Raw genomic sequence first — 144,179 nt, 5'->3', positions numbered from 1 at the left:
TAAATGATAATCAGTTTATAAACAGAAATATCCGTCAGAGTAATGAACATCTCTGTTCTTCATTGGACAATAAGCTCACGCTCTTATATACTTATGAGGTATTAATTCCGTTCACAATGTTAATTTAATTCTCTTGAACATTTGTGTCCCATTTTTTCTTGCTTTACGATTTGAAAAAAAATCTCAATTGTAAACAAGGAATTCTTGTCTTTCAATTAACTATCCAAAATATTTATCGCTAAGAAGATTTAGCATCATTATTTTCACTATGTCATGATGATATAGCCGATAATGATATGTATTCAAAAAGCAATGCCAAATGATATGTTTTATATCAATGAATTGGTGCAGTCAGATTATTATGCTCCATTTAACCTGATATTCGGCGATGCCATCGATGCTGTGAGAAAAATATATCCATCGATTCATACAAAAATATATCCATAGCTAAAACGGAGGGCTTAACATCATAAATAGAAGGAGTGAATACCTATAGAGTGTAAGAAAATAAATATTGTAATAAGAAAAGAAAAGATGAAGCATGAAAAGGAGAAGAAAATAGCTAGAGAATAATTTATTAAAAAAAACGTAAATGCAATCGCGACATTTATGGTCCATTGCAAGCACTTAGAAAGACTACTATATCACAATATCTAAGTTTATGATATTTTACCTCTCATTTTATATATTGTCGCCGGATGGAAGTTATTCGGCAGTTGGTTTACACATTATGCGTATGAAAGCGTATCTCAATCTACACAAAAGTATCCGATTCCGCACTGGTTTCTAATTAAACTCGTTCAAACAATCAAAATTCTACGTCCACGGGACTCCCTCTTTGGAACAATCAGCGATTTAAATGTTTTTAACCCTAATTGACTTTAATCAAAATCAAATATGATTAAAATTCATAAGGGTTTACTTTTTAATCACAAAATTCAGGCGATAAAAATGTAGTGCGAAGTAAAATTTTTCTCTCTTCAGGTCGATCATCAGGAACTTAGGCGATCCTAGCTTAAGCCGTGGCCATACAATTAGTGATTATTATTTATCCTGGCGAGGGTCTGGATTACGAAATGTTATACCGAGGGGAGCCTTCTCGATCGACGTCCACATTCATATACATGCAGTGGCCCGGCGAGAGAAACAGTATTAAATAAAAATAATGATCGTTGCCATGACTCGATCCAATTTACGCAGTTAATGAAGAAATATTGCTGCTAAGAAGAGACGACTTGCACGTACGAGGGCGAGAGAGAGACGTGGACTCTGCAATAATGTTTGTGGGCTAAAAAGGACACGAAAAGTATTATATTGCTCGATACGGGATACTTTGTCGAGATAATTGTAATATATATAATGGCCCTAGGCTATGATTATTCAATCAGACTGTTGCAAATTGAAGGCAGTAGTAAAATTTTTTGAATCTGAGCTGTGCTGCTTATGGCGGCAAAGAAGAAGAAAAACAATTTATTTCAAATTAGAATTTTGCTTAGGATTTGGATATTACTTTGTATCGTATTTTGTTTTTCATAACTTGAAATTTTAGCTTAATTATTTGAAATTTAAGTCTCAGGATTTTAAATTATTGTAAAAAAATCTTTTAAAAACAAAATTTTTCAGTAAACACTCAAATCACTCAAATCCATGGCTGAAACCTCATTCATTTGTTTCCTCTAATATTAGACATAAACTTAAAATATTCATTAGGAATTCACCTGATATAAAAATATTCATTAGGAATGCAACGATTGATTTAGTATGCAGCGAATGACATCCTATATGTATACCGTCGCTATAGGCATATAAAAGAGTGCAATATTCATGGACAAACCTTTAACGGTGAGAGAGAAATGACCATCAAGTCACGCTCGTATTTAGCACAAGTGTTGTTATTGATGTTCCAATATGTCATGGTGCGAGATTTCGTTCAAAATTCATAATGCGTGGCGTGCATGAATCGCTTCCTTGCATATACAAATAGCTTCCGCAAACAATTAATAATCCCGTTGATTACGCCATTGCTGATTCACACCAGTGATTGATTGATTTCTCGGTATACATGCAGAGCATGTTTTTTTAATTCGATTCGGAGATATAAGGATTTTGAACTTGCGCATTTGTTGAAGTTATTATGACCGTGTTGATAGTCGGTCCTTGTAAATAGCTTACTGTGCTTTGAGTTGTTGAATATCTTAAAGGCAATCAAACTTTGCTTCCTTCTCTTCGAATTTTTTATAAATTTCTTACCAGAATACAGAGTGCTGTAAATCCCCGAATATCGTCATCGCCATCTTTATATTAAAATCTTCAAAGCTGCTCATACACATGAAGATCTCGTCGCCTGGTAAAGCACATGCCATCAAGATCATGTTCAAGTGCAACAGCCAAGTGTGTTACACATGTTGTAGCAGAAAGGTCAGGTATGCATGGTCGCACATTAAAGTCAAGTTTATATAGTTTCAAGTCATGGTCAGTTGTACAATTGTACATGCCATCGCATTAGGGTGAATTGAATTAGGGTGTCACGTTAAAGGTCAGCTGTACAATGTATATGCTATCACATTAGGGTCGTGTACACATGCATGATGTCACGTTAAAGGTCAGTTGTACAATGTACATGCTATCATATTAGGGTCGTGTACACATGGTGTCACATCGAAGGTCAGCTGCACAAGATGTCACATTAGGGAGATGTGCACATGAAGCCACTGTAGCTAGCTACACATGTCGTATCATGACATGTGTCACACAAGGCACATATCGTGACATGTGTCGAGCCGTTGATCACTTCACTGTCATCTTAAGAAGACGCTTGACATCTCAGCCAATATTGTCGTCGTGATGCTAATAACTCTCGACAGCTCGAGGCCTCGTGACAACGAATTACTCGAAAGCAATCGAATTATGGGAATAATTTCGTTCTTTAAAGAGAAAAGTAATGCCGAAAAGCTTCAAGTGTAAAATACAATTCTAATGTAAAACTGCCCTTATTAAAAAACTAAAATATCATACTAAACACTAAACAATAAAATTAATTACATTAATCCACCAAATTAGAACATTGATTCGAGATTCCTTTCAATAAATTGAAGATTCCTCAAAGAATGATCACTATCTGTACACAAATATCCTGAAAAATATATCATAGGATGTAACATGTTTATCCACGTTGGATTTCTTATGAGATGACAAAGAAAATCAATAATCAAGACGTTCGGGCTTGACAATTTCTAATTTTATCCCATTTCTAAATTATTAAATGATCATTGCTCGTTGGTAAAACTCATATTGGCGGCGGTCACATCAATTAAAAGTGCGCGCGACATAATGCCGTGCGGGTTGGCGAATGAGAGCTGTGACAGCTGGCGCCCGATCATCGTGTCTCAATTATTCCGGTGACGCCATTACTTTTTTTCTGTGCCAGCTGACCACCGAGTGCAAGACCTTTGCTGTGCCTCCGAACATAACACGTGTGGGTTGACTTTCCGATGACGGAGATTTTTCAGCAGGTGTTGACAAAATCAATGGATGTAATTTTCTACCAATCGCCGAATGATTTTTGACGCAAGTTTACACAACCAATTTTACATGCGGTGACAAGGGCACGCATTTATTTGCTGCGATGATAAATGTAATTAAAATTCAATTAGATGCAATGCAGAATTCGTTAAAAAAGGAAATTTAGATTCAAATTCATCAATCGAAAGGTTGAAGTCAACCTAAATTCCTTCTCATGTGGACAATTTGGAGAAAATATCGCGTAATCAATCGATTGGACCACGACACCCATTGATCGTTTCGTCTGAGGTGTCGAACCTCCCGCCAACTTTGAATGTCACCAAGAAATTTTCCCACACACATTACCAATACATGCGTGTCATTCATTACACCTCCAACTCGGCGGGAAAATTACCACCAGATAAAACACTGATCGCAATTTTACGTCAATATAGCCATACTCATCGCAATAAAAGTGATTAACTCCATGATCGCCGAGTTAACCTCGTTTTGTGATAAGCAATCATCAAAGCAATCAATCGTCATCAACACGACGATTGTTAATGCTCGTAATTTACTTCCGTTTAATAATTTTAGGTTTTCCTTGGACGAGGCTAAACTTGATGCATTTGTTGGTACTGAATCTATCTTCTGCATTTTATTATTAAAGCTATCTCAGAATGAATTGTTCGGTTGCCTCGATTAGTATTACGGTGATGGCATTGTGCACCAATACTCGAAATAAACAAGTATCGTTTTCTTTTAAGCTTTTGAGAATAGAGCGGTGTTTGTAATGCGTTTTCAAACAGACAAAAAACATTGGCGAAACCGAACATTGCATGATGTAAACGACAACGAAATTTCTTACTATTCGTTCTTAACAAGCGAAGGGGTGGTCGTCGTTCATCATTATGAGACGAGTAAAAGGGAGAACACTTTGCGGCCCACGGGACGATTTTTAATGACAAAATAAGCGTCAATTAGCCTAATGGCTTGAAATTATCAGCCACTTTAAGTTCCTTTGCTTAGAGGGAGGCGGCTAGTCGATCAGTTTCAGAATCTGCCCTCGCAATTTCTTTCCCCTCGCGGGATGGTTTGAGGAAAATTTGTCTCGATGAGCCAAATAATTATTTGGCTGATTCTAATTTCAATGAAAAGCATACACGCGTCCCGTAATTCATGAAGAATAATGTGGCAATATTGCCACGACATTATCCTGCACAAGCTCTCCCTACAATGCAATTAAGATGTAATAATTGCAAACAAACCTAACATGACTGCGGCAATCTTCCTGCACCCGTTCCCTCGAATGTCTCCATCGTGATTGCTGCCTCGTTTTACGGTGATTGCTGTCCCATTTTACGGTGATTGCAATAATTATGCAAAGTCGATCATTCATCTCGCTGTTTCGCTCAATATAGTTTAACAATGAAGTATTGATGATTAGACCTAACGTTAATTCGTTAGCATTTAAAAATTGAAGCAAATCAGGATTCTAAATTCAAATCTATCAAATCAGTAAAATTGTGAAATTTGATCATTTTGAAGTTGGTCAATAATTTGTAGTAATTCCTACATAAAGAGTTTCCTATGAAGAATGAGACATGATGTAAAAAAGTCGGGTTTTATGATATTTCAATGCAAGTGTCATTTAAGAACATGACGTTTGAGTCTCACCAATAAACGCAGAATTTCATATCAATTCTTAGGAAGAAAATTAAGTTTGTAAAAAATTTGCTTTGTTGCATGTAAATAGTCAGGCCTATATGCGTGCGCTTCAGTCTATATTATTTCCTGATCTTCAAGTTACATTCTTGGTTTCCTGTCAAGCGGAAAATTAACGTCTCACAAATAGAAGTACACATCAACTTATTATAAAATAAAATTATATCATTTCAATGTCGCTAGCATGCAATTAAGCTAATATCAACCTCATCACCCACTCTAGTAATATAATTATTGTTCACTTCAATCTAGAAATATTTAAGCCAAAATTATGAACTTTTCTTGTGAGTTCGGAAGTTGTCGGCTCGGTTCTATCGCCCATACAATACGCGTCAATTAACGAACTTCAGCGCAACAAGCCTGCAGGCGTGAACCCAACTTCCAGTGTTTTTATCGTCACTTCCTTTGATAAGTTAAGTGGAGGACCGAGTTATTTCTGTAGATTCTGCTGCATCTTTGAATGAACTTATAGGAATGGGATTCAGATATTTTTATATTTTTATACTTATTTTCACTATTGCACTTTAACTACCGCCTAGACACAAATTTTCGCAATAAATATACTTCTTCGTAATTAATTGTTTTTTAAACAAAGTTCTTCTCACATGAAACTGTGCCGTTACTAAACGTTACTGGCCGAAACGTTACTAAAAATTCTCCTATGTTACTCAGAATTTATTTCAGTCTATATTATTTCCTGATCTTCAAGTTACATTCTTGGTTTCCTGTCAAGCGGAAAATTAACTTCTCACAAATAGAAGTACACATCAACTTATTATAAAATAAAATTATATCATTTCAATGTCGCTAGCATGCAATTAAGCTAATATCAACCTCATCACCCACTCTAGTAATATAATTATTGTTCACTTCAATCTAGAAATATTTAAGCCAAAATTATGAACTTTTCTTGTGAGTTCGGAAGTTGTCGGCTCGGTTCTATCGCCCATACAATACGCGTCAATTAACGAACTTCAGCGCAACAAGCCTGCAGGCGTGAACCCAACTTCCAGTGTTTTTATCGTCACTTCCTTTGATAAGTTAAGTGGAGGGCCGAGTTATTTCTGTAGATTCTGCTGCATCTTTGAATGAACTTATAGGAATGGGATTCAGATATTTTTATATTTTTATACTTAGTTTTACTATTGCTCTTTAACAACCGCCTAGACACAAATTTTCGCAATAAATATACTTCTTCGTAATCAGTTGTTTTTTAAACAAAGTTCTCCTCACATGAAACTGTGCCGTTACTAAACATTACTACCGAAACGTTACTAAAAATTCTCCTATGTTACTCAGAATTTAGATCACCATTATAGTATCTATAATACTAGTTCAAACTAACAGTAGATGACACTACGATGTACTAATATGTAAACTAATAACATGTAATTTGCGATGTAATATGTAAAAAAACAACAAGAAAATTCCAAATAAAGAGTATGCTCTGGTCTTCAATAAAACCTGCACAAATGAAGAACTTCTGCCTAACTACACTAATATGTAAACATGTTCGTACTAAACCGTCCACTTATATAGTTCAGAATTAGCTGCACGGGTGTGGGCAGAATGTTGTTCCGCTGAGCTATAGTGTCCCGCGGTGAGGTCCATTCTTTTCTCAAGTGGTCGCGCATTGTCACGCTCCTATAAAACGAACGCCTTGCGGTTGCCATATACTTCGCTCTCACCGTCCACGTGGTTTCCAGTTCTTCTTAATTACTTCTCAGGTGAAGGAAATTAAGCGGTGCGAAGTTCCGCTTGACGTTATTGCATCTACGATGCTACAAGAATTAACTATAAGAAATTTCATTGTGGAATCATAAAGTTCGTAAAAATATCAATATAATGGTTAATATCTCGATCGGGTAAGATGGAAAGAAGTATAAATAAGATCATTTTCGCTGTTTATCAATAATTTTCGCTGTTTATCACTCCAGAGGAAGCGCAAACCATAACTACTATCTCTGTATGATGTAATCCCGAGTATAAAATAAATTAAATAGCATCGCGCCTATCGCTGTGTGCCTGGTAATGACATCCATGAAATTCAGTCCGTGTCAAGTCCTCAAGACCGAAGCTAAACCGCCTGTACAATGCTGCCCACTTGAGACTAGACGACCACCGACCACCGAACTTTGTTCCCATCTTGAAATCAAGCTGTAGCGAATGGTACGTTCGTGTTCATGGTTAGTGAAAAAGTGCCAAATAAAATGAAAAAAATAACAGGATGCTAACTGATTGAATTGAGGAATGATAGTATATTCGGTTCCAGCTATCAAATTGAATTGATTGGATTTAATTAAATAATCAATCGGCAACAGAAATATAGTCACCCACGATTAATAATAACTAACCAAATCGTCTAATCAGCTACAATTGGTGGTTATATAGAAAATACAAAACCAAAATTTTTGTTCCCGAATCAGCGCGAACAGTATTTAAAATCAGACCCTTAGAAAAATCTGTTCAGTTTCCCTAGACTTTTCCCGCTCGCAGTTTCCCGCTATGTTACCAGGCGCTCAATAGATGGCGCTTTCAGCCTCGTTTGAAAATATATTTCCTGCAAAAAGTGAGTAAAGTGATGGAGGCTCGGTGCAATATGCCAGATGACATGCAGACTTTTGGGCGAGTCCATGGAAGTGTTCGATCTGATATTAGAATAATTCTCAACTTACTTCTTACAAGAAAATATCCTAGTAAATCTCAAGAAAACAAAACAGTTACAAAATATAAAGTAAATACGACGGAAAATAACGGTCTCCTAATTTTAGCGACAAGATTTCAGAGCGGAACATGGTTATAAAAGTAAACTGTAATTTTGTGCTGCGTTCATAAATGAAAATTTTCGATACGTTCACATAACTCAGCAAGCAGTTATTGATGCACTTACTTCGATCAATGCCGTTAACAGAACATTGCCTATCGTTCACTCTATACCTCACATTTTAAATTAAGCTCAAAAATTTCAGCATTAGAGAATTTTAGTACTTGAAGAAAATTGTACCGGTATAATGCGACAAAAATAATTCAAACGTCCTTTGACTGACATAGATCATATAAATTAATATTGGACAATATTTACTTAAATTGGACGAACGATATTAATGCATAATAAATCTCCAATTAATTCATAAAGTTAATTGTTTCCGATATAAGTGCAGACGTAGAATTCATCGATTAAGCATTAGCCCGTTCTTAAAAGAAACGCATTTATCGAAAAGGAATTCTGGTGTGAAATCTACAAGAGAAAATCTTAGAGTTCCCAAGCATGAGCTGCGGTTAGGGTGCTTGTAGAAGCACATTCTCATCCAGTGTTGGCGATTAAAGCGACCACTTGAGAAGACAAAGACAAAACCACAACTCAAGTGGCGAAACCAATGCTCGACACTCAAGGTGTTTTTGAGCACACCTCGTCAAATTTAGTTCGTCCAGAGTTGGGTTTTGTCAAGCAGGTAAATCCACGTGGTCGACTGATTCGAGCGATGTCCGTGTAACGCAGTTAACACAAACCACTTAATGGTGTGATGAAACTCTCGAAATTAATGATACAAATGCATATTTCACAGGCCCAGTTAGAGAATTGAAAAGATTTTTGGAACTTTTTCTCTCTCTCTCATGGAGCGGCTCAGAAAAAGCTTAGGGTCAATTAAAAAATTCTTGTACGATAATACGTTAGGTATTTGATGTTACAAGACTCCGTGTTCCAAATTTGTTTTCAAATTCTTTCCAAGTAGTTTTCAACCATGGAAAAAAAATTGAACTTGCAATTTTCTTCTCAATTAAAGTTACATTTATCGGGATCGCTGTTGACTCGTTATTTTTCTCTAACTTACAGCAATTGAGAATTATTTATAAATTTATATTTTAGTATAGTCACTATGCGAATTGACGATGATGGTACAATTATTCGTCACATTTTTCAGTGTCGTTCGTCCAAATTCGTACTCTCGCTTATTCATATTGAACGGCCGTCTCATTAAAATTAGAAGTAAAGACTTTCTTCAGCAACGCAGGGTAGAGAATAATCTTTCTACGTTCTTTGTTGCAAGACTCGCAGCAATGGAGTTCCTCAAGTTCAGCCCTGCTGCAGACTAGCAAGGGCTTGTTATGTTTGGAGTCATAAATTCTCGTACCGATCACTGTACGAACGAACTTACCGGTTAGCTGAGTGTCCTTTCGAAGACTCTTTAGCGTTTGTGATTCGATCGAACATGCAAATCTTCGCCATGTCTTTGTCTTAGAGCCGGAGCGAGCAGAGGGCACATCAGGAGGTCTAAGTAGCTGACACTGCCTTTGCTGATTGCATTACTAAGGCCCTTTGTTGATGCCGACACCGAACATCACGACAAAAAAGCGCCTTCAATTCCGCCCCCTACCGGTCGACATGGTAACTCTCGCAGCTGCCGCTATGCGGCGCTGCCACAGCTCCCGCAAACCTAATATGAATGGCCATAACTATCGCTCCCAACACGGCAAAAATTTCTGATGCCAACGCGCTCAGCGGCGGCGAACAAAACTGGCGGAGCTTTTAGTAGCGGCGTTTAAGGCGACATCGTCCAACATTCATGAGATAAAACTTACAAACAATGCTAACAATGTGGGGGATATTTCCTGGAAGCTAATTCGATTATAGAAGCTGTTATATTGGGCTGAATAATAATAATTTAAATGTTTAAAGGCATCTAATTTATGAATTCAGAGAAAATTGACTAGTGATAAGAACACGAATTAAAATTATCATAATCTAATACAATTATCATAATCATTATTATCATAATTATCAAGTTTACCTTAATCTAATTTTTACCTTCACTATCCAATTCTTTCATTCATATCCAGAAAGAAAAATTTCTCTCAGATGGAGCAACCTATTTTCAAGGTTTGCACGAAGTTCAAGCGTGAATACCTGTAAGAAAAATATTTAAAAATTTAGTTTTAAAATACTGGCCAGCAGATTTTGAAGCCGAATTGTACACACAATAGCTCAACAACAACACGATCAGCATCATGTTTCATGATGTTGAATTTTTGGCTTCCAGGAATTGCTTTCTTCTTCATTTTCCCCTTACCCTCTCCGTTAAGGAACTCTGAGCTATTATAAACCTGAACTCTTATTGCATTTACAAGATACAATAACTTTCATTAAATAACTTGAACAGTAAACTCAAGATTTCAACCAAAGCTTCCATGTTCCAATACCCACCAACACTGGCGGAACAAACTGAAATTGTAAATACCAATCAATACAAATAACAAATTCGACTATGTTTTTGGAGTCATGTTTTTGAATTGTTGCGTGTCATGCGGTGTAGCTGCTGCCTCATCGCAGATCGTTGAAAAAGAGTTGCGTCATGAGCCTATTATTTGTTAAGCATTCCAGGAGCGCCAGGCTCTGAGATGCCTGCAGACTTACTAAGAAATACTTACATCCAATACACTTTCTTGTACGTCTAATCAATGCTGTCATATTACACTGCACTCCAGTAAATTAAAGCCAGCAATTCCTGCGGTCAGCGAGGCAAAATTAGAAGATGGGAAGGTATCCTCTTGACCTAGAATTATTTAAGGAGTGATAGGCTATAACTGCTCAGTCCTGTTTGAGAATGAAAATGAACTTTAACTTGATATAAAAGATGGAGTTGAAGAGAAAATAAGAATTTTTCAAAATTATTGTACCAGTCTGAATATTTTAGTCATTCATATTGTCGTCTTCAAGGCCGGGGAAATGTAACCTAAAATATCAACCATATACATGTGCAACGATGCCTACATGTCAAATGTAATTTTTTTAAATTAAGTTAAGGGGAAATAAGCAAGCCCCATACGACGGAAGCCATATTCAGTTTAATTACCCCATATATTATAGTGTTCTGTAACAACATAAAATCCGATAAGTACGCACATATGAAAGGTGATCAAGCTGGAAAGTGAGTGGGTCAAGTGTGTGTAGGTAATAAATGCATTCCAGGTGAGTTTATTCAGCTTCTGGTCGCTCTTAAAATGAACATGGGAATGTGGCTCGATAAAAAGAACTCATGAAAGCTCCACATAAAGGCAAAGCGACCACTCGTCCTGGACATAACTCTGTGTCTGTGCATGAAGACCTCGAGAACTCAAGATTTATTGTGTACAAGCATTAAAAAAATTATAAGATATAATAAAACAGCTGTGGAGAATTAATTAAGAGGCGTATATAAATCTTCCATACTGGAAGGTTTAATTACAATTCTGATTACACGAACTTTTGACATCATTCACGAACTTTTGAAATAATTCAAAGCGGCTCCCTTTATTTGACCAGCCTTCTAGAAATTTAAATCCAATTATCTAAGCGTAATATTCTTCAAATTTAGGCATGAATTCCAGGTATTCACTGACTAAAAATAGCCTGCAACTTTATAAGACTTCGATCAATTCTTATTTGCTGTGATTAAAGTATCCAAGATACGAGTTCTCTATAGCGTTACCTACGCAATCCTGATATCTGGGCAAGACATCCACTGAAGCGAAGACATTTCGATGACTGGTGAATGATTAAATATGCTCAAATTATCCAATTATTCACTGTTTCGCACATCGCAAACCACGTATGCAGATAGAATGCTCTAAACTTTTGTCACGTATGCATATCCCACCTGAAATAATTTCTGACGACTTATCCGTATAAAGAAACAAAATATATATTAGAAACTTAATAAATTTTATGATTCAAGGTCACACTTCCGTAAAATTCCAAGAAATTTATGGCGAAATTGCCGCACTCAATTGGATTCATATTTTCTGAATAATCGCTGATTAAATGGCGCTGCCACAACACCCAAAGAAAATAATATATTGATTAATGTAGGAAAAAATATAAATAATGTAGGAAAAATATAACTCAGTACTCACTGCAGTGAGTGACAGAGAGCACATTTTCTCGTCTACGAAAACGTAAAGTCACGGACGGACAGACAGACGGACGGACGGACGGACAGACGGACATGGCGAGCACAACAGTGCATTTTTCCATAAATGAGAAAATGCGCTAAAAAGGTGCCAGCGATTTTCCATGGCTATCCACGGGCTTCCAACTCAAATTTCATCGATGGACAATTTTACGTTTGAGTTAAATTGACTTAATCAATAGATTTAAATTTATTAAATCAGTTGTCTTTACTTTGGAAGATGAACATTAATGTGAACTTCTTTGATTTAAATGAACAAATTAATTCACATTAATGTTCAAGTTTAAGAAAATGGTTCCTCAAGATATATCTAATATATGTTAAGGAAATACATGTAATTATAGGCATTTTCGCATAAACAGCTCGTTTCACACTTTCGCTCGTTTCTAATCTTTGCATAAGCGATGAATAAATGCATGTTATACCGCCACTAAAATTATATTTAAATTTATGCCGTGACATCATATCAGCCTTGCACTGATTTGATAGTGAAAAATATCAGTAGCATATTATTATTTACTGCTCAATATTAAGCCCAAGAAATAATACTCGTGTTTCACTGCCAATGAGTTGAGAGAGGTTTCGGCATATCACGTTCTAGATTAAATGACTGACATTAAACTAGGTTGAATTTGAAGTCAAAAAGTGTGTTGTGTAATTTTAGAAAATTGGATACAAATGTGATATCCATAATATAAGAAAAAAATCCATGAAAACTCTATATTGCTCAGATGAAAACGTATGAATTGTAATAATAAATGTAAACTATAGGAGAATCAATCATATAATGAGAAAAATATACATTAAAAAACTGGAGAACGATGATAAAAACGACGAAAGTCATCCTAAAAGACACAGGTTCTGCTAAAATTAGAATCATTGCAAAATACTGTATCATTATATTTTTAAATAAATGCCACCAAAAGGTAAAACCATTTTTTCGCAACTTTTGCGAACCACAAAGGGAAAATACGCCAATTTCGAAAATTCCTGATATATTCCGTGGGTAGCTAATAAGTCGGCTGAGAGATAAATATAGGATAGAATAATAGGATAATAGAATAATATAGGATAAATATAGGCTGAGAGATAAATATAGGATCATTTTAAGCAGGATTAAAAAGTAGAAGACCCGCTACATTGGCTACAACATCCGAAATTCGATCATAAATGTCTGCAATTGCCTGTGTTCCAACTGTTGCAACAATTTCTAAATTTCAACTAAAAGTAGAGAAAACATGAAAATTTCAAGATGATATGATGAAATCAACGTGAAAAGTTTCAAGCATGGCCTGAAAAGTAATCATCATTATTAGGTTGGTCCAAAAGCCGGGCAAGGCATCCCATAATCCGTGCGGCAACGCCCCTGAACGTCTCTTTTCTTGCGATCTTTCGTCACCCAAACTCTGCTCTCCTAATTAAAATGCACGTTGACATGCATTACTGGGGCTCAATGGTGTGACCTGAAACGTTGGGATCAGAGCGCGTTTACAGGAATAGATTTCGAAACGAGTTTCTGTGGCACCATTGCAAAAAGTTTTAACTTCGACATGATTAGAAAATTAGTTTCTTCTTCAAGAGGGCAGAGCCCGTTTTGTCGACAGAAGAGTAATACTCGGTCATTCGGCGGGGAGTGTGCAAAATGAATCGTCCAGACTTGACTTGAATGGGCGAATACATTTCCTAGATCGTAATGTTAATGCTAACAGCAGAGCGCATTACACATGAGAACGGCTGCATGCGTGATTGAGACCAACATTTCACCCGTAAAATGTTCCAGGACGACCACAAAATACCATAAAAACGCCTCTCGCGATGCCCTCCCGCAGACCGCGCGTGTAGGGAGAAAGCTCCCTGAAAGTCTCCCTGCATGTCGAGGTCTAAGCTATGAACGAGTACCAAAACACACGCAGGTCTTGCGTGTAATCATGAAGTCCGTGCTCGTCCATCTTCGATAATCAGCTTCTATAAAAGGCGATTTAAAATTTACCAATCTTTTTCGAAATTATTTTTTTGAAATACCGAATTTCGTGTAACTGTAGTACGGACGGTCAGTCAAGTGCTGCCAGAAGACTACGTAGAGATTTTTTAACNTATACATAATTTAAATCACTTTTCCTGTTAAGTTTGTGTACTTACATACATTAAAATACGATTTTTCAAGTGTACGAATATTTATTTCCCCCCACTGTACATAGTATATATAAATAAGCACAACGCGTTCCCATTACACAATCTACTGAAACAATGGAATGAAAAAAGTCAACTGATAATAAAATTTAAGCATTGCCAAACCCATTCTGATTGTAATACTATAAGTCACTCTTTGAACCGATACTTCAATTCTGTCAGTCATGTGCACGCATCACACAATAAGCAGATCGATCAATTAAATAATTTCATATTAAATTCTCAATAATTTTCGTTAGAATTTACAATGGAGTCAATAATATTTCTGAACTGTAGACATCGATAACAAGCGAAAAACAACACCAATGTGGAGTGATGGCTTGTTTGTACGAAACGAAAATCGAGACTGATATTTCAACTTTATTCAAACGTCAACAAATATTAAAATTACGAACTCATTTATCAATTCCAAATCAACAGGAATGATGCAAAACAGTTGTAAAAATTTCACGTTGCATACAGGCCAGGCCTGGCTGAAAAAACGAGTACTATATAGTCATTAAAATTTGAGTATTTGAATATGATCGCACTGACACTTCATTAGTCGAGTATATACGGTGTAAGAAAAATTTATTCATGTAAAGCTTGGATTGCCAATAAAATACATATCCTACACATGCATTGTGCATGTGATAAAAATTGATTAAAATGGTTTATAGCCATTTACAAATAATTATTACGTTTTATTGCTAAAAAAAAGATCCTTTTAAAACTACAGTTAGTAAAAGGAACAGTTCGTTAAATAGTAAAATTACATAGAATTATCTGAGGCACATTGTGGCGACCCTTCAGAAAATTGGCCGTGAAATTTGTTGGTTGGAACCAGCGCTTAGGGCGCTCGGCATCGCGCGAATTTTCCATCTATTTGCTTTATTAAGAAGTCGTGCAGTGAGCGATAGAGTCTGTGTACACAATGAATTACAATTAAGCTCTGTGATGTAGACGATAGAGCGTATCGCCGAGGATATCTTGCAGAGATCCTTCATCCAAGGATCACTCAGGTCATGCTTCATTCGGAGTCAGATTTTTCGGAGAGCAACGCGCTAGATATTTCTTTCCCAGCAATGTCGTGAGAAGTTGCTGTGGCCTTTTAATTGGTGCTACGATGCCTCATCATCCGTTCTCTATCGCATGATTATCTGAGCCTATCCGCGCTATCTCGTGGCTCTCGATAGCATCTTCGTGACGCGTTTTTCTTATCGCCTTTATCGGATCATCAGACACGGGCATGGAAAACTTCCTCAGTGTACACAAGATCGGTCGACAACACAGGTACGTCCATGAAGGTTGCACATGTTAAATATGATTCATCGTACAATACACAACAAAAAGTTAACAATTTCAGTTTTTAAAGCCTTCAACATTTTACTGCAATCATTTAAAAAAAATCCAATTCGTAATAAATTAATGAAATACACAAGAAAAAATGTGATAAGAGCTCAAGTGCCAAGTGCAGCTATTAAAAGCTCTGATTGTGCGTGTTTGGGCGACGCACACACCATGTGCGTGTTAAAGCGTGAGTCTAAATAACCCACTGAGTCGATGGGTATAATTAACACTCACTGAATCAAGCCAGTAAGATGTAATTACCGAGCGGCGATTACTGCTCTGAAGACTTCGAGCAGAGTTCAGGTCAGAAATACATTCCAAACTTCGTGGTCGCAGTGAATATAGTAGCTGTCTGTTTGCGCTGTGGATCCTTGCGTGCGAACTGCTTCACCAGAATATTTTTACTACTTTTTTCCTCACTGAATTTCTAGCCAATATAAACCACAAAAATACATATTAATACACATATTATCGATTATTATTTGGATGAATTATTAATTAACAATTGCAGTGCTTTTTGAATGGAAATTAATCATTGAATTAATGAAAAAAAATCAAAACTGACGATGAAATGCAGTTTTAGCTTTAGACGCCTTAAACATCGATTCGTGTTAGTGTTTGGCTTTATTAATGTCGGTTTAGCAACAGTTGTCCAATAAGAGCTCAGTTTGCTCAAACTTATGATGGCCTCTTTATTAAAGAGATAACAACTTTAAAAAAATTGGTTTCTACAGTTCATAGCAATTTAATTTCAAATATTAATTTTTAAACAGTATTTGCGCCTAAATTTTATTTACTTCAGTTTCTCTTAACAATTTAGCTTTGCAGGTGATTGCATAATGAGTTCGGACTGCGTACACGCTGTAACTATTTTGAAAACACTTCAATTCATATTAAAAATTTATCGTTAGAAATGAAAAGTTACGGAACAATCAATTCCGAAAATATGAAAATTAACTGATAAATTAATAAACGAGACTTTTCATGGCCAGGGAATTCTGATTCAAATCTTTAATTTAATGGGACTTTATCAATAATTTATAATTTAACTAGAAGATAATTCATTCCTAAGATTTAGTAACAAAATAATTTTTAATCTCACCCGCACACGTGCAAGAGTTTTACCAAGCATCTACAACCATGAGTTGTAGAAGAAAGTTCCTTGCAAAGGAACTTGTTCTGCGATGACTTGTGTTGCAAGTGATTGTAGAAGAAATATCAAGATATAAAGTTTTTTCTTTACTTATTTCTTTATGATTAATTTATCTTAATTTAAAGTAACTTTTACAATTCTAACATCAAATTTCTTCGACCAACACAAATCAAGTTCTGTGCCCAATCAAAATGCTTCAAAGGTCTTTTAACTGCCGCGTTGGAAGGAGACTGTAACCCCCCACACACCTCAGCAAGGCATGGCGCCGGAGGAGTCCATCGGTCAGCTTATGTTTGTTTAGCGAACACGCTAATAAGAACCTGCTTGACAGGCGCAACGTTCTGAGTGTCAGCGCTCGGCAACTCAAAGACCGGCGCCTTTTGGCCAATAGTCGATATAGTGAACAGCGTCTGAGTTACTGCCGCCTCCTCCGTACACTTCAGACTGAAGATACTGGTCCGGTTGATCTTAGTTCTCTGTAGACGAAGGCTTGTTATTCATTGAACATTGCTGAGGCCTATTTTCATAGTTTTAGGTCACCTGAATATTTCTGAATAATGTATCTATATTTACTGTTTTTTTTTAATTTGTTTGATTGTACATGGTAGAGTTTACAACTAAGCTAAAGCTTAGAATATTTTGTTTTTTTACGAATTGATAATTAAGCAGGTTATCCAAAGAAAAATAAATACGATTTCGGAGGACAAATTTGGTCAAGTTGAGAAAAAATATTGAAGAAATAGTTAGGGCGAAGAAAAAAATCCCAATACCAAAATATGAAAGCTGTTAACATATCGCGAATAATTTTGTGTTTGAGGAGTCCGCCTGATCAAGATCATCATCTTCTGGAGGATATAAATGCTATGTCAAGTAAAAACCGTAGTCAAAACAATCGTCGTGTAGATCTCTCGTACCACGAGTTTACTAAGACCGGCCCGGCCGTACCACTTTCCGTAACGATTTCTAGCAAAGTTCGTTCTTTTCTGCTCACGTGAAAATTTACGTCTTGATACCCACAATGTTATTCCTATGGAAATGTGAAATTCCGTGGGCATTATAGGGCACTGGGCCACCCTAGCGTGCCTTGTTACCTTAAACGAGCGATCGCAGGAAGAGAGTGGCGGAGTCGATCAGTAAATGCGTGCTCGGTCCGCTTAACTCTAGGTGAGTAATAGTAATCATGTAAATCAGTGGATAGATCGCTGGTGTGCGCATGATAAGCCCTCTTTAGGATGGTTATCTCGACCAAGACACGCACCAAATAGAAGACAGGTTGTAAAGATAAAGAACCTTTTAAAACACACGTGGTTACAACGATGACCGTGTGCTTCACTACCTGCTTAGCGGCGGCTGATGTGGGTTGAGAAGAGAAGTCGTTGTAGCGCATTATGTCTGTTAATTGGAGATGGAGCAGCACATGATGTCTGTTGGAGATGGAGCAGCACATGATGTCTGTTGGAGATGGAGCAGCACATGATGTCTGTTGGAGAAGGAGCAGCACATGATGTCTGTTGGAGAAGGACCACAATCTGAGTTACGGTTTCTATTCCCGCATGTCAGAGGGATAAGTGGGTTTGTACAGATAGATTACAGAACTTATGAATGCTAAGGGAATTAAAAGAGCGCAATTAAACTAATGTGAGAACAAACAAAGGCTCTAATGAACGCTCGTAAATTTACTATAAAAAAATAAAAAAAATCATTTATTGAATCCTACAAAATAAAAATGAACCAAATTTATCAGTGAACAAGAAATGCATGGGAAAATAAGACGCAGAAATACACGAGAGCGTCAAAACAACCGAATTATATCCTTTACTTGGAGTAAGGAAATACAATCAAAGGTAATTCTCAAACCCAATAATCTAATAGATATATTTACAGTTCAATATTGTTTTCAAACTAATTGCATAAGCAGAAGGAGCAGTCGCTACTTATCTTCCAATAACAATTTGCACAACTACTTAGACATGATTTTCACCACATTTCAGGAAATCAATCTACAATAACTAACCCTTTATATGTTCCATAGGAACTCATTTTTATTCATTTATTCGCGTTAATATAAATGTTATTGTACTATAGAATAACTGGCAATTTATTTGCCCCTTTCCAAAGTATTTACATTCTTGTAAGAAGTATTCCTCCATATTTTTTTATCAAAACCAGGTTTAATTATTCATTGTCAGAGTTTAATTATTCATGGTCGCGCTAACCATTTGCAGCGTCGAAGCTGCAACTTGACTTCACCAAGTAGGGTCACGAAGCCTTACAGTGCACAGGGCAGCTTGCTTGTAAAGAATAATGTGATACCAGCACCATATACGAGCAGGTTAAGTACGATCTAATATTAGGGTCATATACACCGTATAGGAGAGCACATCTTGTAACAGGTCAGCTCAGAAATGAGTGTCGTAAGCTCCATAGCTAGGTTCTGATTAGAATTTTATTTTCGAGTTTTTATAGTCGAGTTATTTGATACTAGCGGTTTGATATGAAATAATCTGTTAGAATTTATTTCAATCCTTGCATGCATTTACTAGTCTCCACCATTACTGTGATAATATATTCGTCTTAATGTTCACAAGTTTGAATTTTCCAAAGAATAAATTCATTGTCAAATCCAGATGTTAATTAACACACAAAATTATTCCTACTAGAGGTTTTAACCCAGACAATTATCCTCGATCTGACATCGCAGAATGCCGAATAATTCCATAAACAAATTTCTACTCAATTTTTATTTCTTATGTAGCCTTGAAAAATCATGATTCCGTCAATGTTCATGCATGACCACATCCTCTTAATACACGACTTCTTCTTACCCGTGCATAACTTTCACTGGCGGACACATTCATAAATCTGCACCGAGGATGAAAGCAATAGTTTTTAGAGGGTTGCGATCAAGCTTCATATTTAGCACTCCATATTATCGACCTTCTTCGCCATGCATACCCGATCCGCAACACTTAATTGCCTCTGAACAATTCAGACGACGACCACAAAAAACTCTTGAGTTTTCTAGCGCGAAGTTGCGGCGCCTTCACTTAAATTTGAGATACAAAAGGCTGCTGCTAATAAAAGTCGCGCAAAGACTATTGCGCGTTCCTGCAGTCCAAGTTTGAATCTTGAAAACAAGTGCAAAAATCAACATTATTGTTGACTATTGTTATTAACATTGCGTCTTGTGTTGTGTTGCTGCGCGTCTATAACATGGGAGATTCAGAGCGATAGCAGATCAGAGGTTCCATATATGGATGGGACTAAATGGCTACCACTTTGACTGCTATAATTAATTAAATAATTGATACAACCGAAGATCTTCACGAAAATTTGCAAATAATTGCATGATAAACAATGTGCACGTTACGTGACTACATTGATCAGATATGACACACCTGATGATACCTTGCAAAAAAATAGTGACAATGATCAAACATATTTTATCTTCGGCCCCCACACAATTTGTCTGTAAATATTTATCATAGTATTTCAGCATAAACTTTTTCAATGTCCGATGCCGCAATCGGAGGTAATCTTTCTACTGTGTAGTTCATGTATACACGACTGATGGACAATCAATAGAGAAATGGTATGCACAAGTAAGAATCTCTTCAGATCTCGAGCCATTCCGCTGACTTCATGGAATTCGTAGAGGAGCTCTACTTCAAAGCGTTTTTACACGGCAGACGAAGTGTGGCACGTCGCTACGTTGAATTATTATCTGCCCGATAAAGACCGGATGAAAAAGTGGACCTGATATTGAAGTGGTTCACCATATTTAATTAGGCTACGCTAGATTTTAAGTGACAGGCTTAGTTAAATTCATTATATTAATTTCACTGTGATTCGTAGAATCACCAGAAATCCATTTCCTGGAAGCGAAATTCAGAAACTTAAATCATCAATAAAATCCTTGGTTACAAAAAATAACGATTAATTGTCGGCAATAATATGATCGCCAATAATAAGTCTCGCCATTAACGTTAAATCGCTAATAAATTTCGAAAATTTAAATTAGTTGTCGCCAATGTTAGTACTACTTTAATACTGATTTTGTTTATTAAACCTGAATAAAATTCAAACCACTTGCATACATAGCGCAGAGGGAATCTCAATATAAAAATGATATACAGCCTTTTCTCAGAACAAGCATAAGTTCCGCACATGAATTTCCGAACAACAATTCGGCCCAAAATGAAGAATTTGGCATGCAACCAAGCTAGTACTTTAAAATTTTCACCGGTAACTCCTAAGCATATTAACCGGAAAATAACCGAAAAATGTGCAGCGTGATTGATTTTACTGTCTACCGCTTATCAAGAATTTTTTCATTTGTAAATTTGTGATAAATTTGCACCCATGTGTTCAGAATTCTGTAATATATATAATCACGCTTAGATATACTAAGAAGCCAAGACAGTGCTCACAGCGGCAGCTTTTTCACCTGATTTCTCTCACCTGTTCATAATGATACTAATGATGTTACTCTCACCCGTTTATAATGATACTAATGATGTTACTCTCACCCGTTTATAATGATACTAATGATGATACTCTCACCCGTTTATAATGATACTAATGATGTTACTCTCACCCGTTTATAATGATACTAATGATGTTACTCTCACCCGTTTATAATGATACTAATGATGATTGGGATGAAGCTCATATTAGGCCAGGCGGGGGCACCAGTCGATAATTGTGACAGAGAAGTGTCGTTAGTAAATTATTTTCTAGTGCATTCCAGGTATCGAAAGACTGCGCTGGACAACGTTAAGACTCCGCGTTAATTAGACTCTATTAAAGACATGCCAACCACGCTTATACTTGCTGCGATGGCGGGCTGAAAAGAGGGTTGAAAGAAATAGGTTATAGAAACGGGTAATAAATGATCGAGCTGGTAAAGGTTATCTTTATAAAGAAACAACAAAATTAGTAAATGATCATTTACATAACAGTCAAGAGATAAATTCCTCCTTAGATGAGAAGACTCAGGGTACGGATTTTTGGACGTTCAGTCTGGTTAACTTTATTGGCCGGGCTGCTACCATGTCGAGCAACGGTAATAACAGTAATATTATTATCTCATCCCAGAAGCTTCTTTATCCACTCATGTTTGGTTTTCCACGCATTGAGAATATGCATGTCTCGTCTCCTACAGCATACGTTCCCTAACCGTGGCAAGCAATTACCACTGTCGCAGTGTGAGGTCCGTCCGAGTGGTAAGTGAACTCTTTCAGGTTCATGAACAATTATTAGCCGGAATTTTTTGCTTCACAAAAATTTTTACCACCTGACACATGACAACTTGGAAACGATTTGCAATTTCAGATTACCAGCGCATTAAGTAAAGTATAATGCGACTGAAGCTTCGTGTTAGCGGCTGATGTGTGGTACGCGGTGTCTTGTTGGTTACTCAAAGTGGTAATCGATCTACCACGAAGAGAGTAAACAATAACTTTGAGATGAATAAATTGCACTAAAATATAGACGAATCTTGCACAATACTCTACCAGCGATCAAATAAAATGTTTCTATTTGCCATGTTAAAGTGCTTGCGCTTGATTTTGTTATAAAAAACGCCACAAATGTTTATCGTAAAATAAATTCAATTTTACTCTGTATCTTTTATTACGTTGTCAGCGAGTTGCTGGTGTCAGCCGTGATGCCGTCAGCGGGAGTGACAGCGGCAACGTTAGCTGTCCATGAGAGATGCGCCTGGGAGTAACTCGACGCTCGAGACCTTTATTTCTAGCTTGACCTGAGGCATCAGGTTTATCTCTCCCTGAAGCATATATTGGCAAGTGCTTGGTAAGTGACTAAACCGTGCAAAATAATATTCTATCGTAAACAAACCACTAAAAATTAGCTGTGGGTAACAAAAGTAGCTGAAAATCTCGTTAATATTGCCCTGATTCGCACGAACTTTAATTTTGTTGGACAGAAAGTAATTAACACGAACATTGGCATAGACGAACATTACTATAAGTGCCAAATAACTAGATTAACAAAACGTAAATCAGCAAACTAAAAAAAATAAAACTCAGTACTCACTGCAGTGAGTGACAGAGATCGCATTTTATCGTCAACGGAAACGTGAAGTCACGGACGGACGGACAGACGGACGGACAGTCGGACATCGCGAGCACAATAGTGCATTTTTTTCATAAATGAGAAAATGCACTAAAAATTCTATATTTCCTGTTCATTGTAAAATAGTTCTTATTTCAAAAAATTTCTAGAAAATAAGCATACAACGGGAGTTTGTATTAACGCTAATTTGAGTAAAAGGCTATTTAGGGCCTTTCTCATTTTTTCTTAAAAAAATAAAAATAATTTTTCAAACTTACATCCAATACAAAATACATGCATCACAATAGAAAAATAATGAAAATATCGTGAATAATGTTCATGTCAACCATTTCCTCTACAATTTGCCATAATTTGTTATTTTGTTCAAGCAAGTTAAATATTTAAGGGGTAAGCAGCTTGTTAGCACTTTGGTAATCTCACAGCAGAATCTTAGACTTAAAATCCAATTTTAGTAGAGATAGGTTGATGTGTAGATTGACTAATTGATAATGATCGTAACAATATCATTATTGCATCAATATAAGATAACAATAACAATGATAATATACAATGCATCGATGAACACTAAAATAAAACAGACATGTCTGCCCCCGTGTGCTGCCACACGGGAAAATTTGTTTCTTGTCTTTATTTTATATAAGTTTATATTCTGTTATATATTCTGTTTATATTCTGTTATTTTATTACTTTTCACGCTCGTCCAGATAAAAAATAAGTTATTTATTGAGGGCTCCTAAAAAGCAATAAAAAATACATTATTACTTTTTTAGCATCAGGTATAAATGACATTAAATCGTCCATTTTTCGGTCGTCCAGGTTAAAAAATAATTAAAAATTAACTCCCACAAAAGCCTCATTAAAATAAATTACTGATCTTATTTGTTAGGAAAAAAACCGGGAGCTAATGGACTCATTTTTTTTGCAATTTGTTTTCAAATAACACTTTTAAATTTGAATAGATAGAACTCTTTGAAATATTTTATTCCAATTAGGCATAACATGAATCAAACGTGTAATACTAAATTCCTTAATCTCATATATTAATTAATCTCAGCCTTTCCTAACCAATATTAAATAATTGCTGATGTTCTTTTTTTGCGTAAAAACAAGAACCAAAAAAGTACGAAAATTCTCTGAAACAGCAACGTGATTAATGTGCGCAGATCACACGGCATGCAAGACGCTGTGTCAACTTCCCTTAAAATGCTCTACAAAGCAGCACGAAAAGGAGGGAGAAAATTACGCTTGTCTGAAAAACTGATTTATTGACAAACTCGGAGGAAACTTTCACCAATCTTTTCACTTACGAGACCCTGGCACGAATAAAATACAGTTTGGTTGCTTTTAATATCTATAATGCATGTAACACAAATTAATTAAAACTGGAATTTTGTGAGTAACTTTAGCCTTTCTGCCTTTCTTAAGTTATAAAACAGACAAAAATTAAACATCACAGCTCCCTCATTACTTCTTTGACAACTATGAGCATGCGCCGTTTAAGACTTCTATAGATTATGAGATTTTAATATGGTATAGCATAGAGTTTCTCTTGCTAGGGCTGAATACGTTTTTGTTAGTCACTGGATTTTTGTGAAACTAATTTAAGAGACTCATCATTCTTTTATTCGTTAATAATAGATTTGCATCCTTGAGTAAGTAACTTCTTCTTGTTCAAGTTTTTCATTTATTTATTTTAAGTGCTAAGAGAACTTCCACAGAAGCTGTAGACCTCCAAAATTCACTTTCTACATGCACACAGATTTGTTGTTCTCGGGATGTATAATTCTATTTAATCGAATTTCGGTGGAGAATTTACAGGCAAATACATTCTGAAGGCAAAAATAATTAACTTCTGCTATAAATATCACGAAAATTAACTACCGAAATATCGAATTCGATAGGCTGGTCCATACGGAGACATAAATTTAAGTAAATATGTAGAATAGAATAACGTATATACAGCAAATTCCATTGCCACGTATATGAGCATTTCTTCCTGTGACACAAGGGGGAGAACGAGACGTGTGTCGCGCGTCCAGAAATGACGCGCGCAATGGCTGGTTTTGTGCGTCATTAACTGCGTCATCTCGCGTCGGCGACGCGGCGCATCGCTGCGGTCGTGATGCGTCATTCGCGGGGTGAGATTCTTACATCAGCTGGAAATTTAACATGAAATTTTTTTAGGTTTATGAATTTCATTCGCGGGATGAGAAGATTCTTACACGATTCTTTATTTGAATGATTTTATCTAAATTTTAAACGATTTAAATTTAAATGTAACATGATTTTTTTAGGTTTATGAATTTAATCCGCGGGATGAAAAGATTCTTACACGATTCTTTATTTAAATGATTTAAATTTAAATTTAACATGAATTTTTTTAGGTTTCCTCAACATTAATCGAGACAACGAGGCAATTAACCATCTTGAACACTGTAAAAAAGATTCTCATGTAGACAGTTGCTTCAGCAACTAAGTCATGATGGATGAGAAAATAATACTGCTAGTAAGTTATCATTAAAGCGTTAATAAAAATGCAGCTTAAATATTTGTCAAAATTTATTTTTCAACAAGAAAACATTTCATATGAAAATACCGGAACTAACGTTAACGTTTATGAACAACATTCATCGGGCGTGCACGGAATTCGGTTTTACTACTATAAATTTATCGAAAACCTATTTTTGAGTATCTTATTAATTACTTTGTCGGAAAAAAACTTTTATTTACTGTGGAAGTTGTCAAATAAAATTTAACATAAGAATTGAACTAAAAATTCAAATCGGTATGGTGAGCGCTGCATATGCTGTTACATCCGGTGAAAAATTCATTTCATCACATAAATATTTATCTTTACGAACCGTAAGGTGATTTTCAGACCCCAAAAAGAAACCTTTATGAGTAAGAAAAAATAAGAATAGGATATATATTGCCGCAATAATATCTAGTCTGTGATTATCTGGCGGCTTTCGTGTGCACATTTCGTTCCTCTAGGCGTCGTGAAGGCACAAAGCTGCAGTGTTTAGCTAATTGCAACTCAAAGTATCTAGCCGAGTCACCGTCGCGCAACTAAACTTTAATTCGTTGGAGCATTCGGAATGAGAACCATCATCAAAAAGCGAATTCATAGGAACTCAAACATGCCATGTACTTTATTTTCAAAACGCTCTTCTTCTATAAAAATTTGGCAAATACTACCGAAAAATTCATTTCACGTAAATTGCACTTAATAATTTGTTCGGCATAATTCTGAGGAAGAGAACCTGAGAGCGAAATAAATAGATGTGAATATCATTAATATCCGTCACGTGTGGGTGCAGGTCGAGGCATTGGCAAAGAACACCTTAATTGCCTTTCATGCGCACCGTGAATGACTTCATAATAATTAGAGACATCGGCGTGTCTTAAAACCTGCTAGACTAATGAACTTGGGGCGCGAAATCCACGAGCAGCAACGTGCGTGAATCGCGCCACTGTGTAACAGCGTCTCACACGGCGCCTTCAGTCGTCACAGAAGAGCCTCTGAGTAGCGCCCTCTGGCGGCAAAAACACACAGTTTCGTATTCTCCCTCTGGTGACAGAGCGTACAATTCTCTCTACGACTCAGTGAATGCTTCTCGTTGTTTGCTGAAATTGTAACGTCAAAGAATTCGTTGAAGTGTAGCGATATCTCACCAGATGGAGCCGATTTAGAAGTTTTTCTTCACGACTGAAATAGAGGGCTCAGAAGCAATTAGTTTATGGCCACACGCGAGTCGCATTTAGAGAAGCTCTTTAAATGATATCATTTGGCACAAATTCTAGCCGGGAAAATGCGGTGCAGTTGATATTTTGTATTTCCCCGCACTATCGTTACAAATTGAGACAAAAGTCTAACGTTTTGTCGCAACTGCGCAGATTTTTGTAAGTGCGATCGCATTTATAAAATAATTTCGTTAAAACTTGTATTGCACCAACAACACTGAGCGATAAATTTAAATCTGTTACCAAGAGACATGTATTAATAAATATTATCAGAAGGCATAAAACGACTCATTAATGTCATTTTATCATTCATTCAAACCAAACAATAGCTTCGACTAAGAGGCCGCGAAAAGCATGCAGCAGCCCAGAAAAAAAATTCGAGAAAGATGAGAGTGCAAACATCACACGTGCGAGATATGCTCAAGCTCGCAATTTTCGCATACTTTGCGAGCAGTTGACAAGAGGACGTTTGTCGCTCGACGGGCAATTGACAAGAGAACGTACGTCTCTCGACGGGATAGCGAGCAGTGAACGCGTCGTCATGAGTGTATAACGGGCGTGACGTATGGCCGAGCTGCAGCCACTGTGACAGGTTATTGCAGGTGGGCAGCCACCGTGACTGACAACTGAGGGAGATGCTGCACTAGTCTACAGCTGTGACGGTCACAAATTTTTCGGCAGTAGTATTTTACATCTTCAAAACAATGCTGATACATGGGATGTCTTGTTTGGCGTCAAACTATGTATGATGTTGAACGAAAACTGTAAAACGCGTCGTGCGATATTGAGGTCGCTATAATACTTAGTTTATCATTCCTTCGTTCCCCGCTCCATAATAACATATTTCAACGAAGGTCATCAAAATCCTTTGTTCATCCACGTTCCGATCCTTACGAACTTACTTAATGCATTTGTATTAATTTCGACTTTACACACGGCGAATTCAAGGACAGAGAGACAGATTCTGGTAGGTATATAAGTCAGTGCATGGTATACCGGAGGTCACATGTACAATTGCTGGGAGCAATTTTAAAAACCAGTCTTTACAGCCAGTCGCTACATGGCTGGTATTAACAGGATTTTAATTTCCCGCAGTAGTCAAGTCACTGGTACTTAATAAATAAATTAACACGTCTTGGTGAAAATTAGCCGCGACTGCAAATCTGCTACTCGATCATAAGTCGCACAGCAGTGTTCATTAATTTCAGTGCTTAAACGTGAAGAGAAATTATATTCAACGCCAGTGGCGAATCTTTTCGGTTATTTATCAGTCTTATTTCGGCCGCTGACACCACGCATAGGAATTAAAAATTATGTCCTGAGAATTACCACTGTTAATCATTTTATCGACAGCTAATCATCGGCCAGTCAGCAGCAACTGATATCAAGTCCAGAATTTGTTCTACACAACATCCGAGACCAAGAAGTATATGTCTTGCATGAACGTAGGTCTTTTATTGCATGGGGTGAGCGCATTCATCAACGGCATGTTTTCAGGATTAAGATTTAGTGCGGCATGTGCGTCATTAGGGCAGTGGCACGGCTGTAATTATCGACGTGGCACTCGCATCCGTCACCGCAAACAGAGTGCCGCTCTACAGAGGCACTGTCAAGACTGGCATAACTGTCTTCCTGTGGCTAGGTGCCTCGCTTTGAGACCCTTTACGGCCCCACAGCTTCTTTATGTAATCGTTCTCTTTACTCTGACCGCCCCAAACGACTATCGCTGACCGACACTGCCTCTATATCGGCATCACTATTGAGGGCAAAACACAACCCATAAACAGAAATATTCATTTATTTATCGTGATGATGTTTTACCTAAATTGCAAATCAATAGGAAATTAATAGGAAAAGGATTAATCAAACATTGAATAAACTGACTTATGAATAGAGTTAAATACATCTGGCGGATTATATCAACCGGAAACGGTCGAGAAAATGCTCTGCTAACCCAAGAAACATAAGGCATTTCAAGCAATGTAAATCAAGAGTTCTCGAGCAAACATGAAAATGCTTTCGTATTTTTTATTATGAATTTTACCCTGTGGTCAATCAAAAATTATTTTCAATTAAAGAACTACGGTTAAACATGAAGATTTGAAAAAATGTGGAAAATTGACCATGCACTTTTCGAATCCCCGAGTGAAATGTAACGGAATTGTTTGCTTAAAGAATATTATGATTAGGATGTAGTGCGCCATATTTTTTCACAAAATAACTTTAATTCACCGAATAAATTGCGCAATTAATTTGAAGAGAGGAAACAAGAACCTCTTTTATGTGTCGAAAAGAAATCTTTACGAGCTACCTTGTCGTTCAAGCATCGTCAAAGTTATGGTTGATCGCCAGTGCACCGTACATGCAATCACCTGAACTTAATGGATCACCTCAAATTTTTTTATGGTGAACAATTCACTTAATTAGAACTCGTGATAACTTTCCGTGTGAATTTTAGTCACAGAGGATGGTGCCAAATTTTTAACATTCATTTGCCGAATGTTAAAAATAATAATTTAGAGTATTTGACAAGAGTGTACCATAAACGGTATACATCGTACACGACATATCACTAGAAATAATTTTGCAGAAAAAAAACTTCCGGTATTTTACTTTCAACCCGAATCAAATCTTGACATAAATCGCGATTTATGATTTTGACACTATTTCTCGTCACATTCAATGTGCGGCTCATTGCGTATGCAAGGCACTATAGAAGTACGTGTGTTTTGAAGGCGTAAACCAGGAGGCGCCGCTGCCAACACCACGAAATTTATGATACGTTTTTATCTCAAGCAGAGCAACTTGGATGCAATAATATAGCTAATAACCGCGATGTAGGAGCAAGTTTCTCTTCGCTAATTAACCACATTATTTTCTTTAATCCGTCACCATTAAAACTGAATGAGTGAGAAATAAAAGCCAATGATAAAATTACATACATAAATGTACATAGTTCAAATGGCATCATTGGAAGTCTTGCAATTGAAGTGAAGAGAGAGAGAGCATGAGAATCTTGATGGATGAGTTCAAAAGGAAGTTTGATGATTAGCTGAGTCATGTTGATGGCGAGTAAATGAGATGCATACATGATTTCTGAATGAGATGAATAATATTTCCTACAAAGTTAGTCAATGTAAAAACAAGAAAATTGGAACATCAGTGAAAAATATAAGCAATTAACAAGGCTTGATCGAAAAACAAGATAGAAACAAAGGAACAAAAAATACAAAGAAGACAGCAGAAGGAAACAGCAAGACAAGGAAGATATTGGAACGAAGAAAAAGAAAATACCTTGTTACATATATTAAAGAGAGGTACGCGGATATATGAACAAAATCAAGGGAGGAGCTGGAGAAGAACGGTTTGCAAAGGGTAATCTGCAACCCTGTCATTTGGGAACGTTTGTTGCTGAGCATGACGCGGTCCAGCGCACGTCTAAAGAGAGGAAGTGCAACGAGACCGAGTTACGACTTGACGCTCATATACATACTTCTTCCCTCCTCTGATACGTAGATATGCTTACGACTTGACGCTCATACACATACTTCTTCCCTCCTCTGATATGTAGATATGCTTACGACTTGACTCGCATACACATACTTCTTCCATCCTCTGATATGTAGATATGCTTACGACTTGACTCGCATACACGTACTCCCTCCTCTGATACGTATAGGTATGCTTGGACCGAGTTACGAATTTACCCGCATCCACATATTTTGCTTCTCGTCTGAAATGTAAATATACTTCGGGAATATCAGCGAATACTTCATATAATGTAGCAAAATTTTTGATTAACTGGCTCTGATGAATTTAAACATATAGGATTTTTATCAGTAATCGAACGAACTTATACTGCATCGACTCTGTGAGCGTAACGGTCTTCTAGGATGCATTATATCAATCGATAATTTTGCTAATACGACGGTCTCCATCAGCAGAGAATCGTTAGATCAACCCATTGCTAGCGAGTGTCAAAAATTCACTTCCAGAAGATCGCATCGATGTAAGATAACGGGTGTCCACATCCGAGATAATCAGAGAAGAGATTATTCGTAGCCAGCCATGTGGAAGATATGATTTACATTACTGACAAGAGGTATTTAAATTATGTTAAAGCTCGAGTTTTTTTCATGATTTCAGAGATAAACTCACTCCTGGAAAGGGTCTTGGGTCATTCTCGATTCGATTTCCCATCAGTTTGAAGTTAGAGGCCTGTCTGTAGAATCGCATTCTTTGTTGACGAGCTTCCTCTCATGAGTGATTGCAGACGTTTGTTATAAATTAAGAATTTTCTTCGATTGGAAAAAAATTTAATATCAAAAGTTCCTTACGTTATGTTGAAACCACCAATTTACCCATTAAAACCCAGATCAATGAAAGATCTATGTAAATTTTTCATCAATATTGTTTTAATACAAACACGAGAAAAATTAATTAAATAATTGAACTTAACCACCTACGGGTCGGTAAGAATGAATAGTGCCTTTTCAATTAATTTCCAGCTCAAGATCAGCAAATGGTTTATGGAACCAATTGTTATTGAACTCGAATTCGACTTTTTATCATATACTTTAGCATAGTGCAATTTTTACCGGGCCATAAATTTTTGGACGATTACCCTAGATGGCATAAAACGCGAGAGGTTTTCATACTGTAGTTGACTCCCCACACGTACACCGAACGTTGGGCGCTCTCATGCTGTGAAACATATGGCAAAAATTAAGTCCTCATTAGTAGGGGAAGTTGTAAAAACCAGACACCTGAACTTGGGGAAGCTTGCGGGATCAGAAAGATGAACAATGCTCCATGAATGTAAGTTTCCCTATATTTACACATGGAAAGGCTATCACTGATAACTATCTTACCAATTATTCGAGTAAAATATTAATTGGATGATGATGTAACAATAATTATCATTCATTATCATCCGCTCATTTAGAAGCAATAATGTTGCCTTATGAATAAGGTTGCAATTTCGGGTGTAATAGTATGATGCCACATTTTTTGGAGTCATAGACGCTGCTATCTTCCCTCCCCCAAGCAATATTAGTGTCTATTTCTATAAGAAGCTGCCGAGCTAAGACCAGTGCGCCCAGGTGCACATCGATTTCTGCTGTCGGTGCGAGTTTCACGGCTGTTGAAGCCTGAGCCACCTTCGATGGCCCCGCTTCCTGCGTCCGAAAACCTCTGAGTCTAGCCAAGAACCGTAATTTTTAGCGCATTTTCCCATTTATGGAAAAAAGCACTATTGTGTTCGCCATGTCCGTCTGTCCGTCCGTCCGTCTGTCTGTCCGTCCGTCCGTGACTTCAAGTTTTCAATGCGTCCGTCAATGCGCTCTCTGTCACTCACTGCAGTGAGTACTGAGATATATTTTTTTCAAAAAAAAATGATAGCATATTTTATTACAATTATTTAGCTTACACATAGCGATTCTTATACTTGTATTTCACTTGAATGTAATTTAGGATCAGTTGTGCCGTCTAATTTTAGTATAATTGCAATAACGTTCTCAACTCCAGATACTCGTAATCTATGTTTGAATGTTTAATGGACTGGCCTCATGACTCAAAGATTTATGGAAGATTCGACAAATAAACTTTTAATTGAGAAATAATAACGATTCATTCATAGAACGAAATTGGATAGGATATGAGGCCCATACACAAAAAAGAAATCAAATTCTCTCTTGTATACAAATAGGCATATAAGTAAAAAATATAGTTTCTAATTTTGCATAAGACTCCTAATTTCTTACGTTTAGCCTAAAATGATAATCGTAATCGGGGTTCGTAAAAATTAGTATAAAATTTATGCAGGTTGTAGGAAGAGCAACATCTACGAATGTTGCTCTTTTGATTAAGATAGGTAGCTGACGTGCGTGTGATTTTCTCGATCGTGTCATCACCATTTGTTAACATGGCGACTGCAATAAATAATTCGCTATCGTCAGGTATCACCTTCACGAGATTAATTATGTAATAATTTATACAGAAATATTTATTTCAAAGAGGACCCTAATTTCCTATAAAAGTTTTTGTTGATTTGGATCTGGCTTCCGTCAGGGCACCAACCAGCACCGAAATGTCTATTTCTCCACAGTTAAAACGGTCGCTCGTATCGTTGACTTTGCAATCAGATTGCATTTGTTAGAGCCATTCAATTACTCATATCTTAAAATTATGAGACCTTACTTAATAGATGCCTGCAAGGTATTTCTTGGATGTATCTAAATCTTTGGTTAGATTGCACTATTTGCGTAATTAAGTCACTACTGAAAAATTAATCAATTAATTCGAATGCTGGAAATGGAAAGAATCCATGCATTTTACTGTCACGGGCCTTTTCTCATTATGAAATTTTTTATTTGGTGTGGGATTTGATATCATTCGCATTCTCAAAAGCGCACACACAAAGTGACAAATGACGATCGGCACAAGTCACTCACTTAGGTTGATCGCTAAATGTTTTGATGTCAACTTGACCTGCAGCTGAAACCGTCAAAGTAGATAATATGAAAATTCAAATTCTTATAGGTTATGAATATCATTGAAAAAAAAAACAGAACTCATATCATGATCAATTACTTTCTATTTCATTGTTGGATTGGTCATCCGTCACACTGATGCTTTAAAATTAGTTACCGGTATCAATAATTAGTTCCTAAGTAAATTGAATTAATACATTATAAAAAATGTAAGTACTCATCCATTAGAATCCATGAATTAAAAAAAATAATGATGAACACATTAATATATTTTCTCCATAAACATTGCTAATTTCAACAAGATTTTCGATGATATACTTTTTACTACAATTCTTGTTTCCATGCACATCAGCTCAGTTGCTCGCAAATAAGTTCGCTCTCATATGAGGACGCATTTTGGTCTGATTTTATTGCTTACGAAGCTGAATTCAAAATATAGTTAATGTTAATATATAGAGACAATAATTGGGAGACTAAGTATGCAAATGCGATACCAGCGCTACAGGTACTATTTGGTTTTGAAAAAAAACCGTTGGGCAAAGTTACACGGACTAACGCTGTTGCTAATCCCGGCAATTTTTGAGAGGGGTTAAGGCGTTTCCGCAAGGTTCAAATTGCGGCGAAAGACAACCCTGTGGTCGCTCATAAATGTTTCCCTTAATTAAAGCAAGAAATAGTAAAAGATGGCCAGCGAGTCTTGAGCAGCAACAAGATATCGTTTGTTGCTTCACAATACATATCCGTAAAAAAAAACATTGAGTTAAAATAACAAAAAATGTTGTTCGGAGACATTGTGTGTACTTATAGTGGGCGCATTTACGTATAAAATATCATATAAAATATAATATATAATATGATGTATATACTAAATATGTTGATAATTTATTAACATATAATACATTTTGCCCCGCATAATTAAAATATTACTTTACATTCGCATTATGATTTTTAAAAAATAGTAAAAAGAACCTTTAATAAAAATTGAATTTGTGTGTCACATGGATCAGCGGTAGCATTAAAAATGACACTTCATATATAATTCACGACAGCAGAGCGACAGCTAACGATAATGGTGGTAAACCATCATTCAAGACAACGGTACTGAACAACAGTGCAAAAATTTCAACAATCGTGCAAAAAACTGTTCACGAAAACAACACAGAGATCATCGTTCATGAAAATATCGTAAACGTCCCATTGTAAAACAGCGTTAAAATTTATGACTCCATGAGCACAAAGAGTTCCAAGCTCCACAGCTCCAAAAAAGAGCTCCAAGCTCCACAGCTTACGACTTCACTAACACTCTAGTTGGTCTCTAGCTGTCACTAACACCACAGTCTACGACATCGTACCATCTCCATAGCTTACGACCCACTCACCACTTACGACTAAGCGCGGTGTTGCCAACGTGCGCGCCATATCATAACACAAAAGGTCGCGAAAGCGCAGGAAGTGACAAATGACGATCGGCGCGCGTCACTCAGGATGGTCGCTAAAAACATTGATACGACCGACAATAGGCGCATTACGTGAGAAATGTGCGCCACCCTTCGTTCCTTGACGTCACACTCACAAAAATATTGACAGCAGATGAAGTCTTCATTAATATCCCTTCTCGTAATCCTAAGATGGTTAAATTCACTGCAGCTCTGGTGGTCTGTCGTTCAAAGTTATCCGTTTTAAAGCACATGATTCAAAAGTAAATGGTGGATAAGGGGAAAGGTATCTGAGGCATGAGAGAAATGAGGGTTAATTTTCTACTGTAATATGTCATTGATTTAGTAATTGGTTAGCTTTGTCCTAAAAACTAGCACTTACTCATTGATATCGCAGCTTGCAATCATCAGTGAAATACGCAGTGATATATTTTGCAAGGGTAAGATATAGAGCTGCAAATATTCATTTAAGGACACAATAATATCATTTAAGGATACCATTCGATTTAGCTTTCAAACCTCCTACGACTCAATCTATTTACCTTATCATTCATTTGAAAATATCGGTATGAAAATAAAATTAATAAACAAAAACTCGAATAATGAACATTTAAAAAAAACAAACATCCTAATTAATTAGCTTATTAAAAATGAAAAATGAATGATCGTCCAATTATTTTCAGTTCTTAACTAAGCGAAATAAGTACAAACATGATTCAAAATCATCGCACTTCCGATTTGAAATTTCATTGGAAATGATTAACATGCGTGAAGAGAAAGAGAGAGAAAAAATTAGAATTCAGGGAAAAAAATTACATTAATTGACACTCCTGATCAATCTTCTGTTCCTCAGACTGGTTCCTGATTTATTTGTTCGTGATGCGGATTGTTTATCGTCGTCCGATATTGGCGCGTAAGCCACGTGTCGCATTTGTCGTACAGCGGAAGAGCAACATTGGCACGAGATGGAAGTGCGGCAGGCTGCCTGACGTACGGCCTTCATCCCTGAGAGGGAAATGAATTACTTCCACTGGATGAATGAGGATGAGGGAGGAAGTTGTACTCGGTACCACTTTCCATCCCAGAAAAGGAAATATATTATTTCTATTAAGTGAATGGGGACGAAAAGGTTCTACGCAGAGCATATTTCATAGAAGTGAGGTAAAATTCAATTTGATGTCTGATGATTGAAGAGAAGAAGATTGATGTTCAAAGAAAAATAAAAAGCATTAACAAACTACACTGAACAAAAAAAGAAGAACCGAAAAAACTACGTGAATCTCTACTGATAAATAGATGGACATAAGAGAAAACTTTTCTATATAAGGTAATACATAGTAAAACTGTTAAATTTTGGGCAACGAATGGAATGCAAGACACTAAAAATGAGCAACAAATAATCAGCTCCTATAAAAGAAATTAAACAATTTTTAGTGGTGCATTCAAAATTTTGATTGACATTTTGCCACCACTTTGTTTTTTGAGCAAGAAACTCTTTACGAAGCTCCGCCGCCCAACAACCAGAGTCCAACCATTTTTCACATTTCTTGTGCATGATCGCACCTCCAACTCCCCACATCCTCCCCAAGAGGAACACTTTTGCCAATAATTCACAGGCCGCCCACGAACAGCTCCCCCCTCCCCTGCACTTACGCTTTCCTCTTTACGAAGGTTAATAAAATTCTCCAGGGTTGATTCCAAGCATACGTGTTTCGTGATACAATTTATGATTTTTAATACTTAATGTGAAATATAAATGTCTCACAAGTTAATGATGTCCCGATTTCAGAGTAAATACAAGCTATTCCAGCTGAGCGGGAAAGAATTATTTTACATCTCAATTTGTGTTAAAATTGGAGACACCGAAATCTTGGCATATTATTTCCGGACTATTTTACTGATTATATCAATAAATTAATTGAAATTAAAAATTTTCGCTGAATAATTTTAGTAATTGTAATAAAAATATCAATAACATTTGCGATAATGATAGATAATTTTAAGGCAAAATTGCGACTTGAAACCCAAGCAGTTTGTTTATCTTGCATAAGATTGATTATCGTCAATCAAGCGATAAGCGGGAAAGATTGAAGGGAGAACATCTTACCCCAGATCCCTGCCGTAGGGATTGATTAATTGAACGTGATTCAGCTGCCCGCTCGACCTTATACATCTCAGCCGCTGAAGAAGAAGCACATTAGCTACGAATCTGTCGCAAAACCTGCAAGTTTTATCACGTTGAACATGGTTTACTATCATAAACCATAATTATGAAACAAATTAAATACCGTAGTAAAAAAATTGACGTCATTTCTAAAGCATATGTTATTGATTTACAGCGAGGACAGCGAGAGAATATTATTCGCCGTAATTTTGGATGTTAACAAAAATTCATCATTTCGGGGTTGTACAGCACGAATGAATTTGAGATCAAACCATAAACATTTATTATTCTCATTTATTCTCGACTTCGTGACAATTTCAGTTGGGCCATCAAGTTGGCAAATCAATAACGTCGAGGACCTTCTCCATGCAGGCGTACAGACGCAGGCTCCATGCGTAAGCCGAAACTCCAGACTGCGCGTCATCAATTAGGAGGACTACTTCCGCACATGTCCGTCCCTCCGTCGGCCGCGTGTGAAGGCTGCTACTTGCATAATCCACTGCAGCAGACCAATATAATCACAAGGCCAGCGATATTTTCCGTAGGAAAGAATGTGTAAATTGTGCAATGAATGAGCTTTAAACTGTAGATGATTCTGATACTTACATAATTCACTGTTGTCGCATGATGCACTGCAGCAGACCAATATCGTCACAAGGCCAGCGATACATACCATAGAAAAGAATTTGTAAATTGTGCAATGAATGAGTTTTAAAATGAAGATGATCCTATTGTCGCATGATGCACTGCAGCAGACAAATATCATCACAAGTTAGTCAAGTATCACAACATTTTCTTCAAAAAAGAGAAACCATGAAATGGTTGCGTTTTCAACTTTAAATCACTCAAGTCGTTCTTTACTTTTCAACCCGTGTCGAATTCATCTTCACTCTGCGCATTAATTGATGTTTCCAAGTTTATCAAATGGATAAATAGGGATCGAAAATAACGATTGTAGTTGACATTTTCCTGTACATACATCTTTTAATTCTTGGAGACTATATGCATTGAAAATTGCTTAAGTTCATAAAATTCAGCCTAAATGCAGTATGAGATTGATCATCATTGTCTATAAAAATAGCTAAATGAAAGCCAAAACTTAATAATGAAGTTACTGGTAGTAATTAGCACCAGGGCTAAATAATTCCAAAGCACTCAGAATTCGGCCACAAATTTATCAAATAATACCTCGATGATCTCCACACAGCAATACTATAATACTATATAATCGATTCAATTAGGTCGTATACTATCTGTGTTTCTTTATATTGATAATTTATCCGTTGACCTTCTCAAAATTTACTCCATTCTGGGTATATAATGGCTTAGAGTAATTGAAAAGTAATTTTAGAAGCGCAACACAGATAACGGCAACTGAGAAACTCGACCAACAAACTCAAAATTGTTATGGAACCCAAAAGAGTCTGGTAGAGTATTTCTATTTAGCGAATCGAGGAGCATGTGGCATTTCTTGTCAATGATGGCATTTCTTGTCAAAGTAGCGTTCCTTTCACCTGCTTGATACGCCGCAATGCGCGTATCACCACATCATAGAAGTGGTACACAGAAGTCCACGCATCTCACACTCGTATAAATTAGTACGAATGACCCAATTTACCTTTTAAAAAGGGGCAAACCTGTGCTACGTAGAGGAAATACTTTGATGAATATGACTCATATATTTTTTCTGAGCATTTTTTTCTGAAGCAACAATCATTAACCGTACATGCATCATCAAGCTATACATCTTAAATAGTATTGCATGGTACCATCGAGAACATTAATCCAAGAACATGAATGTGTAGTTCTAAATATACTTGATATGCTCCAAATATCCGGTGCTTAACCACATCAAAAAACGTATATCGAGCATTGAAAAGACGTAAAGTTCATGGCGCATGGATGCATCAATTGGACGACGGCGCACTCAAACGACGCGCGGAAACACGGCTGGTGATCTACGAACTGGGAAGATGCGTACGGAGTCGGCCTAGTATATGCAGATGGGTGCCAGCGCTCACTAGCAACCTAATTGAGGTATATCGTTTAGAAAATACGCACATAAAACAGACCCTGCGCCGCCTAAGGGCATTAGCGGAGGGTCGCCGACTTTATGAACTTCAGAAATTGAATTAATGGCTTTTGAGTGTCGGAAGGCACAATGAAAGACGGGCGACTGAGAAGGGGTCTTGTGCGACGCACGTCACAAACGTGGAGGGTAGAAGTACGCTCAGATTATCCTCCCTTTTAAAACGGAAGTGAACCGATAAAATATAAGAAGAAATCTTTGTAGTTTATGACAACACTTTTTGTCGAGGAAGATGAGCGGAAATTCTGCTGAAAATTTGAGGAAGGTTGTCGTGAAAATAAAATTCATTTAACATTTAGCAAAGGGAGGTGATGACGTCATCAAGGATTGGTGCTGGATAAAGTCCGGAGCGTATTTTACTGATTTCAGAATAGTCAACGTATGCGTTTAATCTTTATTAAAGACTGAAAGAATGCAGTTCAAACAGAAAATACGCCAACTNGCGAGAATTGTTCTCAGAATATGTGAGATGGACTTACAATAATTATAGAATCGCAGCGACAAATTGCCCAGCGTTTTTCACGTTGGGAAAAACAGAATGAGGCAGCGGCAGCAGGGCATCTTGCAGGTGTGATGCGGTAGGTCGTTGTCAGATCTGATCTTTATTCTGAAGGATCTTCCGCTAAGACCATGCACAATCTGTATGGTCTTTGTGCGCTTGTTTCTTTCTTATCAGGTAGCAGTAGCTTGACGGATCGACTGTTACAGACACCAAGGTTTTGATAGTAAAGAGGCGGTGGCAAAGAAACGTTTTTACCAGCACGTGTTTATACGTGCCTCCACTCGATCAAGATAAAGTCAAATATGCTTCAGAAACGTGATTAGTTGGCCGGCAATCGCAGTCACGGTGGTCTGCTTAATTGTTGCACTATGAGGCGAGAACAGAACAATTAACGCGCTAAGTCAGAACATCATTGCGTCAGAGACCTAAGCAAAAATTTATCTTGACCTACCCAAACGTTCGGTTCTGATACGTTCGAATTATGAAATTCTGATAGATATAATAACCGTAATTTATTTAAAAAAAAAAGTTTGTGACATAACTATATTTATGAAAGGGCTGTCGCCTACGTTGCTTCCCAATAAATTTATGATCTATCACTGAGCAACATCCATAAATCAATTTCCCATACGTAGACACCAAAGCAATCCCACTGAAAACTTGATAAAAATTCAAGACAAAATTCTTTAAAAGAAATAAAAGTCACACAAGCAAACATGTTGCGTAGACTAGCATGTCTCAAAAATTTGAGGTACTTCCTGCTTTGCATGCTGTATTAACGAATAAAAAGCCATCTCGTACCATCCCGCATAAAAATTGATAGTCTCGTCAGTACTACTCGAACAACATCAACTTGATTGATGACATCTACTTTGGTGGCACGCAGTCGAGACGCACGCTGGCCTGGTTAGAATCCACGATAAAGTAATTCAGTAGATTGATGTATAGCTTGTTGAGTTCTAAAAATTCGAAACTCAGTCAAGACTTACCAGTTCCAACCTGAGTTATAACGCGTACCTCTACTAATATAACGGACCTGAAAATGGTAGTAAATTAAGAACTGAGTCTACCAATAATTCATCACCGGATATTTAATTTTGTCGAATATCTTGAAAAATGTCACTCAACTTCAAGGCCTCACAAGCATACCATTTCCACACTTTTGAATGAACAAAATTTTTTTAAGAATAAAATTGGTTCAAGGCATGAGGCAAACTAAGTTTCTCACGTATTCCTGCTATAGTTAGAAAACACACGCTGTCAAGCAGTGGGCACAAGGCTTCTGTTGTGCCGAGGACGATCATTCAAGAGGTTTTTAGACGCGCCTCGAGTGCGTCACGCAGCAACGAACGCGCTAAACGCGACACTGTTCACGCACCCGATGTTTCCTCGGCGCTTGCAATACGTACGACGTCTCGGCGACAACGTTAGAGAGACGCGAATATTTACTGTATCGACTTTTTAGGCGTAACATCAATTGATCTTTGAAGGGGTAAAATAAATTCTATTCTGAAGTTCGTTTTTCGCGCAATTTATTCTGAATTAATTCCATCAAAATGCTAAAATAACGATTTCATTAGAACAATCTTCAAAAAATTACTTCTTGTACTAAACGCTAAAATATTCATCAGAAAATCCTCTTCATTAAAGTTAGCATCGAGATTCTATTCTACCGTTGATCAAATAACCGACATTTTGTTTTCATTTAGAAAAGTCGTGATTATATGTCAAAGATCAAAGAATATTACAACGTTATATGCAAATTTTTGACAGTTGTAACGGTAAGTGGAAAAAGTGGACAGTTGTAATGTTAAAAGTCGGAAATCACGATTTAGTCGAGTAGCGCGAGTGCTCAATGCACAATAATTCTAGAAAAACATAAATTCCAACCGGAAAGTACCCTTAATCTATGTACAAGTACTCTATCTGCATGTACCCCTAATCATTTTCTACATTGATAGAATCATCAGTTGCATGCTATATTATACAAGCTAACTTCACGCTATAGAACACAAATGTTCACATCAATTCTCCGACAGCAAGTCTTGGAGCGACACTCCAATTAGAATATCATGCTTATCACACATAACAGTTAGTAATTCTTCAATTTTTGTATGAAATGGTAATAGCTAATCGAATCCAGAGAATTGGATGTATTCCATCTGGTATTATCCAAGGCAAAAAAAGAATTGATCAACTAACTGGAGCCTCCCTTTTAGTTGTGATACAAAAAAAAACGAAAATTATGTTTAACATTTTAACTTGATTATATGTTTTTAAAGCCACTTATGAAATGTTTGTCATTTTCTACGCCGATTTAACCACTGGTCTGGATTGTTCTCAAACCCTCGTAGCTTTGAACTGCTTGGTCGTTAAAGTTTGAATGTAAAATGAATGTTATCGACAGCACGTACATTATGGGCAGCGCAGAGGTTATTTTCAGAATCTTATAGGCTTAGTTTTTGTAAATCTATGCAAGTACATCTTGGCACTAACAAGTAACTCGAAGTCACATTTTCTAAATTTTTTATTAGCAAGTCCAAGCAATCGATTTCCTCTATATACAGATGCGAAGTGGTATTTCTATATTCAAATTGTTCGTCTGTCACCAGACAAGCAGACAGATCGAACGTACCGCGATTAAAAAATTCAATTTAAACCTCTCATCAAAATGTATACTTTGTTTGCTGTTAAATTTAAAAATTTATTTGATGCAGGTTGAAAATTACACAATCGAGATCCCCGAGTTATGGCTTCAGTCTGAAAAATTCGCATTTAATCGACATGAACAAACGTTTTCATGTTTGAAGGATGAAGAACTGCTTAATATTTCAAGTCCTGCAGGGAGATGGCACATGAAAGTGTCTTATGAACTATCCTATTTAAAAACTATTATTAGTAATCAGGAAATGACAACATAAAAGTACAATCACAAATGCAAAAATTTCACATAATCACTAGAACGGAAGACGGGAACATCACAAATTAACAGAATTTCCAAGTTGGGTAGCAATGCTAATTGAACGTCATGGGTGATACGAACTTTCTCACCCTGTAAGGCAGCGTGAAGCTAAACGAATTTTTCTAAATTGTAGGATTACCAACTTCCGCATGACTGGCTACTCACGATAGACTTACCAACCCAATTGGAGATCTTCAGCTGATTTTCTCTGGCTTTTAGGCGCCTGTTGGTAGGCCACCAATGAATACAAATTGGTTTGAATTGGGGCTTGAGCTGCCTGTAACTCCGCCAGGGTTTTCAGAGCACGCTTGCTGGAATCTTGTTAATAGATTTTGCCTTCAAATACCGCAACGTTACGGAACTTCCATGGCTGATTTTGGTCTGCATGCATGTTAACGTCCGCCAGAAGCGACTAGATCTGGCGACAACATTATATTGATTTGGAGAATGAAACTCTACATAAACTAAAACAACAAACAATTCAATTGGGCTCTCATCTCATCGAAGTAAATAAGTAATGCCAACATATTTTTCAACAAATCAGCCGGTTCAAAATTTAAATGCAATTTCTCCTGCATCTCGTTGCATAAGATGCTTCACGATTATTAACGAATGATGCCCCTGCATTTGAAAACTGTTACAATTCATATTAAATCACTAGTGAATTAACTGCATGCAGCATAACTTCAAAATAACAATTTAGCAATTTGTTCGAATCTGGAAGCGAGTTCCATCCTTAATCGAGAAGCGTTGATGAAGGACCAGCAGACAGAGGTGTTACATTTTCTGTGCCCCTGTTCCGAATTCCAGGCAAAAATGCAGGTTATAGGGAACGTCTACGGTCGGTCAGAGGACTGTAATCCAACAACTTCAGAGTACCCGTGTCACATTTCTATCAGGTTCAAATGAGTGACTCTGATCGACCATGAGACTGTGATCCTACATCTTCTGCATGAGTCCCTGTGCGACATAGAAGGCAAGAGAACAGGTCGATAATCGGCCAGGGGACAGTGGTACTACATCATCTGTGTTCCAATGCCGTATCCCAGGCAGAGTGCAGTTTCTGGTAGCGCCGCCACAGGGCTCGCTGGGTCAGCAACGTCAAGGAATCAGCTGGTCGAGTGAGTCTGATCGACTTCTAATGTCCTAAGCCTCCAGGCGCCACGGCTGAGCCTCTCTTTCTGCCCGACCGATGCTGTGCGAGGAGCCGGTTTAACCGGGCGAAAAAGCCAAGTTAAAAGAAAAGCAAGAAAAAAAAAAAAAAAAAAAAACGAAAAAAAGTGAGTAACCAAAAAAAAAAACATCAAAAAAAAAAAAAAAAAAAAGGCACGAAAAATCTCGCGCACACCCCGCGAACACAAGAGGGAGACACAAAAAAAAGCAAAAACAATATTTTTTCAACTGTTACATTTTGAATCATGCCAATTTCTTGATGCTAGATAGAAGCCAAAAATAGAAGGTTTATTGAAAACCAGGACACAGCAAACGAATTGTCATGGGCGACGAGAGAGTGTAGGGGGTCGGGACAGCTCAAGTCGACAGGAAAATTGAGACAGACCCTCACAATACGAAACGTTTAGGAGAGGGAAGATGTTGCTGTTATGGCTCCAGCGAGGGATGTTACCGTTGTGGCTCCACCAAGGCATGTTGCCGCTGTGGCACCAGCCGAGTGATACTGCCGTTGTGGCTCCAGCCGTGGGATGTTGCCGCGGTGGCTTCAGTCAAGTGATGTTGCCGCTGTAGCTTCAACTAAAAAATGCTGCTGTTATTGCTCCAGCCAAGGGATGAGGCCATTGTGACTTCAGCAAAAGATGTTACCAATGTTATTCTAGCCAAAACACGATGCTGTTGCAGCTTAAACTAAGAAATGATGTTGTTGTTGCTCTGGCTAAGAAATTGCGCCTCGGTTACTCCAACACGAGGCTGAGTTGTAATAGCTTTTAGCTGGAAATGTTGAAGTTGTGGTTCAGCCAATGGGTGTTGTCGTTGGAGCTCCAGCTGCGATGCTGTCGCAGTCAAGACTCTAAGCGCGAGATATTGCATCTGTGGCTCCGACTTAGGGATATTGCTTGTAAAGACAGAGGCAAGACATGTTGCGATAAATACGTTGCAAATTCATGCGTGAGCATTATTGTGCAGCGAGGACGAGGTTAAACGGATACTAGTAGTTGTAAAGTAATAATTGAACATATATGCTTCGCTGAGTTAAAAGTATTTGCAATGAATAGTAGTTTTACTGCACTCACCCCAGAATGCCACCGGAGTGTATATATTTATATAAATTATTATTATCTTACAGAAAGATAGCACAGAGTTTAGAGTTATGTCTTGATTTAAAGATATCTTATTTCATCGAAGAAACTACGAAAAGAAAGTGAGAAAAGCTCGGTCTCAGAAGTTTCTACCGGATGCGTAATTGTTGTAGTGCAGATGACTTGTGTCAGCCCCACTCACGCACGACGCTGCCAGTGACGAGTTAGCGGCGCAGCTTTAATTCGACAGGCCATTGTTGGTGTTAAACGGATACTAGTAGTTGTAAAGTAATAATTGAACATATATGCTTCGCTGAGTTAAAAGTATTTGCAACGAGTAGTAGTTTTACTTCACGTACCCCAGAATGCCACCAAAGTGTGTATATTTATAACATAAAATTACGTAGTGATGCCGGCGCTAAAGAGTAGGCCTGATGTGGCTGGTCGCCGACTGATGTGGCCTGTCGAATTAAATTAATTCTCTTACAGAAAGACAGCACAGCATTTAGAGTTATGTCCTATTTTACACATATCTTATTTCATTGAAGAAACTATGAAAAGAAAGTGAGAAAAACTCGGTCCCAGAAGTTTCTACAGGATGCGTAATTGGTGTAGTGCAGATGACTTGTGTCAGCCCCACTCACGCACGACGCTGCCAGTGACGAGTTAGCGGCGCAGCTTTAATTCGACAGGCCATTGTTGGTGTCGCTGGAAAGGAAAACAGTTACACTGAGGCCGGCCTTTACGATCACGAGGAAGGCCTGCGAAGGACAGAAGCAATCCACTGTGAAAATACACAAGTCAGGCCAGCGGAGGCAACGATAGGGTCCTTCGAGACTCATTGCTGACTGGCCGCCCGCCTCTAGTTTACTTGCAGAAAAAAATTGGTTTACCGAAAAGAAGCGGTTCCAACAAACTTTGATGTAAAATATGGTGGTACGTTATTACTTGAAAAAATTATAATCACCCGATCAGTGGAGATGCAAGTAGACTGAGTACAATTTGCAGCAAGATCTACAATTGCTAAGAATCGAAGTAGTTTTAATAGATTTTCAGTGTACACCTACAAAAATGCTCAAGTTTCAGACTGTTCTCATTTTTAGCGGTTTTGAATCATAACATTTTTTAAACTATTAAAATCAAGTATTAAATCACTTATATGGATAATCCCTTTTATTCTTCAAATTTAAATGCTATTGGTTGGGCGATTAAAAATACGATTCACTCCATATATTCCAGTCATGCATAGCAACTTTTTTAATGTCACATAGCCTTTTTAAATGATTCAAGTGAAGATTTTCAAGTCTTTATGTGAATCTTGACAATCTATACAATTTAAAGCGCCGAACTGAATGCAAAATTTGTCAAGTGATGCGAGAAAATTTAAGGATTCATAGTTTCTAAAAAACAAACATTACTAATAGGATAGGAAATTCTACACGAAATAGAATATTGCTCGAAATTGTTATATATGTATTTCGTATGAATATTTTTGTTTTTAAGCAAAATTATTACAACAATAGGACGGCAATTTAAAATACGATAGCAACAAAAAGAATTCTTCACGCATGAACAGTAAATAACATAAATTTTTTATTTATGACTCCACAAACATAAAAAAAACAGAATCTATGAACTGAAATTAAAGAAAATTAATTATTGCATTATTCAAGGCGCTTTAAATTTATTCAAACATTTTAAATCAACAAATTAAATAGGCATAACTACAAAACTGAATTTATCGCTCGTCATAGCTGTGGCAGATGAATAAAAAAAATTATATATCCTTGGGATACAACAGAAATATGCATCCCACCTCGCAGAGCACACGGGGCAGCTATAAGCGATCTCGGGGTGCACTCATAAACATTAGTGCCATGTTGCCCAAATAGTGACACACTTTTTGCACGTAGCACTGATGGGCTCTTTTGTTTACCCAAACTGGTTCAGAATAGCACACATATGAGCAATTAGAGGTTCGATTTGGGACAATGTTTCCCCATTTCTGTGAGTGATGGTCCTCGCTCGGCTCTCTGGTAATCTGCGGAGCCGTGGGCTACTGGATTCGTCACGGCGGGAATCTGGGAATCCACCAACGGGAATAATGCGAAGAATGGCAAATTGGCCGACATTCCAATAGGTTTGCGAGTGGCATTCGGTATTACGGCGGCAAGCGAATATTTGCAGCAGCGGTAGCCTCATCGGCTTACGGTGCTCTCTTCACGTTTTGTCGAGTTTTCAGTTGAATTTTAAGGCAGAGGAAATGCAAGGAAAGAGAATTCTAAAATCCTGTAGAATTGAACTATATTCTAATTCAGATACTAGGACTATATAGCTATGAGCGAGTCACGAATTAACAGTAATTAATAACGGCAAATTGCAATAAACACCATAACAAGAAAAAATCATCATAACTTTTGGAAGTCAATGACAGACTCGGAAATCAAGACTCTTCAACTCCGCTTTATATATGTGCCAGAATAATATATTGCAGCTTCGGGAGAACTTCCTGATCTGTATATTACTTTGAATAATGAATGTTCATCCATATTTGATGAGAGGATAAGCGACTTTGGTCAGAAATGGCCAGTCGTCTACGCGTCGGCCCGCATCTACAAATTCGTCACGTTAGGGTGGCTGGGCTCAGGAGTATATATAATCTCATATATCGTTATCAAAATCTCCGGCAAAACTCGATAAATAAATCCTAATTTAAAATTATGGATAGTGGATACAGCAGGCTCGTCACGTTGGGGTGGCTGGGCTCAGGAGTAGTCTCATATATCGTTATCAAAATCTCCGGCAAAACTCGATAAATAAATCCTAATTTAAAATTATGGATAGTGGATACAGCAGGCTCGTATCCTAATTTTGAACACACAAAGATTATTCAATTTTAAAAGGGAATATGTGATTCTTTGCATACCAACTACCGAAGAGTTACTCGAACTCTATCGATATATAGTGTAGGGTGCCTCAAAACATTGGGTGACTGATCTAATTTATTATACTATTTGTGTGAATTTGTTAAATTAACGTGATTAGACTAATCTCATTTATCAGATTAGCGTCACCCACAAAAATAAAGAGATTATACAAGCTAAAAAACTGCAACACAAATTATTAGACTATTTGCATAAACTACTTTCCATTTTCGAACCGCTCGCTTAACATTAAAACAAAAATAAATTCCTTGATAATCGCTTGCCTTTAAAACATTCGAGCTTTCTATTTTGACTCGTAAAGCAAAATTTATTTACAATTCAGCATACACCGAACAAACCTAGAACACATGTGCAGTGACAATCTTGGAGCGTGTAGAATTCGAGTATCTGAAGCAATCTTTGGAAAGCAATAACTGTCCCTCGATTTATAGGGCGGCAGGCGTCCTGACATCAAGCGTGACCACAATATTACTCTGGCATGTCACACGTACCAGAGTATGTCTCATTGCCTCAATAGCATTACACTTGCCGCCGTGAGGGGAGTGGTTCTCAGGGAAGAAAAAGATAGAAACCAATATGAAACTTATTGAAAACTTATTTCTGGTTGCCGAAATCTGGGTCACTTTACATGTAGTTGCGAACAGGTTTTACGACATGATATGATCAAATCAGAATTAATTTCATTATTTCCAATGTTTTGAAGATTTTTTAAGAATTCGATAATATTTGACGGGTAGATGCTTTGAAGTTACTTATGAATGATTCGAATTTCCTTTCGTATTTTCATGTTTCAAAGTTATAAGATGTAAGCGTGTCGACTTCGCTAGAAATGTAATCGTCAGCCACAAGATGCATGGAGACATTACAGAGCGAGACAGCTCAGCGGACCGGCGGAGCTCTATACGGAGTTCTTGGCAGCTCTGTCATTAGGCTCCGGGGTGGTAATTAGCACAAAGCTAAACGCTGGTTGGGTGCACCACTTGGGGAGTCAGTCGAGTGCAACTTGGGCCATAGAAAAGCACTTTACGGTAACTGATGTGCGCCACCTAGCCTCAGCATACTTACACTCTTCCGACAGATCCCAAAACTTCCCATGCTCGTACTAGACTCAGCTTGAAATTCCCTGGCAATCGCACCGGAACCGAAACGCTCAAAATTTATCGACGAGACTTGACTGGTCGTGGGAGTGAAGGAACAACCGTGATAAATCTTGATTCCACGTAGACTAAATTTAGACAGAACAAACGGAAATGTGAATTAAAGGCATAAAAAAAACTTTTTCAATTTTTAAGTAAAAACCCGTCTGATAGGGTTGGCCGAAGCCGAATAGCACTAATGCTGATGTGACAACATCATAGAACATCACCCACCAACACGTGCATAACCTGTCAAAAAAAAGTTGATATTTTGTTCGATAAAAAGTAGCAAATCAGGACAATTTCATTTTATACCTTGTCCACTGAATATGGTATAAGTTAATTTCTCACACCGATATTATGTAAGAGCGCCTGCTTAAAATATTCCATAAATTAATAACAGAAGCTTTTTCTTATGCGGCTGGAGACAAAATTTCCAAAACGGTGAGTTCCGTAGCTCATTTATCAGGAACCGTAAGCCAGTAGTTACACCTGGCTTCTTATACAGAGCGCATATTCACTCAGGCTTGAATGGACAAATGAACTTAACCAAGCATCTTTCATACAGACAGACAAGCCGGGTTGCCAGCTAGGCCACCCTCAGCTACGACATCTTGAACGGCGCACATTAGACTTCGTGAGCTGCTAGTTTACCAAGCCATTGATTAGAGCTCTACAAAAACCCAACACTTGCTCGTTGACAGAGGGAGCCACGCATTGAGACGAGTCTGAGTACTAAACACATGCACCGAGCTCGAATCTATTTCACTTTTCAGGATGCATCCATCAACGGAGGTTGAAACACCCACCCACTCGGATTGTGAACGGAGGAGAGCAGAAAGAAAAGGTGTCGTTTCTCGCGCATGTGTTAGAGATATTAAATAAGAAACTGAGAACTGTCATGATGAAACCATACATCCGTGTGTGTTCGGTGTAAATTTTTGCATGGATGCATTTGAAATTCATACCTGTTTTCAATCACCACTTGACCACAAGTGCAAGAAATTAACAAAATGTATTTCCTATGTTACTCGTTTGTATAAGATTATTTGGATGCAAATTAAAAAGTATATGACAAATAGATTATATTTTTACAGATCCAATCATGACGTGTAAAAACAATCAGACAAATTTTAATTAATACATGAAGAAATGCACTCACTCAAACCCTATTTATTAACATCCGATATTTATTCCAAACGTCCCGGAATTCGCCCGAAAAAAAAAGTCTCAGGCAGAATTTTTAAATACCTTATAAGCAATTTTAAAGTAAAGCAACTTTTCAGCATGGAAGTGCGTAGAAAAAACTTTGAGTCCTATATCCGCGTTAGTTATCCGGAATAAGAACGAGTTTCACCGAGCTGAGACCACCTCTGTCGGATCTCCAACGAAGCCATGCTTCCAGACCATGCCCGGCGGTACACATGGAAGTGTTCTCTCACGGCGACAAGCCTAAATTATCGGCAACGAACAGGGGTCCTTCTCTGGGACTAAAATTGATCAATTACCGGTGTTAATGACACCGTCTGTTGCAACGACTTCGCTAAACGATGTTATTTGTCCCTTCTTGGTGTAATTTCCAGGGATACTTTTAGTGTGTGACATGAGGCGGGCAGCCGTCGAAAATGTTCGCATGTCGAAGACATTGCAGGAGTTGTAAGACGTCTTCAACATGGACTGTTAGAGGAAGATACGGCCACCGTAGGCGACGACTTGGTGACTCGATTTCGCGAATATCCTTCAGATTTTTTTATAGTGAAGCAGTAGAATATGAGTTTGTCATTTTAGATTTATTATTTTCACTACGGGTGACGTATAAAGCTCAAAACAACATTTAATTTAACCATATTATAAAAATTAACAAAATAAAATGCATTAATAAAATGGTTAATTTGATATAGAAATACGAAATATAACATTTAATGAGATACAAAATGGAAAACTTCTAGAGCACTTAAATTATAATACGATAGAGCCGCATCCAAACATGCTGCGTAAGTAACGTGTTCGAACAGCGCAAAAGTGTGATGTCTTGCATGATTTACATAATCTACGAGTTTTGAAACGTGCAATGAGATACTGATAATGGTATAAAAACTACAAAACACTTCAAATGGAAAACAATTAATTAAGTTTGCACTAAAAAAAGGTACGATTTTTACGAATAAATGTGATTTTTTTTGTTTGAGGGTAAAAGTTTTTACTATTCCGCGACATGAGTTATGAACAAATAACCGTATGAAAAATTCAGTTCACGGCAAGCTATAAATATTCAGTGGTAAAGAAATCAAATCTTAAATCAAGTTTCCTCGGCTTCTATACAGCTTCATCAGTGGCATCCCGGAATATTCTATATAGCTTATCTAGATACAAAAAAGGGCTTTAAAAGAACACACACTAAAGCCTGTAGAATGACATTCTGATTATTTTGTTTTGCACCAAAATTTATAAACATTATTTATCAAAATTGATATTATTGAAGTTAACAGGTCCATTAATTTCGGTAGTAGTAACATGTGAAATGAATAGGTTACGTATTTCTCAAATACGATGCATCATAAAAAAATTGCATTCTTATATAATCTCAGAACAAGTTACCATTCTAAGAAGGAACACAATTTTCCAAAATTAAGATTTTTTTAAGCCAGCATTGAATGATTGAGGAAATAGATGAGCACTGAGTGAAAATCGGTGAAGACACGGTGGAAGAACATAACAGAAGGTATCTTTCTTTTAAAATAGTGATTAGATACATAGGAGTATACTAGAAACATATAAAATAAGAAGCATTTCGAGAACACGCATGTTCGAACATTAAACTAGCCTAATAGTTTGAACAATTAACAGCTACCATTACAAGGCGCCCTGAAAATTTCAGCACTCATGAACCGTACGTAAAATACGAGCTAAATCTCTGCGGCACCTGAAATTAGAATATTTACGGACATTTATCAACCGCAGCGATTTATATTGGTTTTAGATATATAAAAGGTGCGTAGCTTTATAGTTGCATTAATCGTTAGAAGTGAAGAATGTTCTAATTCTAAGATTCGTTGATTTATAAATTTTTTAACTGTAAAATTTTACTGTCACGGAGATGAATTCAATGATTAGATGAAGCCAAATTCGGAAACCTAATTCCGCAACGAGATATTTTGCGAATAATATGATCAAGATTTTTTCTTATCAAGTCATCTCTTTTCTTTATCTTGCGCTGGATGCAGAACTCTAATACAATCCCTCTTTTTTCTTTTCAGCCTAAACTCATTCAATACTTCCAACATATTTCACGCAATCGGATTCCTCAACATTTCGTGCTTCAGCTCAACATTTTCGCACTGATAAGCTGTAGCCACAATTAAAAAGCGTGGATGTTTTGTAATTTTTTGTGGTTCACAAGCACGCCACGCCTGAAGGCGCCTAAGAGCTTCGGCAGCGTAGCACCTCTGTAATTAAAGAATAATTAATTTTTGTGTTGAAGTAGTAGACGAGGCGGCCCACTCTTTGCGGGTGGGTGGTTTTCTCAAACATCTGATCTTCGTTGCTAAATTTCCAAGCAATGTTTTTTCATATTATTGATATCTCCGGTACGCAGCTCAAGCACGAAAATTTAATCCGTTTCGTACATAGAGTGTAATATACTAAATAAGAAACTTTGACAATTATTTTTCATGAAGTTATTTCATATATTTTTATAAGAATTGTGATCATGTTTTGGCGGTGAAAATCAACTTTTAAATCAAAATGATAATGTACAAAAGTGATTGAACATATTCGAAAATTTTTATCAAGCTCTATATTTTATTCCTGTTGACATGCGTCATTTTTTGCGGTTAGTTTTTCATTTGCATTTTTAAATTGCGGCCAGGAAAACAAGTTGATGAAACCGAATAATTTAAGTCAACTTAGTCACAAGTCGCTGCACTTTGTGAGCTCTTGTGAATTTTTAATGGTAATTAGTGCGCTAGGAAGTCGGGGAACGTGAGCCGAGCGTCGCATGTGACGGTGTCACAGAAGACTCGGTTAGGCGTCATTAATTGAAATAATTGAGCACTAGCGGTCACACTCATATATACATGTACGTCACTAGTGCACGGAGCAGCACGTTTGACTCATCGGGGTCCGTTGACTTCCTTCACGAAAGCGTTTTTGTTGCGATGAAACCATAGCGAATAAAATGCGAGCTTAGAATGCAGGTTCAGAAGTGACCGCTAGGTTATTTGATGCATAAGAGACTTGGAAAAATTATATCCTTCTTAGCAAATGTAAAATGATTAGGTATATAATGAGGATTAGGTTTATAAAAAACGTTTGGTTGACGATTGGAATTATAATGTCAAACTTATTGATGAATAATTAATGGTTTTCCCAAAGACAAAACGTCGAGGATTTAGTGTTGTTGCTTATCGTTAACAGTTTTGAGTTCACAAGCCATTCAGGTCAGTAAGTGTATAAGTTAATATGGATTATTTCATTTTAAAATACGAATAAGTTGAGTTAGAGACTAACCTTCACCGGTAGCATTTCTTTCTAGATTCATTAGCACGCAATCTTTTTCCCGAAGCATTGTGTGCTTGATGTCGCGGCGACCTTCCCATTTGGTGCATTTATGAAAAAAATTTCTAAAAATTCTTGTATGAATGGTTTTCACTGCTGCCTGGGATAAGCTGATGTCGAACGACTCGTCAAGTACAGTGATTAAGTCATTCAAGGTTCATTTGGAGCCACGACCTGCTGGATGGAGAAGCCACTTCGCTGCAGCCTCGGATATAACTCGTGTATCCATGGCTTGAGGCAGCCATATTAACTCGAAAATATCCATCTCTGATAATTGGACATCCATAAAGCGCTAATAGCCCTTTCATCAGCGCCTCATGCGACGAGCTTTCGGTCGAGACTTCACTGCAAATTATCATGTCTACAGACAGCGATTTTCAGCGCTGCGCTGTGGCCGCCGTGTACCGACGACGTTTGACTTTCGGTCTTAATTTCTATACGCTTTTAAAGTGTGTGTCTTCTAGGGGTGTGTTCGCGGCGGAACTACATGTCATTGTATTATTTTACTGACATTTTCCCCGCTAATTAATTCTCATATTTCATTTGGGATCAAATTGAAATTAAGTAAAGAATCTTGCGCCGAAGTATGCATCGATTGTAATAATTTGAATTACTAGATTTCGTATGACTGGCATGATATAACGAAAATTTTCAACTAACTGGGAGGCATGAAAAATTTTTGCTTTGGAAACCGTCCGAAAGTAGGTTCGGCAATTCTTTCAATAAACATTTTTACATAATAATTCATTCACGTTCATCCGCACCATAGGTATGCACAACTAGGTTTTCAAGGTATGATTCGTTCGACGAAGTATGCATCGATTGTAATAATTTGAATTACTAGATTTCGTATGACTGGCATGATATAACGAAAATTTTCAACTAACTGGGAGGCATGACAAATTTTTGATTTGAAAACCGTCCGAAAGTAGGTTCGGCAATTCTTTCAATAAACATTTTTACATACTAATTCATTCACGTTCATCCGCACCATAGGTATGCACAACTAGGTTTTCAAGGTATGATTCGTTCGACGAGACGAGAGGATTCTTTCACGCCTTCTCTTCCTGAGACGGAGAAGACTCTCAATACCTTGATGCTCCGACATCCTAAGGGCAAGTTACTTGAGCGAGTCAACGCTTGCTCTCTTTATATTGTCAGATCATCAGCGTGTCGAACCATCAGAGCTCTTCTATTGTTCAAAGATCTGTTACGATAAGAAGGGCGATTCTCAGCTGCATTGTTGCCTGATATTTTACAGCTCGCTCCAGGAACTGATTTTGTAAAAGCTCAGGCGGCCGTGATCCACGCTGAAATATATGGCGCTCCTAAATCAGCGACTCGTATAAGTTTGCAGTTTGCGTAATCCCACGTGTTGGATAATTTCTACGTACGAGTAGATATTCCCAACACTAATGCTGGAAAAACGCGTAGCAATGGACTGCGTGATAGTCCAGAGCACGCAAAAAAATTTACGTGTACGAGCATCCATACATAAAATTTGATACGAAGGAATCCATTAAAAATTAGGGAAAGAATTCTGTGAAAATTTAATTATTCTCGGGAGCTCAAGCTCGGAGAAGTGCAGCGGCATGTCAACAACTCAATCATCGCAGTACAATCACACATTTAAATCGGGTGATGAAAAAAAAATTACCGTGAGTGTCATCTTTTTTAATATCGCTGGTGCTGTTAACTTACTTTGAATATAACTGGTAAGAATTAATTACGTGACCGTTATAACACTAATGACTGGAGACACACCACTTTACTGATTACATTTCAAAACCATAAACATATAAAATTAACGCAACACCTCGCTAGAACGCACGAAGGAACCACATACACGTATGATAATTTTTTTCAGACGAAGGAACAAGCCATGCAGACGCTCGTCCAAAGGTAAGCTAGAGCAGCTCTGGAAGAGAACAGTTGAACGCGAGGCATTAATTATGGACAGTAAATTAAGCTCACTGAATGAAGGTGCCGTCTCGCTGGACGACCTCCGAGAAAGCCTCATTATGTGGACTGCAGAGCTCTACTGACTTTGGGGACGGGAGGCGGCTGGTTGAATGTACTGCAAATTTCATAAATTTTTTAATGCTACATTTTCTTAGGGATCCAAAATGGAATGAACTAAAAATAGTCGTGTTTGAGGCATGGAGCAGTTAACCTTTTCGAATACATTATTCCTTTCAAGTTGAAAGGAGAAATTTTAAAGATAGGGCAACCCTGACCGAACAGTCAAGAATTATTAGACATTTTTCTTTGCAGGCGATGACAATTTTTTCATATAGGGAACCAGCGCTGTTGTTCTACAAGAGAAGTCCATCTACATGACACACGCTATTTATAGCAAGTTTCACAGGTGTTAGAAGGCGATCGATCGTCAATGAAAGTGGTCGATTATATATAATTTATCAACTCTTGAAGACTTTCCCAGTCTAATGCCTAGAAATAAATAATACTGACTTTCAACAGCGTTTCTATAAATACCATTTGTAGAATTTCGTTTACAAGTAAATTATTTAAATTAACCTCGTAAAAACTCTGGGATATTTAATTAATCACAAGCAAAATCTAAATTAGAGTTAAAAACTCAGAAGTAGCTTTATTAGCTTAAAAATAACAGCACCTCATTCACAGTATCGTCACATGCCTGTCGGGTTGACCACTCGATAAACGATACAATTTGAAACGACAATGCCTTGTAGTGCCAAACATGCTAATTTTAAAAAGATTTGTGCAATCTACATACTGTGAATTATTTAGCAGTTGTTATCTTTTGATAATGAAACCTTTGCAAATCACAATATTCTGCAGCTGGAAATGAAATAAATATAATATTATGAACGCCTAGAAAGCGTTCAAATTGCCATATTTATATTTTTGATAAAGACAAGGATTCACTACCGTTACAAGACTTGATAGTTATCGCCAAGCTACTTTTAATGTCACTGTCTAAATAATTACACAGCTACAAGAAATAAACTCCTTTTTTGTCGTTTTTTTATGATGCATCCGTTGGGTTACGATAATCGATGATAATCGTTGCCGGTATTTGACATAATTTTCAAGTTCTTATAAAACTTTTTCAAACACTACTACACAGTTTGAAGATTTACAGCATTCTTTTCATTTAGAAGTCATTACTAGGTAAAGCGTAACTTTAGGCGATTATTACGTACAACATAAATGATATTCTCTAATTTTCTAGACCGCTTCATTATAACTTACTCTATCAAAATTACCCAAATTGGGTGTCATATCATTCGACTATGATATAAGTACCTATAGTTCGTGTTTCAATTTTTATTCGAAAACCACTCTATAATCTGCAAAATTTTGATAATTGTTGAAAATTCCTAAACTTCAACTTTTATAAACTCTATTCAAATGATGTATAGTTTTGAAGCTGAATCAATCATGCAAAATCAAGTAAAACTCGTGAAAAAATTCAATCAACCCATGCGTATAGTGTAATAAAGAAGAACAGAGTTTGAAAGACGCGGTGCAATAAAATATTCATGTTTTAGACGTCAACAGAATTAATTCAAAAGTTCCTATGTAGAGTATAATCCAATGCAACACACCACGTACGGTAAGAATAACTCCATTAATATCCATACATTGCATGAATCACGATGTACATGCAGATGAATGTGAATCAATAGCAATCGTCAAAGCCAGTCCTCGGCTGGGTGACAAAGGCTGACACGTCGTCGAGCACTTGTGTTGTGGAATCGTTTTTAACATAGATTATTTAATATAAAGTAGTTAATGCATTAATTGAGATTCAAACCAAAAATGACGAATATTATGCAGACTACAGAAAGATTGTCAAATATTTTTATTTTGCTTTAAAATTTCAATCTCCTACGACTTTTTCAATGGAGGATCGAACTTTTTTAAATTGACACTGCTAAAAACTAAACATCGAATGTAATTTTTAGCATTGAAATGCTCAACATAACATCTAAATGCTAAACATTAACATTGCTAGATGATGCTGAAGTTTCCTACTTTCAAATCTTCGATTTCATGTTTTTGAAATCAATTTCAATCTAAAGATAACAGAAACTTTCCCTATTCTAATTTCGAAGTGTCATATATTAATAATTTCCATGTATACCCTTTGAACCCCACACTCTTGCGGTTCACAAGTGTTCCTTCTAATTATTTTAATGGCCCGGTATGTCAGGATACATTATGATGACGAAAACTTGACAGATAATAAAAATAAAAAAAAATTCCATGCCAGGCTGAATAAAATTGTTCAAATACTCATATTGGTCGAATATCCCTCATCTAAGCGTGTTTTATTCGTAAAACTTATCAATGAACGATATCGATTTGCTAAAAAATTGTATTCTCTATAGAAGTTGAAGCTGCCTCATTTTTATTCACATATAAGCATAAATGAATTCGTTTATTTTCATAACTTGACATTTTTTTAATTCATCAATAAATTAAACATTTAAGGATCCCTTCACAATTTAGCGTGCGATTTTGAATTAACAGAACTGATTCCAATCAGCTAAACATAGCAACATCCTAGATAATGCATCACAGAATTACAAAAAATGTTTGTTTCAAACATAAGAAAAAAATTCAAGGTTGGCTTGCATTATTTAAAGCCTAAATAAAAATAAACCATATTTACCCTTTGAACCCCACACTCTTGCGGTTCACAAGTGTTCCTTCTAATTATTTTAATGGCCCGGTATGTCAGGATACATTATGATGACGAAAACTGGACAGATAGTAAAAAAATTATAATAATTCCATGCAAGGGAATAACAAATTTTCAAGTACTGAATAAAACTTTTCAAGTACTCATATTGGTCGAATAGCCCTCACCTGAGCGTGTTTTTCTTCGTATAACGTATCAATGAACGATATCCATTAGTTAAAAAATTGTATGCTCTATAGAAGTTGAAGCTGTCTAATTTTTATTCACATATAAGAAAAAATGAATCCGTTTTATTCATAATTTGACATTTTCTGTTTTTTTTTTAATTCATCAATAATATAAATATTTAAGGATCCCGTCACAATTTAGCGTGCGATTTTAAACTAACAGAGCTGATTCCAATAAGCTAAATATAGCGACATCCTAGATAACGCATAGCAGAATTACAAAAAAATGTTTGTTTCATAGATAAGAAAAAAATTCATGATTGGCTTGCATTATTTAAAGCTTAAATAAAAATGAACCTTATTCATAAGCCAGCCATGAAACCACAATCACCAACACATCACTAGATGTGTTGATGTTATATTTATATATATATGTTATATTTTATGTATATTTATATAAATATACATATATATATTTATATTTATATGTTATATTCACATGCAAGGCATGCACTCACTAGTGACCGTATCCACATAATGTGGCGCTAGAATACCAATGGTCATCTGATCACATCAAGAGAGCAAATGAAGACCACCAACACTCGAGGGCAATTTTGAAATTTGAACGATCTTGTTAACATGTTTCTTCAAAATATGTAAACCTGTACAACAAAAATATTATAAGCAAATTTGTTGCAGTCTAATTCGTAGTTTCAAAACTTGGTGATCCGTCAATCTTTAATCGAATATCCCGAATGAAGCTTATAGATGAATTCTGGGTAAATTCAGAGTTGTGAAATTCACACAAACATCCTCTGGTGAGGACAGCTCCCTCGCCTGATGACTGGGCTAGTGTTGCAGTACTAATGAGGTGATCGTTAAAGTCATCATGTCGTTCATGTGGTGATCATTAAAGTCATCATGTCGTTCATGTTGAATTTATTGTAGGTTGACTATCGCCCAGAAATATAGCAGCATTGAGAGCATGTGCTCATATGTAGAGTTCAAGTGAACCAAAAGCATCTAGAATCCTTGAACATTTGACACGTATACCGCACAGAATATATAACTCAACGACACTTCAGAATTAGAGGAAAAACGGCATATTTTAAAATTCCACTGGATTATTGTTGTGATAAGATTTAATACACGCTAAATTGATTGTTCTTTGCCATTGAATAGAATGCAATTATGAACGTTCCTGTATTCGACTTGATCGAATCGATGGTAAACATGGGATAAAAATCGTTTTAGTGTATGCATTTAAACACTGAATATTTTATGGCTGTCATACAGATATCTCGAATATAATAGTCTATTTGTTGTGTAATATACAATACGCATGAAGAGGAAACTAGAGACTTTCAGGCTCCTTTGACGATGGAAAAATTATTTAATTATTGGAATGACATGAAAAATTTCGTATTCGTTTTAATAGGATATCAAATATCTCGGCCATTATGCGCCTAATACAAAGATGAGGTACTACAATAACTACATTAAGGATGATCAGCGAATTTTTCTTCAGCTAATCGAGAAAATATAAATATGACCCTTATTACTTCTAAATAAATGAAATAAATATGACCCTTATCACTACTCGATTATGAATAATGGTTACGAAAAATTAAGTCGCACTATTCATGCACTCGAAAATACAAAATTATAATCGTAATTAATTGAGTCGTCTTATTATACTCAAATAAAAAAATAAGGCATGTAAGGCCGAGGTAAACGATGGCAGCTGCCCCAGTTAAGCGATCAGGCCTTAAAGTTCATCGCACCAATAAAGTCATTACCGGATAAAAAAATCGTCGAGTTGCGCCCATAAAACCATTCGCACATCCACGTGTGATGAGGTCCAGAAAAAGTGTTAGCGCTAAAGTTTCTTAAATTTCAGAATAGGCAACTAAAATCTGAACTTTTATATTTTAGCACGCAGATGGATTTGCCAGTTTTTAACATGAAATTGTCGATTGATCAGTGTTCAAACTTGCCGGCGCATTGAAAATAAAACTTATTTAGAAATGAAACGATAACATTAAAACTAAACCTGAAACTAAAACCTTAAAACTAAAACTTGCAATGTTGTCAATTGCAAATGGAATGTCACATTGAACTATTGTACAGTATTTATGTTCGAACTGAATTTTTTATCAAACATTAAAAAATTTAGGCAGATCAGTGACATCAGCTCCGTTCTTGAATTTTTTATCCCTTCCCAAACATTCCTTCAGAACGCTTCCTCCCAACATTCCCTCACAAACACTTCTTCCTTTACATTCCTTCACAAACGCTCTCATAAACATTCTCCTACAGACGCCCCCTCCCAGAAATTGCCTCACAAACACTCTTTCCCTAACCTTTCTTCACAAACGCTCTCACATTCTCCCACACACGCCTCCTCCCAAACATTCCCCCACAAACGCTCCCTCACAACCCCTCGATCGCAACCTCCCCGACTCGGCGAGCTCGAGAGGAGACAAATAATGGTCGCAATAACGCACTGGCAAAGTGGTGTCGTAAATTACAGCGTGGTGCTCTAAACGTCTTCTCGGCCTCGCCATGATCAAGAAAGAAGATTCCTTTAAAAAAACAGGGTTCGGTTTGCCTCTTAGCGTCCATTGAGGTGCTCGTCAAGACACCTACATATAAAGCCAAGCTTATTCAAAAAGTAAACATGTTTTATATAAATGTTATAATATCAAAATTAGCAGCTCTGTTCTGCAAAGATTGACTCATTAAAGGTCTTGACGTTCGTTAGTCCAGTACATACTTTGATGGTGCGCGGATTTCGTTAAACGGTTTGTTTGATATCCTAATGAAATAAAAGTTTGACGTCCGGCTGGCAGTAAAAATTACTCATGGATAAATACAACAATTAATACTAGTAAAACGAATCTTAAAGTGCTTTTGCATAAATTTCTAAAAACGGTTGTGCAACTTGCCCGATTATTTAGAATTTTACGGAAAAAGCACAGATCCATTAACAGTTCTTATAGACGCCCAGATGGAAAGTGTTCAAGAATGAAGGTAAAATATTTTTGATTAAATTTCTTACTCGAACATACATATATTTCCTGAACCTGTATTCTCTGTATAAAAAGACAATTGTTCGATAGTCTCTAAGACATGGCAATATTTAAACGTAACTTCTGACGCAATCAACAATTGTAGATTCGCAACCGCAAAAACTTTTAAAACTTGAAAAAAATAAAATAAAAAAAATAAAAAATACGTTTTCTTAACGGACAAAAAAGAAAAACATTTACTCCTGCATAACATTACATAACATTTTACATAACTTAAATGTTATTGTTATTAAATGTTAACTTGAATTGTTAGGCAGCATAAGCATGCATGCCAAATTTTAAGTTTCTAGGATGTTCAGAAGAGCTCTAAATTAAGGTCTGAATTTTTGATGGCAGACAGACAGACAGACACGAAACGAAGCTAAGAAAAACGTGGTAAAAAAGTCTCCAAATAGGTAATAAATTTGTGAACTTTCGATAACAGCTTTACGCAAAAGAACCCTTTACTGATAAATGGCGTGAACAGATAATCAAAGGACACAAGAAATCTTTATTCCTGTTGAATGTTACCTGCAATGTCAAACGAATACTTATTGCAGTCGCTGAAACTTTTCACTTAACATAATCGAAATAATTTTTATCGAAGGAAACCTGCGAATTTTGTGTACCAATCCTTCATAAAAACTTGCTGATTGCGTCGATGTACGTGACACTTACCGATTGCTTCTTGTATGCATTTTCTCGTCTTCGGAATGGTTACTTTGGCTGACAAGTTTCTCTTCGATCTAATCTTCCTTTTCCTGCTTGCCTCCCTCCGCCTAAAATGCCATGTCGAGCCTAAATAGCTATAGTCCCTACTTTTCGTCGTGAGACGAAACTGGTTTTTGTTTTCACTGCAACAATAGAATTGTCAAGATGCTTCAAATTTTGTAATATACAATCATATTCTCCTCTAGATGCTGTTTAAGAAACTTCATCTTACAGCCAAGAAAATTGAAAATAATTCACAAACTAAATCTTTAATTAAAATTGCTTGAACACTGAAGGTGGACAATGCAAGACTAGAGAAAACAAAAACTGAAAACGAACGTCGATTTAATCACCCACTGCAGCTTTAGCTAGCAATGACACCTTCATTTGCACTTTTCAGTGCAGGCAAATCGCAACAATTTACGTTCACGCGCTTGTGCTACCGTAATTTCTGAGCTACTACCACTGTGCGCAAAAGCTTGTGATATCAGCAGGCTTTCGTACTATCACAGCTGGTTTTCGTACTATCACAGCTGGTTTTCGTACTATCACATAGGATAAAAAAATAGCATCTGATTAGCGTAAACTGACAGAACTCTCTCACTTCACCGCCGGAATTATACTAGAGGCAGTAACCAAGTTTTACCTATCGATCTCTAAGTCTTTAACCAAGATCCACTTTCATGGTTCACAAGAAGCCTATCTATTTGTTTTAGGAAAATATATATAACTAAATACAAAAATGCCTAATCAAAATGTATTACTGAAACTACGAAAGGTGTGTTGATCGAAAAAATACGAGGATAAATTAAGTGAAAGATATTTTCTTATTGAAAGCGGTGTTAAATCCGGTCGCTACACTACAAAATTTATGTCAGATAGAGAGTCAAACAATTTTGCTCAGTAGATTGAAATTTCTGTCAAAAGATTTGCATGACGCTAAGCCCAGGCGAGGCTTTTCAGGCTCTTATTTTTTTGTGCCTCTGAGTTACATACTAAAGCATGCGATTAATTGGTATTATACTTCAATGCTATGTCCTCTAGTTTGGTACCCAGTCGCGTAATTCAGATCACTCATCAATTATATTCAACGTAAGCATTTCCCAGGGAAATTCTTCAACAAGGAGTGATGTTGATCAACTTCTGTACAAGTGGCCGAAGCCATAGTAGCTATTGGAAATTTATTGACGTTCTTTCGTCAAAGCAAAATGAATGGCAAGCCTTGTAAAATATTCGTTAAAATGAGATGTGACAACTGAAGATAAAGAACAACGCGAGCAGTATATACAGACGACGTTTGCGAGTGGGTTGTGTGAGACATCAATGGCCATAGTTCACAGTCTCATTCACTCCTTGACGTGGTATATTCATATCAATGGAGACATCAAATCGTGAAACATCTGTCTGCTGAACATGTGTAGATTTCAGGGAAAAGTTAATAATGCTTGCAGTCCTTTTCAGAGTAATGTTTTATATGTTTGTGTTAAACTCTAGGTACGAAATCGATTTTATTGTTACGCTCCAACAAAACTTGAGTGACCAGAAAACGAGTAGATTGGTGTTGAGATAACACGAGCTTGCTGGCACACATCTGCTGTGCGTGCGATCTGGTTCAACTCTAAGGTCCAGTCAAATTTTGCTATGTCTATTCAACAATTGTTGAATATACTGTCAAATAATAAGAAAATAATGGTGTACTCGCTATTGTCAGTGGATCATATGAACTGTAAGTATTTATCTTATCATTTATTCCATTGCGTAACTTTTTTCCGTTACCAGAAAATGGGTTGCTGCCGACATTTAACAAAATTTTCTCCTTACGTAAGACGGGCCATTAAATAGTTAGTGCTTTAATTTTTCCGAGTTTAATTTAAGAATTAATTCAAAGAGCTATGAAATCGTCGAATTGTTTCGATAATTTTGACCTCTTCCATTTGGGATTTCATGCTCTTCTCATGCATCTTATTGATATCTTGACCAATGATCGGATATCGTGAACACCGTACAACCTCCAAAAAGAGTAATAATGCGTGTTTAAAATGTACCTTAGCACTCTACTAACCATTAACAAACAAATCACATTTGCCATCTAATTCACCGGTAAACACGAGTTCCCAGCAGGAGTGCTCAAGATCTCATCTCATCTTCGAGGTCTCTGCTTGGTGGTCCACAGTCGCGACTAACGTGAAGGCCAGCGCGCGTCATTTCGCATCGCGGTGGACAGTTTGGACGCGGGGGCGATGTCTGTGAAGTACATGGCAGTTTTCTAACAATTTCTGACAATCGGTGCCGAATCCTGAATGTGAATAAATTGAGCAGCTTCTTTAGTTGCCTTATTTAAATGTATAAAAATTATTTTATGTTAGTCCTAATTTTATAATCAATAATTAATAATATAATTATAATTACATCATAATTATAATTATATTTTGTTAATAATTATTTATACTTCACAATGTTTAACCATAGAATTTAACTTTTAAGTTAAATTTGCCATCTTTTAAAGAACATTTCTTTAAACATTTGCCATCTTTTCCAATTGTGATGTAATTAAAGGAGCATTTGGGAAAGAAACGCACAATAAATTTTTGGTCCTGACGCGGCAACTACACAGAGGGATACAAAACAGATGAATATTTAGAAAAGAGTATATTTCGGTAGCACGTAAGATGGCAACAGTGACTGCCACGCGATATATACAAATTAAACAAATTAACAAACACAAATAGCATCTTGCACTCCAGTTCAATATAACATTGACGAAAAGGAATATCAACAAATAAAATTTACGGCCTCATTTTCCTTTGAAAAATTGCATTAACCAATTCCACGACACTAAGAACAATTTCACCGTCGTAAAAATATTTCATCAACTACTGAAGAAATTTTAGATATTTCAATTATTTCCAACTGAAAGTAAATTCATTCAATTCAGTAGGAGTTTCGTTAACAAATTCCGATACTAAATTTCGATTGAATTCAACTAATTTATTATAATTTCACAACATGAGATTTTATTGAAAATAAGCATAATTTTTGGAAATCTAGTGAAGTTTAAGCTAAACGATGAAATTTTAATTTTTAAAATATGGTAAATTCAGAATTTGTCCATATTTGCAACTAATTCACAGCTGGGTAAACAAGGATATCTACAAACAGTGATATTGCCATATTTAATAGGATCCAGACTCGATGACCATGATAAAAAATCATAAAAATTCTGCGCACATTTTTTTCATACCATAGTAAATATAGTAACTACAGAGCACCAGAATATTATGGACTTCATGTTTTCCGGAGGTAGAAAGCATGCAAGCAAACTCATGAAGAGCTTACCGCAATTTATGTAAACTGTTCCATACTCTGACAGCATACAATTTAGAAATTCATTTGATGTAATCAAGTGAATGAATTTACACAACTAGACACTTTTTCCAACTTCTGAGGTTTTTCAACAGCTAAAAATTTTCCACGTGATTCGAAAAATTAAGAAGACAATTTTGATAAAAAAAACGTATCTGTATTTCGTATTTGTCAGAAGCCAGCTTTAGCAGAACAATGTTTCGTTAATCACACATTCGATAATTGGACAAAAATTGTTTTCGAATCTTCAATCATATTTTTTCACTTCGCTTTGGAAAGCCCAACGAAATATTTATTTTCTATTTTCCCAGCCCATGTAATTTCGATTGCATTGTCAATCCATTTCAGAGTGGAAAAATTTTACAAAACTTTTGACAGATGACGAAATCTAGCGAATGGTGACACATGTAGACCAATCCATCACAACGACCGAAAGCGAGATGTTTTTTACTCTGACGATGAACGTCGGGTTAATTTACATAACAAAACACAAAAATTATAGAAATGTCTAAGCGAATAAACCTCGGTCTGGATTTCAACTGTATTGTTCTTCAAGCCTTCAGTTGATGAAACAATTTGTTTTCTTGAAATTTATTTAATAAAAGTAAATTATTACCTTATTTCAAATCAGTGCACCTTACCCGGGGGGTTTTAAATTTCCATCATTTGACGATCCTTCCAAAATTCTAAATACAGGACAAGAAGCATAAACCTGCCAGTTATAAGTAGAGATGAATTGCAAAGTCAACAGATGGGCCAGTATTTACAGCATAGCCGTCATATGTACACGGGAGCTTCCTTATCTCTGTTTGTACGTAGCAACATTCTTCACACTAATTATGACCGACCATATTGGGGCGACGATCGACTCCTCAGAGTTATATACGAAGCACACGCTTAGCGAACTTCTATTCACAACTGGAAGTTACCAGTAACAAGTAAGTATAAGAGGCTGATTTTGCTCTTGCGAATTCAAGGTGGATTTTAAAATTGTTGCAACGGACTTAAAATTTTTAATGGCATAATAAGAGCTTGATCTGAAGTTGGCATTTACGAATGAGTAATGTTTAGTTTAAATTAATTTTCCAAATCAAGCTGTGACTCTTCGATTTTTCCATACTTTTAAAGAGTAGCGATGTACACCATACATTCAGTATTACATTCTCAGTATGTTCAAACTTTAAAAATGTTAAACTATCCACTGCAGACTATTACATTTATCATGTGAATTTTCAGATAACTTTTAAGATCTTTCCGGATAAAATTATTTGACACCTGAAAATTTTTTCTCACCCAATAGAAATTAAAGAATCTTGTGTTTAAACTAAGATAAAATTCATTATACGAAAAAACATTTGGATGATGCTGAAACGAACAGAAATTTTGTTCTTATTAAGAGAAGAGTTCCGTCATTCTAACATCGAAAAACAATTAAGAAATTTTATTTGAGTTGAACTCATGACTTTCAAATGTATTTTACAGAATAAATAGAAAGTAAACGTTGAATTATAACTCAAAAATAAAGAGAACACTATTTTTTCTTATCTCAGAACAACTGCTGACACCTCATGATCTTATAACTTTGGAGAGTGATAAGATTGAGAAGATTTTTGTTCAACTAGGAACACCTTTGTCTAGTAATTAAAAGCCAAATGTGAAACTTGGAAATGTATGCGAGACCGTACTTAATTCTTCGAATCGTGGATTAACATATAAGAAAACGAGTAAACGAGTTTTTTTATATGAAAAACACGTATGACATTTTCGCAACAGAGCTCCGTGGACTCTATACATAGGACTTTAGTAAGCGCTACTTTTCTACAAGTTGCCAATATATCGAAGACACCAAAGTTCTCATTTGATCGCTAACTAAAAACATTTATTAAGTATTTTCTTATTAGTGACGATATTATGTGGTATATGAATGTATACATATGATAATTATTCCGTGGCTGCACTAACCTATTAAGAATGACAATACTTTTTCAAGTAAGTCAGCTTTGTGTCTTTGGTGTATGCCGCAAGTAGTGGCTTAGTGGTTTTTAAACGAGAAATATTAATTAATAGGAAATACAGCGCGATTAAACAAGCTATGACAGATAAAGAAACTAGAATACTAAAGAAAAAATTTGGAGGGCGCCAAAAAATTCTTTACACACTGTACACACATGTAACGAATGCTGTGCTCTCCGTATAATTACATGCACGCATATTACACAATATTGCATGGTCTCCATATATTAGAGAACATAAATGATCGTAACAGATCACAATAACAACCTAATTTATAAATAAAAATTCTTATTTGCAGAAAAATAAAACTTAATATACCCAATTACGAAAATAATTTTCTAAGTGATGAAATAGATGAAAAGTTAGCGTTCGTTTGATGGAAAAACGGACAATCGCCAACGGGGCAATTAAAGTTTGAGGATCCATGTCAGAGAAACTAGAGTGCCAGCACAGAGAGCAGTCAAAGACCGCCTCCAAGAGTCGAGAGACTCTTTGCAAAAAAGTATTTGTTTTTACTTTGCTCTGTTGAAGGCAGTCTAATCAAGAGGGCATTAATAGCAGTAATATAAGTTGGCTTTGTCATACAAGTACGCCGGCTAATGAGGATGCCAAGTCTATGCTGTTTAAAGACCTTAGACAAATCTCGCCAACACTGTTAAATCGGACAAAACAGAATTTGAAATGGGGATGACTTAGAGGTTAGGTATTGAAGCGAGGAGAAGCACACGTTACAGCTCGTCTGTGCAGCTCGAACTGGTATCAGAATAACCAACCGTTAGCAGACGACTGAAACTTTGGGGAACAAAATTTAAATCCGAAATCCAGGGGGCGTGACTTCACTTCTCAGAAATCTTGAGCGAATTTGGAATTTCCGGACGCCTGTCGAGCCCATTGACCATTTTTTCGATAGATTTCAGATCAGATGCGATGGTGGCCGCATGAGAATGCCCGTGGGAAGCCACAGAGCGCCGCACTACTTCTTCCAATCGCGATGACGCCTTTGGGCTGACGGCAGAAAAGGCAGAGGAACCACTTAGATGAGAATCCCCGAATAATGATGACGACAGAGAGGATACTGAAGATAAGGCTGATGATGAGAGCGAGGACGTTAGTGAAGAAGACAGAGAAGAGGACAAAGATGACGATAATGCGGCTGATAAAGAGGAAGTAGACGAGGTAGGTAAATATGGAGTAAATCGAGGAGGTTTAAGTCGTTCGGGAAGAATAGGTAGAGGAGCAGATGGAGACGTAGTCGTCGCAGGAGTAGCAGGGCTTAAAGAGCTGGAATTTAGCCTGTCAGTGATGCTGCTGCTCGTTGGCGAACTGGAATTGGTTAAACTGGTGTTTGAAGCTGTTAATCCTGCCAATCCTCGATAGGCATGGGACCCGAGGAGGTGGTGGTTCGCCAGGAGATTGTGCGCGAGAAGGAGGTTGTGTGCAACCGGTGGGGATAACGGAGAAGAACCAGCGTGATGGTTACCAGACCCTGGAGAAGACCCTAAAAATTGCAAAGTGGAAGGACTCAAGCCGGACGCAGCGGAGGCTCCATGGAGCATGAGGCCTGGAAGACCAGCCAACGCCGGCATTCCAGGATACAATCCATGAGGATACAAATAAGGAAGTAGGTGTGGAGGTTGAAATGGCGGACCAACTGTAATATTAGGAATAGGGTCAACAGGATTGGTACTTCCAGAATCTTTCTCGCAAGCGACTTTTTTCAAAGCCGCTAGATTTGATACCTCGTCCATGTCAGGGGAATCCAAATTACTTTTTCTTTTCATCGTCTCTCGAACTATGTCTTCAGATGCGTTGTTGTTTGTCTCTTCAACAGACACGTCCGAATCCATAAGTTCTGCAAGCAGAGAAACCCCAACGATAACAATGAAGCTATTTAGATTGTGAACGGGATACACTAATTTCTCATTAGAGAATGAAAAAATTCACTTCAATTATAAGTATACTAAATATAGGTAGTACAAAATTGAGAACTTTAAATTGGAAATTTTCATCATTACTTGGTTCAAAACCCTCTGCATGTCACCAAAGCTAAAATGTTCTTCAGTCTAAAGTTTTAGTGCATTTTAAGTCTTAATAACGAATTCATCCAATTAAAACGAAAAGCTCGCCCAACCTGTAAAGTGGATAAAACTCCCCGCAACAACTTACCATGGGAAGATCCGTCGTTGTGATGATCTTCTTCGTTGCCCACCACATCCACTCTCTCATCCTCCTCTTCTTCCTCTTCGTCTTTTTCGGACGAGTCCATCGTCCCGATGGTATCGAAGCCACGGATGTTCGGCAAGGCAATCTGGTGGTCGACCTTCATGTCGTTGCTACCGTTGCTGGGGCGGTTAGAGCAAATGCGTGTGCTGTAGAGATGAGAGAAACTGAAGATTTGAGAAGAAGGTTATTGTCAAGGAAGGGTCGTGCAACAGAGATTATCCTACTGCTCGTATCCTCATTTTCCAATCCTCATTACTGCATGTTTTGTCAAATTTTTCATTTATGTTCTAGATATTTTACTCAAATGTTTTTTCGCCGATTATTGAGGAGACTAAACGGGCATCGAAATTATTGCTTTCTCATAATATTATTATTGAACTCGGTCAAAATTGAACAATGGGGACATATGAAGTTCCTGCTGCTATTGCATTTGTGAAAAAAAACATGAACTTAACTTAACATAATTATAATTCCTCGAGTGTCCTACAATTCAGGTGTGAGCAAAATTCTCCCTCGATACCTGGAATTAAGCTTAGATCTGTGAGCTTTGCGAGCGTTCCGAATGAAACTAATTCTATTTCATCAGTTTAAAATCCATTTTACTGACTTACCTACCAAGATTTATTTGTTTGAACTATTTTTTAAGCCAAATAATTTTTAATTCACTTTATAGCTGCACATGAACAGTCCTGTAAAAACTAAATCAAAACCTTAAAAAATGTATAGAATGAATTCGACATGTTACACACAAGAAATGTAAAAGCTAAACCCATTCAAGCCTTAGGAATGCCTTCTGGGTAGAACATGACAAGAGTGAAACGGCAACTTTTCTCAACGCGCGTCTTTACAGAACTCTTTGCTTTAGCTCGCTACTTGGTCTGGGGTAAGGCGCGCTTCCTAGGCTAGTAGAGGGAGTCAACACGCTGAGGAAATATTGCAGCACGACAGTGAGACTGACTGTTTACATTCACTTAAGAAACGATTGAGCCTAGCTTATATGAAAGAAGCAATTCCATCAGTCAGTAGACTTAGCACTTGAGGTTGCCTTTGTGACACTGTCGGTCCGAGTGTACGCTAGCGAAATCCTTGGCATAGGCACGGTGCTATGTGCAGGTGCACTTGCTACCAATTGCTCAGTCAATACAGCCTCTACTTGCTTGAGTGTCGATAAGCACCAACAGAAGCACTAAAGCCTCTCTACCTTATTATAAGATCAAATGAAATGGCGGCAATGCTAGGAACTTTCAAGATGGAGGCGCTCCTTGCTCGAGATCACAGAAATCGCAAAGAAAGATTAAAATTGACGAGCATTTATTTGCTGTTTCCACTCAGTGTATCCAAAAAAAAAGTGGAATACATAGTCGCGGTAAATCCTAAATAATGCCATCATTCCAGTGAAAAAAAAAATTTAGACTTTAGTGAAGCAGTATATATTCCTAATAACCAACTTTGTGCTAAAAGAATCCCAGTACAGTAAAAATTAAAATATAATTTAAAAAAGTTTATATCAGATTCTAGCAGTGCTTACTTTTTCTCTCTTTTGCCTGCTCCTGTGTCCCTGAAGCCTTTGGCGAATGGATTGTAGTCTATCTTCAGCTGCGTTATCTGGAGAAAACAATGGGAAATTTATTGTATTTTTTTCGAAGCTGATATACACTTAAAAAGAAGTTCGGTCGCCTACTCCTCGATTTTCTGTCTGGAGTCTGAATTAACAAAATATGCTGTGAAGAACAACAATGCTGAAAATAAATCACGCTATGAAACTTTTAGAAATACAACGAAAGATTAGGTCAGAGTTAAGTGCATAGTATAAAGGAACAATATCTATATTTCATTCGCACAACGCAAGTTCACAACGCACGTACGCACGCAGGCTTTGTGTAATCGTTATTTGTGCTGGAAAATATCTCATCTTCTAACACCATACGGCTGCGGGTCTGTGACGGCAGTCAGCGCCGTATAATTATTGCAAACTTCAGGGCGACACAGTGACACGCAATATGTGTCAAGTGTCAAGGCGTGACATGACATCGTCACGGCACAGTGCCGAGAGAGTGCCATTCTCAGCCGCATCACAACACGCGACCGCCACACGCACGCATGTTAACACGTCCCAATATTCTGAGCCTGGCTAAAATAAATTAAATTTAATTTGGAGTTTTGACGTTGCCGGAATTCTGTAGACGTTGCCGGAATTCACTGATAGAATGTGACTAAAAGAACTTCTCAAATCTGAAGGTTTGAACTGACTGATTTCCTAGGAAAAAAGTTTTCCTAAGTGAAACGTTCAGTACGATGTTTTCAAATTTTACATAGAGTATATTTAATCTCCATCTTGTATTGTGCACACATTCTTGCCGCAACATTTTCATACGTAAAATAATATTTCTAGGATCCCTGCAAACATTTATATATTTTTCTGGAAGCAAGAAAGCTCGGCGTATGATAACACGCGTCTCAGATGCAGCGAATGAAAGGAGATATTCTGGAGGCTCGTCATAAAATTTCTTTGAAGAGCCTCGCGGCGTCCCTACGTACATGCGAGTCTGACCGACAATTTAGGTTTGCTGTCCAGTCTTTCCCATAGAAACCCAGTGAGCGCGGCCAATCAATAAGGGACCGCTGCTGTAGAAGAGGAAGAGAAGCAGGAGAAAGGGCCGAGGGCAGTATGTGGTGGAATGAGGGAAGCGAACCGCACGAAAATAAAACTCATTTATGCAAAAAAAATCACTTTTAAGGAGGAAATAAATTTGCCGTAAGAAGTAAAAACTAAAGTAAAGAAAACACAGTAAAAGAGATGCATCAACGATACATTTAAACCCCTTGACAAGTTAGGACATGTGAAGAACATACAACTTGTAAATACACGACTCCCCACAAAGTTCCAAATTTCACCGAATTTAAACATTTCTTTGCTTCATACATGATCTCTCTTACCTTTTCATTCTGATATGCAGTGACAGCTAGGAATTCAGTCTCCTTAAACACGTAGGTTCTGAAGGTGGAGTACGGCAGCTTCAAGATGTCGTTCGCTCTAACCAGATGGAACCGAGGCTGATATTTGTGCATCGAGTTCAGTATTGTCTGTAAAGAGAAGAAAAACCCCGGTGTTACAATAAAGATCATTGATCTCTATGATTATCACAATGCAAATATTTACGCAGTTATGCACGTCAATGTAGCCAAAATAATGAAGATAGGACAGATCGAGCATTAATATTCGACGCGTACGATAACATGTACGACAGAAAAAAAGATGTAACCTCGTGTGACAGATGTCATGCAAAAAAAAAAAAAATATTCACAAGATAAAATATTCAGATGTGACATAATGGGCATTGGCAGTGCAGATGTGTTTTCAATGTCGTCCTAACTCATCCTCCAGCATATCAAATAAAAATATCTGAAATCCGTTAGCAAGCAGGGGAACGGTAACGTAGATACGAGTTATAACAATCACACTGTACGAGTTTCCATGCTGGAGCAGAAAAGAAGGCCAGAGTGCCACAAAAAAAATGAGGCAATTGTTGCCACTTGTCTGTAATTTGGGCCTCATTTTCTGGCCATTAGATGGCCAAAAGGCGCGAGGCTGCGAGGCGTTGGGCGCCCACACAACAGCTCTGCTCTTGTCCATATTAAAGAGTCCCGAAATATAAATTAAATTCTTTGCAGAAATAAAACATTGACACGTAAAGAATAAGAGAATTATGACAAAGAAACATAAAGATTATCAATGATCAAAAAATTATCACTGCAAAATAGACTTTGTTATTAGTATAAGCATTTGTAAAATCTCTCATATAGAGTACGCATGAAGTTTACAGTGATATAATCAAATAAAAGTAATCGTTCAAACAAATAGCTCACAAGCCGTAAAACCAGAGGATTGATAGAACCAAAAATATGAAATATTTGCATAAGGTTCCGATGATGACAATTTAGTTAAATCTGCAAGCAAGATTGTTTCAATAAAATGAGACCAAATAAATAAATGCGGTCAAAACAATTTTAAATGAAATGCTGTCAAAACACATTATATTCCATTTTATCATAGACAGACACATATTATTGAATGCACGGCGAAAAAACGGAGCTTATTCTCGGGGTTGGCGGAATAGAAGCGGACAAACTACGTTGAATTAACTGGATCGATCATGCGACGCAGCTGGAAATCCGAGAGAATTTTGGTCGTTGGAGCTTCTTTATTTCTAGCCTAATTGAGTGCGCTTCAAATTGGATGATCTGATTCCAATTGATGGTCAGTTCCAACGATCGAGAAATAATTCCTCGCAGATATTTCGTCCCACACAAATTTTTCATGATTTATGATATAAAAAGGTCTTCGAATTCTCACAGGGAGAAAATTCAGGAGAAATTTCATGTTTGGAATTCGAGCCAGCATGGCGATTGAGATGACGGCTCACGTTAATTATTGTTTTATTCAAATAATCACTACAAAATATTAAACTCTAGTGGAATGACGTCATTTCGGAGCATGCGATATACAGGAGCTTGCACAGAATAAATTTTTAGAATAATAAATTTTCAGAATAAATTCTACATTATTTGAACCAAAATGCAGCTTCCTCATTGGTTGAGGATTTTGGAGTTCGACGTATCTGTGTGGTTTTCTGAAGCCATTTGCTCGCATGAACTTGTAGAAAACACAAATACAAAAACTACCTTCGATGCAAAATTTATCATGCAAAGTAAACATTAAAACTAAAGAGTGTAGTCAGGAACGAACGACTAATAAAGTCATAAAATATTTACAAAAAACATCCACCCATAATTGAATTATAATACCAAATCTATTATCTCTCAGCAATATTTTATAGCAAAATTGTTAGATTAGGTAAAAAAAAAAAACTAAAGAAAACGGAGGGCTATGATTGAAATATTTATTCAATGAAGTGGTCGCAAAAAACAACACTTCTGGGTAGCTGATAATCCTGCTACAATTTAGCCACGAGGGTGGCGGCTCGTACAAGGAAGAAAGCGATGCTCACGGCATACCAAGAAGCCGGTGTACGAAGAGACGCGCTAACTTCACGATGAAAATGTTCCGTATCCTACCTACAAACGAAACTTTTTTCCCGTGATCTGCTCTTGCTAAAGAGAAGATTGTGGGTGAAGTCATTGTGAGGAATTACAGAGTGCGGCTAGGCAGGCGCCTGGCTTCAATGCCGATAAATTTGGCTGGGCTTCTTCCAGAATACTGATGACTTGGTGGTTTGGATGCACTTTTCCCCTTGTCGAGTTCACCGCTACAAATACAATGCTGAAGTTGAAATATTAATAAAAAACAAACATTTACTCGTTCAATAAAAGCTTTGATTGTCTTGATAAACAGTGCAGTCAATTGACTCGTCAAATGACTAATCATGCAAATAATTAATCAAATACGGAAAAAATAACTTGAGGTCACGGACGGACGGACAGACAGACAGACGGACATGGCGAGCACAATAGTGCATTTTTTCCATAAATGAGAAAATGCGCTAAAAACGAACATGAGAGATAAAATTGTCGAAGAAATTTTCTTTCTCAAGTTCACCGAACCGATGAGAACATACGCGCATTAAAATACAATATCATATCGTTTAAAGCCGGTGTACAATCCGACAAGATTTCAAATTAAATGTGCAAAGCCTTGTACGAGTTCATATTACGCATTAAATTAGATCGCCACCATCAAGAGTTCTACACTCAGAGAAATAAGTGTGACTTTGTCCAAGTAGCAAAGCACTAATTGTCCTTGTGTGGGTCATCCTGACTCAGCTAGGCCCGGCAAAAAGGCGTCTCGCTGCTGCGTCCGTTCTCTGCTCGTGCTGTTCCTAAGAAAGTGCGTCAGGGTTCAAACAATATTCCCCATTAATTTTCTGAGTGTACGTAGGCCTGTTGGAGAGATCAAAGTCTACGCGAATATTGGTAGCTGGTGAACGTGTTGGTGCAGGAAGCGATGTGCGGATATTGGAACGCTTAATGAGATCCGCGAGTAAACACGCAGGCGCGTGTGCTGAAGATGTACATGTATATACTTTTCGTAGACACGGTGATCCGTAAAATGATAAGCTTGTAAATGATCCTGCAAGGCCGAATGCTTGTTTCAACTATAGCATATTTGGATTGAACATTATAAATACACTTTATTTCCAGAGTTAATTGCCGAATATCTTGATAGAAGGAAGCACAGAAATATTTTCTTCGAAGAAAACAACACACACAAAATGTTAACAGATTTGAGAAACGTGGTTTCCATGACACCCGTGATCACCAATGGCGGCAAGTGCACCTGATTACACTTTATTGTGAGAATTGCTCTTAACCTGGCATCCTAAGTGATTACTGACATCATCGATTGCTGTCGTCACTGTAAGCCAGCCTCGTTATGGACATCTCATGTACACATAAGTATCACAAAAATCCCTGGTGTTCCGGAAATCCAACCGTGGAAATACCATCTCTGATGATGCTGTCTACGGTGCTTGGATTGAACTTTGGATGTCACTCGAGATACATGTCGCGCGTTTACGTAAATTTTGCCAAATAAAAACGTATGAATCGACTAATTAGTTTAAAAACACATAATTCAACAGGTGTGTCGTACAAAAACTACGTGCTTATACCCGAAATTTGATCGATTCGTGTATAGCTCTCTAAGGATTTGTTGACGAACGATATAAAGAATATATCGGCTCACGGATTCTAGCGTTTCATGGATCTGAGAGGATTTGTTGTGTGCTGACATTCAACCTGATGGAGGCGTCGGCTTGCTTTGCGGACAATCCGCGGTTCACATTGCGGTTAGTAGGATTTCTGGCTAACTATGATCGAGGGGCGATATTCATTCTGAAACTCTCTACTTTAGGATTACAGTTCGTTATATTTGACCTGAATATAAACTAAGGAAGCTCATATCTCTTGAATGAATTACTAGCCGGGTGTCGCCAAGGTGGGTGATGACAGAGTGTGTGTGGTCTAACAAACATGGGGCCCTTACATCTATCACATATAGGCTGTTCTACAGCAGTCGCCTCTTGATGTTATCATGGCCGTTATCGCCCATCCAGCTGTGCTCCCTTACCAGAGTTTTAATTTATTTTTCTGCCTGCAAACGTCATCCTCGTTAAACGAATAATAATTTGAGTTTTCTCTTAAGAAAGTTTTGAGTAGGACAATTCTCTAGCACTAGTTCATGGACGCACGAAACTCATCAAAAAAGGAAATACACTATTAGATTTAAGAGTTTGCATCACACGTGTTTCAGTGTCACTTCCACATGTTGATTATAGTATCACTGGGTTTGTCGGGGGAAACATGTACAAACTTTAACGTTAGACTTCGTAACGATTATTCACCAATTGATGATTTAAACAAACGAGTGTCAAAAAATATACACCAATCGTTACACCGAAGTAGGATGTAGAAAAATTCGAACAGATGCAACGTGATCCCAGTGCATGGTCTGGTCAGCGCAGAATTCAGACCAAGATACACTCTATATATCGGTAACCTGGGTCAGTACAAGTAGAGCCATTGTTCTTGCAATTGTCTGTTGTTATTGGACCCGGCGGTCCAGTTTCTGCCTGAGTCGTCAGTGTAGTCCATAGAGTGGCATTCTCATTTCGTATCGACGAAGATCTGATCTCCGGAAGGCAGGGCGATAGCCCGCGCGAGGGCGTAGAAGATCGCAGGCCCAGGGGCGGTTTGAGGGTGCACCCAAATGTCAATTAAGAGAACTCTATGCACATAAAGCTAAGGACGAGCGATGAAAACCGTTTTGCTGCAGTAGTTCCTGACTTTCCTATACGAAAATTAATATAGTATATAATTTAATATTTTAAATAATATTAAATTATATAATATTTTCATTCAAATGCTGGATTCAAATTAAAATTATTGCATTTCTTTGAAGTCAGGTTATATAAAGTACTTTAAAATATTTTTTTGTTTTAGTCCTACGCGATAATGGGCTTTCACCGTTACCAAGAATTCTTTGTTCAAGATACTCGACACCACATTTTTATGCATGGTCTCTAATAGACTGAATTCTGGCTGTTGACAATACAAGAATGAGCCCAAACGCGTCATATCGAAGAGCTTTCAGCACAAGGCGCCACATAACACCTTTTTGGGATGGTGATAGATTGCCTAACTTGGGTTTGACTTACAGAAGTGTTGAACCACAACCATTCACAAAAAGAGCTAATTAATGCTCATTGGTCGTCATCTAAAGGTAATTATAATCTATATTGACTAAAATTGTATGTGCGGAACCTTTGATTAGTAGTATTCAAATTAAATTGTTTTATGAATTCAGTATAATAGGATGAGAAACAAAAATGTTAATCGGTCCATTGTCCGTTCATTAACTCATATCATTCTATTCGTATTTCGGTAAGAAAAAGTAGCGGAGAGTTACACCGCGCAAGTTGAGAGGGTTAGTGTTAATTCCAAGGACTGATGGAGTGCGGGCGGTCTAGGTCATTAGAGGTCTATTAGGGGTTGATATCAGACCGGCGGTCTCCATTGGGGAGAAGCAGAGAACGCGACTCCGGCTTATCGTAAGCAATAGGCGCTATCATGTTGCCCATCACAGCGAGGGAGAGACTTCAACTATACTCTCGCTCTCTCATCCAACGGTCTTCTTTCTGTGAATTTCTTTCGATAATCGTAGTTCTTCTACTAGGTTTACTTATTAAAACTACCTATTTCTTATTCTTAGGTGAAATCGTTTCATGTTCACATATGAATTTACTTTATTTAACATCGAATTTTCAAGTACCGTTAACTTGATCTGATTTTATTCATCGAAGTCTACCGCCTTTTTACTGTAATTTTTTTCTAATCATTTTTTCTAATTTTTGGCGAATAATTGGTTCGTCTCAAAGCGATTGATTTTGGTCGCTATCGTATTTCGTGTACAATTTAATGTCTAAAATACCGAGATTCTTTGTATTCAACACAACTTTTACTGATTCATGTACACACAATTTCTCTTCTTCTTGACCTATACGGGTTTTCACACACTGATTACACAAAAAGTAACAAAGTACCTCATTAGGGAAAGAGTGTATAGTCACAATATCCCGCATGTGAAAGTGTATACGCGTGACCATTCTATCCCTCATGAGGGTAAGGAGGGTATATACACGTGCATGACCACTATATCCCTCACGCGACTATAAGTAAATACATGTGGCTGCTATATCCCTTATGAAAGGTCGAGTTTATACACGTGTCCAATAAATCCCTCATGAAAGTATGAATATATACGCGTGGCTTGTATATCCCTCATAAGAGTAAGAGTGTGTGGTATGCGTGGCTGGTATATCCCTCATGAGAGCAAGAGTGTGTGGTATGCGTGGCTGGTATATCCCTCATGAGAGCAAGAGTGCGTGGTATGCGTGGCTGCTGGAGTGATTATCTCGCCATGGATCAGCTGCCGTCGCTCAGCCGCTGGTGATCGTAAAACACACTGTCCGCCAGCGATGACGGCATCCGGATAACACTTTTTAGCGTACGTTTTTTAGGATGTGGAGGGCAGCTGCATCGGCAAACGTACTCGATCGGCACAACTAAGTGAAGTAAAATGCTCATTATTGTCTTTGATTTGCGAGTAAGCGCATTTGTAGTCATCCAGTCGAAATGTTTGGTGTGTTTCTATAGCAAATATCAAGTGAAACTGTTATGTAGGGGATAAATTTAAAGTCAATTACGACAAATTACAAAATAATTGCAAAATAAAGATCTAATGAACCAAAAAACTCGGAGGAATTTGACGGAATATGTAATTTAATAGTAAGCAAAAGTACCTTGAGATACAAATCGAATCCTGCGTCTTTGAAAAGTATAGCCGGTCACGACTTCCACACCCTCCACATTTACACGACGAAATGAATTCTTCAGTAGCGAGTCGGGCTTAATCGCTTCGCAAACACCGATCAAATACGGCTGCTCACATCGCCCGGCGGCAAGAGCGAGCTGGTAATCCAGAGGGTCAATTTGGCGGTGCCAAAACCAGCAGGTTTTAATTCAGTATCTCCTGGTAACAGGAGATGTTCGCGGGAACAGTTATAAGGCTTAACAATGAATTATAGGCCTTCGCACCTGAAACAGGTGCTTAGAGAAACGCAACCTGAATTACCGAGCACCGTAAATCGTGGAAACTTGTCCACTAGGTACATGAAAATTTACGAATGGAATCAAAAGTAGAGCTACGGACTAACCTATATCTCAAAACATGCGAATTGTGCAAACAGAAAGTCTGCCTGCTTTAGGGTTTCTTCTTCGAAAAGGAGCTGACGGCCGAGCTTTAGAAGCCAGACTCTCTCATGCAAATGCCGCTCACCGCACGACCCTCCTACGTATTGAGCAAAGCCTTCGCAAGAAATTACCCGAGATGAAAGAGAAGATTTCCATTGGCGACGCTCCTCACTCCCCCTCACCATCGTCTTGCCGATCGGCTGGGTGCCCTCGGCTGGTGGATCCAAGGAAATAGTAATTGAAGAAGATGTTCCGTGGTGGTGCGTACTTGGTTCCCCAGACAACGAAGACACAAGGATTGACTTTTCGCGTCTATAGTGTTATGAAACGGATGCCATTTACTGGTAGTTATATTATTGGTGTTAAAATATAACGAATGTAGAGTCGTGCCAACTAGCAAAAAAATGACTTCCCATATGACACACGATAAAGAGAAATTTTCCAAATGAAACTTATCTAAAAGTATTATCAAGAAAGTTTATAGACTGAAAGGAAGAAAACTTGGAAGAAAGTTTACAAGCTTCCCAAGAAACCCTGATTTTCAACTTCCATCAGCGGGAACGAGAAAAATGGGGAATGATGATTCATAAATAAAATTCCACAGTAGAATGACGTTTCTTGGAATTTAAGAAATTTTTTAGCACAACTTGTAGAAGACCTGATCGACAATTGTAAGAAAGAGGGCGGACTTGGGATAGAAGAAAGTGAAGGAGAAGCCTGGGAAAGGGAGGTGAATAAGAAGCCAAGGAAGGACGAAGGGAGGATGAGTGGAGAAGGCATTAGGGGTGAGGGATGGCTCCCCCCACAGTCCTTTATGGCGGGAGAAAGCAATAAATTTGTTGTCTGTCGCAGAAACACGGCGTCCCCCTCTCAGTGGCGGCCTCCAAGACGATCAAGAGAGAGCAAGAGAACGAGGAACTTTGCTGCGCAGCCGCAAGCAGAGATCAGTAGCAGCAAAAATATTTCATACCAAATATGTGCAATTTTCTCAAGAAAATTTGCATAGAGAGAATCCATGGCTGCCATGAATTTATTAAAATCAACGCGGTTGATATAAAATCTGGTCTACGAATTCAGTTCATCGATTTATTTATTATCTTAAATACTGAAGGTGATAGTTTCGATAACTAGAAGATGAGAAGAAAGGCAATGAGACATCAGCTCAGACGTTTCACAGTAAATTTATACATTGTTAGAGTAAAAAGGCTATCCAACGAGAATTATTTATACAAGCTTTTGAGTGAAATAAGCACGCATCCGATTTAAAGATGGCCGCCGCAACAACTGCATGCACGGTTATAACCAACAGTCAGTTCTCAGTCGCGTTCGATAAACAGGAATATGTAGGACCTGGAGTTTTTTTTAATTTAAGTAAACTACCTAGAATTGCTTCTACGCACTCCTTGAAAAATAAAATAAGAGATTCGTTCATGTAAAGCTTGCACTTTATTTAATACAGGGAAATCACCGCGTGCATTCAGCATCCAAGGTTAAGTTCCCTCACTGCACGTAACACCGATTTAACAACTCTGTTATTTTTCCGAATATTTCCAGTACATGACGCAAGGTCTTTAAAAGATCAGCTATGTGGCGCTACCTCCAATATTATAATAATAAACGAAAGAAAAAGTCAGGTGAGACCTGAGTGTCGAAGGAGGCGATGGGTGTTTCAGCACGACCGCTGCATAAACAACACTTGTTAGCCAAGCGGAATGTGAGAATTTTTAATTACCTTCAAAATATGAAGCTATTACCGTGGTTTCACGGCTGCCACAATGGATGCCGAGAGTCGGATTGCTCCAGCAGATGATCGAAGATTCCAATAACTGATAGCGCATTAAAAATCCCGTAACGAGCTGGGGAGAAAGGCATTACGGGAGTTGTAACAAGCGTGGCAACGCATCACCTCTACCATAAAAACTAATTGATAAATATTTCCGAAATTGACTGGAGGGTAAAACGAGAAGAAACATTTCGTGTTTTTCATCATCTCGTCTCGAGTAAAAAAAACGAATTCCAGATCACGTCGATTGTTATGAGGATTGTGCGGACATACATCCAACTAGAATCAGGAGCGATAATGAACAATTACAGAACTGAGAAGTAGCTTGCACATATGTTAATAATTATATTACTTGAAATGAAAGGTTACATGAAGAAATGTATATAAAAAATTTCTCGCAAAATTAAAATAAATCAGACGCATTATACTGAGTGTAAAGAAGCGAAAAATTTTCATGCAACCCCGGAAAGAATGTACTTGAAATAACTATCGACTAATGCAATTGCCAAAGCACGAGCCGGAACAAATCCCAGGGACTTTCTCTTAGATTGTAAGTTTGATCGCCGCATTGTTTTGACTATATTATTGGTTCATTTTCCTTGATCATTAGGGACTCTTAGTGATGCGAGGCTTGCAAGTCTTTGATGTACGACACATTAACGCTAATTACCTTCACTGACTGTCGTAATGCAACCATTAAGAGATGCTTCTGGAGCACCGAAGCAGTCACTTGCTATCCGAAATTCAGAACGCCGGCTTCCTATGTCACATATATGGAGTGCTCTAGTTAAACATTAAGATTGCTTAAAGCAACGACGATGTTCAGAACGTTAGTCATTAATGTCACATTGAAAATAAGTTAAAGTTTAGATTGAACGCATTGTTTCTGCAACCGTGCGTGAACTTAAAAGAAACAAATTACATATAAAATATTTGGGAAATTATTGAAGAACTCACTTATATCGCATGGTGGAGAGTTCGTTCATATGCTGAGTGTTCTTCTTCTTGAAACAGAATTTATCTCGGAATTTATCTACAATTGCGGCTCTGGTTTTCGACGATAACACTTTAAGCAAACAAAGTCGTGCGTCGGAACGCGATAGCAACGAAACAGCGATCCAACGCGTCCGAATATACGAGCCAAATCGCGCATCGATAGCGCGACTCCGCAAACATACCCAACACGAGGTCAACTCATCCGAATCACGTGCATGTTGAATCCACATAAATGCTATTGAGGTAGGTTAACGATACGCATCGCTCAAATGCAAAGGGAGAAAATTTGTTCTGACCGAATCCATGCATAGTGGAAACGCATAAAATTCCAAATTTGACGTCGAGTAATCATCAGTAATGCTCATATGTAAAACTATTAGTGACAAAAAAAGTCACTTCGGCGGATTCCTTTTTCAAAGGGGCGGATTATACTCATTGGTTTGATACTGCATAGTGTTTGAAAACGGTGTTTTTCAGGCGAACTAATCCTGGTCGTTTGCGTGAGATGTAATCCTTTTCTCGAGGTGCGTGAGGTGTTCTTCAAATCACGCCTCATGATCAGTCTGCGCGAATCCGCGGTCCGGTGAAAACCACAGGCAAGTTTTCGAAGGCCAGCGTTTTGCCTGACTTGATTTTCTTTGATTTCATACTAGAATGAAAAATAAATTGATCTGTCGATGCCATCACTGAATACGAATGACGTATAGTTGAGTCAAAGCGCAGTGATCGTGGTCAGCAGAGATCCGATGAAAAACAAAGTTTTTAACAGAGGTCTGAACAACCAAAGGGATTCATCGATGCTCAGGTCAACTAACAAACAATTTTACAAAGTCTGTGTGATAAGCCAGTAAACCCGTCGATTCTCGACTTGCTTCTTGAGTGAAACTTGCATAACAAATTTCAAAATATCAATACGTTAACGAAAGAAAATTTATCTCCAACAAGAATTCAACAGTGCTCCTTATTGCATAGTTTTCATGAGTATTTTAATCAACAGCGAACGAAAGATTGTTGTTCTCAAATCGAATTAAAAACATTTTTTCTCAAATTAATTTGGTATACAAATGATGTTTGAGAGTTATATCCCAACACGCTTGATGTATTTTAAGTTGCTAGTGCTCATTGAGAGTATCCTTGACATTAGAGTAGGAATGTCAGCAAAAATAATTTCATTTTGGGAAATATTGCTTAATAATTCTCTGTTGAAAAATATGATCAATAGATCGATGATCTTTTTCGTATTGAATTGTTTTTCAAAGAATAAAAGAAAGTTGTCTCAATGCTAAATGAAACTTGACCGATCGATGCATTAAGTGTTCGTAGGTGGCATCCTTCTCCATGTTTACACCTCCCCTCAGTAACTTCTTAAACAAGATCGCGCGTGATGACGATTTACATTATTTTCACAATCTTGTATCTATGAGCCTTCATACTAATGCAAAAATAAACGTCGAGTGTCTAGATTAGTTATCGTCGTATAACTAAAGATATTTAATTTTCTCTGTTGATTGTATTTTACTTTCAATTTCGGGTGGCAGTGGTTCAAAGAAAATAAAACCAGTAGGGAATGGCAGCCATGATCACGCTGGTTTCTACGCCATCGTTCGAAGCGAGCGTCTCGAATTGAGTCGTGACTGAACAAAACCAACAACACGGCCAAGCTAACCCACAATTTGTCTGCGCTGAGCTTATCTAATATTACCGCATATAAAGCAATGCAACTTGTTCTTTCTCGGGAGATGCTTCCCTGTCCAGGTCAAGACCGCTATAGCGAGTCAGTGTGGTGACATAGATATTAGATATTAACATATTATTCCCGTTTCCAAATCGCTTGAAGGAATTTTGACTGTGAAGTGAGAATCATTCATTGAAACCAGCGTTTAAAAATTTCTCACGTGAATATAGCCGCAAAAAATATTAAAAAGTCGTGCAGTTATGTTGTCTTAGGAAATTGCAAGTTCGAAAATTTGACAAAAACTTTGTTTGCGTGGCATTCATGATTATTATTTACTTGAATTTTTAAACATGAAATTTATATCACGCGCTTGGGAAATAAGAATGCATTAACTCACACGCGTCATGCGGAACTTAATATTTGACCGATCTTTTTTATTCTCGGGTACCAACTTCAGATATCCTTTTGAATAAGTTAATTTTTTATCCGTTAACGTGATGGCACATATCAATAAAGCTTGAGTTCACATCTCTTTTACTTTCTACAAGTTCAGTAAATCAGGCATGGGAGCTCGTCGAGGGCACCAGCTGGAGCAAGCACTCCGACAACCAAAATCTCGTAAGGTTTGAGTCTGTGGGACTCCAAGGAGCTGAACACGTCTTTACAACGCACGGCTACGACCCCCAGTTTAAGGTCGTGCATCGTGCGCCATCTATCCTTAATGGAGTATGAAGCATTCTACAGCTAGTCATTTGCACCAGACGTAAGGCCTGCCTGATCACAAAGTGATCCACGACCGCGCCGTGATCCTCGCTGATTCATGAGCTAGCCGTGATATACTGCAAATGAACTCACGCATACGACCTCAGAAGTAATGCTTAGTTTGATTGATAATATACAGAAGATTTATTCATATATTTGCAGCCGAGCAATGCAACAACAAAAAGGCGAAATCAAAAAGAGTCATTAAAATAATGAAAACAGTTATGGTTTAGTTGAGTTTTCATGAACAACTGAATCAGTAAATTTTCTTACATAATTTCGATGTTTCATACATATTCCTAATATTATATCAATATTCCCTTTTGATGTTGTATATAATCCATATTCAAGATTTCCAATACCTTCCATTCACTATTCCAAGCTTATATTCTGCGTTTCCAGCGTTTTTCTCGCAATCGCAAAGTTTTTCAATGTAAGGATGCCGGCGCCTGGTCGGTGCAGTATAGATCACGGCGGCGGGCACATTAGCTGCTCTTTGTTTACAGATGGCAGCGATAGGTCGTCATGACAAGCCTCGTCGCACTGATCCTTATCGCATATGTTTTCTACGATCCCTTTCTGGCCTATACTGTCAAAAAAAGTTAAGAGATCGTAAGTTCATCAGCCAATCATTGACGGCCTTTCAAGCAAAATACACCAATCATAGGCAAGAAAATAGAGCGTATAAGTACTTACGTTCACTTAGCAAGTTTTGAAAGTAAGGCCCCTGGCCTGCTCCACGCTTCACTATTCAAAATTATTGCTGGGTTTTGGTTCGGTCAACGAGTGGCCACTTAAAATCGTGCTTGCGTTCGGGGATGCAATCGGGCGCCAGGTAGATTGCGAGCTTCGTTTCAAAAAGCATTGTACTAAGATAAATACTATAAACACTCGGTATTTATTCAAATTATGAGAAAATCATTTTTCCATCTTATTATCTTTAAATAAAAATTTTTAATAAAGTGTAAATCAAAGTGTTAGGATAAGAATATATATAGTTGGACATCAACAGTTTGGGTAAGCGTACTAATTTATATTATAGAATAAAATAAAAATAATAAAAATATGGTCATACGTCGTCTTCACATTAATGTAGCTTGATGAGCAGTAATATTTGACAGGCTGTCGCATTAGTGATCATCGTGTCAAAAATGTCCATAATTTCTCATTCATGAAGTCAGTTCATTTTGTAGTTCTCGCCAAGGAGAGGAAAAATTCAGTCCAATTATAGGCAGTCGCAACACAACCCGAATGCATCTTACTTCGATAACCCACAAGGTTTCGAGTCGAAGAAATGATTGGTGAAGAGAGTAAATCGCTCAAGATTGTGGCTTGGAGTGGCAGTTACGAAGAGTTGATTGCTAGATGGGTTACTTGGTTTGTTTTGGAGTAACAAGCGTATGAGTGATGACTGCATGGCTGGAGATCTTCACATGGTCCGCTATAAGAGGAGGTGGTAATCGGTGATCACAAACTAAGGGGATTTCCGTTTTAAAATTCTCGAATTTCCTTGTTGTTATCCTCGCTTAAAAAACGGTATATAGTGTATCAGAACTCGTCATATATTTTACGGAAACCTTTGATAGTAAGAACTTGAATATTCTCATAATTCAGAATAAATCCAGTTTAAGCAATCAAAAGTACATATCAACCATTCTATAATTGCTTCGGTCTAGTTCGTCCATGGTGTCGTATTTTCAACTGAAAGATGTAGTATAAATTACGGAATCAAGTGCCAAAGATTCAGGCACATGCGAACGACAGAAAAAGCAATTTTAAGATTTACCATTTACTAACTACACTAATGCATTTTTGCACTGACCTGTAATTAAAGAATATGACCTCCTAACAGGACTGATTGCTTGCATAATCATCCGACGCATATCAAACCGATTATTAATTAACAATCGTTACTAAAAATGGAATTTTGATAACTTACAAACGAGTTTTCCGCGTTCATAAACAACAATGCACGGGCAATGTGAAACAGAGCAAGAATGACCCAAATGGAGAAAGAAAAACTATACGCACATAGTTTTGATAACAACACATAAACAAATTGTTTTTTAGAATAGAGCTAGAGTAACACGTGAACTGCACATGCCTCACTTGAGTAGACCAATCATGTACACGCTGAAGTGTAACCATTTCAATTTAATTTAAAACTCATGTAACGACATGACACCAGCAATTTAGAAGTCCCATGCAGACTGGGGTGAATACTAACATCGAGGGAGACACACCGGGTGAATAGCTGACAACCAAAATTTCTCAAGTTAACTCTACAAAGATTGAGATGTTACAGCTTGCTTTGTAGTTGCCTAAAGAGATGAGCTATGTGACCAATCGCAATGTTAGAACCATAAGTAAATTAATTATTTACCTATAACCACGAACCTTGACGACTGTATAATGCTCATGCAATTATACAGCCTAATCAAAACTATTCCCAGTCAAAGGACTGTTCAGTTCATTGATAAGAAAATTTTGATTCTATATAATTCCTTGTCAAGTTTATCACCAAAGCCATAGGTAATATAATAAATTTCAAATCTCAGATAATGTTGCGTATACACAGGTATTTGATTTGAGTATAAAGTCTGCTTGATATGTTGATGAATTAAAATTCATCAAAGTGAAACGCTTACATTCAGAAATTACCAGATAGTATGAAAAAAATAGGGTCCAATTTTAACCCTGAGCATAAATGATATCATCATGAGTTGAAGCAATCGCCTGAATGAGTTTTCCATCGTTTATAGGATAATACATTGAGAAAGCGTTAATATACAAGACGTAACTCAACTGCTGGAGTGGTCTAAAGGAACGCAAGAAATGAAGTTCAGTAATAAAAACATGAAAAATGAACTGCCATGCCACCAGCACCGTTACACGTGTAACAAATGAAGGACTCTGCATGGAAACCAAATTTGCAGAGACCGTATGTTTTATCCTTGGGCAGCCCTTCTTCTGTTGCTTCTTATTAGTAGGAAAGTAAAACTATATTTTTTGATATGTCGATCAACTTCCGCATTCAGGCACACGAGGCTGAAAATCGCAAAAGTTAAAAAATAATTGGAGCGCAGAAAAATACAAGAAGTTAATTCGAGAAAGAGGGAGAACTCAATCAGAGGGGAGGCCGAGATAGGAACAGTTTGCGGCTAATCAAATGCAAAGTTTATTCTCTGGAAGATCGATGGCCAGGATACATCAGCCGAACTGCGACAACACGGCATCTAATTGACCCTATTGTTGCTCTAAATTGCTTGAGGATTTAAAGATTCGAAAATAAAAAATTGTTCAAGTTAAACGCTATTTGATATCTACGAAAGGTTATCAAGTTTTAAAATTATTATAATGGCATTCAAGTCCCACACCTCTTCATCGGGGCGTTGTTAAAAATTAAATTAAACTAAATTAAATTAAAAATTTTGAATTAAAATTTAAAATAAATGCTAAACATTCCGGTGAATTTAGCAATTTTCTAAATTTCGTAATCTGTATAACATTGAATTTTTGTTCCACCATCGAAATTTTGAACATAAATGACAAAAATTTCCTGAAATAGATGCCACTATAAAATGCTCAATCTGACATGTAATATAATAATGAACGATAAACACTGCAAAGAACGCAACAAAATTCTGACATCCGGCCACTGTTCAATTGTTTTCGTGAAGTGCCAATTGCTGAGCAAATTGATGTTCTCGGCACCTGAAGTGCAGTCATTGAAAAACAATGCCAGTTCTAAGCCACAACAACCGGAAACAAAGATATTCAGAAATATAGGTACGCTAGGAGCTCCGCTTGCAGCCAGAGAAATGAATGAATCAAATTGTCTAAATATTGACACACTTTCTTACCTTCAAGAGCATGGAGCTGATGTAGCACCTATATGCACTCTTCAAGATGACTCTTATGAACCAAACTGGGTCAGGATGACCCATAAAAGAGCAAAAAGTGCATCGATATTTGGACAAATTATCATTAATTTCTCTGAGTGTAGCCTCGCAAGCCAGAACGAGTGATGGTTTCCTGTACGATTGCTTTTGTCGGAGTCTCCCCAGGCATGAGCAACTCTTTAATTATCACAGAAATTACAATCCTTTCATCGAAAATATTTCCAGAAAATTCCATTCATGCTTCGCAAAAATGTCATTAGAATAATAAGTTTTTTGGCGAGATCGTACTTTGGAAACTCAAACGCTGATATGACAGAGCTATAACACGGTGCACGTTTGGCTATAATAATCAGTCCTTCAAGAAAAAGCAAAAATTTGAAAAACTCAATGATACCAATACCTATAATTACGATCGAGTATTTGACCTATTCACCAATCGAAGACGAGAAACTAAGGATTTACGATCAACGTAACATTTACTTCTAAAGCAGGGATTGTTCGAAGCCAGCCACATTTCAGATTTGATGAAAGGCAACGAGACGAGCATGATGTATAGCGGGGGCAATTTTGGTCTCAGGTCATCATATCTTTGCGTAAGAACACGACCTCATAATGACCCACACGGGGGTTCTCGCTAACCCTCAAGTGCACACTAACTCCTCCTGGTAATGTGGACAAATGACTGCCTAATTACATACATCAACGCTCATCCAAACGCGCCGCAAGTTCATCCGTCAATCGCTAACCTCATGCACGATAAAATGGCCGATGCGTGCTTCGAACGTGTGTTCCTATACTAACTATCGGCGCAACATGTTGCTCTAAGAAAAAATGTCCTCGTCTCATTATTATTAACGAAGAAGGCGTATGGAAAATATTGTGGATTGGAATAATGGAGACGTTCATGGCGATCTGTCGGTACTTGCGAAATTGTTTTGCGGAGATTCTATGCAATTCCTTGATTCTTGGAGCAGGTTGATGTTAATTTTTCGATAAATTTGATAAAATATTGTCATGAATATATATCTGGAGTCTCCACCTCGACTGAAGAAACGAAAGAACTAGTCGTCTCCATGAAAACAGGTAATACGGAAAGTTCGATAATATTTCTAATCGACAAAACTGAGTGTGCATCCGTGTTACAGAGAAACTTATTTAGAGACACTCTTCATTCCGGTGCTTGCTATAATGCCGAAAAATTTTATGCAATCCAATCTTACAACATTCAATGATATTACGCAAATAATTGAAAGCATTAATGCCAATGCACAGCAGAATTCAATCGAAGGCAGTTACACAAAACCGGCCGGAAATATTAGTTTTTATAGCGTCGCATTGCAGACTCGGTCTTTAGATAAAAAGTGTCGCCAGGGAGGCAAGCCACACGCCCAAAGCAAACGGCACGCATCCACACTCCCACTCAGTGGCGTCTTCATGTCCACTCAAGACCATTTTTAAGGAGCGACGCCGCACATTTTTCCGACTGTCTTGCGTGGGTCTTCAGCAAACAGGTCTTGGAGACTCTTTCTGTTGCTGCTGCTGGCGCTGCGTCACAAGACCGAACAGTTTCAATGTTGCATGAACAAAACCTGAGCCATGGTATCGAATATTTCAGGTTTTTGCTCATTCACTTAAAAGCTTGAACAAATCATGAAAGTTAGCCTAGCGCAAGAATCCTTGCACTCGAATCCCAAATACCCTTAAATGATATTCATCTCTATATATAGGCATGCACAGGAAAGCAACAGTTCGGAACTCGCATTTTGAATCATAACATTTAGCAAGAAAAACGAATGCAGCATAAGTCGCACGAATAAAATTTTCGTTTAACATACATAGTTGACCTCATTGCGTGAATATCAGTTTCAAACTGACTAGACCGTCATGTAGTCACGAAACCAAACAGAGTCGAGTATCCTGTGTAAATCTTGAGTACACAATTTTGACATGCTTTACGGCAATCGCAATCATCTGAAATGTTTCCAGCAATCTTTCCAGTCAGACACGCGTCTCGCATTGACGACGCCAGTTCACCTAACAAACCCTGGAGCAATATAAAACGGCCGACGAACGCCTCTGCATGTGTACCCAGAAAGAGCTTTTGTAGATCAGTGGTCGATGAGCTCGCTCGTTGGGCTAGACGTTTCGTGACAAAACTGCGTGCAAGTACACTCGTGTGTAGGTTTTCCACTATCGACCATTCATGTTCACTGCCTACATGGCCGACAAGCGACACTTTTGCTCTTTAATGCCAGTGATTACTTACTCTAACCATCGACTAAGGCATAGGCAAAGCGTCTCAAATTGGCAGTGGAGGCGTGCATGGCTTATTGGTGCCAGGTTGAAGCGCGCGATGTCTGAGCGACCTCGTCGTATAGAGAAGGCGAGGTCTGCTTTATCCTTTATACTCTGTACTCTTCGTTAAGTCCTTCCCTGTCATAACTTTTTTAAAAACATCATAATTCTGTTGGTAATCAATTAATGTTACAAATTCAAATAACTTTTCAATTAAAAAAAATCCGCCATGCATTCCATTGCAGCTTGCACGTTGACAAATGATTCCTTGTAAATTGCGAACAAAAAATCAAATAAATCTAGAATCAGCTCAGCGTTTGAGACCTTCAACATACCGTATATATCAAAATAAATGTTTTAGAGCCATTCGAAGTCAAATAAATGTTCCCCGGCCATAATTCGTCGTTGAAATCCATTGACGGTTATCATTATTCTTTATTCATTCATATAAAAGTTTAACAGCAGAAAATATTATTTCAGGAACGATGTTTGACTGCATGTTATTTGAGCGTATATAAAGACTTATGCTCTGAATTTTATGACACGCACACTCACAACAACAAACAAGCGCACTCACAACTGTATAAATGATTTGAAACGGAATGAATACAGTCTTGCAATACAGAGGATATTATTCACGTTGTCATCACGAAACTATAAAGCCAGATATTACGTGACCACAAATAGTCGATAGTCGGCCATACCTAATATGCCTATTGAATTTAACTCTGTATAGTACAGAGCGTAATGACTCTTGGTGGTAATTTCATCGGGCCATCAATCCATGAAAAAGTGTCGAGGTGAAACGATCGCGCATCTGGAGTGGCTCGTTCTCAGTTCCTGCCGAGTCATTGAGAGGTCGTGGAAATGTTCCCAGAAATGCTAATCGCGTCGTTATCGTCCGCCCAAATCCTGTCCACTTGAGAGTCTCCCCACGTGCTCGCGTGTTTACCGTCGACGCGCTAAACCTGAACAGACAAACGTAACGCAGCTAATCGACGTCCAGGGTTAACAGCCGCTAATGTCGCAGTGCATAAACAACCTATGAGGAAATTTTGGCCGAAACACGCCAGTGCATGAGTCTATTGAAGTATATTTTATATTCGAATCAGTATGTTTTTGCATTCAACTAACAAGTTTCACCCGACAATTGACTAGCAAAAATCGTACCCACGAAGGGCTAGTAAGAAACTGGTTAATTAAACTATAAAGATTCATAATAAAGATAGCAAAGAGACATAAAGACAGATGACAGAAAATGTGCGAGAATTTCCATAATTGACTGAAACTAACTATTTGATAAGGCGAACATACATGAAATATCGATCAAGTTTCGAGCTAAATCATAATCCTGGCAAGTGTGGATGTACACAATTTTTACTCCATTTAAAGCTTAATAGATAATTCTATTAGGTCTGCCTCGCCACTTCTCGGGCTTAGCGCTCGAGAAGTAACTCGATATGATAAAAGCAAAGGCAGCTGAGGATGCAGATGTCGACACTTGAAGTCAGTAAACGGAAGGTCGGTCGATCGAGAGCCCAGCAATCTCGCGCATGTTTGAAGAGGAAAAGGCCGCAGCCTCTCTCACGATCATGCTACTTAACGGATGACGCTGGCCGTGGTGGTTATGTTACGTGGGGTAAAAATTCTTTGGCTTTAAGAAAAAATGCAGATTGGACGATCAAGACATCTGTTCGATCCGCCGCAACTACTAAAATAGAATCTGTGCTTTCATAAAGGGAAAAAATTCAATTGATTGAAACGAGTCGCTTCACGTCGAATTTTTTAAATGGTATTCATCTGGCCTAGTCCCAATGATCAATCTCAAGTAACAATCAGAAGCCTCTAATCATAATTACAATTTTTCACAACATAATTAGGGGCAACTTCAGCCTCCTCAAGAGCTTCAGTCAAAACCCAGTGCATGTTCCGTCATTCAAGACTATAGCCTCGATCATGGCAGCATCCACGTAGTTCTAAATTCCTCAATCTAAAGCCCTGCTACCACGCAATGCCCAGGCAGGTCTAAACATCCTTTACCGGGAAGCCCTACCACCTCGCCATGTCCAGGAGAGTCTTGTTTCTCTTGATCTGGAAGCCTTCGCGGCTGGTAATTCTCAGTCAGGACCAAACTGTTTTGATCTGAAAGCCCTGCCGTCTCGTCATGTCCAGCTAGGCAGGGTTCGACTAACTTTCGCGACTCAAGCCCAGCCGCCTCGCCACGTCTCGCAGTCCCATGTTCCAGTTCATTCGCCAGTCAAGCCCATGCAGGCGCCACGCAATCTCTAGACAACTACCAGATCGTCACAGTCAAGACCAGCCGCCTGGCGTTATCCTGCCTTGCCTCCTAAATTCACCCACAGTCAGTCCAGAGAATCGAGCCCGAACTTCAAATTATCAGAGTCAACCGTCATGCCAGAAATTAATGGGACGTGTCCTTTATCTTATAGCCTGTGTCCTAGACGTGAGCAGAGGCAGTAACGTTTGAAGTAATGGGCGCCTAACACGTAGAGTTGAGGCGTTTAGTTCGATAGCAGGTCTCGCCTTGTCACAAGTTATTTAATTAAGCCACGTAAACCAGCGAAGATGTATGATAACAATGCATGCAATCCAACATTTAAAATGAGGGAGGAGAATTCCCGAGGCGATTCTAGAAATGCGAAGTGATTACGAGCGCGAGAAACTGAATAACAATCCTTTAACTGTTTTTTCGTCAGACTTTGAAGATTGATAATTGTTTTTCAACATTATATTGATCAGAAATTTGTGTTAAGATCTTCGTGAAATTCAAACTGAAGTTATAAGCGACTCGAACACTAGATACTGATCGCAGCGTTCAATTCTCCAGAACAATATTCTCCTTTAAGTAAGATTTTTTTGGCTTACCTGATCTTACGCGACGCTGAGAAGCAAACCTAGAACGAAGGTCCGTAAATCAACAACAATAACGGACCAAATCTATACCAGAAAAGCGTACAGTCTCCTTCAGAGCGGGGCTAATTTTATGAGCCCTATCAGGCCGCTGAGAAGAGCAGTGGCAGTGGTCTGATGTCACTCGATACACCAGGGACAATATTGACCCGAGCCAAATACGGAAAAGCTTTAACTCCCTTACAAGCTTCCTGTGTGGACAGGGGACTACTGAGCGCTGCCTCGCCAACCTAAAGGCTCCCTAAACACGGTGGATTTTCGTGCCCGTGTGGTCAGGTTCTATTGAGGAATACATCGTTAGAAATGGCCTCCTTATGTAAGATAAAAAATTAAGTTGGATATTAATTCGCTGGAAAAACGTCTGAATTAAGAGCAGCTGGACTGATAGCTTATATGTTTGAGATTTGACCGGGATACGCGCCAGAGATTACAATGAACTCTAGAATTTGGTTGAGAGCAAATCCTATATAGGTGAAATTGTGATTCTCGAGCACTGAGACTAAGTTACAACAAAAGTAAAGTAATCTAATTCATTGCAAGTGTCACCGAATGAAGCCAGCAGACGAATCTTTTGCAAAAGAATATTTATACAGAACACAAACTTGCAAACGAGAAAAAAATGACTGAAAAATCTATAATCTAGAGACTGAAAAATTTTGCAAATTTCTGACGGCAAGTGATACACCATACATAATTAAGTTACGGCTTGCCAACCATGTGCTATTGATTCTATTTCACTCGAATAATTTCATCAAAAGTCATACTTGCATATATGAATCGTAGTATAAATGGTTACGACGACTTGCGATTCCACAGTTACATTTCACTTAGGAACAATATAATATGTTGACTAAAAGAAGAAAGAAAGTTTGATGGCACGATTCAACTTTTAACCATAATTTTTTTCAATTAAGGCAAGAGGAAGGGTCTCTGCATCTTATAATTTCAGTGCTATGTTATAACTTCAACACGGATCTCGTCGATCGTTCTTAAGCCTTTCTGGTCGGATTTCGAGAATTTGCCTATAGCTATTTGATAAACTGAGATCTCATCAGGTGCCGAGAAATGTTAGTGATTATATTCATATGACAGGGATTTCGTACGCCGTCGAGAAATTTTACTAATTCCATTATTTCTACCGGGATCTGATCTTACGACTTCGATAAATTTTACTAATTCCATTATTTCTACCGGGATCTGATCGTACGCCGTCAAGAAATTTGAGCAATTCTATTCTTTCTCCTGGGATTGGATCGTATGGTGTCGAAAAATTCAAGTAATTTTATTCTTTCTCCTGGGATCTGATCTTACGACTTCGAGAAATTTTACTAATTCCATTCTTTATACAGGGACCTGATCGTACGCCTTTGAGAAATTCAAGTAATTCTATTCTTTCTCCTGGGATTTCACCGACTGTCGAGAAAAGTAGGGAACGGTCGAGCGTGGTGTCGGGTGTGTTGCGGTACACACCTCCTCAATAGGCGCGTACACCCGCGCAAAGCTCGCCGCCGGCCCCCTCGTGGGTGCCCCCTGGTGTGATGCATCCCTTTGAGTTGCGCGCCGACTCTGCTACGCCGGCCCAACTTGACGCTGAATTTGCAAAAAAAAACTTGACGCTGAATTTGCTAAAAAAAACTTGGGCCGGCCCCGTGAAGTTTAATACAACGTAAATTTGTGTTTCCGTATTTGACGGGATTGATGTAAACGGAATAATTCTTATAACATGGGCCGGAGTAATTCGCTTTTATATGCGTCATCATCAATTGCGATTAAAGCAGCAATGATATATCGAGGGTCAATATCCACATGAGATTGTTTTCTTTTCATCAAGTCGTAAGAACCATAGGGACCACAGATAAATGTGTGGCGTACCTTAAAACCTTATTGCCTACTCAAACTGAATGTAGGATTTGTCTGATTATACGAGTGTAATAATTCGAGGCTGGTGGCAAGCCAAATTCATCCCTAATAAAATTCCCTACTCGTTATTAAAGACATGAAATATGCTGGTATCAGCATTTAGAGGAGGCCATTAATTGTCCTTAAGCAATGAAGAATGTTTCGAATTGTACTTGGCAGTCACTGTAATAAATTAATACTTTGTCACTGTCAAGAAAAATTTCCGCGCGTTGAATTCGGCGGTTATGTGTTCTACAAATCATGCAGTGGTACATGCAGTGGAATTTTGCAGGGTTTCAAACCCCCAATCGTTTGGTAGCCCAGATAGGTATTATACTGTAACGTGTGTAACACATTAAAAACTAACTTAAATTCCATCGAATAAATCATCCTTGTTAACGAGACACCGGGCTCAAACAATAGTTAATTACTAGTTAATCCCATAATAATAATAAACAATTATAAGTAAGAACAATACTGAAAGTCATTAATCATTTTTAATGTTTTTTTTTTTTGTTTTCTCAATGATTCAACAGTTTTAGGCTAATATACTGCATTAAACTCATTTGAACTTCGATATTACTAAAAGTTTTCAAGAAGGAAAAAAATTATTTTAATCGTTTAAAATATATTCTCTCTTACATTAAAAATGTCTAACCTCTGGACGTCATGCAACTTCATTATTTTACAGATAAGGGATCCTCATATACGAACTTGTTAGCATCCATCTCTTAATGATATATCCTTTGTTTAATGTAATTGATCAATTAATCAGTGTTAAATCAGCGTAGGTCATTGCATAGATCTACAGGTTAATGATCGATCCTAATACGTATAGTGATAGATCCTTATATATTAATGATAGATCCTTAGGTTAATGTTATTACTCAGCGTAAATAATTTCAATAACTTGAAGGGTTCAACCCAAAGGTTATATTGCCACCCCCCACACACTTGGGCATGTTACCCACCCTGGCAGTCAGGATTGTACCCTCCCACGACAGCGCCCCGCTGGCTGTTAAACCAACAACCCAGACCCCCTGGCGGGCGCTTATCTATTGGGCAACACCAGGCAGTCCTGCTACACAGGACTCCGAGCCGTGCTACGGACCCGGAGTCTCGATCAAAATTAATTGTGGATGCGTAAATCCATTAAGTAAACTTAGTATGTATTTTAAAACAATAATTGCCAAGTACATAAGCGAATCTTCGTATAAATTTATCACCGGGTAATTGTTCGTGTTCAACGTATATGCACGTTAGTGAACTTTGAATCCCAAGTTGTAAACGAAAAATTCATATTTTTTCGGCAGTAATCAAATGTGTAACGGTTATTAGCTATTAATAACACTTCCATTGTACATAATCCTTTATTTTCATGGGATAACTAGCAGTTACAAAATTAAAATTTCGATTTGAACCGAAATCTTCCATGCCACTTTTTGAATACTCTATTCAAAAAATTTCAGCAGTTCATCAGGTGACTCCAAAGAAAGCATCCTCGTACCGTCTTTTAAAAATAAGAATTTATACAGGGTTTTTAATTTACTCTTTTCCGGTGTTTCATCAATGATTGAATAAATCTTAGACTGAACGGCAGCTCTAGAGCGGCCAGGATTGTGGATACAAAAACCTGCGCGTGAGAAATTCAACGTCTGCTGTGAAATTTGCGGGCTTCATTTGCGGGTAAGTATATAGACATGGCTGCCGGTGCCCATATGGGTGCGGCTAAGGCTGCAGCTCTAACTACTGCTATAGCTAGGCTAAGGCTAGCCTGAACCTTCTATGACATTTCAGTGTACTTTGATACCCACGTCCCCATTTTTTTTCTTTACAGTAATTGTTTCCAATTTTTATTTTCATGCACAGGTTAAGTGGAAGCTGCAGGAAGCTGCACAGCTCAATTAAATGCCGCTTCATAGCTTATATAGGCATGCAAGAAGTCGCTACAATATATCTGAGCTTAGTTAATATGTAATAATTATTATAAGGCTGAATTAAGTAGTCTTATGTACTTATTCCCTTTGAGAGAAACAAGTGAACATATTTCTTTGTTTGACTCGAAAAAATGTTTAGTCCGATCCCAAAAAAACAGTAACTCACTATATGAAACTTAAAAAATATATATATTATATAAATAAATTTCCATGACAAATTTCATTATTTTGATTTACAGATTCATCCAATCATCGTTAGGTATTATTTTATCTTAATTGAGAAGTCAGTCAAGATCATAGCTTATTATCCTTTCAAAGTTATTAATTTTTTACCCGAAAACAATGAAAATTTATAACCATTAATTTTAAATTTTACAATCAACATAAACCCTGTCAGTGTATTACGTCTAACGAGAAATATTTCCCAAGGTGCAAACAAAAAAATCACAATAAGATTTATCGTTATCAGATCACGTTTAGTTTAAACTTAATTATATATCTCAGGGGATTACCGTTATTGCCGGCTAATCAAATGTCAAATAAATTTCTTCAAACGAGGGTAAAATTGGTATTCGTGGTGACTTTTCTTTTGTAACTTCTATCCAAATCGCATTTCAACAAGTTGTGATATTTAAAAAGAGATTCATCAAAATATCAATGTTCTCAGAGCAAATTTTTCTCTCGTATAATTTTTTTATTTAACGTAGCGCGTATTCCAAGGTCGAAAGTTAACGACCGGTTTCCCTTAATTGGCTCAGAACGTCTGGGATGATGGTATAAATAGTCCAATTTATAAGGATAAGCATCGGGGTACGGACAAGCAGCCGCTCACATCATTGATCAAGAGTGATACACGCGGATAAAAAGTCCTCAACCAGAATGTAAATTATCGCTGGATTTTTGGTGGCCAATTGAAGGCCGGAGGTAAGTCGGCCATATGGTTTAGTAATAACTGTTTACATTGATGCAGCGGACAGAACAATCTAAAGGTTTATCGTCATCTTGATTTTAATTCCATGATTAGCCACTGCCAACGCGACTGATCACTGCTGATGAGCACGTCCTGATCATCAGCTCCTTGTTCTATTTATCAGAAGTGATCATCAGCTCCTTGTCTTATTTTAGTTATTTATCAGAAGTGATCATCAGCTCCTGGTCTTATTTATCAGAATTGATCACTGCTCATGAGTCGCTCATCAAACCGTCAAAAAGTCGTTAGGCTCTCGCGTCAACGGAATTGCCGCGGGCGTTTGTATATACGCGTTCTACATGGCGAGATGGGTAGAAAATTGAGGTAGAATGAATCAGGTATGAACAGAGTAGAAATAGAGGTATGAGTTGAGAATATGCCCGGGTATGAACGGAGTAGAAATAGAGGTATGAGGTGTTTGGGAAGAATATGCCACGTTGACGGGTATGGAGTTGGCAAAGATAGATGAGGATACCCTTGAGAGGTAAATATATAAATGATTTGAATACATATACGCAGTAGACATATACTGTAGATGATATGAATTCATGCAGTTGGTAGATATTTAGATGATAATTATAGATAAGACAGGTACATATAGTAGTATACATAAATTTGAAAGATATAAAAAAAATACTCGTAGATATCCCGATAACTAGACTCTGTCTCATAGTAGCGTTATAGCAACGATTGGGTTCGAATATTAATTGAAGTGGTTATTATAGTGGCCGGCACATTTACTCACTTCAATGGTAATTGTGTAAATATGATCCAGCTTAGCATTATGTTCCGGCTTGCGAATACTGGTGAAATGAAATATTCTAACTGTTATTTGTATTGTGACATTATTTAATTAATGGTAGCACACACAGTAATTAAAGAAATAATAATAAGAAATATAATTACTTTAAATAAATTTTACAATATGATAGGATTCATGGCCGACACTATGTGTCGACCAAATTAGGATTTTCCAAGGCATTTTAAATTATATAATAACTGAAAAGGTTCTGTACTAATTGCACGTGCATATAGCAGAAAAATCTCAATTTATTGAAACAAAAATTGTAATTATATATAATTTGTGGCCCAGTTAATTTCAAAATTTTTTAACGATAAATGTTGAAGCAATTAGTGTTATAAGATGAAGTAATTGGTCTGATTGAATGCTCTCAAATGAACCCTCCAATGTTTTACTAATGTGAACAAAAATGAGAAGAAAATTCAATGGAGACATCAAGTTGGGTCTTAGTTAGTTTTCCTTCCTACATCAATTCAACGTCCATCTACCTCATCAACATGTCCATCAAACGGCTTATTTATTAACCCATCAACTGGAGAGAATATCATCCAGCCTCATCTTGAATGCCTGGACACGTAAAAAACCCGTGGGTGGATTTCTTGCGGTTGGTTTGCATGTTGTTCTATAATTTAACTCGTTTGCTGTTGCCTCTAAGGTATTTTTGCGGGCATCCACAGAGCTTAGGCGGGCAGGCATATGATTTGGTTTTGGATAAGTTTCATAATTATGTTTCGCAGTAAACTTGAATCAACATGTTCATTGGTAACCAAGAGGTTTTGAAGCAACTACATGGTGTTATATCGTGATTTTAAACCACGGGTTCGTTTAGTTGAAAGACAAGATGGATCAATTTTCTGGCAGAACGAACGCACTATCGGCTGCTTGCTAATCACGGGGAATATTGATGAGGGACGACTGAGTTTGAGGAGCCTTCCTACTGCGCCTAATTCAAAGTTACGACCCGAAATGAGAGGAAAAAAACGTCGGCGCTCATTTCTGTGGTGCGTACAAAATTGAAATCTCCCAGATAAGAAACTCAATTGGGCGTCTAAAAGCAATCCCGATAAGCTCAAGCGAAAGCGGGCCAGCGATATAGCTTTGTTTCAGTGCATTCCTAGCGGACGACTGAGGTTTGTTAAAAGCCGTTGAATATTTCAAAGGAAAATGGTGTGGGGCGGTCGCGTGACTAACCCCCATGGCGGAGTGTCAGGGCGAAGGCTGCGGCCACGCTAACTTGTCTCGCACTCACAAGTAAATTATCGAGCAGTTTTCTGGATGATGAGTGCTGCTTTAGTCGAGGATATCATTCGTCGCTATAGGCATTCATTTGAGCGTCAATCTTCGCCATAACGTTCCGCTGCTCATATTCACGAATTCAATGAAGCTTCTGAAACAAGAATAAGTCGAGCCTTGCGCACGACAAATGCAATCAATAAGTCGGACAACTGCCCTCTTATTAGAGACGGCTGTTTTCGCGGGTACAATCTTACAGATTGTCACTTGCGTGAAGGCAAGACCAATTTACTTGTCTCTGAACCCATGAATGATGTACGAGGTGTTGGTTTTGCTCGAGAACTAAGCGCGGGTCTTTAGGAACACTAAAACAAACGCTCTGAGCATGAACGCATTTGAATGCGCGCATGCGTGTATACAAGCAGCGGCAACGGTCGTGCCAAGATCGCGATATAGAAACTGAGCTCAAATTTGTCGCCTGACTTATTGCAGCCGAACATGCGCGCTGCCAGATTATATTTGTGACTGAACTCCTGGAGGGTGTTGCCCCTGCTTCTCCGTGACCTTATGTGGCTACATTTGTACAGCATTTTTTTGAGAGAGAAAAACGGGTACAAGTAAGTCCAAAAAACTTTTGTTCTATACGGATCAGGAGGCATATTTACTCACAGCAGAGAGTATCGTACGAATAGTACTTCTCACTTATGATGCACATATATTTTCTGGAATACATTTTTTCTTTCTATTTTACAGTCTTTAATATTCTTACATTATTTAGTGGTAAATTTAGTCATTTGTAAGACTTCAAACGTCAAACTTTTCAGGGATCAGTGAAATAAAGTTTAGCTGCTCATGGCATTAAGTCGCTCATTTGACATTCTTCTATTCGTTACTTTCCCACCTTTGTCATCAGTCATATGAATAATCTGGAACAATTATATACAAAAGAATGAAATACACATGAATTTTGAATCCAAACTGTAACTGTTAAGTCCATGATAGCGGCAAAGTGGCAGATTTGCTTGAAATATTGAATAGATCGAACGTTGCAATAAAATATTCTATCACCTAAGTAAACATCAAACATTTACGCTGAGCACAGGAGAGGCTCACGCTTACAAATCTCGAAACGCGAGGGACCTTCCATTTCGACGGATTTCATCAATTGGAATGCCGAAAAGAAAATGTCTGCCAATGCGTCAAAGAAAAGTTCTTTTGTTCGTGATTTCAAAGGCGCGCCGCTCGAAGTCTACACGACGTCGACGGGTGTTCGAGTCGAAGAATTCGTGTGCGTCGCCTTGTAGATTTTGGCTCAAAAATGGCATGGAACAGCAATTCTTGTGACGGCGACACAAGGCTTGTGACCGCCAGGCTACAGGCCATGCACATCGTCCTCCAACGCAAAACTTGATACACTCTAAAATCCCAAGAGCGACTGGCAGCGGGCAACGTGGACATGCATGACGTGTTCTGCCTAGTAATTAGCGAGTTATGCTCTAATGAAAGGCGTTCAGCACCATGCCTAGGACTTTTCTAATAGCGTGAGACTACGGGACTCTTTCATTGCTATGACTTCCTAGAACGTTGAACGAAACGCCATGGTCTCATCCAAACTAATGCCGACAGCGGCGCTGCAGGATGATAGTTCTGGCGACGTTGGAAAAACGATTCTGGTTCTCGTGCGTGGGATTGCATTTTTATCGATGCAATCATCAAGCACGATGTCACAGCAACAAACTTGTGCTTTCTTAGACTTGGATGCAGCAAAGTGGAGAGCAAACCAACCTCCGAAAGGATGTCATTCCACGGTAAACTAATTTAAAAGAAACAAAGGAAGGGATCCGAGTGCCTGATGGTGTTAGCCTAACAAACACTCCGACCCTCTCTTTCCAAAAGAGCTTTCGTTGGCCCCAGGGTTGAAAATCTTTTCTCTTAATTGTGAATTTGAGATTGAAATGGAATCCAAAATATTTTTCTCTAAAGTCAGTGGGACAAATTATAACTTGAAATTAATATTAGAATTACACACGGATGGTTCACGGATAAGAAAGACGTTTTAAAAATAGGCCCTAGGTTTTTTCGCGAGTACACGAAATACATCAAATAAATAGGAATCATTCATGTATACCTGGTGTAGTTGTAGAGGATGCATGATCAGAGGTCGATGCTTACCTTAGAGTCTGGTCCGCCCTGTTGACAAAAAAGAGCAGCTTTAACAACAGCAAAAAGTTTTAGTTAACAGTTCTGGCCAACTCTTTATTTTAATTATAATTTACCAGAATATTGCCAGAATCTTATCGATGTTAAAAAGAATAATTAAGAGTAATTAAACAATTTAAAGCTGCTGTGTTTTATCACAGGGAGATATTGAAAAAGAAAAGGTTAAGAAAATTCGTGAAATATGTTAGTAAATTGAACATTGATGAGGTTATGCCTTAAAAGAAGTTGAGGTTTTTAATCCGAAAAGTGACTGATCGCGTGACTTTTGAAAGTGACTTTTAAGAAAGCGTCACTGGATAAAAATATGATTTAATTACACAAATCTTAATTTCCACGAAGTTATTTTCTAAAGTTGTCAAAAATGTATGTAGTTAACACTATCATCAAGCTGCTGCAAATTCAACAAATCTGTATCATTAAGATTTTACTTCATTTGAGTCATTAAAAATCCACTTCGACAATATCTGTTGCGGAGAACTTAATCTCATTAGCAAAATAAATAAGAACTTCAATAACGCTAGTCGACAAAGCACAAATTTGCCGATTACATTAATAATTTCGGTGACTGTATAGTGCATACATTTAGTGTACAATTTAGGTGACTGTATAGTGTATAAATTTCGTGTTCAATTTCGGTAACAGTATTACGGTAAGTAGTGAATACGAACATTGGTAATAAAATTCACCTAATTCCGAATTTCGCCTAGAACCCGAGTACACGGTGGCCACAAAAACAAGGGAAACCTGAGTTTCCCAGCGCCAGTGTTATGGGGCCCGACAGATGAGTAGCCCAAACAAGAGCCAATTTTATGCCATCTTGCCTCAGCCACGAATAAAGGCAGGCTAGGCCTGCCGAGATCCGCTGACAATGGGGTAAATGCCAATGAAAGCATAATTACTAATAATAAAAAATTAGGCTATAGAAATGTCCGAGGGTTTCAGTGCGTGAGAGAAGAATTAGACGACATAAGCGGTATACCTCGACAGCTCTCAGCGAGGTATTCTGGCGCTGAATAGAATTGCCTGAATTTAGGAGTATGTGCCAGCGAAAGAATAGAGGTAAGTGGATATTGGGCTGAAAACTCCGAAAATAACATTCATTCTTGTGTGAAAATTCAAGTAGTAGACAGCAATGTATTATTATTATTGTGCAAATATTATTGAATTTTACATACATCGCAATCAAGACATGCCATATCATGTTCTGGAATCTATATTTTTACAAGCATTTTGCGCTCATCATTTTCTAACAATGACAAATCTTTTTATTCATTTCTGTATTCAGGTGCAGTGATAATCTATATTAATTAAGATAATATTTTTTAGATTTATGCGATTAACTTATTGAAGAATCTTAATGGAAAATTCCTAAATCATTCGTATAATATTTCAATAAGATGTACGCTGATCGAAGCAATTTCTGTACAACAATTGCAGGAGTGAGCAGAAAAATAAAGCAAACGTTATTTAATATTTTTTAATTCATAACGTACTTGTTAAACAACTGAGAACATCTATAATTATATAATTCTTGACTAATGACAACTAAATACAACACAATTTAATAATCACGAGGATATTCAGTAAGAGAGGACTTTAGTTTTGAAAGTTTTACATAGCGTCATTATTGCAACACGTGATAAACGGAGATTGATCAATAAATATTTTAACAAATCTAGTCAATGTGGAATTCATCTCTTTCCCGAGAGAGATAATAATAATTAACACTTTATGCAGAAAACGCAGGTCTGAAAAGCTTTTTTAACTAATTATTATATTTCCTGTTTAAAATGCAAATTTCGTAATATCGAGAGCCTAGAAGCAACCATCAATAATGATCTTCGCTCTAACTATACTCTTCCGAGAAGTCATTTCCGTCTTTACTCATCGAAACAACAAGTGCAAAAGCCAAGCGGTATAGGGACCAAACGCAGAAATAAGTCGTATTAGTAAGTCTGTAAATCTGCTTCTGTATGAACACTGTCATTATGGTGACCAATGAAGTGTTTACTAATCTTTTCTGCAAATCCCAGGGATTTCAAGCATCGCTGCTTGACTTCATAAGCGCGGGAAGAACTGTCCAGTGTACATGTATTCTAAACTCTGGTTAGGTACAGCACAGAGTTTCTCACGGTCAGAATGGAAACTAGAGAGCATCAGCAGCGCGATTTTGCAACATTTCATCTTTAGATTTAATTCAATTGCTTAAAATTATGAAACTGCGCGTGAGTTTTGTTTCTACTAAATTTTACTGCACTTGAGACAACACCTTAACTAATTTCGGATACATAATTCTTTCCACATTAATGTTCGGGCTACGCCGTGGTTCACTATAGTTTCGATATCGCTACGCCAAATCTGGATGACGAGTCTCTTTCTGTAAATCTTGTGAGCTGAGGCAAAGCAACGATATGATCATTCGCCAAGAATTTTCTACGAATTTATTTATGCACACGATAACCTATCCATATTCATCAGTAGCACATAATAGTCTTATCTACTCCTATATCCTCCCAAGATCTTCCACCACCAATCCATCTCATTCACCTTCATCCCAGAAGAAGTTCTTCCACCTTCGCTGCACCTGGTCATTGTGGGAGCTTTTGAAAGGAGGAAGTCACCGGAAACGATGAGAAGGAAGAGCTAACGTCTCACAAGAAATTCTTTTATCTCTGACGTGAGGCCTAGAAAGAAAGCTTCCTGAACTTGCCTGTTATACAGAGAGCTATTTTGGCTTAGCCTTGTGTTACGAAAGAACACGTTGATCAGTTATATAGCAGCTCTATTCCCACCTCAGTTGTTAGCCTCCTCGCAAGAGCTTTTAACATTGTCGTTTCATAATGGAAGTACCTTCCGAACAACATAGATACTCAAAGAATGATTTAAATAGATACTTCCAGGCAGTGCAGTGCATTTATAAGTCTTCACTTGTGCCGGGCCAGGGAAAACGACAGCTCTGTTTCAAATCTGTACATTTTTGCTTCATTTAATTATGTTCAATTTGATTTATACTTTGGAGGACGAGGCTGATGGAAAAATAATACTATTTAAAAACACTCCCGAATTGATAATATAAATGTCAACTTTGTTGCAAGTCAAAGATTAATGGTAAGGATAAGCGGATGTTTAAAACTTTTTTTTTCAGAATCTCGCAATTGAACATACAGGCATGCATTGCCGAGCACAGCTATTATTATAAAAAAAATAAACGGATTAAATAATAATAATTTAATAATAAACGGATAATAAATTTAAACTTCGAACGGATAAATCATTCTACCAATGTATACTTTTGGTACTCCCAAAAAATTTCTTTAAGAAGCATAAGTAATTTTTTCATCATCAATTACATAGACCATTTCAACCATAGCAGAAATTGGTAGAAGGTATAGTGTACAAAATTGTTTTTAAAAGTTTAATATTTTTATATATTTTTCACTTCTAAACAAAGAACGTCAACGGCCGGAAGGAACGTTCCACATCAACGTAAACAGAATTGCTCTGTTCTACAAATTTGAAGTCCAATATTTTTTTTATATTTCTCAATTATTCTCCCTCTTCTCCGCCAAACTAATTTGCAGACGACCATCGCTCAAATGTTAACACTGAGTAGCTGGCACCGGACATCTCACCAAAGCAAGCGATCAGGCGCATCAGAAATCCGTGCGTTCCGCTCACCTATATAAGGTGCGGTAGCATTTGCCTCTGGCTATCAATTTCTAATCTAGGCCGCTAATCCTTGCAAGCCTCTGGATTACAAAGGATAATCTAACGTCCGACCGCTAACAAGCCTCCGATGAAGCTTCTGTGCCTGGCTGAGGTCAATGCAGCACTCAGATAAATGTGTGAGACATTGTCACAATAACGATGAACTTTGTAATTTTGTAGCACTAATACGCTAAAGCAGCGTATTAGTGCTACGTCCGCTCGCGGCTCGTGCTTTGGGTAAGAAAGTGAGTCACGATTTAGACTATATAACCCAATAAATTTGGGCGCATCTGTTCTGTTCGAGGCGCTTCCATGAAATGCAAAACGGCCACACGGCAGAGCCATCAGCACCAGCTACCGACGGATAACTCTATTAAAGCACCTAGAATATATTAAGCTCGACTTATTCACTGTTTTACATGAATTGCGTAGGCGGTGTTAGTCTCACCTTCCAATAGGTTAATAATACAACAACAGCGTGGTAAAGGGCTCTTAGGTATTATTTAAATACGTAATCAGTGAAATGTATTCCGAGTAGTTAACTACATTAACCTCAAGGTATTATTTGAATTACTTGAACATATACTTACTTACTTGAATTACTTGAACATAATACATATTTCGAAATATGTATTTAAATATTTTTAAATTTTACCGGAACTTTTATTTTATATCACTGGAACTAAAATATTAATCTATTTACAGGAATTGTGCTCATCACTGCAAGGAAATTTTGCACAATAATGACAATCCTCTTTAAAAGGCGAATTTCCTAGCGTTCATTGTGTCGAGAAGGAGTTTTTTAGATTCCAACTAGAAATTGTGGGCTTCGATTGCCACTTTTCCTGAAACGCAAATAAAGTCCCAATTAATTCGCTATTTTCAGTCTTTACTAACAGAACATTTAGAGTTGTTATAAATCAATTAATTATTCTATCTGCTTCATTTTCATTGTATCCAGCTGTGCAATAGAGCCATTGTTGTTCACGCGCTACTGCACTCTAACATATTTTCAAAGCAATTAATGCGATCATTTGCATTCAATTTCGGAACTCAGCAGAACTGCATTTAATCTAAATCTCATTACCATGTATATTTAAATAATGAGAATTTCGGAACAATAATCTACCGTCGTTTGGGTGCAATACTCGATTGATTTAATTGATCAAGGCTCCTTATGTTTTTCCAACACTAAACGTTTCGCCTCAGCAAACGAACGAAATCAACCCACAGGAGTTTGGGTGCTGCGGCGAGCATGCGTCGCAATTAATTAGTTATTCGGCACATGGACTGAGCCTCGGCCGAGCGGCGGTGTCTTCGTGAGCGAATTTATCTGCGAAGCCAACGGGAGGTCTTTGTCGGCCTCATCCTACATATTGGCGAGACAATTGGTGGCCGCAGCTGGGCTTTTATACATGGGGATTGCTGGGGCTGGATGTGGTGGTGCTGAGGCTGGGCTGAGGCGATAGTCGGTTGTGCTGGAGCTGGATACGGTGGTGCTGGGGCTGTACTGAGAAGATAATCGGCTCTGCTGGAGCTGCATGGATACGGTAGTGCTGGGGCTTTACGGAATACTTAATCGGCTGTGCTGGAGCATGGATACGGATGGATACGGTGGTGCTGGGCTGCACGGAATAGATAATCGGCTGTTCTGGAGCATGGATACATACGGTGGTGCTGGGGCTGCACGGATAATCGGATGTGCTAGAAATGGATACGGTGGTGCTGGGGCTGTACGGAATAGTTAATCAGATGTGCTGGAGCTGGATACGGTTGTGCTGGGGCTGTACGGAATAGATAATCGGCTCTGCTGGAGCTGGATACGGTGGTGCTGGGGCTGTACGGAGGAGATAATGGGCTATGCTGGGGATATAATAAGTTCCGCTGAGGCAATACGCTAGGATGTTATTGAGTTAGACAGGGCTGTGTTTACGCTGGGCGGGGCTATGCTGGGGCTGGACAGACATTTGCTTTGTTTGTGCTGGGACTGGACGGGGCTTATGCTGGGGCTAGTAAGGGCTGTGATGGGGCTAGAAAAGCTGTGATGAGGCTTTAATTGCAAGTAATGGGACTGAACATAGCTGTGCAGAGGCTGGACAAGACTATACTGGGGCTAGACAATGTGTGTAGGCCACGAGAGGGCGCTACGTTGCGTGTCGACCATCAGTTGGGGATGCGCTGGAACTTGCTTTTAAAGTGCAAGGAAGAGCTCGTTGTTAAGACGGTATCTCGAGCACACTAACCTTTGGCCGCTCTGACAGTACTAGCGATTTAAAGATTGCAAAAAATCATTATAGAGACAATAATATAGTGATCCTAAATGCTTTTTATGGAAGCAAATCCAATTTTGTCGTCTGTTTGCTTAAGGCTCAGATGAAGAACCGCGAGCCCTCATATAGCAGGTAATCTAGAATGGTGCCCGATGGGATTCTATCGCTACTTTGATTCATTATAACTCCGCTCGTAAATGAAAGATCAATCTGAAATTTTTCATGTTTATTCAGCGAAATATTTCAATTTCTCTACACAAACAAAAATATACATACTTTGTATTTGATCAACTATGATAGAGGAAAATGTTGGCATCGATGTTCATTATACATGCGACATACCGAACGACAATGCGTGAGACATCAGGACGTACTACTATTCATTTTCTACTGATCGGTATTGAATACATCAACATCCATTTTGAATACATCAACATCCAAACTGATCGGTATTGAATTAACATCCATTTTGTACATATATGCGGGCAAAAATTTTTTTCATTACTGCTAAATCGGATATTTTACAATTTCTTCGAAAGCTACAGTTCCGATGATGGAGTTGGGGAAGGAATGAGGGGAAACAGACGTCGTAAATAACTCGCCTGTCACTCTTTAGGTGGAGGGGAGTACAATAAGGGGTGAGTAATAATAGATGGCCAGTGGTCAGCCGAGGCCACTTTGTTCTAGCCGACCGCAGGCCATTCCTCGGCCACCTGAAAGCCGCCCGTTGCATATTGGGTCCATGGCTCAGATATCATAAGAATATAACAAGCTCAAAAGTAGCAACCTGCCAATCTGACAACTGCAGAAGCAAGGTTCCGCATCGTGGTCGCGAATCCTCGCTCACTGACTAAGTCGCACTTTGACCCATGCAAATTAACCAAGAATTTAAAATCAAAGAAAATTCAACGTAAATTTACCAAATTTTGATTCATCACGTAGTCAATTCACATTTGATGACTTTTCTTTGCATTTTCTCACTTCTGATATTCTTCTGGAAGAAGAATTGATTGATTAACGTTATTCCGTTATAAATTGTTCTAATGTTGTCCGCATTTCTGATGACAAGTATATAATAATATTGCAGGTACCACACATGCCTCATGTTTTGTTCAACAAGTATTTGTAACTAATTAATCCTGATTAATTAAACATTAGCAATCTACCACGCACAGGCGAAACGCCTCATAAGTAGAAAACTAATTAATTAATGAACCTCGTGCTAAACCGACTGTACTTCTCTAGCGACCTTGTTTATGAGTGCCCGCGAAACACAGCGTGTGTTTGCTTGTATATTTTGTATGTGTATCCTCTCGAGTTGTTTGCTGAGCCTATCCACGAGCTGTGCGTGCGTCCGGCGACGAGCTTGTCCGCGGAAGCCTCCGCTTGTCATCCATTGTGTTACCAAGTATGATCCGTACTAAAGCCGGATTAACCGGAGCGGTCAACTGCCTCTATTTGACAACACCATCCAAAAGAAACGACGCACCGGACAAGAAGAATTATTGATGTACTTACCACTGAGTGGCCGTGCCTGCTTATACTTTTGCTCAATGATTGCGTCGTCGCCATTTGTATTTAAGAAACAACGCACCGGACAAGAAGAATTATTGATGTACCTACTATACTGAGTGGCCTTGTTTGCTTCTACTTTTGCTTAATGATTGCACCGTCGCCATTTGTATTTAATACATTACAGACTCAGTGATGCATGTGAGAATCGTACATGTTCCACTGGAACGTTACGATCTTACTGGTAAAACGAACTCAACGAGCGACGACCACCTTTGAGGACGAAAAAGTAGCATAAGTTTGTAGGTACAAGTAGCACTTATCTGTGTGCCACTTTCCGTCCAATTAGCTCGATAGTATGTTTAAAAAAAAATTCTTCTGGACGATGAGTTTGTTTTGTTCACCTCATCCAGCTTAGGAAATATATTACGAATAGTATTGGAGTGATTTGAGCTGTGAAAGTCCACCACTTTTCCGCAAAACAAGAAATACGTCAGAAAGATGTAGATTTTTGTATTTCTGAACGAGATTCTCATCAATCAGCATTTTATTCATAGAGCTAAATGACTACCTAATTTTAATTTAGGCCTAATTCAGAGACAAAGAGACGGTAATAATATTAGTAATTACATACCAATATACCAAGTAAGTCCAACACAACATAAGGGAGAACAGAACCAAAACCAAACGATGGGTGATTTGAAAAGCAACGCTCTTGTTACAAGTCAAGGAACAGTTTGCCCATGAGCCTATCCTCGGTGATGCGCTGACATGGTACAAACACGGCCATTGTAACGAGCTTTGTGCTGCTGTCCATCTGTAACAACCCTTAGTGCGCTGTGGCTATTCTGCTCGGTGTGTCCTCCGGTCCATAGGGGCTCGCCAGTTGATACAACTTGCTTACACATTCCCACTGTCACTCAGCCGATAAACACGAGTGTTGGCTAACGTATCCATCAAGCATCGTGCACGCCAAGCTCCAGATCAAACACACATCCATGAGCAAAACGTGCGAGCAAAACGGAAGGTTTGCACGGTCAACATACGCTTAATTACCGCCATACGCTTATATTTCCTGATCAAAATTAACGTTCGTATAACAACCGCAGTAAACAAAGATAACCGGAAAAAACTTTTATTTCCATAGTAAATATTAATTACTTGTAAAGAATAGCTTCCTCCGTGCCCTAAATAATGCTTGCAGTGCAGGTAACTGGTACTATATTGTAGCAATGGCAACTGCTCAGCCGGTCTCAACTAGCGATCAGTGCAAATCGTTTACAATACACTAGCAATATAGCATCTAGAGCAAAAATGTTAACTAGCGTGTAGCGCAGTTACATGACAATGCACTAGCAATAGCGTCAAAGACAGCAATGCTAACTAACTATAGTTGTTAGTAAGTGATTAGACTGCACGTCCTATATTGCTGGCTCGTGATTGGTTATCGGCCAAAGTATAATGACCCTTGAGCGTGGAGAGAACAGAGCTGAAACGACCGTAGTCGGAGCGAGCGTTAATATAGCAAGATGCCCCCACCAGATCTGAGAGCCGAGCAGCGATGTTTCAAAAGGAAAATTTTTGAACATTTTTGACAATGAAAAAAGACAGTTTTCCCAAAAAATGTAGCACCCGTTATCAACCTGCGTTTGGTCGAGGAAGGCTTATAATACTGGTCATAGGAAGGCCAGAGGATGATTCTTGGGTGAAATTACAGGGCGTTATGTAAATTAGAGGCAAGATTCTCGTCATTGAAGTTCACGAGTGTTAAACTAGTGGAATTCAAGGTAATAATATATTGACTACTTTTGCAATAAAGATGGTTAAGCAGAGTAGTTACAGCATTTAATTGCCTATAATTCAGACGAAGCTCATTACACTCAGGTATTGTGTGGATACGACTTGACCTGAGGTCGGCCGCCCCCGATACGCCGATGATTTCTAATGATAGGTGAGGCAGGGCGGCTGGAGCATGCCCAGCTAACACGGCTCGGCGCTTGTTAGAGCAGCCATCATCTTCTTGAGTGTTGCCCGGCGAGGTGTCGGCGGTACTTTGAGTCCTACAAACAAGCCACATAAAGTCGATATTTGCATGCATAAAGTTTGCAGGATTGGTCCCTTGCGTGCCACAGCTTGGCACACTAATTTGATCTTTGAAAGCGTGTGTGTTTTGTGCGCTTATAGAGCTAATTGATGATGTTGTTAGGTGGTGAATGGCCGTGTAGGCATCGCTTTGTTTGTTTTGCCCAGCCAGCAATAGATGAGCTAGAAAAAAACCTCGACAAATCGTAAAAGCCGTCATGGCTGCAGCCGGAAAAAGAAAGAGACCCTAAAAATGAGTCTCTGCACGAAGCTCTTCATGCCTCTGCACGCAGGATGTGGGACGGTGATGGGGAGTGTGGGAGGTGATGGGGAGTGTGGGAGGTGATGGGGAGTGTAGGGTATATAGACAAGGTGATGGGACAATGATGAAGAAATCATGCATGGGAAGTTAGGAAATCATGGGGAAGATCGAGACGAGTAGTGGAAGAAATTGAGTAAGATGGAAGGCTACGGGAAAGATGGAGAAGATGTCATGCATGAGGATGGTGACGTAATAACGATGATAGGAGAGTACAATCAAAAAAATGAGAAGATAGCGAAAATAAGGTGATTTAAGAAAAAAAATGATGTGGTGAATGAGGAAAACTTGATGAAGATGTAAACAAGGCGATGGAAAGATGTGGATAACATTGAAAGTTCCCAGATGGAAATTAAATATGGGAGAGATGTTTTTGAAAATGATTATATAGGATGATGGCGGTTGGTAATGAATAGCAGGCGATGAGGAAGAACACTTGGGGTGAATGAGGAAATGACAAGCATGTGTTTGGATAAGAGATAAGATATGATACAGAATAATGACACATGGAATCAAGAGTTTAAATAAATTACACGGATTTCTGAGACAAAAATGCATGTTATTTGCTTATTTAAATTGTTAAGAAACTGCGAGCACAAGGTGCGAATAGGGTTGAGCACACATATATGGAAAAAATGCTTATATGTGCTCTCCGCAACTGGAATATTAACAGGGAAAATATTATATATGAACCATTTCTAGATAACAAACACATTATTTTATGCACACAAACGTGTGCATATATAATGTGTCCGTTATATACAAACTATATACATGCACACAAACGTTTACATATATAATATGTCTGTTATATACAAATAAATACATGCACACAAACGTGTGCACATATAATGTGTCTGTTTCATACATAATTTTACAAAGGTCATCTTTCCTCGGCCAAAAAAAAAATTTTTCAACTTTCATTATCAGCCCAAGTTTTGTAAATAAAAGGCATTTTGCCGGCATCGGACACGTAGCGTTCTCGCGCAACACAAGCGAGGCTCGCTAATTAAAGCAAATGGATTGCAGTGAGACAAACGCTTGCACTGCGCAAGCTTCCATCTCGTCATGACCTTAATTATTATCCAAGCTTCGAGGAGACCGAACCGCCAACCGGTTCTCTGGAACGGATACCCTATTGAAAATTATTGCTGGCCACTCAGGAGTAGGCAACGTGTTTTAGTATTAAATAATCTTGTAGTTATCAATTGTGTAAGTCCATGATAAATGACCAATTTTCGGCACCGTTCGAAATTATAGTCTTGTAACGATACATCTTTGTGTATCAATGGAAATAAAATTATTAGTTTTGTGAAAGAAAATATTATCTATTATCGCGCACGAAGCTGATGATTAACTTGATACGGTATTGCCGATGCACTATATATGGTTGCATCAAAAATCTACGCGCGTTCACTTCGCTTGAGAAACTTTATGCAACCATTTCTAGAAGTCAAATTTTAATTTCAGGTAAAATTTGCGTTAGGAATCGGAGGAGAATTTTGTAGAGCATTCGTAAAAAAAAGGTTTATAGAATCTCAAATGTGTTTAAATGTATATTTAGAATAAATAAATCAAATGTATGAATTCAAATTAAATTCAGTCTTTCATTATTATTTATTGGACAGAGCGTGAATGGTCGTTCATTTAATCAATTGCTTAATCGTAGTTTCTCATGCGTTTAGGCAGATAAAGAATCTTTTGTATCCAATTCTAGCCAAAAATCGTCCAAGATTATCAATAAAAAATTCTAAGGTGTAACCAAAGATTTCTGTAACCCGTTAACCAAAGATTTCTGTAACCCGTTATCAGTTAACGAATAATTAACCGTTTTTCAAGGGATATTTCTAGGCATCGATATACCCTCATTCCAGCGCTATAGGGCCGCAAAAGGGACATTAGCATGGAGGGAGGCTCGGTTCTACTGAAACGCACGTTTAGCCGGACTAGGGGGCGGTTTTTGAAAGATAGTTCTATGCGGACAAAAACTTGGTAAAAAGCCAAACTTGAACGACTTCATAATCAACAACTGAAGAGAGTTCTGCAATAACAAACAACTTGCACAAGAACCAAACATAAACTACTCTAAATCACCAACTTACGTTAGAACCAAACTTAGCACGCCTCTTCATCACCAAATTTAAATTTTTAAGTACACCAAAAAACCTGCACAAGAACTAAACTTACACGACTCTTAATCACCAACTTTAGAGTTTTAAGTACGCCAAAAACCTGCACAAGAACCAAACTTACACGACTCTTAATCNCCTGCACAAGAACTAAACTTACACGACTCTTAATCACCAACTTTAGAGTTTTAAGTACGCCAAAAACCTGCACAAGAACCAAACTTACACGACTCTTAATCATCAACTTTAGAGAGTTTTAAGTACACCAAAGAGGTGACCTATGACCACGATCACTAGATAACCCGCGCGAGTTACTGAGGGGCGCAGCCGAATATGCCAAGCCATTTACACGCGCGCGTCGGGGAGCTATAGAGCGTCTTAGCACGGCGCCTCCCTCAACATCTAATTTGTTCATAATTATTTTTTCAGCAGAATTTCTCATAATTCTGACGAATATATCGTTGGATATCGTATTAGTGTTTAACGTGTAACAAGAAAGGCGCGTTGTACATCGAATTTTCGTTGGTTACATGTAGTAATAAAACAGATTTCCGAAAGCCATAAGGAAAATATGAAGCATATACAATATAATCTTTTCAATCATGTCGCAATAAGTTTTTATGCGGCAATGTTAATCTCCTACTTTCCAGTATTTACGATGGAATTTGACGTACAATGTGAAGATATCCAGAGCAGCTGCAAAGCTCTTGTACATGTGGCAGCTGCTCGTCGCGTTAAAACTGGTACACTTCAGACATTAGGACAATAAATCTCCTAACATTTCTGCGGGTAATCATGTAAAAATGCATGGAAAAAAACTATTGCTATCAATAAAACAACCTGAAAACGGACAACATAATCGAATCGAAACATCTCGAGCAAATATCCACAGGATATTTGCTGCATGAAAAAGAAAAAAATAATAAAAGGATCTTTGTACTCACGAAGCCATGTTTGTCAGATATGTTGTTGGTGAGTTTGAGTTTGTGGAAAGACACGACTTTCTGCATCCACTGCTCCCCGGTAGCCGGAGAATCTGGATGGATGTACATCCGCTTCGGCATCTCAGGGTCTGCCTTGCCGGCCACCATCCACCGACTAAGACAAAGGGGAAAAATTTTTAGCAAAATTTCACATTTTCGAATTGCACTGACCAGAAAAACGAAAAAATTTTATAAATGCTGGTTATAGTAAGCAAAACCTTATTTGTATAGTTCAAATCCTTCTGCATTTGTATTATTGAGATCCATTTATTTAATACATTTTAGAGCATTCAGAAAGTTTGTTCATTTGAAATATTTATTTTCGTTTATCTTATTTTGTTAAATAAGTTAATTTTCAAATGAAGTCGAGAAATAATACGTACAGACGAATGCAATATAACTAGTATTTTTTTGTCTCAAAGAATTTCTTGGAGTAATATATAGTAAGTACAGAAGCCTTCAACCAAATGTACTGAATTTCGACAAAATTTAAGAAATGAAAAAAAAACAATGCCAGTTGTCGCAGAAAAATTTGCTGCAGGTCCAGCCCTAAAAAACCTATTCTCTCTACCCATTAATTTTAATACGTGGAATTGACCAGTAATTGTGGATGAAACCTTAGCACTTCGACTGACCTGTTCTGACCTATTCTTCGACTGACCTGTTCTGACCTGTTCTTCGACTGACCTGTTCTGACCTGTTCTTCGACTGACCTGTTCTGACCTGTTCTCCGACTGACCTGTTATGAAACTTGTAGCGGCAGTCATCAGCAGCGACGATGTCGAGCAGCAGGATGTATTTTGCTTTAGGATCGAGACCAGTGACGCGGAACTTGATTTGAGGGAACATTTGTCTGGGAAAGAAGAAACATCATTTGGGTGAGTAGGTACATATCTTGGGTGTTTTGACTCATCGGAAAGTTACCAATGAATAACATCAATTATGATTTTAGAAGATGATACGGTTAGCATACATACATTGACGATTAGCACCTTGGCAAATAGTCCCAAAATTTAAGGCAAATTTTGATTTTTCAGGACGGAAACCTGTAGAACAGTTTAATGTAAAAATTCAATGAATTGCATCATTTTTGTATGTGTATTATTCTTTTGAAATTAAAAGTCAGGCGTTAATTTCAGGCGAATTTTAAATTAATACTCGGGAACTCTATTAATTTATTCTATAATCCATTAGCATTACTGTTGGAAGTGTAAAATATGCATTGATATAAACATGGCGCACATAATTAAGTATCTCCAGGAACGGCAAGCCATCTTCAGCGCACTGTGGGCCCATATGGCGCTACGTCATCTAAATAATTCAGCGCGGAACATATGGAGTGCCGAAAAGCAAAGTGTGTTCAGAACGAGTCCTCATTACTGTAGGACTTCTTCCTATGCTGCCGTCATAAGTATTAATATAGTGGCCCATCCTTCCCTCGATTCTCTTTCCTCAGATCCGACCGGTGCCATTTCTGAGGGACTCGAAAAACACCTCGGGCGTTCTTTGTGATAGTCGATGTGGACACTCACCAAAATGGCGAGCTCTTTTTCTATATATTACCTTCGTCAAATGAAACTCTCAAGAGTGTTCAGAATATTTGTTTGTCTTCAATGGCAGGTTCATTATTTGATTTGTCAGTTAACAGTTATTGCTCGCCGGGTGAGAATTAGTGATTCTTCATTACTGTATATGAAGTATTTGAACTTTATTCATATTTATGGCTAAGGTGTTGAAATAAATTCCTTTCTTGATCGTAAAAACGCCGGCCACGAAACAAAAGTATTTTTAGATGTAAAAATTTGCGAGCGACGTTCGATTGGATATTTCCGCAGTTCTCATATATTAAAATATTTTTGACCAAAATCAGAGCTTTTACCATCCGTTCAAATAACCCTTTAGGCCGCAACTCCCCAAATATATAAAGGAGGAAGTAGATATGGGGAGAGGGAGCAGGAAGGAGGATTGGAGTAGGAAGGGAAGAGGGAGTAGGAAGGGAAGAGGGAGTAGGAAGGAGGATGGGAGTAAGTAGGGGAGAAGGGGTTGGAAGGGGAGAAGGAGTAGGAAGGGAAGAGGTAGTAGGTAGGGGAGAGGGAGTAGGAAGGGCCGAAAGGGGAGAGTCAGTAGGAAAAGCAAGAGGGAGTATGGAAAGGAGAGTACGGGAGGATGGACGGGAAAGTAAGGGAGTAGGGGGAGGTGTGGATGAAGGGAGTAGGGGGATGTTGTAGGTAGGGGAGAAGGAGTAGGAAGGGAAGAGGGAGTGGAAAGGAGGATGGGTGTAGGTAGGGGAGAAGGAGTAGGAAGGGAAGAGGGAATAGGAAGGGAAGAGGGAATAGGAAGGGAAGAGGGAGTATGGAAGGGAAAGTAAGGGAGTAGGGGGAGGTGTGGATGACACTCGTGAGGAGTCCTCTCCCTATTCACACCTCAGCTCTTCAGTTCTGAGAGCCAAATTGTTCTTGTCTAAAAAGCTCTGCCTCGAACTCTAATTATTCGCGCAGCTCGATTGAGATGCCAGAGGTCGCCTAAAATAAAATGGGCATGGCAGCCAAAATACCGTCGTGCCTAAAAATCAAATGCTGGATTTAATAAAACGCTCAAAGGAAAAAACTGTATGCATTTATTATAAGGAGCACGTCTTTGGACAGGCGTCGTGAAAGACATTTTTCCAACCTATTTCCAATTTTGCACTATAGGCATTCAAAACACGTCTTCTCTCCTTTCTAAGCTACGTATTACTCGAAAATGTTTTAAATTACTATTTGGTTCATACGAAAACGTCGCGACTGAAACATGCATAGTCAGTTAGTAGTCTTTACTGTGTTCATTTAACTTAGGGTCAGTTACATTAATGCGACTAACTTTAACATGCACACATTTGTACGATGCTTCAAGCCCTAGAAACTTAAGTTTATGGACTAATAAATAATATAACACATTAAATCTCACTAAAATACCACAAATGGTACAGGAAGTGTAAAGTAGAATGTCATTTTGCAAGGCTGTATATGGGCCGTGAAATATAAAGCAGCGTACGTAGCAGGCGAGTGAGCCCCCAACTAACATTTGGAATATGAGAGCAAACTCTTGAAGACTGGGAAGGGAGGGCAGACTTGTGTGTGTCGCTATTGACACCTCGAGCAAGGAGAGACTCAAGTGCCAAACAGCTCAGCCACCGTCGCTGCTGCAGCAGCACAGAGCTTGTGGGGCCTCGCTACTCAGTAAAAATTTACAGACGCGGCAGCTTCTGATTTGGAGTACCAGAGGCTGGGGCGACTCTAAATTTTGTTAGGGTATGTTTTAAAGCAGCTCGTGGTGAACGCTGAGGATGCGCCTTGGGATATCGAACCATATACTTCTAGCGTGATGGTGATAGGTGTAATAATTTTTCTATATAAATAGCTGCGTGAACTTCCGGAGTGAAGTACCCAATTCCTGGGTGCAGATGGAAACAAGTCTTGTTTCACGCACCTAAATAAAAATATCTTTTTGATGATAACTTGCATAATGATCAAAATTTATGAGGGATTGTTAATTTTGTCATAATACTAACGACTACTGATGAAAATAAGTATATTAGATTCTTTAATCACGTGCTATAAATTTTGGTGAAACATGTACATTGTGGGCGAAAATACAAGCAGTAAAACCTTCATGAATCTACTATGCACTTGAGAATAGCTCGTAAAGTAGCAAGATAACGTCGAAAAAGTTCACCGCGTGTGAACAAATCACTGTTCGTATCAGAACACATCTCGCCACACTCTGGCCTTGTGGGAACACCACACTAGCGCCGTCACTCTATCAAGATCACACTTTAGACAACGCACTCTATCCGCACATCCACACACCGAAATCAAGCTAATCGATGTATAAAACTCCAACCGTGTGACGAACAAAAGAACGCAGTGTTTCTTCACATAAAAAAAGTCCCAGAAAAGTAAGAGTAACATGGAAATTAAGTGAGTAATGAATACATCATATTTTTTATCACTGTATGAAGTATTTAAGAAGCAGGTAAAAAATTTATTCAGTTTTAAGTGAAGACCTAATAATTAAGTAATTAACTAGGAAGTAACTCGCTTCCTCTTTTTTACTCGCTTATCTTTTCCTTAAAATAAAAAAGAACGGAGAAAGCGATTTTACATCGCAATTAATGCATTTATACAAAAACCTACAAGCTGGTTTGGCTGCATTATAAATTGTAGCCAGTATAAGCAAACGATTATAATGTTGTATTTTCATTGTATTATAAAGATGTTTATGAGTTATGTATAAGATATCGACTTTTTTACATAACACAGTATTTTTTACATAACACGTACCGGTAACACTAGAAAGCTCAATATTTTACCTGTAAAACAAAGGTAAATTGCAATTAATTGTAACCAACAAATAAACTAAGAAGTTGTTCTTTCCTAAAACCATTTTGCCCGACATGCACTTAGCACCACAGTTCGTAAAAAGCGCCATATTTTATAGAAGGAAATATTCACACCAACCCCATGAGGAAGGCGAGAAATGGGCAAATCTATTTGCAGCATAATCCTCTTGATAGCCTGCAACCCGACACCTCTGCTCCTCTAAGTATAAGCACCACACATTTCATGGCAAGTTATAACTCATTCGACGATATTTTCGAGCTCTACAGCGAGGAATAAATATTCTGTGTGGTGTAAATATGGCACTCAGCTTCCTTCTTATGGCGAGGTGGGCGAAATGGGAGCTCAACGGCACTCTCACTTAATAGCATTCACAAGCCTTCGTATATATGTGCTCAGTTCAAATTTTATCAGTTTTCGAATGTTCTTCTAAGATATGAAATGACGGTTTTGCTGAACATATTCAAATCCAGTTAGAAAAGATAATAAACGAAAAATTGTTACTGACGCGTACTTTTTTATGCATTTAAACACAATCCAGCTCAATCTGAATACAACCTGTGCAAACCAATTAAATTTCATATGTTATCAGCCGCGCTATACAAAAACTGCAGTAATACAGTTAGCTTGAATAAATGAGCTGTATTGAGGGCAATTATCCATAGGTAAATTAACTAAATGGATTCTAAACTACTAAGAAGAAATACCGTGGTGATCGATGTCCGTCGGTATACATGATATGGAAAAATAGAATGAAAGACAATCCAGAAACTAGCGTTCGTTTGGTATGTTACAATCATGTGTGATTAACGCACGTATAATCAAACCGTTACAAGATCACACACAACCAGCAAAAGATTCGGCAATCATTGAACCGTAATGATCGAGCAAGCAGTACACCGATAGATCATCCAACTGTAAAATCAAACTTTACAAGCAGAGACCAATAATACGTCATATGATTTAATTATAATATCAAACCGCTATATAATCAAGCAACCGAAAAAATGTAATATCATCTAGCAAGTAACGAACCGTTGAATAATCCAGCAACCAAGGAGCCGTTACATGATCCAGCAACCAGGGAGCCGTTACATGATCTAGCAACCAGGTAGCCGTTACATGATCCAGCAACCATGGCAGGGAGCCGTTACATGATCCAGTAACCGCAGGGAGCCGTTACATGATCCAGTAACCGCAGGGAGCCGTTACATGATCCAGTAACCGCAGGGAGCCGTTACATGATCCAGTAACCGCAGGGAGCCGTTACATGATCCAGTAACCGCAGGGAGCCGTTACATGATCCAGTAACCGCAGGGAGCCGTTACATGATCCAGTAACCGCAGGGAGCCGTTACATGATCCAGCAACCTGGTAGCCGTTACATGATCCAGCAACCAGGGAACCAAGGGGCCGTTGCAAAGTCCAGCAACAAGGGAATCGTTACATAATTCAATAACTAGAGAGCCATTACATGATCCAGCAGACAGCAATCCGTTTTATGATCCAACAAACATCGATTCATTATGCGGCCAAGCAACAACCGAACATTCATACAGCTTGACAACTGAACTGAAGTAAGATCACGCGCAATTCTACTAATTCTATAGGATCCAATACAAACGAACGCTTATATATAGGATCTAACAGCACCAGGATCAACGAAAAAACTGCACCCCGGGATCCGCAGGGATCTCGCTGCTGCCATCTTTTTACGAGCTAAACTTCTCCCATAATTGGGGCGTCTATAAAAGAAATAATCAATAAGAGGATAAAGACAGATCCGTAATTGCGGCCTCGCTGGAGAACCGGGGCAACCAATGCCGTAGATTCCCAATGAAGGATGTGCTGGAATCATGCGCGCGGTAGAATTCATGTGGAGGAAGTGGTAGAACCATGCACAAGGTAGAATTCATAAAGAGAATGTATTGGAATCATGGACGAGGTATAAAATTCATTAAGTAGATTTGATAGCATCATGCGAAAGGTAGAATTCGTGAAAAGGATGTTGTGGAATCATGTACGAGGTAATTATGTGGAGTACATAATGCATGTCGATGAGGCGACCGACTTGCCCGAAGTTGTTAGATAAGCGCGCTTGAACGATTATGCAAGAGGTGATAGATGATCATGGGCATCACGGTTAGGATAATGTGTGCAATAATTGTTTGATAATTATGAACAAGGTAGATTTCCAAACAAATATGTGGTACAGCATCATGTATGTAGCTTGTTGACGTTAAGGTGGTGAAACACTAATACTTGAGATGAAAATCGTCAACGGATGTATACCTACTTCCTTTACCTCTATGATCAAATATGACTTACGAGGCATGCATAAATTCTTTTCGGCGGACTTCGTGGGGAAAACAACATTTTTCCATACTGTAGACCACTTTTTTTTGTGAGTATACCTTTACATTGCGGAGTAGAGTTCAAGCGAAGTATGAAGTACAAATTCACGAATTTAATGCTAAACTTGAGTTTGGTTTCATAATTCCGACTTAATGACAGTAATCAAGTCCAGAGCTTCATATATTAATTAAAATTTAACAATCATTGTTTTTGTTTTGAATTTCAGAGTTTCTTAAAACCTCTTGCCTACACGCCTAGAAAACTGAACCGACGACCACTAAGACATTAAACATTGAAATCCATGATAAGGTGTTTCTCAAATATTATAGAAACCTATATAAAACAAGCATCTTTAGTTTCAATTAAATTATTAAGAGAATAATATTTTCTTATTTCGGGCGACAGACTTGCCATCATAGGTGCCATCATAAGATCCTAGGATGAGTTTGACATCACCCATATGATGGTGGTGGTTGACATGCTTCTCGTTATGACCTCACCAACGAATATGGTGATGACGACGGTAGTGGAGGTGATGCCTCTGATGATGATGAGGGCTGATATAGTTTCTGTGTTGACGATAACCTTGTGTTAGTGATGCCATCCATGACGATGATGGCAAAGACTGTTGATTATGATGCTTGTGACTGGTGTGGTGGTATAGGATAAGTAGCGTTGACCAGCGCGATGATGATGGCAAAGACTGTGATGGTGATGATTGTGACCGGTGTGGTGTATGATAAGTGGCGTTGACCAGCATGACGATGGTGGCAAAGACTGTGATGGTGATGATTGTGACTGGTGTGGTGTAGGATAAGTGGCGTTGGCCAGCAGCGAGGGTGGAGGATAGGATGCAGGTGATATTGTGTGTCAGGCTGAGGCGCAATTTAGCCGTCATCGGCCCTCAAGCCGTCGATTATCAGCGCCAAATGTTGGGCGGAACGGAGGCGAATTGTCCACCTCGTGAGCGACGTGCTAATCAGACATGATAATCAGGCGCCACGCAGACTAATCAGACATGATAATCAGGCGACACGCAGGCTAGTCAGACATGATAATCAGACGCCACGCAGGCTAATCAGACATGATAATCAGGCGCCACGCAGGCTAGTCAGACATGATAATCAGGCGCCACGCAGACTAATCAGACATGATAATCAGGCGCCACGCAGGCTAGTCAGACATGATAATCAGGCGCCACGTGCAGGCTAGTCAGACATGATAATCAGGCGCCACGCATGCTAATCAGCCATTGTAATCAAGAGTCGCAGTCAGCTATTATATATATATAATCAAGCGTCAAGTATGTTAATCAGTCAAGGTAACAAAGCAACCCGCACGCTAAGACGCTAATCAAGCACCATATGGATACTAATCAGACAGGGTAAACAGGCGCCACACACGCTAATTAGCTATGATAATCAGGCGCCACGTATGCTAATCAGCCATTGTAAGCAGGAGCCGCAGTCAGCCATGATAATCAAGCGTCAAGTATGATAATCAGGCACCACACGTGCTAATTATAATCAGCTATGATAATCAGGCGCCACGTATGCCAATTAGCCATAATAATCAGGTGCCCTAGAGCTGCACGCTAATATATCACCATGGATGCCAATCAATCGCAACGAAGGGTAATAAACCACATGATATTTAGGTGCCATGAAAGCTTATCAGACACAATAATCAGCAGCGTTGCCTGCTAATCAGCCATAATAATGAAGCCGCTTCAAGCACAATTTTATGATCAGTCACGATCATAGGCACTCTGCTGGCTAATCTACTTTAATGTCAATGGTTTTTCTTGATTAATGAAACATCATAATAATGTTCTTGGTCGAAGTTTAGGCATGCTTTTATAGTGACCAGAAATATGAGTTGAAAACTAATCAAGTTAATCAGGAACCCGCCCTGCTCGTGTTGACAGAGCCAAGCGATCGAAGCCTAGCGTTAACCCTCTCTTTTACCCTCTGCCACACGCCCTCATTTCAGAGGGTTATGCGATAAGTTTGCGCACGAAATCGATTTTATTTTCAAAAGGCGTGAAAAGCAACGGCGTCAACGCGCCAGGGGGGCCAGCGTCATCGGGCCAATTGTGGCCCAAATTGGCCGGAGCTGGCGTCAGCTCCGTTGGGGACTGATGCCACAAGGCACAGCCGAAAAAAGGCCAAGCTGATAAAGTCGGGCAATTACGTGCATTTTTTTATATGTTTTGCTTTGCATAAAATTACTTGTTGAAGAGCATTCGAAATCAATGCTTTGTAAGAAACTAGGTTATAGAAATCACATTCTAGAACAATTGTGCTCAGCTCACCTAAACGGCGAGCTGAGCGACAATATAGCACACTATAGGAATTAAAGAGCGACGGTATAGCACGCCAAGAATAATAAGATTGCATGCCAATACTGGCTATAAGATATCATTTTAATATTGATACGAGGATATCATGTCAATCCAAACAATAAGATAGCATGCCAATACTGAAAACCAGATGGCATGCCAATCCTAAAAATAAGATAGCATGCCAATACTGAAAATCAGATGGCATGCCAATCCTAACAATAAGATAGCAAACCAATACTGAAAATAAGATATTATGTTAATAATATGATAGCAGATGACATGCCAATCCTTACAATAAGATAGCATGTCAATACCGAAAATAATATATTATGTTAATACTAATAATAAGACAGCATACGAAAAGTGATCATATAATAGAACGCGAATAATAAGATACACCTATACGGCCCCAACACGGCGAACTGATGAGCGGCAGCAGCGGCCATCCATCACACGCGGACGTTCCGGTCCGCCCGCCTCGTTATCGCTTCTACGCTCCGCCGCTGCAGGGTTTGCTTCTCTTCCTTCTATGGACATAACGCGTCCCAGGGATGAAATGACTTGAATCCTACGCATTTTATCCATTGATTGACCACTGGGGGAATATGCGAGCCTTTGTGAATATGTTTCACGATTGTTTTACGTTCTGACATTGCTTGGTTCATGTCATTTGGTTGAGAAGATGACCTATAAGTATAGTGGTCGTCAGAGATGCAGTCTTTGCGTTCGTATCTTTCGTAACGGCTCAAGTCTTGAAATCCTTCAACTCGCCATGGATTTTGCACATTACATAATTCGTTTGTTCGTCTGAAAACCGCAATCCTACGATAAGTTTCATTTCTCGTTCGAACGTAAAAATAATTAAAAACGAACTATAATAGATTATGACGTAAACCTAACAGCAGACTGTTTTCCTATTATGGATGCTTTACGTTAGTCCAATGCTGTTTTTGGACTTCACATTTCCATTATTTTTGTTTTCAAGTACCGAAGCCAAATGGACAAATGGAAGATAATTCATTACGCCGCAGAAAAAGCGCAGGCTGCTTTTGAATTTTTTATGCTGAAATTGCCCTGTGCGCCTTCTGCGAGAGAGGCAATTTCGATTACAAATTTTTTTTTTAAATAATCCAATAGAAATGGGTTTGCGACAATTGCCGAGATAAAATATTTTGATGCAAAATGCTTTCGATTGCCTTGAGGCGGCCTGTCATAGACTCGTAAGCTCACGTATGCCGGATCCGCGCAATGAGGCGTTGACAGCTCTGAAGTACGGACAAGTCCGCGTCCCGAGCTTCAGATCACCGGAAGCGTCTCGTTTGGACCCAGGCAGAGGCATCTATATACACAGGACAGAGCACGGCTACAGCACCATTACCTGCCCTCGCCTCCATTACTTACCTATCCCCCTTCATTACCTGGTATCGCAAGCGATTACCAGTAACCAAGGCTCTCATTAAGCATGTCTGGCCGCGCATTACGGTGTGCTGAAGCCGTTACCACCTTGTTAGAGACATGACGAGTACTTATCCGGGCTTTAGCGAACCCCTGAGCCTCTAGAATGCGATCAAGGTGACTTGTTAGCCAATAAATGGGCTTCGAATTAACGACTTCAAGTCTGATCAATACGGGCAAAAAGTGTTAGTATTGTCGATGCGGCTACCGGTAGTGACGTATTGAGACCCAAACACGAACATTATGATTCGTCGAGGCAATAAAGAGCAGTTTTTATGACGATATATTCCACTTCTCATGGCGTAGGTGGTGGGGAGAATTTATTTTAGTTGGTGAAGACTGACTGAACGCATTCGATAATGCACAACGAGCTCTGTTTATGAGCCGTGCCTTCTGATTTAATATTCCTAATGAATTAGTAAATGTACTTCGATTAATATTTAACAAAATTGAGTTTCTTAGCAAAACCTGCGCAGTAAAATAATTGAATTTATTCAATTCTTTCGAATGAGTAAACTTTGAATGAGGGGTCGGGTTTTGTAGCAAGTAAGCGGACGGAAAACAAAAATTTCCTTCATGAACTTTGAATTTACAATTAGAAAGATAAAAAAATTGGAATAAAAATTAATTTAATTTAATTTTAGTCAGACACCCGCGTTAACGGTCGTGAAGTTTGCATTTTATTACAAGTTTTGATGACCGTGACGTCACGATCACTTGCCGTACTAGGAGAGCGATATATAATGAAGGATATGCAGTGCAGTGATGGAGGATGTAATGCTAAGGTAATAGCATGGTAATGCTGTAGTAGTGGGGTGGTAACACCACGTAAATGGGTGGTAATGCTACAGTCACGAGGTGGTAATTGGCTAGTTGATACCCCCGGAACACCAGGTGATGACACCTACTCACTAAATTGCAGGGGATATCTCGCCCGTAATTTTTCATCTATTTTTTCCCGCTACGAACTCTCGACTACCATCGATGGATTGAAATGATATGCTGCGATATCGGCAGGAGTTTGTTTTGGCTGGAACAAAAAGGAGATGAAATTCAGCTCTTTACCGTACGACGACTGTAAAAAAATAAAAAATTTTGTTATGCCGGAAAAGAAAGCAGTTGATGTATCTCATATGAACGCTAGCATTTACAATTAGTTTGTTCGTTGGATGATGATCTCTATCACCCAAAGAAATTGTTGAACGAAATTTATTAGTATGTTTATTTATAGATTTAAATGTGTAGATCTTACCCAGGACTTTTATAATTAAATGCCGCAAACTTACATACTGTTTCAGCATGAAGAATAATAAAAACGGACAAATATCACGATCGAACAAGAGTATGAAATGCCTAGAAAAATTATATAGTAAGAAACCTATTTAATTTCTAAAAAAATAATTCATGATCTCTTTTAAAAATAATATATCATCGGCATTATTCTCCATATTATCAATTATCGAGCAGCAAACAGGTCATTAGGTCCGATTAACACGTCACTTTGTAAATCAACGTCGCGTGCAACGACAGCCGGCCACAAAAACGCACAAGTGACAATACCCGTAACGAATGTTCGCTCTAAACGAACCCAATTTCGCGCTCGCTTGGACAATGTTTCCAGTTGGCAATCGAGCCAATCAGCGAGTGAGTGTTGGCCAATTGATTAGATACCGCCTCACTGGTAATGATGCGCTCCGATACGTGGTTTGATTTTCATCAATGAGGCTCTTGTAGATGGACACAAGTGCAGTTCTATTTTGGATTCATATTTTGAGGATTGAAAATTGATAGAAAACTTTTCGAATCAATCGTCTGCTCTTCATCTTTAGGAAATTATTTTTATGTGAACTGTTAGGACGCGAGTTCAAGGCCTTAGAAAACGCGTAAAGGTAAAAACTTTAGACTGGGTACAAGGTTATAGTTAATTCAACCCATGAGTTTGGCAGAGGCAAGGATATTGCCTGGTGGGTAATGACAGGAAGGATCGGATGTAGGACTGCTGGAAGGATTGTCGCCTCCATTGTTTGTCCTGTATTGATTGCTTGGCGCTGAATTGCCTGATTGTCAAATTGAGTGAACGAGAACTCATGGCTACTCGGTCTGCTCTCTAAGATTGCCTCTCTGGCAATCCCACGCTTGCGTGATAGCACTTTCCTGTAAACCGTGGACTTTGCTTCACTGTTGACAATCTTGGGCCGGTTATGGAGCTTTAAAAGGGCCGTCGGTACTGATACCAGATTAATTTTAGTTAATTAGAAAATTATTTTATGTGCATTCTGACTGCTCTATCACATAGAAATGCTTATCTTAAGTAAAGATACTGAAATGTCCCTGAATTTTTTAAAGCTGCAGTTTTCACCTGTGATCAAATTGATCAATGTAAAAATTTGTTAGGTACCCAGAAACTCAAGTTCTCTTTTAAAACTAGATTTGGGCTTTATCGTCGGTCCATCGTCGGCCAAACTTCATTCCACGTTCATCTACACAGAATTTTGATCTGTGTAAACGGTATACCAGTGCTGAATATGCTCTTCAAATTATACAGTCTTCCTCAATAGATTCGAGGAAATGGTGCCCAGATACTACGGGTTACACTTAATATATATCAGCACTGAAATTCGCTGCATGGTATGCCGATACTAAGAATCCACAGTTACATTCTTGAATGGAGTCTCAAGGTTATAGTTAATTCAACCCATGAGTTTGGCAGAGGCAAGGATATTGCCTGGTGGGTAATGACAGGAAGGATCGGATGTAGGACTGCTGGAAGGATTGTCGCCTCCATTGTTTGTCCTGTATTGATTGCTTGGCGCTGAATTGCCTGATTGTCAAATTGAGTGAACGAGAACTCATGGCTACTCGGTCTGCTCTCTAAGATTGCCTCTCTGGCAATCCCACGCTTGCGTGATAGCACTTTCCTGTAAACCGTGGACTTTGCTTCACTGTTGACAATCTTGGGCCGGTTATGGAGCTTTAAAAGGGCCGTCGGTACTGATACCAGATTATATTTAGTTAATTAGATAATTATTTTATGTGCATTCTGACTGCTGTATCACATAGAAATGCTGATCTAAAGTAAAGATGCTGAAATGTACCTGAATTTTTTAAAGCTGCAGTTTTCACCTGTGATCAAATTGATCAATGTAAAAATTTGTTAGGTACCCAGAAACTCAAGTTCTCTTTTAAAACTAGATTTGGGCTTTATCGTCGGTCCATCGTCGGCCAAACTTCATTCCACGTTCATCTACACAGAATTTTGATCTGTGTAAACGGTATACCAGTGCTGAATATGCTCTTCAAATTATACAGTCTTCGTCAATAGATTAGAGAAAATGGTGCCCAGATACTACGGGTTATACTTAATATATATCAGCATTGAAATTCGCTGCATGGTATGCCAATACTAAGAATCCACAGTTACATTCTTGAATGGAGTCTCAATGGTCCTTAATTGCAGGACCAAAACTGTCATTCTTTTCTGCTAATGGTTCAAAATACTGTCTGCATGATAGTGAGAGTACAGTGACACGTGAATGCTATACTGGAACATATAACAGAGTTTGGTCTCTTGTTGAACGTTGTTCATATGCAGAGCAGTCGAATTAGCAGTGGCTGAATGAATCTTGAATGAAAAAGAAAATGTGTAGGTACATAATCCCTAAAATTAACTGGAGAAAGGGGAAATGAGAATTTAAATTTATTTTTGACTTATTATATTCTGAATGAATCAGCTTCGAATTTTGTTTAGCTTTGAAGCAAATTGGCCATTTCTGATATGTATCAATTAAGCCAAACCGTGAGTTTAGATATGACGAATCACTTCAAATTTTAGTTTTCATAGATTCTCGAGCATTCTTCAAATTCAACCTAAACCAAATATTCTATTGCATCTTCAACGTCTTTAATTTCACGGAAACACGCGATATATTTTACATAAATAGCCACGCCATGAAGTTTCTCGCATTTACCTGGTATCAGGAAACTCATATGAAGCTAACACCTCGAGCGAACATTGGTGTTACAGAACAAGCACTTCCGCACACCTCGTTCTCTCTAATTGTTCATAAAAGAAGCTCATAAAAATGATAACAAGCCAACGGTTCAACTGCCAGGCTGGTCGTTCGTCACGCCAACACGCTGCTGGTCCATCGATTGTTGTGCTATACTCGCATGTTATCCTGATCGCATCACGCGACGATCGAAACCTTTATGTTAATGATGCCAAGGTGTTCACTATTTCATCACATACCTGCATTCATAATGCGTATTTTTCGAGCTTATCATGTAAAAGCAGCTTTAGAAAAATAAAGTTTAAACTTTAGAGGCTATATAGTTTTCATTGTAATTGTAAAGTGAGATTTGCGAGATTTGTAGAGCGCCACTAATTTCAATAGAAAATCTAGAGGAAATTATAGTTTCGCCTCACACTGGCTCAAATTTCACCTTTATCATGGCACTGAAATCATGATAAAATGGCCACACACATGAACAGGCTTTATTACTGATATTTTTGTATGACACGTGTTTCAGGAGTACATGATATTTTCTTGTAGTCAGTAATCATTTTTAATGGCACGGCTCCAACATCAGCATCTTTATTCAACTTGTAAATGTAAAAACTTTTTTTGCGAGAATTCTTCAATTTATAAATCACACAAATCTTTGCAATTTATAAGTTCACGCTCGATGGAAAAACTATTTTATTTTTAGTCAGGAAATATACATCTGATATTCATCATAATGTAGGAAAAATCGAGCAATTTAATGATAAAGCAGCGGCGCTAAACCGCCGGCTAGATGACTTAAGAGCCGGAAGCGTAGAATTCAAACATGAAATAATTATTACAGCGTCTCTGGAATATAGGAATAGTTAGCGTCAGGCAACAACAGATCGTCTCTTTTACAGCACCACGCAGAGCAGCTAGCGGCAGGAGGAGGAAACGCGCTGTTGTAATTTACAAGATGCATATCATTAAGAGATACAGTGTGAATTATGGTGATGATCATAGTCAATAAAAACACCATCGCTGATAAGCGTCCCCATGTGGCCGCATGCATGACTGGCCAGTCCCACGCAACATAAATGATGGCTTTGTCTTGCTATACTTCCAGTTCTGAAAGAAATTCAGGGACATTTATTAAGAATATGCTAGCTTAATTTACATTATTCCCTTAGTTAAATCCCTCAGGAACAATAAATGGCGTTTGAATTTTGAACTGTGTCAGTGAACAACAGGAATATTTAGCAACTTAAAATTTTTGTTTTTGGTTGCTCGCGTTTCTCCTTGATAATGAGTGTTTCCAGCTTTCAATCACTTGCCATCGAATAATAGTTTCAGACATCCGCTTTGCGTTTCTGTTGCATCAATTCTATATGCCGAGTTTCTTATCATACATTTCTTCGATATGCTTCACTTCGCATAAGCTCAAGATTTTCTTCTCAGACAACGCAAAATTTTCTCCATACCTCTCTCTTTCATACATCACTCTCTCAAGTGACTCTCTTTCAAATACCTCACTCTCTCTAATGCTTTTCTTTGATACCTCATTCTCTACAGTCTCTCTTTCACATACATCACTCTGTCTTCGATCCTTTCTTAAACATCGCGTGCAGTTCGCTCTAACCCGCTGCCCCTCGCTCGATACACTCGAGCCAGCCACTCTTCTCGCTCTCTCACTCATCATCATCTCTTATCTTTGATCCCCTCGTCCTTATCTCACCCTCGCGCGTACCTCGCCATCTTTCCTTCCTTTCCACACAACTCAAAAAAACTGTACGGCGACCCGTTCATTTTGCCGAAAACGGGCAGTTTCAACGCTATAACAGCCATCGCAAATAAGTTCATGTTCCGGAAAAGCTGGCACCGTTTAAACATGGAAACAGAGTCACAAATTGTATGCATACATAAAGAGTTAATCACAAGGACTATTATTAAATTATATGTTAATAAATAACACGAAACAATAAGCAAAATAATAAATTTAATTTAATCTAACTCAGTTATAAAATTTGAGGATTTCAGTGCGGAAAAAAATACATCATTAATTTATATTTTTTTTAATTAATGAAGTCAAGGAAGTTTAGAAAGAATTTCTTGCGTTATGATCGATATTCAACTTTGCTTATGCATGGTCGATCTTCTGCACTAACTATTAGACATCAGACGCACACGTCTGCAGAATAAAAATGTTGCTCTGCACACTCACGCTCAATCTTCTGCACTATATATTGGACATCAGCCGCACACATCTGCAAAATAAAAATGTTGCTCTGCACACTCACGCTCCTGATGCTCCGTGATTCTCGTAAGCGTCTTGCGCATACACGATCCGCTCCTACGGGACGCGGATACGGCGAGGGACGTGCTAGTAAATCCGCTTCCGCGAAAGTGAGCCGAGGGAGAGTCCTAAAAATGCCACTGCGAGCCCCTATTTGTAACCAACTGAATATTCTCTCTGTGAATACACCTAAAAAATACTCGCTTCTCGTAATCGCTTCATTGGAGACTCAAAAGAAATGCATCCACAGGAGAGCCTTGCTATACTCAGGTTTTTCTGGGAGTGCCGCACAAGAGAGAGGGAAGAGTCGGTGAGAGGCTTGCCGTGCATCATGTAGAACGGTGGCGATATGAAGAATCAATTTCGAATATTTTTACAATATCCCACTTCAATTTACACGATTTTATTTTTTATTTCAAATATTTTCAACAACAATTCCCGTCCTAGACTACGCTTCAGCTGTAGGTACCGGTGTCACCTATAGCTACTTACACATATGGGCAGTTAAATGGTCCTCATTACACCTTCTATACCCTTAGATTATCATTTAAATTCTCAGTATATACTATATAACCCTTAGTACAGCCTATATACCCTCAATATACCCTCGTGATCATAGAACGCCAGAAATTTTGGTGGAATTTGATTTTAGCGAAATTAATAATTTATACTAATAAAATACAGTAGAGTTTTCTTTGATTTGGAACTGAGAATTTCAAATTTTAAACACTACTTAGTCCAATTTTTGGTATGCCACGTTAAATGACGAAATTTTTAAACTGATCCAGGAATTTTTATCGTTTAACTGGACAAGAAATAAGGATCAGAATCAAATACATAAATCACGCAGCTGTACGGCTTAGAGTAAGAAAATTTCCCGGATTTAAGATGACGACGGGGAATCTCTCTCGCCCGGCCTAGGGATAAAAGCGCCCCTTATACTATAGGCTCAGCAAAGTTGCGGCGACAGCGACAAAATTGAGCAGCATAGTTTAAGGAGGCTCTGCTTATAAATACATGAAGACCTTTTCAGCAATGCAATATAAAGTTGGGAGCGTGGCGCACATATCGACCCGAAACCTTGCTTGCGCTCCAAGAGGTCGCTTTTGAAGAACGCTGCATTAATAATATGCAAGGAATGAACCTCTTATGGCGAACCCAGACTCAACTGAAATCTTAATTTATTTAGAATAATCCGTGTCAGTGTTTCTATAATACCAATCTGAAATAAATGAATTTTAAATTGAAAGAAAATTGGCTTTAATAATTACGATGTAGAAACTCAGGATTGTGTGTTGGAATTAATACTAGTACTCACAGCTGATTTTAAGTGCGGCCCAGGTGTACAGTATAGTAATAAAATCGTTTTAAGGCAGTAATTTATTTGATATTAAGTGTCCACTACATTAAAATAGTCATAGCTCGGTATTTCACCATGATTCATTTTATGCCACCTGTGCTATTATTTATTATTGAATACTGAAACCTCAACTTATGAACTTGGCAATGTTAATTTGCTCCGAGAACTGAGATTTGGACAGGGACGTCCGATCGAGTAACGCTTGATTGTTGCTTACCATTATTTCTAATATTTACTTTAAAAGTTTCCACATAACGATATTAAAATTACCCCGACTCTTTTCGAATTTAAAGGCTCAGCGGCATACGAAATAACCCTGTAATACTGATCAAGCCTTCATATGCAGGGAAGATCGGTAGAAGTTTTCAAGATGAAGGCGGAGAAGCGAAACGAATACGATGAGAAGAGATAGAGAATAAACGGACGACGCATCGCCATTGAAGCGCAATGAACAGGGCGCTTCTCACCTCAACAGCAGAGCTTCTTTTGTGTCATTGACAAGAAGAGAGCGAGCATCTGGAACATGCAAGACCGTCTTGCGAGATGGGGCGAGAGTGAGCAGTAATCGCGGACCGAGAGCAAAAATTTCTTGCGAGATGGGGCGAGAGTGAGCAGCAATCAGGGAGCGAGAGCAAGACCGTCTTGCGAGATGGGGCGAGAGTGAGCAGTAATCGGGGACCGAGAGCAAAACCGTCTTGCGAGATGGGACGAGAGTGAGCAGTAATCGGGGACCGAGAGCAAAACCGTCTTGCGAGATGGGACGAGAGTGAGCAGTAATCGGGGACCGAGCGGCAACACAATGATATGAACAACTATTAAACATGAACAAAATTCAACATATATATTCACGGCAAATTGTATGAAAACAACACAATAATGCAAGTGATATATAGATATTAATTCAAAACTATTAAAACTAAATTAAGGTGATCTAAAAGGCCGAGGACAAATAAGAGACATACAATTACAATATTATGCCGGCATAAAATCCCAATTAAATAGGGAGAATGCAATCAACATGAAGATGATAGGAAACGAAGTGAATTAAAATTACTGATAAGTTAGTAGGCAAACATTGAGATGTTGAACTAGGACAATTAATTAAATAAGAAAATAAAAGCGATGTAACGAAATGATTGCTGGGCCCGAGCTAAGGAATAAAAATGAAAGACCAGTTGTTGGAATTGAACTGGAATTGTCATGGCAAATAAAATAGCTTAAGAAAATGAGTAAGGCAATTGAAACTTGAGACGTCGTATCTGCAATATTTTATGCATGCATGCATGCATTTGTTCAGAAATATATTTACGATGGGAATAAATGTTAGAATTTAAGATAGAGTAAATTAAGCCAATCAGAGAGATCCGATTATCATTTATGAACAACAATTTCTGGGATAATTGAATTTTTTCTCACCTAAATAAAGACACGTACGTATCGTGATTATTTATGCTATTTACATGCATACTAAAAACGTAGGAATGCACAGGAGTTGAATTTTTCTTTTAATTATTATATAAAGAAATAATTACCCTATTAATACGGCAGTAAAAAATAATATGAACAATATTTAACGTTATAAACCTGCAAGCCTATTTAAAACAAATAATAAATCATAGGAAAATATTTCTATTTAAAACTTCGCTGTAAATCAGCATTGAAATAATAATTCCTATACCAACAATATAAGTAAATTCGTGAAAATTTTACACAACTGACAATATTGAAGAACACCAGCTGGCTTGAAAAATAAAACTTAAAACAGTAGTACGACGTTGAACCAAAAATCAACAGTTGTTAACTGGAACATCAGTCGATTGTCCAGTACACATTGACACCGTCACAGCTGTGCTGCGGCACCGATGTGTGTATTAAAACAACATATATCTTGCGTATAATTGCATACAAGCGTCTCGTATACACACGCGTTGTCGGGAAGAATATTCATTTTTTACGATAAGATCCAAGTATCGGACTTAGAAATTTCTACTTTAAATAGGGTTTTTAACGCGCAACATTTTCGCAGTATCATAAATCTTGAAAAAATCGACAAGTTATTCCTAGTGAACGACACTTGTTTTATAAAAAAATGCATTTTGAATTGGAAACAAAAATTCTTGAAAATAGCTTGATATGCACACATGTCTCAAGTCAGTCTANTACGAAAGAGTTTGAGTAAAAAACTCAAGTTATCAATATAAATTTCAACGTGATCCAGCTTCAAGTTTTGCTGGATCTTGATCAGAATATATTTCAAGTTTACTCTGATTTTTGAGCATATAAACTCATTACAAAATTGATCTTCCAATTGAGAAATTTTTAAAGCAAAATTCTTAGTTATCTGTTCACATTGAAACGGATTTAGAAATTAAAATTTCGTCAGCTATAAAGAATAAAATATTTAGAATTAATGTTCAAACATCAATATTCAATTTGAGAATCTATTTTGTGCCCGATATTGTCCTGATATATAATTTTAGTTACATCAATAATGACGCAGACAAGTCAATAGCATATTTGGTTGTCAAAAAGAATTGTATTCACTATTGCACGCTGGAGAAATTTACCGGGATGATATTTTATTAAAATTACTAATTTTTACAAGTCATCGACAGACAATAAAAATTTTGGCTCCCAAAATTTAAAGTAAATCGAAGTTTTTCTAAGAAATACTCATTATTTAATTATTGCATAATTATACAATATGATTAAACCATTTAGTTTGGAATGTAATTGATAAGTGCTCCATTCATTTCATAAATTCCCTAATATATTCTAAATTATTTCATAATATAAGTCGGTATCTGAACTTTTGCTTAAATATAGTTTTAATAAAAATGTATATTGACTTTGAGTCCACATGCATTAGTAATTTAAATGAAGCAGTTTACTGATAAATTTCATGTTAATTTTTCCAGCCAACAACATTCATCGTAATTAAGTATCATAAATTAGCTTGATGATACTTAACTCAATTAACTTGATAAACTTTAATAAATGAATTAACTATAAATATCTTTCCGTGGCAGTTTTGAAAGCGTTTCGGTTGTTAATAGATTAGTTTGAAAATTTATATGGCTGTCAATCACATGATGTTCATTACAAATCATGGGAAGATAGGAAAATTCTCAACGTTTGAGATTTTTCAACAATTTCTTAAAATTATGTTGTGAATCTTAACATAATTTCATTAAGGGAAACACAAATTTATTTTGATATCGGATTCTAGGTATTTTTTCACTAATTGAGAGCGCAGTATAGTGCAAAAAAACTGAGTATTGAAAGTTCATGTAATTCTCGCTATAATTATATCATGAAAGAAAATTTATTGTGAAAGTTATTCTAAGGAAAGAGATTGGATTGCTTTAACTATATTGGTCAGGTTCAATTTGAATAGTAAAACAACTTCAAAAATTACGTGCAGATTATTCCCATCTATGACTATATCTGTTGTGTGCAAACGCATGAGGTATTTGAGAAACTAATCTATCTTAGAATAATATTTTAATTGCTAATGTTAATTTAGTCCAATAGGCATATTTTTCATTAACTCACTCACATATTGCATCTATAATAAGCCAACCAATAAAATTTTCAATTCTCCTGATCATCAATACAGACGTGAGAACAATGCTATGAGCAGTGAACGAACAGCTAATTAAAATCATTCAGTGAAAAGTTCAATTGACATACTATCATAAAAGGGATAATTTAAAAGAATCAAATAATGATATAAATGATCAATAAAATAAAAAAATTCGACATGCTACCGTTTTCGTGCATTAAACTTGATATATATAAGGGACTGTATGAGTTCCATAGATTCCAAAGCGATCCATTAACTTGATTTTATGCTGGATGATATTCCACTAACCTGCCACACTTGGTGATGACCATTTCAGTGCCAAATTTGTGAAATTTTTCCCATAATTCCTTGGTTTCGAGCGTAACTTTGGGATCGTCGACGATCCCGTCCTCTTCGGGGACCATGGACCGAAGAGGGTTTCTTAGATGTGCTGATTGCGCCAAAAGATCCTCAGATGACGTGAAAGGCCCCAAAGTGCCGGGGAATTTTGGGAAAAGGCTATATGGGGAATGAGATCCCGAATTGGGGAATCCGAGACCTGGCAAATAGGATGGAGATTGCGTGAGGAGGGAATTAACGCTAAAGTCTGTGGGTCTTTGCAGGAATAGAGGATGATAGGCCATGCTGGATGACGACGGATGAGGAGGATGCGGTGGTGGAAAATGTGGAGGTGGAGGGGAAGTCAAAGGGGAAGTTAACAGTTGTCCAGCCTCAAGCAGGTTGTCGAATCTCATGGAGGAGCTCGTAATTTGCAGTTTTTCACAAAAAAATAATAATTTTTGAAAAACAAAAACAATTTTGAATCACTGTTCCGAACGCAATATATTTCTTGAAGCCAACACCTCCGATTGGATCACACTGTATCACAAATTCAACACTAGTTCCCTCGACCAACGAAACCAACACTTCAATGCCGCCGTGTCAAACATCCGCAAAAATTCACACTCCAGAATCCACCACTTGCTCAGGAAAAAAAACTTAGATAATCATAAAGCGATAACGCAACCGTTAACTGCGCTTCAAGTTTCACACCCACTGCATATTGTCAGATGTGATTATTAGAAATAAAATGCGACCCGCTAGCGACGACAGTTTCATATAGAAGCGGTTGGTCTTTGGCCAATGTTATCAGATCACTGGAGGAACGATCGCGTCGTCCACGGGAAAGACAGTTTATTCACTCCTAGCAAACCTTCTCAGCGGGCTAGCGCACCCACACTGACAGCTCAGTGTGTTCCGTAGCACCAAGCCGCCGCCGCCGCTTCGTATTGCGCTCGCCACGACCTCGGCCAATGGAAGCAGCCAGGCTGCGGTCCAAGGGAGGAGCTCGGCAAGAACCACTGCCACCTTCTGAACGGCCGGTCACGCATCCAACTTCACACGCAAATACCGCGCAAAAATTGCGATCCTCTGTAAGTTCGAGGTGTGAAATCGAGATTTACGGGATACAGCGGAGTGATTCAGGTTTGAAAAGACATGAGGCAAGACCCGTAGACATAAATGAGTGTTTATCAGGATGAATATCGGCCTCAAGTCTGGGAAATGAGTCACAATGAGTGGGAGGAGGCAGTGAGGTGAATTAATCTGCCGGCGCTAGAAGTCCCGCCTAGGAGTGCGAGAGAGGGCAGACTTCTCCTCCACCCTATAGCTATTCAACACCACCACCTTCTCCACCTTAGTTCTCCACCACACACGTTCCTCACCCACCCCACTGCCTACACAACCTCCCTCATCTCTTCTCACACACACATACACTCTCCAACACTCCCAAGCTCGGCTACACGCCAGTGACAGTTGGCCAAACTTTGTCCGGGAAATCTCGTGTTCCTGAGCAGCTCAGATGACGGAAAATTTAATCGAAGCAATTATACAATCGAAACAAAAATACGACAGCGAGATTTCAAAACTGAGTTCCATATACGATTGATAAACTAATTTGAACTATTTAAGTAATCATATTGAGTCCGTAAATAGTCGGAGGAAACGGTAAATCATAATTAACAGTTTCGGCTATGTCCATTTCTATAGATTGATTAAACAATTATTTATTTTACTTGTTTAGAGAGACATATAATTTTTATTAAGGACTTAAATTGAGCACGGTGCAATGCACATTCTTTAACCACTATTTCACAATATTATCTTAACGAAATGACTAGTAAAGCTGTCAGATAAACATGTGGATGGTGTTCAGTGCACCCACAAATTACTTGAAATAAATTCAAACAAAATTTGGCATTTCAACTGTTGAGCAGCGAAAAAATTTTCTGTAAGTTAATACAACTAGGCTATTACGTGATCATGACAATTGGATAATAACCAACCAATTTTACTTTGAAAATTAAAAGATAATTATTATTATCGTGCAATATTCATTTGAATGTTACCAACAGAAGCAATTATTTGTTCTAACTACAGTATAAAGCGTCTGTTTATTTAAATCCCACTCGCTTGATCGAGGACTACTCTCTTCTATCAATCTTCCATCCATGAACGATTTCGTACACTTTCCTTCGGCCGATTTTAGGACATTTTGGAGCAGGATCTCTTCCTATTTTCCAAGATTTAAACCCAAAAACTATCTTTCGAAAGATTAACTGATCTTCCTTTGGTAAATCTTATTGCATTTTTTATCCAAGCACTCCTCGAGCTTTAAACTACTCCCAAGCTCTAGTGGATCATTCTAAATATTACACAAAAATATCAGATCGAAGTCTGCTCATCTATCTATATAGCTCTATTCTCGACGTCGCTGACTAACTGTTATTTCCCCAGACCCAGGCAACTTGCCCCCCATCATCTATGAAAGTTATCCCAAAAGTAGAGGAGCACTTGCCACGACGCTGCCAGTCTTTACCAGTAAGCCGGTAAACGCCCCAGCTAATCCCGTGATAGGGGATTGCTCTCAAATACGAGCGGGTCTTCAACGCAAGATTGCCTGATTTTCCAGGCAATGTTATAGCGCTCACACGCGCGTCATGGAATTCGTCCATGCTTTTAAAATTTGATTTTGAAATTAAATTAGAATCATTTTGTTTTTGTAAGTTCAGAAGAGTGTTTTTTTCTGCATATAAGTATGTTTGGTTTCACTTTTTAGCGCATTTTCTCATTTATGGAAAATGCACTATTGTGCTCGCCATGTCCGTCCGTCTGTCTGTCTGTCTGTCCATCAGTCCGTGACCTCAAGTTTTCGTCGACGAGAAAATGCGCTCTCTGTCACTCACTGCTGTGAGAACTGAGTTATATTTTTTAATATATAAGCAATTTCACGTACCCTTTCACAAACCGTGCACCGCCGTAGGACATGAGATTTAATATTTTGATGAATGAAATAGATGATACTATAAAAATAATTGCACTACAGCACATTGAACAGAAACTAGTCGAAAAAAAATATCCCTTAAGACAATTTCTGAAAGTGAAAGTCATTTTCATCAACAGTCACATATAAGATCTATCGTTAAAGCCTCATTTACTTCACCAATATTACGATCATCTTAAAATATTGTCAGAAATTCCTGAATTTCAATATTATAATCAATTCTAATCTTAAATGTAGAAGTTAGATATCTAATTAATTCGCAAATCTTCACTCAATGCTGAATTGAAAGCAACAGTATTCACTTTATGCCCCTCCAATCCACAATGAAAAGTCTTAGTACAGAAAAACCCATATTTCATTTATTCCTTAGATACGAATGCAATATTTACCATAAATCAATTTCATCAGTGAGGTCATAGAATGGCTTCTTATGAACTCTTTTCAAAATCACTTGTCATGAGACAATGTCATACACGTTTATCAAGAAAAATAAATAGCAGAATAAGTATTAAAACACATAGACTTTTACCAACATCTCGAGATTTTTTTTGGTTTTTGTTTTTCAAACAAATAGAGTTCATAATACTGCAGATTAGATGTAATTTCATCTTATGTTTCAGATCAATCAAGCACCTTAGTGAAGTTCTTGTTCTTAGTGAAGTACAGATACTAGCAGGGAGCTCTGGTGTAGCGGCAAGAAGAGAAAAGCAATGCCGGTGCTAAGTTGTGCGCCGCGGTGTCGTTTTCAACTGAGAACATTTGCTGGAATTTACGAGTGGCGACCCTGGCAATGGCGTCATTTGGAGAGCGTCGGCGGCGCGTTGCTTGAAAACGGCAAGTAAGTAAATTCCCCCATACCTGCATAGATTATTTATAAGGTGGATTTTCGTTCTTCGATGAATATAGTTGAATTTTAACTCTTTGAGGAATATATTGTTGAACTGTTTGTCTTTGAGGGAATTTACTTGGCGTTTTATTTGCTTTTAAATTGTTTATGAGAATTTTGCTCTCAAATTATTTGTTATTATATTATTTGCTTTCAAAGTATTGGTCGATTTAAAATGACTAATGATAAAAGTTTTCTCATTTGGCAACAATAATGTGAACGTAACGGAAAAGAGCAATTGGATTGTTCACATAGTTGAATAAAGGGGTTACGTTAACAGTAAAGATGCTATAAAAGCAGCTGAGTTATACATGAAATTTCACTTCAATACTTCAACATATGACTCAAACACGGCTTTTCAAGGAACCAGGAGAAAATAATCTAAAAATTCACCTAATTAGAAACATGACGTTATAATTCGTCATATGAATAGTTAAAATTTGCCAGTAGATATGAGGGTGACTGACACTATTTTTACACATGGAAAATTTTGGAAGTTTTACACTTCGAAAATATTTCACAGACATTAATTGCTTCATAGTCAGGTCTAGTTTTTCTTAATAGCTTGATCTTGTACGGTTTGCCGTAAGAATTTAAACGTATAACAAAGGATTAACGATTTTTTTCATAATCTCAGAAAAATCCTACAGGAGCTACAGCCTTCAAAACAAGCGTCGGAGTTTCCGCGAGTAGATCATAAACATGCATGCAGCTGCAACTTTGCTCACGATCCCTCGCGCGTAATGCGAGCGCTCCGTCCTATTTATGCGCGTGGGGGCGACCACGCACGCATGGTCTCGCCTACAGATAAGTCTTCCGCATTGTTCAAGGTCCTATGAAAATATACGAGTACAATAATCAGGAGAAGAAACATGTAAAATTTTGTTTTTTTTTTTTCTCGTTTCTATTTATGAATATTTTGGTAAATAAAAAGCACACATCAAATTAAAAAAAAAACAGCATCAGTGACAGAGGTAGAAAATACATTATACGGCACACAGAAAGTGAATAAATACATCGTATAATTATTAAGAACAGTGGGTTCCGGCAAGCTACCAGCAAGAAACGCTGACAAAATCGGCGGCGTGAGGCGGAGGCAGAAGAAGGGTACCGCAGATTGCGCGAGCTCACGCGACGCCTCAATCAAGCCGCCTCACTTTCGGGCGCACCGACCCACTTACGCAGGGCGATCGTGGGGAAACATGGGCTGCTTTCCCCTCATGCACGACTGATGAGAGAGGGGGAGGCAGCGTGGGGAGTAAGGAGATAGTGGGAGTAGGTATGTATAAGGAGTTAGAAACAAATGTTATCAACATGAGCTTTTGAATTAAGACTATAGTAGACTGAATCAAGACAGTAGTAGTGGAGCTGGTGTGCGCTAGTATAAACTTTTAGAGTAGCTCTCTAGTTTAGACGTATGATATATTAAAGTATTACATGAAGTGTAGGAAGATATTAAGCACGTATGAAAAGCTGTGGTGATGGGAGCATAAAAATATGGTTATAACTTTTAGGTGAAGAGATCTTATGGCAGGAATTGATGCAGAACGTTGTTCGTGAAGTACGTATTTAATAGGAATGAGGGTTGCAACTTTGGGAATGAGATGGAGGAATAGCAAATTGACATCCATGCGAAGAAGAAAATACCTCGAGGGGAACTAAAGAAATATGACGCGAAAATCACAACATTTGGCAGGAATAAGCGTATATGATGGAAGTAGACGAGACTCGTACTTATTTCGTTGCAAAGTCGGCAATGGATATGTGAATGAAATATTTAAAATACTTTCTATATGTTCTCCAATTTGAAAAAAAAAACATAGTAATTGAGGGTATGTTTTGAGATTTGGCCCGATTAATGCAAGCAGATTAAGCCATGTTAAATGGAATCTACTACAAACCTAGATGTATTTATGACACTATCATCAGTGAAAAAATATTTCCTTAATTAAGATGAAAAATAGAAGCTGGGTCCATATTTCGCAGAATGATATTTACAAATAGCAAGCTAAATGCGCCAGGGTCTTTCGTTAAATCACAATTAACCTAAGCTAAAGTGTCTCCTTTGTTGACATGG

At 38.0% G+C, this 144,179-nt stretch overlaps 1 protein-coding gene and 1 long non-coding RNA gene across 4 annotated transcripts; both read right to left on the bottom strand.

Annotated features, from left to right (window-relative positions):
• Positions 1-35,424: 35,424 nt before the first annotated feature.
• On the bottom strand, positions 35,425-62,185 carry LOC125177937. Its single transcript, XR_007156721.1, has 3 exons — positions 61,829-62,185; positions 36,720-36,833; positions 35,425-35,617 (listed from the first exon to the last, which is right to left on the bottom strand). It is a non-coding gene; the product is annotated as an uncharacterized LOC125177937 (long non-coding RNA).
• Positions 62,186-66,673: 4,488 nt separating this feature from the next.
• Positions 66,674-139,101, bottom strand: LOC108678029 (optomotor-blind protein). Of its 3 annotated transcripts, none has more exons than XM_018166361.2 (8): positions 138,183-139,101; positions 116,877-116,990; positions 116,099-116,252; positions 103,087-103,104; positions 72,398-72,544; positions 70,989-71,065; positions 69,404-69,624; positions 66,674-69,089 (listed from the first exon to the last, which is right to left on the bottom strand). In XM_018166361.2, the coding sequence occupies exons 1-8, from the start codon at positions 138,626-138,628 to the stop codon at positions 68,074-68,076; spliced, it is 2,193 nt and encodes a 730-aa protein (XP_018021850.1). In that variant the 5' UTR covers positions 138,629-139,101; the 3' UTR covers positions 66,674-68,073. The 3 variants fall into 3 exon arrangements, with proteins under 3 accessions (XP_018021850.1, XP_018021851.1, XP_018021852.1); XM_018166362.2 differs by having other exon boundaries at positions 69,404-69,606; XM_018166363.2 differs by lacking the exon at positions 103,087-103,104.
• Positions 139,102-144,179: the final 5,078 nt, after the last annotated feature.

The sequence above is a fragment of the Hyalella azteca genome, unplaced genomic scaffold (genome assembly GCF_000764305.2).
Source record: "Hyalella azteca isolate HAZT.00-mixed unplaced genomic scaffold, Hazt_2.0.2 contig5888, whole genome shotgun sequence".
NCBI classification, from domain to species: Eukaryota; Metazoa; Arthropoda; class Malacostraca; order Amphipoda; family Hyalellidae; genus Hyalella; species Hyalella azteca.
This window is presented reverse-complemented; position numbering and strand designations above follow the sequence as displayed.

Bases quoted from the DNA above. Each gene is read 5' to 3' on its own strand.
- LOC108678029 (XM_018166361.2), bottom strand. From the start codon at position 138,628: ATGAGATTCGACAACCTGCTTGAGGCTGGACAACTGTTAACTTCCCCT. The intron at 69,625-70,988 runs GTAAGCACTGCT...TCAAATCTTCAG, and splicing joins GCAGGCAAAAGAGAGAAAAA to TTTCTCTCATCTCTACAGCA. The intron at 69,090-69,403 runs GTAAGTTGTTGC...CTCTGCTTGCAG, and splicing joins CAACGACGGATCTTCCCATG to AACTTATGGATTCGGACGTG.